The sequence below is a fragment of the Micropterus salmoides genome, unplaced genomic scaffold (genome assembly GCF_014851395.1).
Source record: "Micropterus salmoides isolate LMB-PRFRI ecotype aquatic unplaced genomic scaffold, ASM1485139v1 Ms_hic_scaffold_16, whole genome shotgun sequence".
NCBI classification, from domain to species: Eukaryota; Metazoa; Chordata; class Actinopteri; order Centrarchiformes; family Centrarchidae; genus Micropterus; species Micropterus salmoides.
In genome coordinates this window covers 19445985-19590163 of record NW_024040707.1, presented here as the reverse complement: position 1 = coordinate 19590163, position 144179 = coordinate 19445985, and the positions used below count along the sequence as shown (strand labels likewise).

The following is a 144179-nucleotide window of genomic DNA, read 5'->3' as shown; positions in this document are numbered from 1 at the left end:
CAGTCCTTGGTTATCTTTTTGTCACTTCGGTATTTTCCAAACGAGCTGTGCCTCCATCAGTTTCACAGTGCCCACTTTCTCCTGGTTACCAGATATCCATTTCAAGAAAAATCTAGTGGGTTTTTTTTAGATGAAGAAACGCGTTGACCAGCAGTATATCATAAGCATAAGGGCTTTCCCTTTGGAGCAGGTGTTGTGGTCCAGTCGCTGTTGTGCGTCGCTCCTGCTCTGCGCCTCCACTTGACAGAATACACCTGCTCCTGGTGAGAGCAGCATCCTTCCCGTGCGCTCCAATTTATCCAAGAGGATGCATCATCTTCATCAGTCGACGTGTTGAATTCAACAAAGCAGGGGTTTTTTTAACCAAGCAAATATCAAACTATCTTCTGCATGAAAGCGCGCAGTTGCAGCTCCTGCGCAGACGAACTCTCCCTCTTTCTCTCTCCCCCGCTCTGCTTTCACTAAGAGCAATAGCCTAATGCAGTTGCCGAAAATAGCCTTTTTGTGTGAGATATATAACCTTGGTTTCACTATGAATGCATCTTTGTCATTTGGCGGGTGCCACTGCTTCATTTCCCGTGCAGAAATAAATTAATACTGCTGCCTTCTGCGGGACCGTCCCGAGGAAGTCAGGTAGTGCAGAGGTGATTTGAACTCACACTTGTGTTCTCTACAACGCCATCCACGCCCTTTCAAATGCTAATGGACCTTGCTCTGTTGTCCCTGTTCTGATAAGGGGAAGGCGGTGAACTGCCACAGCTGACATGGAAATAACACAGATAAAGCTAATGAAAATGGCAGAGATCATAGTGGCATATATACAATTCCCTACGTGATTAAGGACTGAGTAAACAGTGGGACATTTATGGAAGCACACAATATGAATTCCACTTCCTGTCTTTGCCTCCCTTACCACCAGATTTAAATGAGAAGCATACATCCCTAATACAAATAGATATTTAGGTCATTCTAAATATATTCATGCCTTCAGACTTCAAAGACCTCTGCTTTGAGCCTGAGGTCAGCCCTATCCTTCAAATTAATATAAAATATATAAGACAACAACTGGAAACCTTATGACTGATTTAGATCTATTGATCCACCTTTCAAAAAAATCATCTGCAGCTTTCTAAGAGGTTTGTGGAAAGGAGATTCCCTGTTTTTAACTTTGACCATTTAGGAGTCAGGGAGGTCTACGTGACACAATAACCCTTCCCGTCGCTTTTTGAGAAACACACAATGAACCTTGAGCAGCTGTGCATTGCACACATACATAGTGAACTACAGCACTGGCATCTTGTGCTCCCTCGCTGTGGTTCAAAGTTCAACAGCAGGCGTGAGCTCTCCAACCACGGCAGGATCTCTATTTTCACACCCAGGCAGGATGGTAGACTGGATGTGAAGGCGTCCCAGATGGTGCACTGTGCTCACTCACTGTAATTCATGTACATGGAAGAAGTGCAGGTTGGAAGCCCAGGGTGTCAGCTAACAGTTATGTGATTCAGAGTGGAACAAAAACAAATGGCAAAGTAGGCCGACTGTGGGTAACCTTCATAAAGAGACACAGTGTGTGACGGCAGGACGGCCAACAGTTAGCAGGAGCTCCGCTGAAGACAGTTTCCATCTGTGACCAGAGTCATGGTCAGAGATGTCAGCGAGAGTTATAGAGGTCGGCTAGTAAGCTGAGGAAGGAAGCAGCCATATGGTCTGCTTTCGGTGATTGGCATCAGACCCACTTCTGACACTTTAACGAGAGATTTCTCATGCATTACCACTACCCGGTAATGCATGAGAAATCAATCATTATGGAGCAAATGGTGTGAGCTAACACATGGCAGACAATTATGGCAGACAATTAAGAGAGATTCTGAATGTTTTCGCTTTGAAATAAGCCTCCCTGTGAAGGTTGCATTTCCTTACATCAGTGCACTTTTTCAATTAGTTTTCAGTCTGTCAGTTCAAAAGAAACAAAGGGATACGGAAAGGCTTACTCCATCATTTCAGCTTGCAGTTTTCTAATTGTGTTTCTCCTTTTAGCAGCTTAGAAGCCCAGCATGGCCAACACACCTCATAATGCGGGTTGTGTTTGTTCACAAGTCACTGAGGGCATCGCTGCAACCTGACAATGTGTGAGCTATAAAACATTCCCTGTCTCCCATACGGACTTCCTAAAATAGCTAATACAAAGGCCTTTCGGGAATAAATTTGAACAAGTACTTCCATGACTAAGAATTCAGTTACACTGACTGCCATGTCCACAGAATCATGAGATGAGAAAATGGTTCAGTTAACGTTTGTCAGATTTTGCCATTTGGGGATGAGAAGTGCAATGTGTGCTTGGGTTTTATGAGATGGATTCCACAGAGTAATGCTCTTTTGCTGCTGAGTTCAGAATCAAAGCTATCTCAGCTGCTACACATATCCACAATTTATACATGGCCTTCAAAAATCCAGCTCGGAGTCTTTTGATTGGTAAAAAGGAAGCTTATCAGTTGTAAAGTTGACATGACAGAAAGGCTCACTAATGGGCGCAGGCACAGTGTGACACCCCCTCACAGCTTGTAAAGCACAGCAACCTTTTTGTTCTGACACAGCACAATTTGTGTGAAGGCTTCAACTACCTGGAGGAAGAACGGAGCACTGAGCCATGTCTGTATTCAAATGACAAAAGATAAGATAGTGTCTTCCTCCCCAGTGTCTTGTCTGCTGAACTAGGTTTAAAAACATTATTTAAAAAAACCCCACAAACCTGGCCATGAACTGCAGTGACATTCTCAGTGGACTGCTGAACCAGATGGCAACAACATTATTAAAACTGACAAAGGCTTGGGAGCTCGTACTATTAGCCACGACTCCCTAACAGAAAAACAGTTTAGCTATTTCAAACAAGACTGGGGCCATTGAGGGGAAAGGATTGCAGTGTTATTACAAGGGACGCTCCAGGAAAAAACAATCACAAGATTGATAGCCTTGACTCTGTCGCTCAGAAGACCGTCAATGAAATTCTCAGATAGGAGGTAATATGAAAACACTCAAGCTCTCGCATGTATCCACTGGACAACTGAACAAGCTCCCGAACAGCTGTTGGGAATGGATGTGGCATGGAAATTCTCCAGAAAACAAAACAAAACAGCGATGTCCTCAACATACTAATCTCTTCCATAGAAACTCTTTGTTTTCACACAAACATATGCCATTAACTCAGCTTGTTTCCTCTACACCATTAACATGAATGTCATAAAATTAAAGTTGGAATTGTTGTTGTAGGTCATAGTAAACAGCTGTACACAACGCAGAGTGAGAACATCTACAGAAGGCAGATTTTATTGTCTCAGGAGTAATAGATGTCATATCATTGAACGTGTGATTTTATGAATAGAAATACTGAACATTTGATTGTAGAACCAATGTGTTTGACGTTATTACAGTTGACATTATCCATGTGACCCACATTTTGGGTTACATTTCACATTTCTCATTATGGCTCATCATACACTGTAAATTGAAAGTACTTCACTATACTTATTTCTGTTACCCCCAGAGAAAACAATATCGTGCACATACTGAGTCTGGTGTAAGAGTTCCTCTCAGAGGTGCTTGAGACCTACAATGTGCCCATGAAATGAGCCACTTGAAGCTTGAGCTGACAGGGTGAAAATGAAAATGTCAGCTGCTAAGGTGGCAGCTCTCTGTCTGGTATCATAGAAAAGAAAAAGCATGAAAAGAAAAGCATGCATAGAAAAGCTGGGATATTGAGATGTGTGAGTGTAGGAGTCTAAGAAAAAAAATCAGAAACATTTTCTGGTTATTTAAATGATTTGATATTCATTAAACCATTCCGTTCATCATGTTATCTTCTTACGTGATGGTCTGAATTCAAACCCCTCTTCACACTGCCAGGAATCTAGCAATTCTGGTGGAAAAATACTAAATCCCATCATTTTATTTAAATTTCATCATTTTACCACAAAGACCCACATGTATAAAAATACCATAAAAAAGGAAATCTAGATAAGACTTAAATAAAAGAAATGGTAGGTAGCCCAATCCTCAGAACTAATAGGAGAGTAGTTCAACAATTTGGGAAATATACTGATTTGCTTATTTTCTCATCATGTACACACTCATCTGTAGTGAACACAGAAGTCAAATACAACATTTGTCAACTGTGTATTGATTAAACATATATAATTACTTAATTATTTAGCTTTAGAGATGCTGAATTTGTTACCTTTGGACAAACCCCGGGCTAGCTGTTTCCCCCTGTATAAACTCTTTATGCTAAGCTAAGCTAACTAGCTGCTGTAGCTTCATTTACCTTACAGACATAAGAGCGACATCAATCTTCTCATCTAACTCGATCTTCCTCCTTAGATGTTTGCATGAACCATGCAGTCTAATCATGTGTGTGTTTTCAGGAAGGTTTCTCTTTGATTATATTTTCTCCTTTCGGTGGTCCCTCAATAGCTGGAGCGTAACAGGGAATTGCCCAGTGTATCTCTGTCTCTGTATGTGTATGAGCGTGTGTTTGTATGTGTGCTGAAATGTTAAGTGGAGGTCCACTCCAACAAAAAAGCTAAACCCAAACCACAGGCTCCCTAATGCAGCTCTGTGGAGAGGGCACCTCCACGTCATCCAACACCAGCTCCAAATAAGATTACTGTGCAGCAAATACTGGATCTCCCACAGCTCTTCGCTCCATCCGTCTACACATAGGAAAACAGACATCAGCCACTGCCACTCTCTGCTTCTCACAAAAATATCAAGGTTAAATATATAATTAACCCATGCATGTTGACATTTTTAATACTCAGCAGACCTCGTCCACCCTGCCCACTGCTTTGCAGTGAAATGCTCTCCAGCAACCTACACACCAATCAGACAATTACTCACCGAGCTATTTGTAGACATGTGTAAGACAAAGTGAGGAACCCACATCCTGTTTCTATTCAGGTGGCTGCTATTTTTGAAATTGCTTATTGGTCTCAATTTCTCCACATGGTTGTGCGCCTATTGAAAGGCCTCTGGTTAATGAGGAACATATGCTCATATTACTGCTGCATAACAATAACTGGCAGCATTTGACAGCAGCATGTACAGAAACATGCCTCCCATGATCACTGCTTGCACATGAAATATGGACGCTTCATATTTTACATCAGCTGTTGATTGCAATTTTCTAATTTCTTAACAAAGGTGATAATTAGGGGAGTACAGTTTTTATTTCAAATTCTGTATATGCTTATTACTGCTTAAACTAATCTCACGGTATACAATTAGATCACTCCGTATTTAGAGGAAGTGACCTGAATAATACCTACTTTCAAAATACATGTCATCACTTCCCTTTGAAATCAGGCTCTTGTTCGTGTTCGCCTCAACAGTACTGAACTCTCTCTCAGCTCAGCATAGAAAGGCAACACAGAGGAAACCGGTGAAGAATCAGCGAAAGGGATAGAGAATATAATTAGATAGAAGAGTAATAGAGAGGCTTCAGTTAGGGATCGGCGCAGCAACTAGACAGATGAAAGAGGAGATGAAAGGAAATGGAGGAAGAGGTGGAAAAATTGTGTGGTTTAATGACAAAATTCTAAATCTAATCTATTTAAGAAGGTGTGGTCAATCATGAATCAAAGGACTTGAGGTGACCCCTTGTGCATGAATCCCTTCAGAATATGTCTTTTAAGTCACGAATGTTGTCGGCCGACTTTGCTGTGATGTTCCTTTGAAAAGATGCTTTGGAAACACGAGACTGGTAAAAAGAAAACTGGGTCAAATGTGTCGTTTGGGCTCACTGTGGGAGAGGACGTTGTGCTCCAGCTTCTTTGATTTTGGAGGCTGTCAGGATCCAGCGTTGTAAAGGAAAGAATTAATAATCAAACCTAATTCTACAGCAGAATACATCAAGAAGCTTCAGTATTCACTGTGCAGAGTCTGCATAATAAAGACTCTGTTTCAATTCTGGATACTATTCTGCATCACTTTACCACACTTTACCGCACAATTGGGTTGGGACAGCGCACTGGTCTCTGTCTGTCATACACAACAGTTTGGATGCCACTAATCAGACTCTGACATACTCTGGGGAATGATGCATCACACATAAATATTGTAGATGCTGCTGATTAGATAGGTAGGAGGCATTTCATAGCCCAATTTATTCTTATTTCTCTAACGTGTGTGTCTATAGCTTGTGTCATGCATAACCTAGTGAATGTTTCTGACTCGATTTTGACAAACAGTGATGGGGGAGTTGCTGTGTTCTACTAATGCTTGTTTCACTAGCAAGGACCACACAATCAACAGGTACAAGGAATGATTTATTGATGATGGAAAAAGAAGATGTACGAGGCTTGCAGCTGCTGAATAGACATTCGAAGGGTTGTGGGGAAGCTACGATAGGGAAATACGCCGCAGCATCCAGGCACGACGGACCCCCTATAACCCTATGGAGAGGAAGAAGGAGATCAGGAGGCAGGACAGAGAAAGGGGTGGGGGTGGAGGGATGCAGAATGCGAGAGCAAAGAAGAGGAGCTGCGATGTGTGGGTGTTTATGGAAATGCTGGCGATGTTGATGTGTGGTCTCACTCCTGAAACTCTGCTAATTAGCACCACCTCAATGCAGAAAACTAACGGTGCCTCCAAAATAACATACATGGCATTATTTGTGCAGATCACTATCACACAAAAATGCCTATGGACTTTGACGGCCCTCTGACCTTTTGTTTAGCGCTTCATTCAGGCTAAACTGTCCTGTATTTTAATGACTGTATTTCTTGACCAGACTAATGACTCCAGCCACAGTATATCCAGCATTCACACCCCCAGAAAGAAGAAACCTCGGGCTAAAATGTTTCTACCCTTCAATATTCCGTGAATTACTAGGTACACTAATTGTAGATTATCATTCCTCTGAGCATCAAAATCCTAGACTAATTCCTCCCTTCCCCCTTTCCACACCATGTACAACCCCCGAAACATGTTTTCTACTTATGCTACTTACTCCACTACAACTCAGCGCATCATTTGTGTATGTGGAAATAGCATGTGTGTTAATTAATTCTTCTTTCCTGTATTTGTCACACAGCTGTGCATGAGCGAGATATATTGCCCAGTCTCCGTAAAACAAAGCCCACCACCAACAACGCTTGGGGATTTGTTGGTGTACAGAAGACCAATATTAAGGCCAACATCTGCTGCTCCCACAGAATAAATGAGGCAGGGTTATTTTGCTTTAAAGAATGTGGCTTGCTGCAGCATTTTTCTTGTTCGGCACCTCTCAGTTGCAAGAATCCCCCAACTCAAATGTGTAGCGGTAGATATGTGAAAGGGACTCATGTGTGTCCTCTGAAGCTTTTTGAAATATCCAGCACATGATGTAAACACTGCGGGCAAGACAGCCTCTTTTTACCTTTATATTGCCTCCAGCAATGACAAATCTCTATGAATAAGACACTGTGTTTTGTGCGAAAAGCAGCCTGCCTGTCTTGTTGTTCCTGTTATCCAGATAAAACTGGAACATATAAACACAGCTGCACGGTCAGATTGTCTGTTGGTCACAAAAAAATTATATCCAGAATTTTAGCTCAGCTTGGCAGTCACAGTTTAGGCACCTCAGAAACCAATACCTTTGCCTCCCTATTAAAACTGGATTGCCTCTGAGGGGGGAAAATATTATAATTTTTGTAATACTTAAAAACAAAACAACCAATCGAGTCATATAGAAGGAGGGAGGAGAAGTTTGTGCAAATTGTTCTACTGAAAGACACATTTCTTCCCTGTCAATTTATAGCATGTTTTCTTTGCACTCCCTGGAAGAGAGTCCTCTGTGTTTTGCCACCTTGAGTTCCTTTTAAACCCATCTAAGTTCTGAGATAAGGTCTGATCATTTATCCATCCATCCATCCATCCATCCATCCATCCATCCATCGTCAACCGCTTATCCTGTGTACAGGGTTGCGGGGGGCTGGAGCCAATCCCAGCTGACATTGGGCGAAAGGCGGGGTACACCCTGGACAGATCGCCAGTCCATCGCAGGGCCACCTGATCATTTATTTGTTAGATAAATCCCTTCACTCCATGGCTACTTGCCATTTCAATTGGAGCTTAATTTTGCAAATGAAGGAAATTGTTGGCAGATCTGGGATTATAAAGCACCATTTGGAGAGTGGTGTGTGTGTGTGTGTGTGTGCGTGCGTGTGTGCGTGCGTGTGTGTGTGCTTACACAAATGGTAAGGGCTAAATATTGGAGCTATGACAGGAAATAATTATAGCAACGTGAAATGCATTGTTCTTGCTTTTGTGTGGATATTGGAAAGTGCCGTGCAATAAAAAGACTAATGCAGTATGAGCGCTTCTGTCACTGGGTGAGGGGATAAAATCCCAGTGAAATATGTAATAAATTCATAAGAAAATGAGTATAGGCGCCATTATGGTCGTTTGAATTGTCATGATTAAATTATCAAGTCAATCAACAGTGTAGTGCACTGTGCCCTGCACCTTTCAGCTGAAAAAGGCTTCAGTGGGGTTTGTCTCTGATTGATTTAATGTAAGCAGGTTTTTACAAGCTTTTAAATCAAGAACAGTTTAATGGATGAGAATGGCAATGAATTACTTTTAATGTACAAGACCCGAGTGCAACTTTGGAGATTAGGATGCAAAAAATTATGTAGTCTGCCATTTTATCTTGACTCTCATTTTACTGCCGTTGAGTTCATTTTTGACAAATTTTTAGTGTGTCCTCATCATGGATGTTCTTAGTCAGCACCTCTGTCAGATACCTGCCCGTCCTAAGTCTATCAATGAAATAAATATTTCACCAAAACCATAAATATTTAACACCACGATAGATTGATATGACCGTGCTACCCCACTATATGTGTTGTCCTGTTTGAATGCACTGTTTCCAAATGCAGATTGCTTCATGGCTTTGCATTTTCATAGGAAAAAAACTCTGATTACTTCTTGACCCATTGACCCTCACAGTCCAAGTGACAACCATTCAATAGCTCTTAATGTAATGCTTTGTTCAGAGCTGAGTGAATTCCTTATGCACTGATGTATGCACCCCCTCCGTCATCCACCACCCTCCATACGGGAATTCATTTTTGTTTCTATGGCAATGGATATCAATGCGGGAATTAATGAATAAAATTTCCAGTGGAGAGAACATTTGCAGTGTTTTATGATACAATTACACATACAGACACATTAGGCTCTTATTGTCCAGTTGTTGGTGACGCCAAGCTGAATGTTTTAGTTTTCAGTGGAAAGGGGCAGGGGAGGCTAACACCTAGGAAAACAGATGACAATTATTTTGCAAAACCAACCAGTGAGCATTTTCCCCCTCATTTGGCCCAAATCCTGTTAACCAAGGCATCTGGACCATGGTTGCAAACAACTTAAATGTTTTACGCGTGGGCAATCTAAGTCTACACAGCAGTGGAGAGACTGAATAACGCTTGTGAAAATAAATAAAGTGAAAAAGAGGGGTGGTCCACTGGTATCAAGGTCTCCTATTAGCAGGTGTATTTGGGCCCATTAAGGACCAGATTGGCCGTGGGTGTAGGAATAAGATGCCAGACCAGGGGGGTTTCAACAGCTGTTGGTTTGTTTGTTTGTTTTTTGCTGTTTATTAATAGAGCAAGACAAGTTTATTAGGATTAACAGGAAGACACACGTGAGACATTACAAAAACAAGAGAAAGGATTGAAATGCTGATAAGCATAAGTAATAAACAAAGTTCTAATAAAACTGAATCCCACATTTAGATTTACTTCACAAGCGAGTTGGTGTGATGTATGTATGGATGTGTGTGTGTCAGAATATAGGGGGATGTGAGAGAAGAGAGAAGAATAAAAAGAGAACAAAAGGCTTTTATTCATAAATTTCTAATTTATTCTGCTCATCTATCATCCATTTAGTTATCTATTATGTTATTTTTGTAGTTTCAGCAAGTTCTTCTCTTCTTTTTTCTTCGTGAAGGGGTAATCAGAGCACTGACCGTCACAATCCGCTGTTATTACAACACACTACACACATAACCACAGGCAACTGCTCTTTCAAAGAACAATAGGATTAATTTAACCTTAACACAGATCAATGCTCAACATCTTCAGTCAATAAACCACTATTGTCTGTTCTAACAGCAAACTTGAATTTAGGTTGTGTGTGTGGAATAGAGCTGCAATAATTAATTGATTAATCGATTAGTTGTCAACTATTTAATTAATTGCCAAATATTTTGATAATCGATTAATTGGTTTGAGTAATTTTTTTGAGAAGAAAATGTAAAAATTCTCTGACTCCAGCTTTTTAAATATGAATATTTTCTGGTTTCTTTCCTCCTAAATGAAAGTAAACTGAATATCTTTGGGTTGTGGACAAAACAAGACATTTGAAGACGTCATCTTTATATTTTTATATTTTTATAGACCAAACATCTAATCGATTCATCAATAAAATAATCAACAGATTAATCGACAATTAAAATATTCGTCAGTTGCAACCTTAATGTGGAATTATAGAGAGGGAATAAGCAAGGAAAATGGCAGACCTGGTCACTACACACTGATCCAAAATGGCGGGCAGGCCCAGACCCAATATGGCAGATACACTGTTTCTTTCCTCATCAAAATGTCATGGAGCACAGTTGGAGTTTAGGCTGCAGGTCCCAGGTGTATGTGTAATAGACGCTTCGTGCAAGGTACGAGAAACACAAAAGCCTCTTTCAACATTTCAACTTTTTACTTGAAAGGGAACTTAGCGATCAGATCCTCTCCCCCAGTGCCATTCTAAACTAACCCATTTCCCCAAACCCCCCTGGTGTTGCCCCATTCTGGGGAATCATGGTTATGGGAGGGGTGAAGAGATGAATAATATAAAATGGAAGATAGATAAATTAGTATGCAAACAAATCAGTAAATAGGTAAATAAAAACATAATTAAATGAGGCAATGAATAAATAAATGAGTAAATACATCAATTTAAAAAACAAATTAGTTGATGAGCGAGGAAGTTCTTTCTAATTCTAAGTTGCATGTTTGTATATTTCTGTACTCACAATGTGTTGAAAATGGGAACAAAGTCATAGAAGGACTGCTGGCTTGCGGGATAAGAAATGTAGAATTTGTCAGTTAATGTGGAGAGAAAGGTTCGTGTTTAATATCTCTGTTTTTGGCCAAAATTCCTTCAATTGACAGTTGCTTTTCCGGTGGCTATTAAAGCACTCATGCCTCATTACAGAGAGATGGAGAGAACAAGAGTTTATCAGTCGCCACAAAGATCTGCTGGAATGCATTAAGGACACTCCTGGACTCGAAACCAATCACTGTCAATGCTGGCAGCGGACAAGCTGCTGACTGACTCAGTATTCCTAAAGCTGAGGTGTAACAAGACTGTGAAACAGCCAGTGGCATCTTCCTCCCCTATTAGCATATTCATGTGCAAGAAGTGATTCTGTCTGACACAACTGAACACACACAAGCTGCAACTGCAACCCAAGGCTGTGCAGTACCTTATATGATCAGTTTAATTATTAAACAGGGAGGAATTTTTTCACTGGCCAAGGAAATGCTGAAAAACACCTTTAGAAAACAGTACGACATCTGCTTGTCTCACTGTAAGTGTCGGGACCAGTGAATAAAACATCGTGTATAAGCCTGTGTAAAATAACTCACCTACTTCACATATGCAATACAACTCTGGACAATGATATTAACTTAATTTTCATCAAGATAACTAACTGAACTACCCCCTCAATCACAGACTAGTGATGACTGCTAACAGGCATGTAAACACACACAAGCTTATATAACAATAATTATAACAAGCTTTATTGCACACATCATACAAAACAATGTCTCAATATTCTTTCCACAAAACAGGAACAAAATCAACAAACAAAACCTTCTGTGAAGAATTTGTATTTTTTATTAAGTCCCAAGGTCCAAACTATAAATATTTTATTACATTTTGTAGTACACAACTGGGAACTTTCAGAAAAGCTTTTCTCTCTGGATCTGATACTATATTTTGTTCATACTATGCATAACATAAGTTAAGCAGTATAAGCCTTTTATTCTTTGCTGTAATGCTACTAAAATCTTGTGACATGAGTTGGAAACCAGTGTAAGTTTTCCTCTGAGATCAGAGTGCAAAGATTTAAAAGAGTAAGCTTGAGATGAAACAAAAGTATGCTTTTCTTCCCCTGTGCAAAGCAACGTTCATAGTAACTTCCAGAGATTTATGGCTGCTTTAAGAATGACAAAGTCATTTTCTTACTTTCTGGATCCGGCAGCAGCAGAAGAGTGCAGTTTGCAGATGTTGTATCACAACGGCTGAAAGATTCATAACTAAGTCCAGAAAAAGAATGCAGGATGAGGACACTGTCCTATGTCCTCTTCAATTCCTCCAGGCAGCCTGTGATAAAAGTGCTGTTATGCTGCTTAATTCATATATGGTAATCTACAGCCATGGTTCAGGAAAGCAGATATGGGAACTAGACAGTATTCCTACAAATAATGTGCATGTGCAGTGAAATAAATTCATGACACAAGCTGAAATATGTGTTTTCCCATTTCTTTCCATTGATTCTGTTGACAACTGACAATAACTGACAACTGACAAAAAAACAATCAGAAATGAGCTCAAGGGGATTGTGTGAACATTGACACAGATTCATTAAAAATTTTAATATGTTAATGTTTCAATAGGAATGGGGCTGGAACCTGTCTGTGTAAAACACAGAGACAAGTATATCTTATATATGAAGGGCTGAATGAAGTGTTAAGATATAACTGGGGGATTGTGTTAGTTCACATGATCACTTCCATTCAGTCTCAAAATAGTAAACTTACCTAATGTCCAATTACTACACAATGTCCAATAACTTACACAATTGATCAGTAGTATCAACTAGTCTTAAATACCAGAGAAATCCTCTCTTCTTGATTGATTTTTAGGAACTGCTAAAGAAATATTCAGATATTGATATTTATTATATTTTTGGAAATGATATGAGAAACCATTGTGTCACAGCTGGACAAGCTAAGCTCACTGAGACCACAAACTGTTCTTAAACAAGATTTTTAGCATTTCTTTGAGTTTTTCATCATGATTTTAGGGACTTTTACTCTCTCATTAATGATGCAGAAATGTCTTGGAAATACTTTCATGATGCTTTTACTAAAATTATAAATAAACCTGCTCCCTCCTGCACATTTAGAGTGAAAGGCCGAAGCAATCCTTGGTTTTCAGTCTAAGCTAAGTGTCTAGTCTACTAAAATAAAGGGATGTTGCCTGGGCTAAGGCCAGAAAATCCAAATCAGACTGATTTTTAGACAGCTCTAAAATAATGTTACCTCTCTTAGCAAGAAGACTAAATCTGAATTCTACCTATCTTAAACTGCCTAATGAGCAAAGGGCTCACTCTTCATCACCGCCAATTAATTGTGCATTTGAACCATTAAATTTTACTCCTCATGATGTGTTAGAGGTACATAGAGCCTTAACTGGAACAAATTTGCAGGTCCTGACAAGCTTGATCCTTATTTTCTAAGTTTGCTGTTTATGACAGAACATCTGACTCATATTTTAATCATATCCTTTCCACCAATGAGATTCCTAAAGTATGGAAATTTACCTATGTTCTCCATTTGCTAAAAGGAGGGGATCTAAATGATGTGCTTTTGCTAAAGTAATTGAAAAGCTTGTTAAAGAATATTTAGACACACGTGGTATCGTCATGCTTTAGAGAACAACACAGCACAATAACCTCTGCTATTAAAACAGTGAATGACATTAATTACGCACTGGACTATAATTAAAAAATATTGCACAGCTATTTTTGTTGATTTGTCCAAGGCTTTTGACATGGTTGACCATGCTGTAAGTTGGTTTTCAGATTATTTGTCAGCTAGAACACAATGTGGCCACTTTTCTAGGTGTTCCTCTTCCTTCCTTTCTGTAGCAAGGCGTGCCCCTGGGTTCCATACTAGGACCACTGCTGTTCTCCATTTATGTAAATAATCTTTGTGATAATTTATCAAATGCTGTGTTTCATTTTTATATGGATGATGCAGTTTTCTATTGTTATCCCTTTTCAGTAGTACAAACCTTTGAATACCTTTCATTCATGCTATTTTCAAATGGCAGGGTACGGGTTAATATCTTAACAACATTTGTAGTGTGTGACAGTTGTATTTGTCTGTTTGTGTTTATGCAATGTTTATGCTGTCCTCTTGGCAATGTCACTCTTGAAAAGACATTGTAATCTTAATGAGTCTTTTACTACAACAGTGACAAAATGGCCCTTAAGAAGTTTCAGTTTCAGGGCAAGAAGTTTACATTGTCTGCGGAGACATACTGTTGACAGGATGGTAAATGTCAATTCAACCACCTTATTTGGATGGTCACAACAAAAACATTGTAACCCTTCATTGCAATGTCTTTGTCTTTGATAGATTTGTTTCGCCAACTTTCAGATAAAGCAAGACTATCAGATGATTTTGCCCAGATTTTCACTAAATCCAATTTATGAAGTTGACTTCTGCCATTTAGGCGAATAATACCAAGCCCCTATTTGAAATCACAAAGGCTACTCAAACAATTAAATCTGGGTCTGGATTGGGTTAAATATTTCCTCATAGTAGAAGTATATATTATATTTAGAAGTAAATATTTTCTTTTCACCAGGTTTTGTGTTTGCACAGATTGATTATTCCTAACACCTGGTCTACTTGGGAAATAAGAGTAGAATAAAAATAACCAGTCATGTGGACTAAATAGGTTTATAAAACATTGTAGAGTTATAAGATCTTCAATCTGTGTGATTCAATTTGGAGAGCTCCTAAAATATTTAAAATTTGATTTTGCGCTTTTTTGAAAGAACAGAAGATTGGTCTCCACACCTGTCATGCATTTCATGTGGATACAGTACAGTCAATAAAAGCTAGGGGTGCTGAAGCAAACCTACTGAGCAGAATAGCGAGCAGGAATATTGATGAAATCCCAGCTACTGAAATAAAAATCCAGTCAGAGCTTTTCCTGAGTCAGATGAAGATGTTGAGTGAGGTCTCACATAAACAGGAACTTAAGCTCAGTGAAGCAATTTGTAATGGTGCTTTCAGACCGAAAGCGAAGTGAGCGTTCGGCGCAGTGAGTTTACATATAAAGTCAATGCAAAGACGCTTAGAGCCGCAATTTCCTGTCAGGCGGCGCAAAGCAACGCGAAGGAATTTGCATGAGTTAAATATTTTCAACTCAAGTGAGAAAGTCGCATGACGCTGAGTCGCGATAGCCTGTCAGTGTTGAGATTGTCCGTAATTCACCGACAGCTTCAGAGCGATGTGTGGAAAGGGCCAGGCAGAGCGGGATTGAAAATCTGCTGGCCGGCTGAGAGCTGCTAAATTTAGGGGAGAGGAGCAGGGAGCAGCGCTGCAACTATTGGACAAATAAACACTACTACTAGTAGTCGGTCGGATTCTGCTCTGACAACTACACCGTTTACTCGCGGGAGGAGCTCGGAGCTAACTGCTTTTATTAAATTAGCTTTTTACTTTAGTTTTTGGGATTTCAACGTTGATTTATCTTCACTGGAGCTTCTCAGCAGCTAGATTCCGTGCACATCCGGTTCCAGTGTTGTTGTTAGCGTTGTTAGCGCTGTCGGACTACGACTTCATATTTATATAAAAACTGGACAAAACAGGACATTACTTGGAGAAAGGAAGCGAGGATGTTGAACTACCTGGTGAGTTCAGAAAACATGTGTCTGTAACTGTATTCCAGCCATCATTGTACTTTACTGTGACCAAGTTAGCATAGCATAGCCCTGATCGATCCGAACTCCATTCAGAAAACAGACATTTTAGAAGTTGTTGTCCTGCTGTCTTGCTGACAGACCTGACAAAGCATGAATTCATATGTTTAACAAATCTGCATCATGTTGTAGTTATTTCAGCATCAGTTTAATCCGTTTATTGCTATTTAATCACAGCAAAAGTTTTACTTTGGGTCCATACAGTTGTAGTAATGGCGAGTTGTGTTTATTCACGTTATCGTGTTAAAATCGCTTTCTCGCGTTGTATGTGAACACTTGCAGCAAATGTACTCACACGAGGAGAAAATTCACGGTTGGTCTGAATGCTGCATAAGGGAAACTGATGTGGTGATGCATCATCCTCAGTGGCCATCAGTGATTGGTGGCATCTAGCCAATAGCAGTGCAGTGGCCAGAAAGCAGTGGACAGTTGCAGCTAATGTCCACCAGGTTGCCTTAAGCTCTCACACAGACATACACAACTGCTGTGTTGTCTTTTAAGATTCCTTGGATTTGATTAAACTCCTCTTGACTCTGCACAGCTTGCCTGAGATGAGGGGTTTCAGAGAGCGAGATCAGATAATACCTAGATCAGTAACTCCGGCAACTGATGCTGTGAACCTAACCTGCCGGTTAGTAGGTTAGTAGGTTAGTAGGTTAGGTTGAACCTACAAAAGATTTCTTTTGTAGGTTCAACAATGCCTCCGAGCCGACCGGAAGTACCACGCACTTTGAAGTAACATTTACTAGCATCGAAAACGGCGGCTGTAACACAGTGAATCAATATATTTGACCGTCGCAACCGGAGAGATAAGGCTCGTTTCGCTATCAGAATGTGATCCATTCGGTCGGTAACATTTGAAAAGGCTATACCAGCTGCACGTTTACAATTTTACCCCCATTTACGTTAGCGGAGGGCTAAACCGGAACGGAATGACGGACACACCTACGCACAAGTATAGATGCATGGCTACGTGCGTAGCCTACGGCATAGGTATGCACGTAGACCCTACACAGGAGTATAAATGGGCCTTAAGTTGGAAAACCGTCAGTTTCTCTCTAACTCCTCCCCTCCTGCGCAGCCTGAGGTGGCTGTCTGACACACCGTTTCATTTTCTCATTCATTCTGTCGATATCAAAGCACATATCTGAACGCATTTACATCTTTAAAAACTTTAAAATCCCAGTAAGATAGGCTATTGGTTTTTACCCAAACATGATCTTGAACATGACCGCTTTTATGATCAATCTGTCATTGATGTATGGACAGATCTTCGCACATTGTGGATTTATCCTCAGCCCAGAATAAAATCTATGTCCGTCTTTAGGTATAACGCTGCAACTCTGTGGACAGCTGCACTGGAAACACTTACTGTGGGCTACATTACTGCAGTAATCACTGTTTAATATGTAGGCTAACCCATATCAATGAACAGTAATCTTTCATATTGTAGTCGTAGTGATTGGAACATTCGTAGTTATCATGTGTTTTGACAGCATAAAATACGAAATGAGCAAGATTTTATTAATGTAAAATAGACGTCTAAAACTTTAACCTATAGACAGATTTTCCACATAATTCCAAATAATTAATAGGCTAACATGCTGGGTGTGACTGTGACTTTGCAATCACAGGTTCACAAGTAAACTGTGTCTTATATTTGATCTATAGCTATTTTCATAATCAGGTAGCCGATTTCCACCGGCATTTTATCCCGTTGGGTTACAGCTTAATAAATATAGCCAAATGTAATGGGCTGTAGCACTTTATCATTCATTAAGGAAATTCCAGTCTGGTAAATGATGATTGAGCAATGCTGTGTAGTAGGCTAGCCTACTAATGTTAACACAGTGATCCTTCCTCCACTCCTGCTTTTTAGAGACTATCAGGGTCCGCGTTGGCACACATTCATATTTCTAGCTCTACCCGATTAAAATGGAGGCTCTGCCTTTATTTCCCCGTTGCCATGGTGAATTGTAGTATTGGAGCTCCATTGATGATGGCTTTTTTTCATCCCAACATGCGCTTCAATCAGGCTCAACATACTCAGAGTTGATTGAACTTATTCTGATCAGCTGTTCTGGAACCGAAAATTTTGTTTTTGTTTTTGAAATTTTGAGTTTGTTAAGCCTGCTTTCTGGAACAGAGCTCTGAGCCCTGCCGCCGCTCACTGTGGTATGTTTACCTTTACCTCGTGGGGAATCCGTTACCTAACACTGCCCAGGCTTGTCTCCTCCTCAATTAGTACAAAAGCACAAAAACCATCCAGCATTTGTAGCAACTCAAAGTATCAGTGTATCATTTGCTTATTGGTTGGCAGGCAACGGAAAATAACATATTTTTTGCCCACCATCAGAGCGTTTTCCTTGGATTGTTACATCATGTGAAAACTATGAATAGCAGACTCTTAGCACAGAGGAGATGAATCCTTTCTGGATTAAAGGCTGCTTGTGTCATCTACTCATAGTTGAAGTTGATGGATCAGAGCTAAGCTTCGATCAGTGCCCCACCCCCATAACTTGGTCATAGCTCTGGTCTTCACAGTCGTCAAATAAAGGACTGAAACACTATTTAAAGGAGACCTATTATTCTTTTCCATATTTTATGTCTTATCTATAATGTTACAATGTTGGATGTTCATGTTAAACATGGCCAAAGCTTCAAATAACGAGGTATGATAATAATGGGTATTTAAAAGAAATCCCTGTGAGCCAAAACCTCAGATTTCCTCCAGTTCTGAACGCTCTGTTTTCATCTGCTTTTTCTACTAACGGCTCCCTTTGCCAGACACAGGAGCTAGATGGAGCAGTAAATATATGGTCATCTGCTCTACACCGCTCAGCAGCAACAACAGCCTGGTAACATGCTTCAGGTCTTGGCCAATCAGAAGACAGTGGGGTTTGAGAGGGGGGGTATTAAAGAGACAGGAGCATCTACAGCTTGTTTCAGACAGAGGCTGAAATGAAGGGCTACTGTACACGAAGAGCCAGTATAAGAAAGATTTCTTTGATCTTTGAATCATGCAAATCTGCCATACAGGAGTCACAGAACTACAATATAGGACTGGAAATGCACGATAATAGGTCTCCTTTAAATCCGCAAAGTGTGCTTAAGCTTGTGTATGTGAAAGTCCGTTAGTGTGTCTGTAAAGTCCATCCTCCGTTTGAATATGAGCCTCCTTGTCCGTCTTTGATCTAACATGCCAGAGGCTGTTCACTTTGGAGACCTACTGTGATGGGTATGGCCTGGCACAAGATTTGCACTTCAATTCATGCATTTACTATGTACAAAACTTTTTTCATAGTAATAAATATTGCAGCCTCTGTGCTTTGCTCACTTTCATGGTGGAGCTGAATATACTTTGTTAATTTCTACATTGAGTCACAATGCAGATGTCATCAAGTGTTTTGGGGTTTTTGTTGTATATAGGCATTCATAGGTATTTTGGAACCATATTTCTGCCAACCAGAGAAAAATAAAGATGATCTCCGTTATATAGATGCCCATTCATCTCAAGGGAAGCATGCACACAATAACAGTGTGTTATTGCCTTCATATATTTTGTTATTAAGAATCATAAAATTCTCAGTGGCAGTAAGCAGTGCACTGTGAGGAGGAATGAGATTGTCCCGGCTGATTTTATGTTCAGTGGTTTCCTGACAATTGAGGACACAGATTACAAAATGCACACACACACACAAACATTGCTCACACCCAGATGTCATGATGCTGGGATCTGGATAATCCCAGTGTTGTTACGGTGTCTGCTGAGATTCTTTGATGTGGTCATGTCCACATCTTAAGCTGTCTTAGCCTTAGCTGAGGTATTAAACAGAACTGTACTCTCCAACCACATACATGTGTTTTCTCTATGATATTGTAACATGCTATATTCAAATCTGTCATTCACAAAGATGTGGTTGTTCTCAAATTGTAGAAGAGCTCTTCATTACATCATTGTGAATGTGCATGAATAATACATGCCAAGGTCAAGGTCTTCTATCAATTTTCTTTAGAGGATCTACAGTGTGTCCGCTTCCTAACCCAAGGGCAGGACTTCGGCACCATGCTTCTGTGCATACAGATTACTTACAGTAAACAACCTTCCACAAACAAACCCAGTTACATGAAAAGTGCTCTAAGGTTAAACCTCGTGTTTTGCCATTCACACCAGGCTATTTTAAATGGGTAACTGCCAGGGAGTGGGGGTGCTTGTATGTGTTACTCCTTCTGTGTGTTTTACTGCATTATTCTGCAAGGGCAAGTTTGCAAGTTTTTTATTTATCTGTAGTTGTATAGCCATGAAATTTCTCTAACAGAAAGACAAAATAAATTTCCCCTTGTTTTCCACTTTTGATAAAATGTTATCACATAACATAACACGTAACATGTGAAAATCATAGTACCAAATAAAACGTGTTTCACATGTAATCCCATGCACTTCACATGGGAATTTATATGGGCTTCACACATTACACCACGAAAATGTTCCGCAACCGCATGTTTCCCTTGTGCAAGGTGTATGTTGAACAGATTTTACATGTGATTTTAACATGTTGTTGCACATTGAATTTCACATCTGGTTTAACTGATAATTTTCTAGCATTTAAGATTTCCATCTGTAAAACTGTTTATGTAAAGAAAATGTAAAATGCAGCCAAATCGGGCACAACATTTTCAAGTGACAAAATCCGAGGATGGGACTTTACCATGGGAGGCTGGTTGCTTCCTGTCTACTGAGAGTCAATGTTGTTTTTGTAACAATGCTAGCAGCATGGATTGTCTTATAACTTAATACACAAATTCATGTCCCCCTAAGGATGGCTTTGTAATATTTTTAGTAATTGACTGACTTTATATCGAGCTCCATCATCAAGAATCAAGAGAATTTTAATTATTTGTCCTAATACTTTGATTTATTACCAAACACCTGCAAAACTAACACTATTCCCATCTGTGAATCCATGTTAACCTACACTGACCCTTTCACATCAAGGGTAAACATGGATTTTCATTAGGTTGTTACTTCAGTGTGGAAGAGGTAAATGATTGACCTGTTTCTTTCCCTATTGTACAGATGCACTCCTAATTAAGTGCAATCAGTCAGAAATGACTGTTTTCCATTTCCACTTCATAGCTTTCCAGGAAAATTTATCTAGAAGAAACGAATACTCTCTTGTCTAACATCAACCCAAGTCAAGTTGAATTAATTAGACACTTCACCACAGAGCACTTGAAGGAAAACCTGATCTAAAATCAAATCAACAGCACACTTGTACCACACGCAAAGAGACCAGAGAGAAAACACTAACGCTCTAAAGCAAGCAACTCCACCGGAGAAACCTGCTAAATTATAGACGACCTCGACAAAAGTGCAAGTTCTCTTAATGGAAAACTTTTTATGCAACACTGAGAGATGGGGAGAGTGGGAGAGACAGAGAAGGCACTCTCTGTTTCTGACAAGACAAGTTCTGCTTGAACAGAGTGTCGCGGCTGTGGTCACAGCCTCCATCTTAGTCCCTCGCTTCCACCAGGACCAATCGCAGGTCACGCCTGCCTTCAAGTAATGGCAGCCCTGTGCTAACAGCCAGCCAGCCAGCCAGTTGAGTTTCAAATTAAGCATGGTGGAGATTTCTCTTGGCATCTGTCCCTTCTTATCACAGTATTATTATTCCCCATCCTCTTTATTTCTCAACCTTGGTTCCTATTTTTCTCTCCACTGTCTCTCATCTTTGGCACCATAAAACTTATTTCTTGCTTCACCTATCCAGCGGTATGATGTTCCTCAAATGTTTCTGCTTCAGATCGCCACTTCACTGACCCTAAAACTTTTCATTTCCACACTAACACCATATACAGTGCCCTGCCTCCCATACCAGCCGTCCCCAGACACACATTTTTGCACTGTTTTAAGCCTTTGTTTTATATTTCACCAGCTGCTGCCACGCATTGTAAGCATTACGCTCACGCTGACACGAGGGCGTTGTCAATTAGAAGATGACTGTAATGTAAAACTCTGCGGCACACTCAACAGGACGCTAAGCGCTATTTCAACCAGAATACAATCAGGGATGACACTTAGCTGAACCATGAATCTGACAGCTAATCCTTGACATGCCATCAAAGAAATGCCAATTTAATGGTGATGGTATTTACTCCATACATCTTTGGAGGATTCCCCTTTCAAATTGCCAACTCATTTTGTGTGCTATAATGCTGTGTGTGAATATGTGTGTGTGTGTGTTTTAATTTAGCCCTTGCCAACATTTGCCCATCATGTCATGCCACTTGCTAATAAGTGCTTACATTTTCAACCCTGACATGGTGGCAGGTGTAAAAAGCAGCAGTATTTCTCAGAGAGCATTTCCTGTCTTGGCTTCATCACTAACACCTCTGAGAGTCACCTGACTTGCTTGAAGGAGAGCTTGTCTCACTAACCGGGTGGAATCTTGTTTTACAAAACTGTCAGTCTCTCTCTAGAGGCAGGGAAACATCTCAGGCTCCATGACATGTCATCACCACATTCTGCAGCTCTTTTCACCTGGTGGATGAGGTGACCTGCAGCTGCAGAGAAGGTTTGAAAAGTTTCTGTACTTAGAAGTCTGCTGCATGCACACACAGCTATAGCAGATTAGCAAGAGAGAGCAGTTTAAGTGTGAAGTCAAATATACTTTCCTTTTCTATACAAAATACAAAACATTCTGCACAGCTACAAACAAGAAAAATCTATATAAAATGTCTACACAGCGAGTGCTCTTGATCACATCAATAATGAATTGATCATGCTGCTCTCAAAATAGTCTACTGTCAACATGGAAGTCTGGCATGACAGTAGGAGGATACTGAATATAGAAATGCATCTGTCACTGCTACAATCTATAGCTGGCAGGTCGATATCTCTTCTGTCTGAGAATCTGATGCACCAAAATGTACCAAAAATTGTAGGGAGACTGGAGTGCACCTTCCCCCTTTGAGTGAATCAGCTGCAAAGGTAAAATTTCCTCAAATTTAAAAAATAACTCACTGACTTAATGTCAGTGAAAGACAACAAAAAATACTGAAGAGAGAAGAACCAACATGAATGAAACAGTAGTCAGTTTTTGGCAGACCTAAGTGTTTCTGCTATCGCGCTGCTCCTACTCACGATAACAAAATCTAGCCTTAAGGAAAACATTAAAGGGAGGGCAGATTTCTGATGAAATTACAGTCCTCCCTCGTGGGCTTGCCTGTCTGTGACATTAATGGCACAAGCTCTGCGTAATGACTCAAATGGCATGAGCGTAGATGTGGGAATGTGAGAGTGGTGGACAGTGCATGCTCTTAATGATTGCTGCCCTCTCTTTCCAGATGCAACTCAATGAAGTGTCTTGTGAGGAATCATTTGTCTGAAACACATTATGTAGGTGAAGATCTGAGGGATTCCTGCTCCACACTTGAGAATCAGTGATCAGGTCATAGTTGAAAATGTTGCCTTCAGGGCTTTGCATGTCAATAGCCCCTTCCTAAACACACTTATAGTTTCCCCACATTGCTCGACCTCTGTCTGTCTGCATAATAACTAGCTGTGTGAGTGTGAAGCAATCTACCAACATTCCTGGATTCACAGATAAGGTTTACAGTCCTTCAAAAGTGCTGAGTGCCCTTCCCTTCAGTGGGCTTATCTTTTCCTGCAAGATGAACAAGCAGATCTCCCAGTTTATGATACACTTAAAGCTGCTGATGATTTGTAAATAAATCACTGTCACAAGCTTTCTCACTGGTAACATGATAATAAAGACTATCAGTTAAAACTCAATACTGAACAAGATCATAATGGCATACCAGGACTTGTTAGTTGTCTTGTGAAAAAATATTGTTCCTTCTAGTAATTTAGTTTTCAGTCCCATACATGTATTGATTTTTCCTGCTGCAGTCACTTGAAACTTTAAAGCTCTTCTTTGCCTTGATTATAACCTGATAGGGAAACAGATGTTGTGAATCTATAATTGGAAGGTTTGGCTCACCTAAAGTGTATGTACCTGAGATGAGAAGTGTTTTAAAGTAAAAGTCAAATAATTTACAGCCTCCTAACTGCTTGATCCTGACCTCTTATCAGCTCTGCAGGAAAGGTCCCAGCACAGATTTTGCCTTTTAATGTTTGAGCTCTGGACAGTTAGTCCCTGCAGCCTGAGAATATACTAAAAATATCTAGGGCAAATGACTGAATCCTGTATTAAAGTTAATTCACTTCAACAGAGTTTGAGGCGTACAGCACTCGCCCTACACTCTCTGCCAACTGGGCCTCATAAAATGGTAATGAGTGCAGTCTGCTGACAATGAGATAGATGCAGCTAACACAGATGCACTGGCAGAATATCGAAATTGGCTGCTTATTCCACTGTTTGAAAAATGCTGCACACTGGAAAAGAGGATCGCTTTGGAAAATGTATTTATGATAGTTTGACTTTTGTCTCCCTGGCTCAATGTCTACAATAGAAAAACCATTCGGTCAGAATTGAGCCGTTTTTTCTGCAGACACTGGTCACTGGTAAATGACTGAGCTGTGTGCATGACTTCTTCTGTCATCACTCCTGAGAATGTTTCATATTTGACAGGAGCAAAATCAAAGCAGTCAATTAATTTATCATAACCTGTCTATTTGGGGATAGAGCTTTAAGAACTCAAGAGCAAATGCTCCGTTAGCTCCAATGAAGTGAGCTCCAAAGCACGCAGGCTGCTATTTCTGTAATCTAGCTGCTTTTTGCTGCAGTCCCCGGAGAATAGCAAACATCTTTTGTTAACACTTTGTGCCCTGTGTGAGACCTTAACTCTCTGGGGGCTTCTGAAGGTATTAATATTTCACTCGCTGTACATAAAATGAAATTTACAAGACCAACAAACTGTTTACCTAAAAGGGTCAGCTGAGACAACATATGGAGAGAGCTGAATGTGGATCCAAATCTTTTTAATATCACTGGAGGAGAGTATGAAAATCTGCTTCCTTCCTTGTGAATCTGTGCCTGAGCAGAGTTAATGTGGAGCAAGTTCAGTGCTTCATAACACAACATGTCCAATGTGCCTGCTGTCACAGCTCAGGAAATGCAGGATTGGACCCAAATCCAAAACATAGCAACTACAACGAACTGACAAAGCAACAAAAGAACCGGATGGTGCTGAGAGGCGGATTAGGGAAAGAGATGCAGGTGACGAGGTGGGGGGGGAAAGCCAGGTAACTGCAGATGAGGGAAGTGGGAACAAGTGTGTAGACAAGTGAAGCAGTCAGGTGATGGGGAAAGGAGGGTCTGTGTGTGAGGACATCTGGTGGATCATTGGAATTTGGCAATGAAGGGGCCTGGGGAATAGGGAATGTGGCTGGAGAGGAGGGACGGGGAGACAGACTGTGACAGCCTACTATAAATAATAAAGGGACTATAATCAATATTTTTTGACCAGCATTAACAATGGATGATTACTTGTATGTAAAAGGGGCCACTCACTGAGACAAGCCCATAGAGAGTTATCACCCAACTCTGCAGTTCCCCTCAGCCCTCCAGAGCATTTTAGTGTCTTTCAGCTCATTGTTTTGGTTTTCTGGCTCGTAACTGTTTTGTTTCCCCCTTAAGCACTCTCGCTCCATTATTTCGGCTATTGCTGGCTGCAGTTTTCAGCAAAAAGAAACTTAAAAACCCACAGTTCACTAATTGCTGGTGAACATGGTGGAGCATTTAGCAGCAGCTAAAAGGCCAGATAATTCTCTCAGGGGTTGGTGTGGAGACCAAAAACAAAGCTACAAGGAGAGGAGGAGAATGTTTGACTTCACCAGGTGGACAGAAACACGACTCCAAATGAATTATAATGTTGCTTTGTGTCAACTTAAATAAAGTTTATTTCTGTTTTTTCCTCTTAGCCTCTTAGCATTTTTATAATTGCTTTTATATGTATAGTGTCTGCTACGTAGCTAAAGGAAGTTAAAAACTTTCACTCTACAACCTGTTGTATTGTGACGAATACATCCTTGTACCTTGTACCTTGTCTTCTGGGTGTGTAAGCAACTGTTTGCTAACACGTTCACCACATCTCCTTAAAAGGCAACAATACATGAATATCAGTGTTGTGTTGACTGCTTGTTTTTGCTGCCCCCCAAGTGGCCAGAAAATCTGTTATTGCAGGTTTAAGTAGCTAATCTGATGACTGGAATAAGTGATGGCAATATGGGATTGTTCACTTTTTCCCAATAAAATCTTATTTTCCCATTTTTGTGGATTTTGTTTCTGGGCTTTGAATAAGCTGCTTTTCCTTGACTGCTTTTTATGTATTTATTTGGGATCACTTCATCTATCTATCATCCTGTTTCTACATGTCATGTGTCTATTATGTAACTCTACTTGTACAACATTTATATATTTAACTTAATCTCTTGAGTGGTTAATTGAAACCCCTGCATGCTGTATATGACCTTTGATTTGCCATTTTAAAACCCTCAGAGAGAAAGCCTTGTCAAAACCTTGGCTTCTTATCCAAATAAATACATGTACTGGAGTTACTGCACAAGTGTGTAAGGCTTCACCTTTTAATTAACCTGTGTGGTTTGCTTTCATGCTATCACACTGCTAATTGAATGCACAGAGGATCTCAGAGGATTTTTAACTTTTTGCTCAGTCTTTGAAGTCTGTTAAACCAGACAGGAGCTAATGAAGACAAATGAAGGCTGGCTGTTTAGCCTCATCATTGGAAATCACTATTCTGTATAAACGGTACCTCTGTGCATTTAGACTTCAGAGGTAACATCTGCAGTCTTCTTTTTAGTTTTCCAAGGTAAATCAATTTGCTTTATGGAGCAGTCAAATTCATAATTTCAGTTCATCTGAAACACTTGCTTATTAGATAAACAGTGTAATGCAATAACCCTGCAATGACCAAACTTTTGTTAGTAAAGTTTATAATGTTCAGTTTTTGTTGACAACACGTCAGGAAGGAGTACACCACAGTCATTTCGTGATGTGGTGTTGTATTGAACTACTTAAAGACGTTTTTAATGTTTTGCCCTGTTTACATAGGACAAGAGAACCAGAACAGTAGACGGGCGTTGCAAAATAGCTTGGGCTATAAATGCTGTGGTATGTAGCAGTGGTCAATGAATAACATTAAATTAATTGGAAACACCTTTCAATATAGTGCAGTCCAGAACAACACCACCGCTAACTCCAGCTTTAAAAATTATCATAGAGTCATAATGTCTCTGCACACAGTGTCAACTAAGATTGAACATTTAACCTCCAAAGAATATATCCCTGTGCTATTTTATTGGATGCCATTTATTGTCAGACGTACCCAATAAACTGGTTCCTCAGTATCTATCTGATTCTGTATGATCAGAATCCATCACCTTATATGTTTTGAAAATATCCAGTACTTTTACATGGGAGCTACAGTCTACTCTAATACAGATTCCCGGCCCCGGTCTGTGTCAGATGACAACCTCTCTGCATGACCTTTAAAACTGTTGTATCAGCTCTCTCAGTCCTCCATAGAGCCCCAACATGCGCACTGATTCACCTTAGTTTACACGGGCAGTAATTGATGCTGAGAAGGCTATCCATAAGCATTAATATTGGCATCTGGCTGGGGCTCAGGAAGAGGGAGAAAGATGAGATAAAAGAGCATATTTCATTCACTCCCCTCTCTGTGGTGGAAGCACTCTAGGATGTTTACCTGAGCTTTTTTTTTTTACATGCACACATATGGCTCTTTCAAAATCAATACAAATTGTGTCAACTATGTACATATCACTTGCCAATGTACTTTTCAGCAAACTTGAGAGAGAATAAATCTAACAAAACAAAAAACTACGCAGTCCTTCAGATTTACAAATAAAAGTACTGTGCACATGTAGAAAATAACATTTTAGGTTAGTCTTTAATGTAATTGCAATGTGTCAAGCTCTGTGCAGATTTGAAACACACTAGGCAAGAAAACATTTGAGCCTGTAGGATAAGTGCTTTGCTTCTGTCAATCATCAATGCTACCACTATCATGGTGATTTTAAAATCTATTGTATAAATCAGGATGTGGGAATATTAAAAGGATAACTGTATTTTAAGAACCCAAAAAAACCTGTGAAGCCAGATGAAAAAGGTTGCAGTTGGAAAAGACAACACACGCATCTGAAACAAAGAGAGCAAGAATAGAAGCATCCTGGGAAAAAAAGACAGGGAGAGATGCCATAAAAGTGTCTTTTATGTCAACCCAACTGGAGCAACATGAATAATTTCAACCACTTTCTACTGCACTGTGTGCATTTACAATTTTGTAAATAATAACTAAAGCATAACAAAAAAGTGGGTTAGCCAGAAAGCCAACTAAGAGGAAATCCAGAAGTGCCATCCTATTAATTTTGTTCTGAAAACCCTGCCATCAATCAACAGCCACCCATTCTCTACGGAGCCAGAAGAGCCGCAGCATGAATGTGGCTACAACTGCCAACATTCATACTTTGACTAAAGACACTATTTGACTTCTATTTTCAAATCTCTTGTACAACTCGCTTGTTCTCTTTCTCTGTCTTTCTGCGCAAATATACTCAGCTGCTTAATCCTGTGAGGAGATAAGACTGCTGCTATCAAAGTGAGTGGTACTTATTTCATATTTGATATTTAATGACTTTGCTTTTAAGTGATTGCAAACACCGCAGACAAAGGTCATGCTGATGACAGTGGCCGGACATTTGGAATAAAAGCCTGGGAATCTCCAGAGCCTCACAGGCCCAGGTAACAAAATAAACATCCTGTGCCTTCACTGCTCATTGTTGCTGTAAAATTGTTGCATAAGAATGATCTTGTACCCATTTTTTTGCAGTAAATTAAAACTGCAGAGACATTGTATTGATTGTCTTGCAGTCCCACATGAATACATCTACGTTTAATTTACTGCAAATCAATCTTGAATGTACATGGAAGTATCCACTAGAATGGCCGGAATGGCCGGATTGCCACGTAGTGTTTCTAATGAGGAGTTGTTACTCACAGCCTTGTACAGATTGAAATACTGATACCTTTTTTTTTTTCACCAACCTGCCGTTTTGCCCTGTTTATAAACTGTAGATTCACAGGCAGCACTCAAATCAATTTGTGTACGTGCGTGCGTGTGTGTGTGTGTGTGTGTGTGTGCGTGTGTGCAACCTGGTTTGTCTGCTTTACCAGCCAGACTGTAATAAGCCCAAACGATGTTAACACCATTTTTCTGTAGCTCCTCTGTGCCAACCCCTTCAAGGTTGCTGTTAGCAACAAATCAACAAAACACACCAGGCCTCTGCAGTCACCCACAATAACAACACAACATTTCTCCTACCTATTCCCATCAGGCAATATTATAGGGAATGTCTGTAATGTGAAGGAAAGCAGTTACTTTTCCTTTGCAGCCTCGTGAGTATACTGTAACAATGAACGGTTCTTATGCAGTAAATGTAGATCTTTGCAATCGCGTTCCATAAGTGCATTATGCACACGTGGAGCACTTCAAGAGCAAACACATAATTTATCATGCATATTGATATACTAAAGCGTATGTGAGGACAGTTTTTTTTGGGGGGGGGGGGGGCTTTATGATATATTATTCATCATGTATTTTATCACGGTTTAGTGTACAGGTAACACTGGCAAGAATCTGTTAGGAGTAAAACACAGTGGTCACGTTGGATAAACTGGAATAACCTCATTGAACATCCCCTAAGACATTGGTTTTCCTTGACATAACCACCTCACATGAAGACTTGTCATTAAGCACTCTGGATTCATGCTTCACTCTAAAGTAACCTTTTCTTTGACCACGGTCACCTGTTTTATACTTTCGTTCAAGCCTGTCGCCAGCAGACTTGAAACTACTTGAAAACCCATTTTTCAAGACTGACTGGGAGTGTTTCTGAATGAACAAAATGTGAATGATGCTTTTAGTGCAGATTTTCATTCATCCAATCTCTGGGCCATTTTAGTAAAGCACCTACAATATTAGTTCTTTGTTGTAGAGAGAAAAGAGTTTCCATAGGAGCCTCTTAGAGCTCAATTCTTCTTTTTTGTATCCGTGGGACTGTTAAAACTAAATCTAAAATCTAAATGACGAACCACTTCTTTGAAATCTTGTCCTGATCTACACAAGTGTATGAAGTAACGGAAGAGAGTCAATAGAACTGACTCTTGAAAGCAACTGAAAATCTGTCATCACAGCAGCAAATGTATATGAATCTGACTACACCCTCCTCGCTCATGTGGAAAAAGAAATGACATGCAGTTGGATGTTGCAGCCAGACAGTACATTTGTGAGGAGCTGTCAGCTTGTTGTAATGGCCAGCCATGTGAGGGACATCGCAATAGGAGCTCTCTGTAACAAACAAATCTGTCTGCTTCAGCAGAACTACAAAAAACCTTACTCAAAAACCTTTACCTATTGCTCAGGGACAGGAATATTAGTTGTGCTTGTGCCAGAGAGAAATTCACTATTACACACAACACTGCACAAATTCAATACAGCATTAAAAACATATTTAAAGTGTAACCGTGTGGCAAACTTTGCATGAGTCGACTTTATACACCTGGACCTTCAACCACTCTTTAGTATTTAGTCCAATGCATGTGGTGGCAGTGCACAAAAAAACTTTCAGTAAAGACACCACCAATTGATACAGCAAAAAGGTGTTACAGCATGTTTCTTGCAATCTTCACATAGTTCTATTGTTATTCTTTCTTGTAAGAGATATCAAGAAATATCATTATGTTTATTCCACCCTTCAGGAACAGAGGTAACATCTGTTTTGATTAAAGACTGATATGGCCGATAAATTGTGCAGTGCTCAGCTTCTGTCCGTAGTGGGAGAGAATTAATGACTGTCTCCAGCCTTTTCCAGCTATTATGATGCTTATTAGGACGGCACCCTCTATGCGAGCTTTAAAGTCCTCATCGACTAGGATTCCCCCTTCTACCAAGATAAATTCTAAAACACTTGGAGCCCTCCAGGAAATAAGAGTCATCTTTTTCTCTCAGTATGCAGCGATGCCCTGACAGCCAGCTATGAGCATTATGCATAGTAGAGTTACTATGCATAATGCCAACTGCACCCTTCGCTGGTCAGCCGGGGATTTTCAGGAAGCTGACTGCATGCTCACCACTCAGCCCCCTCCTGAAAGTCTAATGAACTGAGCTAATCAAATCCGATGAGTGGGAGACTCTGAAAATTGGCTCTCATAACCCACTATATAGCAGCTCCCCCACCTCTGACACAGGGTGTTGCAGCAGTGTGGAAAAGAGGGTGGTCACCAAGACTGGCTGGAGAGAGGGTTAGACAACAATCATGCTGCTGTGCCGGGAGTGTGTGTGAGTGTTTGTGCTGGCGTGTCAAAATGACAAACAGCGAGAGCCCAAAAAGAGACATGATGAAAACCTTATTGGGGATGGCAGAGTGGAAAGGGATTAAGCCAAGAAAACGAAACAAAGACATATCAGTACAGAGAGAGAGTGTGGGGGAAACAAGAGAGTGACAAAGAGACATTCACAGAGAAAGACAGATGGAATAAGTGAGAGTGCTTGCCAAAATGAGAATATGTGTTCTCACCAGTTACTTTTGGCCGGTAACTTGCTCTTAGCCCCCTGAGGGACATCTTCAGCTTCCCAAACATGTCCATAAATATCTCTGCGAGAGTGTGTGTGCAGCACCACTGCATCATCCCTGGAGGGGGAGCAGCGGGGTATAAAGCTGAAATAAAGCTGCCACTACCTCCGACTGTACAAATGCATTGACTCAGATGAATAGAGGCAATGGAGAGAGCTCACATTGCTCATTATTTATGTGATCGATAAATAGTGACGTGAATAGATATATGGGAATCCAGAGAAATGGATTCGAAATTGGAACAGATGGGAGCATTTTTTTTATTCAACAAACAATTTGCGAGTCAACTCATTTTATTTCGTCACCATTGCAAGGTCACAAAATGTCACACCCAAAGTGTGTATAAGTAGTTCAACTATATCTAGTCTATAGCAGAGGTGTAAGAATGAGAAAGGTCCCGTTGGCTTACTGACGTCAGTAAAAGTGTATGTGGAGGATTTAAAGCATTGCTGTTAATAACAGCAGTGCCAGATCACAGACTGTGCAGCCATCTGCCTTTGTAGCATCACTGCTGCGGTCTGACAGCATTTCGGCTTTTTTCTGCATAACAACATGACAGAAACGACAGCTCATCCTCCTGACTTCAGCAACCTTTGGCTTGACTCGTGTAAACTGTGCTGTTGTTTATATTCTTATCACTGTGCTTATATTCTTATCATTCTCGAGAACATATAAAGCACCTTGGTTTTGTATGTATAATGTACCAGTAAAAACATGAGCTGGGGCTCAGATTCTGATTGATAATTAATACTATATATGTATGTATTTATATGTAATATACATTTCTTTCCCTGGGTGTATTACTGTTTATTCGGATCATCATCAAACCAGTAACTACTAATTAAGCATAACTAAGAGTTATGACTTATGAGATAACTACTACTTTAGTCATACACTTGGATTAAAATTGTAGTTAATCATGTGCCAACTTGTCTATTGACAATAAAGTTGCCCCATACTCTGTAATAATCTAAAGAGCATCCAGCTGTGTAACTCATCGCAAAGAATAAGATGCGATCAGCAGGAACCCCCACTGCTTCCCCTCACTAGCACGATGTGTGTGTGTGTGTGTTGGGAAGATAGATAATTAACGGTACAGCAGAGTATGATTAATGTGCTTCGGGGTATGAGGAGAGGATGCACGCAGTGTAATAAGACAGGAATGTGCAGCAATCCCAGGTATAATCCTGGAAAGTGAGCAGTGTGCAGATGTAGGGGGAAGGGGGCTACAATGGGTTTCTGTCACCATAGCAACGCCCCCATTTAGTAGTAGGCCTACTCTGAACTCTTTATGTCATACTTATAGTTAAAAATCTCACTACTCAAAATTCATAGTGTAATGTAGAGCTTTACCATGTATTAAAAGTATATTTCTGTTTTCTGAAATGAATTACAGTACATGTAGATTTTTCTACATTTGGTAGACGAATAATCTTCTATGTCCTTTCAGAATCTCTCAAAATCTGAGCAGTTTACGTATAAATGTCTTATAGACTCATTTCTATTTCACAAAAAAATGTAAATGTTGCAACAACTGTTTCCTCTCTCTTGGCGCCATCTTCTGGAGAGTAGAAAATAATCCAATCAGTTCAGGGAGATGCCTCATAGCCAACTGTACATTTTTAATTGAACAACCTTTTTAGTGAATCCATAAAGTCAATCTTAATAAAATGCCCCAAGAGAGCACATTGGTGGCATCGTGGATTCTTGGTTCTGACAATTGCCCTTCACTAATTTAAATAAAGGACTCAAAAATAGTGTTTTACTGCCATCTACAAAGACTAAAACTCTTTCTAAATTAGGAACGACAGAAAAGAAGGTGTAATCTGTGAATGTTTAATCTGATGATGAACAGCTAGGAATAAAACAAAAATACTTATCAAGGTTCAAGACTTTATTACCATTTCAACATAGTCGATAGGAATTTGGTTTGGTGAGCTCACAGAAAACAAAACAACAAGGACCCCACCTCACATAGGAAAGTGAAATGCATGGCGGCAATTTCGCCCAAGCATAGGAGGAGAAATCCAGTTAAACAAAGTATGGACAATGTTAAAGAAAAGGTGTTGGAAAGGGAACATCTGTACAAATTCCTGTTCTAACTGACGGTAAACAATTAGAGAGAGATATTAAGAGAAAACTCTGAAGTGAACGGGATCAGCGATAGAATGGATTCTTCCCTATAGTGAGTAGAAAAGTGCTCTTATACTCTCTCTCTCTTGTTAAAACAGGTAATGACCCATCTAATGCAGGTGACAGAATTTTAGCTTTTATTACATTTCTGTAAACTAATGAAACAGATAATTGTGAAAAGACTTGTGAAGATGAGTGATGATGTCGAAAAAACATTTCATTTGAAAGAAGTAATGGTAGTTGAATACTTAGACACTGAAATGTCGTATGACCGTGGAAAAAAAGGCTACTAATTAAAATGAGTCGGCTTGGCATTGGAGGTATAAATAGATATTAGATTTTTTTTTCACATTGTACTTTCAGGGTTAAAGTGGGATCAAATATGTCTAAATAGAGTTTAAAATAGAAACTAGTATTTCTCAAGGAAGTGTAAATGGCCCTATCCTTTTCAATATTATTATAAACAATATACATGAATGTAAAGAGAGATATAAATGTTTCATTGTATGCAGATGATGGGGCAAACTGGAAAAGAGGGATAAATGTTAATTGTGATTAAAAATGTTTTACAGATACCAGATACACAAACCTCTGTAAATTCTTCAGCTAAAAATGCCCTTAAATCCCTATGTTAGTGCAGATCTAACGTGTTTGGGTGGCATAGCTCAGTCGTTGAGGACTTGGCTTGGGAACCACAGGATCGCTTGGTGTCTAGCACGGGCTACTTCCAAAGGTGCCCCTGACCAAGGCCCTGAACAGCTCCCTGCTCCTAATTAGGAGGGGTTAAGGTTCGATGAAAAGAACACATGGAAGTCTCATATAAAGAACGTAGAAACAAATGTAAGAAAGTGTTAAACCTTATGAGGAATGTATGCAGTTATGACTGGGGAACCGATAAACAATCACTGTAAATATAATGGAACAAATGTAAAACAAATTAGACGGGTTTCAGAACAGAGCATTAAGAGGGCTTGAAGAACAACTCTAATAAATGCTCTGTTAGTGGATCCTGGTGAGTTACCATTACATCTTAGACGAGAGAAACTATCAGCAGCGTATTGGGTACAACTAAAAGGACGTGGAAAGGAATACGCCACCTCTGAGGTTTTAATTGAATGCTGGGGTATCCTAAGGTTAATGACAGAGGTTTTGGGTGAAATATAGGTAAGATAGGTCTGAAAGAGTAACTATAGTCCATCTGTTTTTTTAAGTTATGTTCCCCCATGGATCCTCCCATATCCATATGTTAATTTACAGATCCTAGAAGAAAAGAAGAGCTGGTGAGTAACAGATTACATTTGTCATATTGATCAGGTTCAAGGACAATTCTATGGATTTTTGACACTATACACAGGTGGTTCAAATAATCCTGAGGGTGGGCATGTGGGAATTTGTGTATATAGACTCGATTTCATCAGACTGACCAATAAAGATTTTTCAGAAGAAACACAAATTTGCTCAGATCCAGCAGGTTTGTCATCAAGGCAAACGGTCAGAGAAGAGGTAATTAATGGTAGACATTCACATTATGCTTTTAAGATAACAAAGGATGGGTATAGAAGTGCATTTTTCTGGGTCCCTGCTCATGTGGGTATTAAAGTAAGAAGTAGATAAATTGGCAAATATGGCCCTTAACATATATGACAACAAATGATAATAGCTCATGGAAGGGGGAGAAGCAAAAATCTTTAATTAGAACAGCTATAATTAACACGTGGTAGAAGGAATGTGATACAGACAATGAAGGGAGACATTGTTATAATATACAGTTCATGTTAAACAGCTTAAAGGAGGATATGGGCCTAGGTGTGTAGGTTTTCACTTCACTTTATATATAATGGGGATGAGTCAATCAAATCTTTGTCAGCGGTGTAAATTCTGGAAGATGTAGAATGCATCGTGCGTTGTAGTAAAAATAATTCAGTCTATAATAAAATCAATATTCATGGATTACTTTATCTTAGATAATCAAAGTGCTTCATAGTGAAGGGGGGGAGAGTTCATCTCAACCACCTGGGTGATGCATGGCAGCCACATGGGCCTGAACGCTCAGCACACATGAGCTTGACGGGGGGGGGGGGGGGACATATAACATGAGGCGGGACAGGAATGGAGATTAATCATCATTGCTGAGTGCAGGACAGGAGTTCAGGGAAATCAGAAGGGGGTTGGTAGGTTATATAATACAGGCAGGATTAGGAAACTGAGTCTTGTTTTTTTATAGACAAATGAGTATTCAGATGCTAATGCTATGAATCTGCACACCCCGAAACACTAGGTGGCGATACGCACCTTTAATGTTGGTTTGCTCTCCGCAAGTCAACACGGAGAAGAAGAGCGTCAAATTGAAAACACAAACGGCGGGGACCTTAATCTGCTATTAGCGCCGCAACTGTGAAAATGTAGCACTGACATGTGCTTCCGATGTCGACGGTGGGACAGGAGATTTTCAAAACGCAATATATTGGCGTCTCGCAGCACCGGGTTAGGGACGATGCTAACCTACAGCCACACCGTTGTTAGCAAAGTCACAAGTTCGGACAACGTTAGCTAAAGTTAGCCTAGCACTGGAGTTTTTACCACAGCACTGTGATTAAGGTAGTACTTTAATATGTGCCATGCAAGTTAAATTACACAACCTTAACCATTTCCACAGCTGTTACTTGAACGGGTTTGTTTGTGAGTCGCCAAGTGGCAGAAGTAATTAACGTTAGTTAAATAGACAGCGGTTATCCTCAGTCTGTTGATACCTGTGACAGTTACCAGTCCACCTGGAGGGAAACTGTAGACAATGTCAGTCAACGGGAAAGTCATCTCCCACACACCGCTGGCCGTAGACTTCTGGCATGTGCGCAAGTGTCCCGGCGCACGCCTGTTTTTCCTGTCCCATATGCACAGCGACCACACGGTGGGTTTGACCTCCACCTGGAGCGACCGGCCCATCTACTGCTCACCAGTCACTGCCACCCTGCTCAGACTCAAACTGCAGGTGAGGGAGTCGCGTGAATGTACTTGTGCACCAAGACTCAAATTTAGAATACCACCCAGGTAAGATGCCCCGGATCCTGGGATGAACACCATTCTTATAAAATATCTTCCCTCATTTGGTGTTTTGATGATTTGATCAACATCACTTTCAAATTCATCAAACCATTCAGTCAGTGACCCCCTCATGCTCATGTGGAAGTGTCTGCACTCATTGCTCCACTGATTTACTCAAGGTTTGTTTTTCTTTGACTGGAGCATCTCCTGCGATTTGGATTGAGCAGATATAGATTGTTTTTCAGAGGAAAATTGGGATCATTAAGGTTGAAAAACAATATTGCTGAATTAACCTCTTTTTGTAATGCTATAATTTCTGCTCAGGTGAAAGAACAGTGGATCCATCCTTTAGAGCTGGGTGATCCATACCTGCTGCCACTGGATGACATCGGCAAAGAGAGGATGACCGTCACACTGATAGACGCCAACCACTGTCCAGGGGCTGTCATGTTTCTCTTCGAGGGCTACTTTGGCTCTATACTGTACACTGGTCAGTGTCTGAATGCACGGACGAAACCCCTTATCTGCTGCTTCTAGGATGTAGGAATTTGCTTCTGTTGCTTCTCCTCTTATTCTTTTCCTTTTGCTTTCCAACATCACAGTTAGTATATGATGTAAAAAAAAAAAAAAAAATACATGCATGGTACAGTATCGATTATAGAATCAGGGGCATTAACAGTCAGCACTGACACATTGTTAATTTCAGGTGACTTCCGATATACTCCCTCCATGTTGCGTGAGCCGTGCTTGAGGACCAACACCACTATAGATGTCCTGTACCTGGACAACACCAGCTGTGACCCCAACCGCACCCTCCCCTCCAGGCAGCGAGCCACTCAACAAATCAAAGAGATCATCCGCAGTCACCCCAACCACAACGTTGTCATAGGTAATATTATATTCTGTACGGACAATAGGCACAGCATCTTGTCCATATGAACAAGTTTTTTAGAAATTTCTTTTACTAATTTTAGCTTCCGTGATATAATTTATCATTATTTCCACTCCCTAAAATACAATGAAAGAAAACCACAAAACACTTGACAATTTGATTTGGACATTTAAGTAGTATTAAATGCTGTACTCTCTTCACTTCCCACTGTGACCTTGCTGTTGCTCCCTGCACTCAGCAGTCAGCCAACAGCACAGACACTTATGCTCTCTTGCGCTGCTTTGCAGGCCTGTATGCTCTGGGCAAAGAGTCCCTGCTGGTGGAGCTGGCGATGGAGTTTAAAACCTGGATTGAGGTGAGCTTTGAGAGGATGGAGACCCTCAAAGCCCTGGAGCTGCCTAACGTCTTCACCACTGACCCCGGAGCTGGTCGTATCCGAGTCGTGGAGCAGTCGAAGATCTGCTGTGCCACTTTACGCCTGTGGAACGAAGAACAACCCACTTTGGCCATCTTGCCCACGAGCAGGCCCCTGATCTCCTTTCACCCCCACCTCCATGTGGTGCCCTACTCGGACCACTCCTCTTACCAAGAGCTGGAGGATTTTGTCTCTGCACTAAAACCTACCTCCCTTGTGCCCATTGTAGGTAACTTTGTACCTGGTAGACTCTCTGCCTTACTGCCCAGGAAGAAGCGCCATGAAATCCTCGTACCTGAGTCAGTCCAACACTACATGTTGAGGCCGACTGAGAGCCAACTTGGCGCAATAGCACACGCCAGCCTTCGCCGCAGACATTTCCAACCTCTTGCTCCCAAAGGGGTGGTGTTTGAGTCGCCTGGTAGTGGATCCAGGAAGTCATGCGAAGAAGCCTGGGAGGCAGAGTGCCTGGAGCAGGATGCTTCTGAGGAAGAGGTGGACAACGAAAGCAGTGAAAAGGACTCTGACTGCATCCTTATTGACCTGAGCGAGGAACTCACCCCTAACAAAAACAGAAGAGGGGCTAGAGACGTCAACATCGCCAAGACAGTGTATGAAGACATGACAATGGCGGAGTCAGTGCCGCTCGGTCAAGTGGAGATCGTGGCAAACACGAAGGCCTGCTTGACACCTGTCAGGACCCCAAGAAGGCTTTTTGAAACTAATGCCAAAATAATCAACAAGACAGCATCCAGTGAAAATTACAGTTGTCAGCACTGCAGACATGGAAATGCTCAGAGCATCCACAAGCTGTCAGACGGTGACGGCATGGGCCAGCACAGCGGACTTGGAATGGATCAGGATGCTGACATGTCAGATGACAGTAACACGAGTCAGCACGGTGATCAGAACGACGGCGTGACATTATTGCAAGGGGGCCTCGACAGTGATTCTTGCTCTTCATCCCCGGAGCTGAGGCAGGAATATATAGAGGAGCTTGAAAACAGTATTTTAAAGGCTCTTCCCTTCACAGAGGAGGACTTTAAGACATGGGATCTCGTGGCGCTGTAAACAGTTTCTGCTCTGTCTGTTACATGATGCAGAGGATGACGACGACATCTCTGACAGATAAAGTTTTTGCCTTTTCTTTAGTTATGTGTGAGAGAGAATGTATTAAGATAAGCACCTTACAGAAAACTTATTTTGTTCCTAGTACCTTCTTTATTTATATATTTTTCTTTGTGGTGCCTTTTGTGTAGAAAAGCTGGTTTGTGATCTTAAGGTCACTTTTTCCTAACCTTTCATCACGGTAGCCTTGGCCTCCTCGATGTGTAAGCCAGGACAGCTTTCTATGGTTTAAAAAAAATAAAATAAAAATCTCATCAACAAAAAGATATTTCTCTTGTAATGGAAAAAACATTTTACAGTAGTCTGTAATTGATACAGTCACATTTTCACAAGATCATCAAGAAGTTTTATTTTGCATTAAAAACAAACAGTCTTGAGACACCTTTTTTTTTTCGTTGAGACAAAGAACAAAATTTGATAAAAGTTCAGTTTTAGCCTAAAAGCTAAATGTTTTCATACAACAGATGAGCCTTTTCCACTTAAACTTTTATTTTTTGTGTGAGTAGTGGCCTTATTTATTGTGTTAAAATTAAATTAGAAATTTTCCAAAATAGCTTTCCCTTTTTACCAGGGGGTGTTTTTATCTTAAAATCCCATGCATGTGTATAGCACTACAACTTCAATGTGTTTCATAGTTTTCTTTTGTTCTCAATGACCAACCTTGCCAACTCCAAAAAGTAGCTGCTATTATATAATTTTTTTATTTATTTTTTGTTTTGATTTTGAATTTAACAGCTCACTCAATGTTGATCCTATATCATACTTGTTACACTACAGTACTCTGTACTATACTGTAGTCTGATGTAAACACTTTTTTTGTTCTGGAAAAATAATGCTGTTGTTCAAATAACTAAAAGAAAGATTGATTTCTTGGGAAGTAAAAAGGAAATCCAAACCAATGCATGTAACTATAAAATTTATGTGAAATACATGCTCCTTATTGTTTCCTTTATAAATAACCCTTTTATTTGCTATGCTGCGGTGTCACTTTTTTAAATTCACTTTTTAAGCCTGATAGCTAAACAGCACCATATACTATAGCACATACAGCGTGTAGGCTAAGGATTCACAGCTGTTTCTGTTGCACTGCTGTTATTCTCCCCTAAGATGGCAGTAGTTTGTCAAACATGTCAGCAGATGCTTTTACTTTGTCTTGCTTCCAATTTAGTTTGGGTGTTAGGGTTCTGCAGCATGTCTAATTCCTGTAAAACAAAAAAAAAAGAAACCCCAGCATGCTGAGCTGTAATGACTCAGCTCTCAACAAAATCCCATCATCCGTCCACAGTTTTAGTGTTATCATTACATTGTAAATTAAAATAATACAATGTTATATGAGAGAAATGAGCACATGCAGAACCAGGCTATTTCAGTCTGGTAATGACCAGACACCTGCGATTTCCTTAATACAAAAGTCAAGATCAGTGCCCTCTTTCTACATTTGTACAAAAACAATATATCAGTACAGTGTGGAAGTATGCCTGCTGCACTACCAGACTACAGAGCAGGAACCAGCTGTCACTCATTTCAGCCCCGATAGAAAGGTAGTTTGGGGGTATGCATGCTTTTTGGTGTCCTGAGTAACAACGGCAAAGAACCTCATCCACTATCAGCTAATGAAACATGGCCGTTAACTTGCTCTCTAAGGAAGAAGGACAAGAAAACTGAACAACAAACGTTACTCAATTGAAATATAGTATATTCTCAAAGCTTTAATAACCTTGCTAAGGGCCAAATAGGGCTCACTCATTTGCTGTTAAACATCTTTTCCTCATCCCCTCCCCAAAACAGCATTCACCGTGAGCAGTGCAATACATAAAGAAACCGTACAATTGATCCAGTTGGCCATGATCCTAACACGTGTCATCAGCCTGCGCTTTAAAAAAGTCTCCTATAAAAAAATTATCTCAGCATGTGTGAAGTTCAGAAACCTCAAAAGTGTCATGCTGAGACATCATAAAGTCACCATCAGTAGGTTGTCAGATTGACATAAGCTGCCAACAGGAGTCTCCTGTGCTCATAAAGGATGAATGACTGGCTGCTGCGTGGGGTTTCCCTGTATGTGGTGAGGAGGGATTAACAATCAGTCACGGGCTCAGAGGCAGCTGTGTGCAGAGGAGCACTGATGATGACCAGCAGTGGACGAAGTATTCAGATCCTTTACCTTAGTAAAAGCATTAATACAGAAACTACTCCATTACAAGTACACATTGCACTGAAAATGTTACACTAGTAAAATATATAAATATATATAAATACATATACTGCAAGTAATGATTATTTTAAAAAGAATTACATTAAAATGTTTAACATAAATGTAAATATAAAAATAAAACTATATTTTAATTTGTAAAATATAATTTATTTATTATTAAGCAGCAGATCCTCACATTTGCAAAGCTGGAACCAGCTGGAACTTTAAACAATTATGAAAATAGTGGCCAATTAATTTTCTGTCAATCCTCTCATCAATTAATCAACTAATCATTTCAGCTGCAAATGCTGTTGGGTAGTTTCGTGTATAACAAAGCATCCTGTTTTATAAGCTCTTTGTATGTTTTGTATGCAAATGTCTTATTGTGTTAAGTAACCTAAGCTGTCAAATAAATGTGGTGGAGTTAAGTAGAAATACCAAGTACAATATTTAAGTACAGTACTTGAGGAACAGGTCTCACATGAGGCAGATGTCAAAGCCAGTGTGATGCCCCACATTCCTACACTTGACCAGGGCATCATCACCTGCTCTACAGGGACTGAAGGAGTACAGAATTGTTTTAGTGTGCTGGGGTTGTGGTTTAGATTATACCGAGCTGTAATCTTTCTTGACAGCAGAGGGGGACGGACTCCTGTACTCCTGAGACTGGTTGAATTGTAATCAGGATGAGACAACGCCCAAGACTGAATTTGCATTAAGATTGCTGCATAATTTACACAAGCCTGCTTTTTCCCCCTGCAGACAAAATACAAGCAAAAACAGAAAACATGTTTGTGAACAAAAAATAAAGGAATAATATTTTTGGTGGAAAAATGCATTTCCTTTTTTCCTTTTTTTACACTGAGAGAATATGGAGCCCTAGCATTGAGGCCAGGAAATGCAAGGAAATGGAGTGTCACATACCCCTACAAGCATCACAGCAGGGTATTAGGGCTAAAGTAATGGCTTCTTCACACACACCATTACTTCAAAGTGGAAATCATGCTACCTGCAAGGCCAAGCCCTTTTACCGGGAGTAAAACTGCTCATAGAATGAGGCGACTATTGCAATCCTTCCCTTCAAAATGTGTTTTCCCTCAAGACCCACAATAAAAAAAGTGAAAGCACATGACAGGCTGGTCTTTTTCCTGTTTTACAGTGTGTTCGATCATGTTTGCATTCATACTATAATAACTATTAACTCACTTACTATTTATACACATACTACTATACTATACTACTTCTATGATATTGTTAAGTACTCTTAGCTGCAACACTTGGGCTTTGTTTGATGAGAAACGGAGACTGGTCCCTGGGCAGTCGGCCTTGTAGCTGGCAGGTTTCTGGTTATTGTGACAGATTCACCTTAGACTTTACTGTCCCCAGGTGAAACATAGGACAGACACCAGACTTGAATGTAAGATGCATTAAACATAATAAAATATATAAAAGATATACTAAAGATTTTAGTATATCACCTATTGTGAAAGCTCACATAAAACATAATGTAGATCAAGAGATATATGATCATCTAAAATTGTTAAAATTAGCAAAACATTGAAATGCTGATTACATATTCGTTCATCAGTAATTTTACTTTTGATTCTTAAAGTGCATTCGGCTGCTAGTACTTGTGTCCTTAAGTTATGAAATGCAGGACTTTTGCTTGAGGTATTGCCACTTTCCTAAAAACGATCTCCACACTCCTTCAATAACTGCAAGTCCTTCTGATTGGGACCCTGCACAGACAACCTTTCATAGCCCTAAGTGGCTTTTCAGCATCATGGACAGCATCTAGTGAACTCCATTCCCATTAATCTTCCCCGAATAGAAAATCAACCTAAAATATTATAACTTTGGGCATTTTTTTTTCATCTTGCTTTTAAAAAGGGTACAGTGGATTAGAAAATATTGCAAACATGCAAATGGTTTTGAGAAACATTCCTCCATGATGCAGAAGGGGTCCTCGTCCCAGTCGAAGCATCACATCTCGACTGCCTCAGTCTGAATCAGAGGGTTTTAACATTAAACCAAATGTATCAACTTGGCAGACCACTTGACTTGGCACAGCTGGAACAAGGACTTTCCTGGAGGCAAAACCACCGAGCAACAGAGCGGCCTTTTCAAGTCAGGGCCTCGCAGAAAATATTCCTTATGTCATTTCCACTTTATTGTCTCAAAATGCTGAGTCTGTCAGTTCTCTTGCGGTTCTTCAAAGACAACGCCTTTCTGGCGGAGCTGTGTGGGAGACGAGCAACAGCTCAGAGCTCAGTACAAGTGATATCAGAAGAGCAGCACTCGTCTTTTAGCCGGCTGGGATAGACAATAGAAAAGCCACTGGTTTCTGCACTTTGTAGTGATCTCAGTCCCTCTTTCCCAGACTGTCACAGAGAGGAACGATGAAGCAGAGCTGTGTCACACCCACACAGCAGCAGTGCTGCTTTATTTCTGCTTGCAGTCTACTGCTATTTCTGTTGCCTCTGTCTTTGTGCGTGCGTGTGTGTGAGGGGGGGGTGACTGAGACTGAGCGGTCACAAATCATCTCTGTTGACTGGAGAGAAGGCAGAAAAGAGGGATTTGAGGAGCAGGTTAAAAGCTGCCAAAAACAATAGCAAAAAATAAAAATAAAAAGGCAATTATTTTGAGAAATATTGCTGTTTTTTTGTGACTTTCAAAAAAATAGGCGAATTTTTTAAAAGATTCTCTTTCCCGCAAACCATCATTAAAAAAAACTGCTCAGCCTCTTAAAGGAGAAATATCAACTGAGAAGATTTGTCACTTCATCGTTTAATGTTCAGGATTTTTCGCATGTGTCAAGCTTTTCAGCATAACACAAAACGACTATAAGAAACTACGACACAACTCTTCCATCACATTCTTTCACACCAAAAGACCCTCAATCAGGCCAACTTGAATGCACCAAGAGATACTTTTTGCCTCTATTTTCTCTTCATCTAAGGAGCAGTCATTCATCATTCTCTCTTTGTTAATATCCCATAAGACCATAGGAGGGAGTCTGGCTTACACGTGCCCAGATCCAGCTGCCTGTGGATGACTCACAACACACTGTTTCCCTATGGTGGGGTGTCGTCTTCCCTTCCTCTCTCCTACTGTACTCCTCGTGCTCATCTCCTGCTGCCTCTCCTCCTCGCTACACCCCTTCTCCCTCTCCTGTGCTTTCTCTAATCTCTTTTACTCCTCGTTCCAGCCTCCCACCCTCTCCCTCTATCCTCTCTCCACCTGCCAGCTTTTCTTCCCTTCACCCCCCCCCCTTCATCATCTCATTCCTTCTAAATATTCTCTTTGACTAGCCACCTCTTCTCCTTCCCCTCCAGCCACAGAGATTACAGTCCTGGCTCAAAGACACTGAAGAGGTAATCTAAGGTGTGTAGTAAATACATGCAGAGGGCACAGCAGAGAGAGCACCAGTCGGAGCAGTTGTCAGTGTAGGATGTATTATCTGAGCACTAGGTGACACCACCATCTACGTTCACTTTAAAAAAAATAAATCCCCATAGCCCTTTGCTACATGAAATAGCTGGTCATTGTGTGCACTTTTCAGTTTGCTGCTAAATGGCACACATCCACCAGGGAATGGTTCTCTCACTGCTGAAATGTTTTTTGGCTGCTGGGAGCATCAGCGCTCAGAGATTAACAGAGTAACAGCCATTTGATGATGACTGTAACAGATGTATTAGAAAAAAAACAATCCTTATCTTTATTCTTTTGCTATGGTTATTTTTCATAAAGCCTGCTGCATTGCACTAATTTGTATAATATAGTGTGATTATTAAAAGCTTGTGTGAAGCTCCACAAACCTTTGCTCCTTTCCTTCATATACAGTATGCATAAATAATATATCATGTATGATATATTTAGGGCCGTAACCAACATTATAATCACTATCTATTAATGTGATGATTATTTTCTTGATTCATTGCTGTACAAAATCTCAGAAAGCAGTAAAAAAAAATTTCCTGAAGCACAAGTGGACACACACTTGGACACAATCTGCAAACAGTCCAGCACCCAAAGATATTCAATTAACTATCAGAAAAGATTTAGAACATCAGCAAATATTCATATTTAAAAAGCTGGAGCCAGATTTTTAACATTTTTTTCTTAAACTGTGACTTCTGCAGATTCATTTTCTGTCATTCGACAAATTGATTAATCGACTATTTGTTTCACCTCTGAATATATTCAAATAGTTCAAGCACTGGTCTGTTCAGTGTGTAAGCAATTAATTAACAGTATTATCATTCTGTTTATTAGCTTCAGACAGGGATATCTGCCTTCTCATTATGCTTCTGTTTGCGCTGGCATGTACAATCAAATACAATCACCAAAATATTCCTGACCTTTTCAATTTCCACGTTGTTTTTGTCCATAATGGGAATGCATTTTCATGGTGGAACTCCAGCATGCAGCAAAGAGTAAATAAGGCTCACCCTGTCAGGATGTAATGATATTCAGCACATCAGACTCCCCCCTAAGAAGTCAACACTTTCATACTGTAGGCACTCAGCTCTTCTCCAGTTTGTATTTGTTAATGTGCATGGTCGGTACATTAACTAATGCTTAGTTTTTAAAGAAATTTTTCATCCCCTAAAGGCAGAAGATGTGACATTTAAAGAAATGTGGCATATTTGTGTTTCTTTTTAGTGAATACAAAAAAATTAAGATGATTCATCGCAATTATTTTCGATGTGGACGGCTATCCCAGCTGACAAATCTTCAACACATTATCTCATACAGGCGGTAATGGGACACCACCCACGGTTCCACTCTGGCTCCATTACAGTGCACTGAAAACTCAGTCATTCTTCTACTATCGTTCTGTATCGGCAGCCTAATGATGATTTATAGTCAATACAAGGAGGGCGGATGGGGAACCGTGGTGGAGAGTGCATTTGTGCTGCTGAGCGAGACCTGTGTTGTAGCTTCAAGGTGTGAGGAGTTCACTTTGAACAGCAGAGCAGAAAGGTTACAAAAGAGGGTTATACCATACTGTCAGTGAGCTGTGAGGTGTAGAAGCTGTAATAATACTTCCCACCAACTCCGAATCTGACAATAGCTATACACAATGTTTTTAATACAATATTTTGAATTGACCTGAGCTTTACAAATTGGTGGATTTTGAAAATACAGTCCTGATCTCTGATTGGAGAGGGAATAGCTTCTGCACACCTCCCTCCCTGTTGAACAGATTAAAAAGGAGTCCAGAGGGCCGTTTGGTGGCTGTTGACCACACTGACTGTAGACCTTATCAATTCACAAATGCACACATTTTGTATGTGTACATGTTAAAATGCACTGTAGTCATTGCTCCGCCAAACCGCAGCAACTGATTTCAATTATTTTATTTTATTTATTATTAGAATTTTAGATGATCAATCTGGAGTTGTTTTATACATTTTTTTTATTTATTCTTGATGCAGTTAAAATGGGTTCACACAACTGGTTGACAGTTAACAGTAAAATACATTTTTACCAATTTGAAAATTAAAGAAATGGTTCAGCATTTTGGGAAATATGCCTTCTCATTTTCTTTTCACGAGTTAGACAACAAGATTGACTTTCATATTTGAAGCTGGGTTAACAAGCACAAAAAACAGATGTTACTGCACTCTCACTGCAACACACAGCCAAGAAATGGTGCTGGTAGGTGGGGGGGGTATCTTTAGACATAGCCAGGGTAGCCGTTTCCCTCGGCTTGTAGTCTTTATGCAATGCTAACCAGCTGCTGGCTGTAACTTCACAATGACAGTACAGATCGTAGAAAGCATAGGCGTCGCTAGACCCTTTTCACTGGGGCACGTGCCCCTGTATCCATGTGCTGTGCTCCAATGAAATTGTGAAGACCCCTTGGCGTCGTTCTGGACCATAGACAGTATATTACTGGACGAAGCCACCCCGCTGATTTGAATGGAGAGCAGTGAAGCTAGTTTTGGACCAATAAAATACTACTACATGGTTACTTCCTGTTGGCACCAGTGTCTACTGCGCATGATCGCATAGCATAACCGTGGTTTAATTACGTAAAGCAACAGCAGAAACACGTAAAAGCGAGTGTTTACCGCACTGATGAGACGACAAGGAGGGACTATCCCTCTGGGCACAAGAAGAGTAAATAACTCAATGAGAGTGACTTTCGAGAACAGCAGTCAGGTGAACTTGTGTTCTCTCCTCTGAAAGTCTGATGTGAGCAGGTTCGTGCAGCTGCTCTGTCTGCACTGCTAACCCAGTTGGGCAGCGCAACTAGGTCTGTTTTTGTCTTGGTTTCTTGCCAGACAGCGACTCAACAATATTAGAGTGAAATACAACTATTTATTACGTTTGATAAACGCCGATGTGCAACGACGTTTAGACAGGAGATCGCGGAGCAACTGGGTCGCTGCGGACGGTCGTTCCCTTTGGCTGGATGCAGTCTGACGCTCCTGATTTTACGCATGGATCCATGATGATAAAGAAATGTAGAAATTAATGGCAATAAAGCATGCTGTCAATATTTTAGAGACCCTCCAAAATATCACAAAACATTAGTGGGACAAGTCCAGACAACACACGGATGTGATGGGACTGCTCATAGACCCACATCATTTTAAAACAAGACAGTGATTATCTGTCTCTCAGTGAAGGTTTAGTTACAACTCTGGACTAATGCAAGATGGAAAGCAATGGATTCACATTGACTATTAAAAAGTTGATTAGTGGGACAGACTGGGCAATATGGATGCACATCTCTCAGTAAATAATAAACATCACATTGTCATGTTATAGTATAAATAGTATTTTCCTCTTGAAAATGTATTAAAAGAAACCTGGGGGAGCCTGTTTGAATGGGCCTGAAGCTGCTGATAACATTGATATCTTGCAAGTATTGATATTTATAATTTACAGGGGCTATGCTGAAGTTTGTCAGTACAGTAGATGCTGGATCATAAGCCAGTATTAGCAAAGCTAATCCAAATCCAGTACTAGCACAGACCCAGTCCAGATGTCTTTAGCAGGTCACACCGACCCAGGTGAAATACGGGCAGTCTCAGTTAGGACTGGACAATAAAACAATAACAATAATTATCGCAATATAATTTTTTTCAATAACAATATAACAAATGCTCAACAAATATTCAGTAAATGTTTGATGTTATTCACTTGAATCATACATGAATAGGACTTTTCTTTCTTTTCTTAAGATGTTTATTTTGTTAAGGAAAAAAGCTTTTACTTCATTTTACTCATGCATATTTGTTGACCAAAATTTTATCGTAATTGTTTTGAATGTTCTACCTCAGTTTTCTGAAGTTATCCACTGCTTCAAGTGTTGATCATTAATTAACCTAACAATTAACAATTAACCTTCAGGTTTCTTCAACTTTCACTCAGGAGCAAAATTCATAATCGATATCGAAAGATATGAAACTTTTTGTCATGATAACATTTTTGACCATATCGTCCAGCCCCAGCCTCAGTCAGTATGAGCACAGCCAGAGGTCCACAGGCAGCATCTGATACAAGCAGCTCAGACCCTAATGGAGGCTTCAGTTAGTGTGCAGAGGTCCATTTAAAGCAGCAGTGGTACTTTCTAGAAGAGGTTTCCATTCAGGCTTATTACAGAGACAGGCTGTTTTAAAGGAGAGGTGAGAGCACTGCAGTGTCAGGTGTGACTGTACAGCAATGGCAGATTGCTTACATGGCTCACAAGTCAGGTAGAATATTTCTTAGGTGGTACCCTAGGTGTGTGCTTATTCTCTGGTCAAAGCCCTTTCTGACATGGCAGTGCCAATAATAATGGGCTAAGCAAGGGAAGCTGGTGAGGCACATACTAACACATTTCATACACTTCAATCAAAAATATATCAAAATCAAAAATTTACAGGGGGAATGAGGGGGTCTGTGCCCCAGTAGAGCTTCATGTCTAACAATGCCCCTGTGAGAGAGGTCTTCTCATCTAACCCTTGGCAGGAAAGTGTGTCGTATAGTATAATTCCCAAAATGGCAAACTATTCCTTTAAATATCTTTGCCATTAGACAATTTTTTTCCATTTATTTTCTATTCTTCTATTTTGGCTCATAAAATGTTGCCTGCCAGAACTCCAGAGTAATTGGTGTAATTAGATCTGAAGAGAACTTTTTCTTTGCATATTATACATGTGAAATGTTATACATAAGTAGGGTATAATTCTATGTCATTAGCTGTTGATTTTCTTCCTGGATGCCAGTTGGTGGTTATTGTTCAGGCGGTAAGTGGGTGGGCAAGGGAGGTGTTGGCTTTATCTTAGGCTGGTAATTTATGGCTCCAGCTGCTGTCTCCCCAGGTGGACATCTTGATTCGTCAGCAGTACATCTCATTAGAGGGAGAAAAACACATTTCTAAGGGGAACACATTCTGTCAGCGCTCATCGCTGATTGGACACCAGTCTCCCAGGGGGATAGATGTATAGATACAAATCAACCATCTTGTTAAAACAAGGCTACAATAAAAATCTCTTGACAGCAGCATTTCTTATGTATGATGCCACGCTGACAGTTTGAGAGAAAATAAAAAGGAAATGTAGTTAAGACAGCTGAGCTTAAAGAGGAACTCCACCATTTTACACACCAAAGTTTGATTACAGTCAAAAATAATGACATTTCAATAAAAATTACTAAAATCCAATATGTAGGTGTGTCCAGTGTAGTTAATATTGTTTTGTATTGATTTGGGATCACTGAGTCACATTACATGAAAGGTATTGGAAATAAAATAAATAATTTACACAGACATATTTCTGTAAAATAAAAGAAGCACTAAAATACAATATAAAGAGGTGGGTCCTTTTTATCTGGTGCAGTAATAATTAATGGTATTGATTACATTAAAGCTATTTAAAAAACTTCCATTATTCAAAAAATTTATGCAAATCAAACATTTCCAATCTAAACAAGTTTGCAAGTTCAATTTAGTTTAATCTTTTAGAGTGCTCGTGTGTCGACCTAACAACTTAAAACTCACTTTTCTGCGTCCGGAAACCGCACACACAAACTATGCTTCCCAGACTCTGTCTTTCTAAAAGATTGCTGGTTCAATTACAAGATAATAAATGATCAGTTAACTCTTGCTAACTGTTGTTTACAGGTCTTGGGGAGTAGTCTACTAAGTTACTCTGCTGTATAAAGCCTTTTGTGGCTCCAGAGGGAGCTGCGTGAAACCTGAACTGACAACAAGTTTCAAAATTAATGTTTTAAAAATCTGCCAGTGTGGAGTTATAAAGAAATTATCTTACCGAACCTCTGTAACCTGCTCTTTGCCTCTGCTTGAGGATAGCGGCTATGAGCTACATTAGCTGCTAGCTTACTAGCAGTACAAATACCTTGGCACAGTAATTGAGAGCACGTGATTTATTGTTTATTGTCTGTCTGATGTTTGTGTAGTGACTTGCTGGCTGTAGCCTACAACAAATTGCCCCTCAGGGATAATAAAGATACCTTTGACCCTTGACTTTGCTAAAAAAATATAGGCTTGTTGACTAGTATGAAAGTAAATTGCTAAAGTGCAAACTACAAGGTATCCTAGCATATGGTCAAGTCCTACTTTGACTATTTACCTAACTGACAGGCTATACTGTATCATTGAGTCCAGACAATTATAGTCTAATCAGAGCCATTAATAAATTGGTCGGGTCTACTCAGCAATAACAGATCAGACCAGTCCTCATTTGGTCAAGAATCAAGATGTACCTATCTTGGACCTGGACTTGAGTTGAACTATATACTGTATGCAGCTGGTGGACAGAGCCATGATCCAATAGCAAGGAAGTCAAATGCTCACATTTAGATAAAAAAGCAAACATCTGTTAACATCACGTAATGTGTCTTTTTTTATTTTGTGGGAGCATTTTTCTGTCAAAGGTAAAACAGCACAGATATGATGTGTTACTATTGATGTCTCCATTAACTTCAATAAAACAGGCAAAATGCAAATGCAGTTACTATGACATAATGACCCCCTTCCTTCCTTTATAGTTTTCTTGTTTTTCACAAGGAAGACGAATGAGCAGAATAAAATAGACAATATCTCTGGTTCTGCTGCATTAATTTTGATACTAGTTTAAAGGAAGTTACTGTTCCATCTTGCTTGCTTTATCTCATAGTAACCAAACAGAAGAAAAATCCATCTTTCATTCTGCCAAAGTTGTCAATATTTTATTAATCTTCAGTTAAGGCAATCCATTACAAAGCATTTCACAAACCACAGTATGACGACAATATCATGTCCAACACCTGGTTTGGAAATTATTCAGCATGCAAGTCAGAGACCAAGAGAGGTATGTAAACAACCTGGGATAAAACAGGAGTAGTGGCAAGAATAACCCATACAGTGTGTGTCTTATAGGAACAGGATGAATAGAAACCAGAGATGCAACATGCTAGAGGTGGCTGTTATCTCTAAATAACATCTGAAGAAACAAATGAAGCACACGGCTGATGCACTTATCTGGTGAAATGAAGATAAGACTACCAAATGTTCTGCCATTTTGGCACAAACATGCACATTGTCTAAAGTGTCTAAAGAGGCCAAGTTCAAAACTGAACACATTTTGGCACTGAATATTCTTTATATGGGGCTTATGTACATAATTAGGATTCAGCCTCAAAGAAAATTCAGAACGAAGGGATAATTAAAGCCATTTCCAGAGAGAAAATAAATAATTGTGTTGTTGGAAAGACATCTTTCTGACTGCAAAATATATCTCTTAATAATTTAATGTCTTACGATTGCATAAGTGTCATTACTGTGCTCATTTCATATTTATTGATTATTTGTTTACTACTAATGGTAGTAGTTTTTTTATTTCCCAGTGGAGGAAATCTCACAGAGGTAATAGGCCTCAGGGGAAAAAAAGAGAATAGCTTGTTATAATAATATAATCTTAGTAGAACAGCCAAAAGCCATTTAATCCTACTCTAACTGATACTAGTTTAGTATACATTAGTATTACATAAAATGTTTGAAACGTGAACACAACATACGGTCCCAACATCACTTAACATTTTCAGTTCTCCAGCTCTTCTAACATGTATTTGCAATCACACTCGTGGTACATGAGCTGCATGCTGATGCTGACTTAACATGCCTGCCATGCCAAATTATGTACTTTTCCTAATCCATTTTCTATGAATAATGATTACCTTGTGATTGTTTTTCAAAGGAAAATAATAAAATAATAACAAATCACTTGGAAAAGTAGAATTTAAAGGGTTTTCTTGTAAAGAAAACAAATCAGATATTTAAGTTAGTAATTCATATATGTTTCATAACAAATATGTTTAATGTATATTATTTCCTTTTGGCTTGACTGGCTTTCTGTAGAGGTATTCTGGTATTTATGTGTGTTATGTAACCAAACTTAATGGCCTCATTTCATTTCTGATGAATTTGGCAGTAGATTAAACACTGCTTTGTCTTCTGAGGGAGAAATGTCATCACTTATGAAAAAGAAATTAAAAAAAGATAAAGCCAAATATGGATCTGGGCCTGTGACAGAAGGAGTTCACTGCCTCTGGACAGAGTTTCTGCAGATTCATCAGACTCTACCTTCTCTCTGAGAGCACTAAAGCAGTGGGAGTCAAAGAACATCTAAAGAACGGCTAACAAAGATTGTAAAACAACTTGAATTACGTAAACACATTTGCTCAATAAAAGGAAACAAAATATAAGTATGGTGAGAAATCAGAGCTTCACATTGTCAGAGAACAACAGGACAAGTCTTTGTAAACATTAGCGCTCTGGTGTCATGCGATGAAACTCTCTAAGCACAAAGACTGATTAAAGCACAAACACAACAGATCAAAGATAAACTAATTTCTTAATGAAACCCATGAATGTTTACTTTTTCCTTGAGGCAACGTTAATAGCCACAGTTGAAGTGTAAACAAGTCTTGACTTTGAATATTGTACAACAAGGCTCAACGACACTGTTACCCTTCATTATTTCAAAGATCATTAGTGAAGAGCTGTAAGTATAAAAAGTACAGGACACTGGTTGAGAGAGTGTGCATCAGCCACTGCAGCTGTAATAGTCATAATCTTGCAACAGTTTTATGATCACCAACATTTTCTGTGTACGTCTTTAACATGAGACCTGCTGCTGCTGACGGGTACACCTGGGTAACTGAATTTGGATATGTTTCTATATAATAGGCACATTTGGAACGAGATATTGAGTGACTGAGAGATACTAATGAAAATAATGGGTATTATGAATCGATTAGGACTTAGGATGTGCACAACTGGGTCACAATGAATGTAACTTTTTTTTAAGTACACAGACACTTAAATGAAAATGCAGGGAGCAAATGTGAAAATTTCAACAACTGGCTAGAATGAAATCGTAAAACGTGAAATTGTATCTTAGGTATCCCAATGTTTTCTTATATAATAGGCTCAGTTCATTTGAAGGAGAGCAAAACGCAGTCAACACATTGCACACATAAAAAGTTGTTTTTGTTTTCTTGTAGTTTTCTTTAGATCATTAAAAACAAAGAAAATCCAAACCCAAATATCTCATACTCAGATTTGATCTCATAGATTTGTTAAGTTTTCAATCTGGGGAAAAGTGGGTATTAGTTGACGTCAGTCTTTCAAAAGTTTATTTGTAGGGTCCTTTAAAATTACCGAGCAAAATCCTTGACAAGTAACATCTAACCACAACAAGTATAATGGAAAAACATGGGGCAAGAATGTGCTTTTAATTATTCATCTATTTTTATGTAAACACGCAGTTTTTATGATAAATTTAAATTTAATATATAACTTTATTTATAACATTCTTCCTGTTGTCATCCTGTTTAAAATGATGGCGGATGTTAAGGCCATGTTGAAAACATATGTGGTGTCCTTTCCATTATTTTCATTGTGGTAGCTGTTCGTTCTTTCAAAACAATGGTTTTCAGCATAATATTATAACCTTTGTGCTTTTTATTTTGACAGTAATTAGTGCATTCTGTTAATATAAATATTAGAAATACGTATAAGACATGGTGCTGGAAAATCAGTATGGCAACAGCTCACAGCAGGTTCTCTACATAACAACTTGCAAAAATTATCCATCAGTCAAAATGATTCATAAACTGCTGAATAGACTTTATCACATGCTTTTTATATTACAGTCCTTATCAAAGTAGAAATTATAATTTTTTTATTACACTGGTCACAAAATATAAGATGGAAAACTACAGGAAAATATGACTTTAATCCCCATCCTTTAAAACCTACTCAAAGAAATAAATTATTTCTGCAATAAATAAATAAATAAATTAGTATACACATGATTTCCTAGTTTAATACACATTGATTCCAAAAGGTATCATAAACATGATACACACACATTCCATTATATTTATGCCTTCAAACAGGCTCTCTCTACAGGTTTACTTGCTATCCATTACATCACCACTTTGACAGGTCTGACAGCAAACAACTAAAACCTTCCTTTTACACCGGGCTCCTCTCAGCGCTCTCATCCTCAGGAACTCAGAGAGAAAAAAAAACTCCCTGATCATCAGCAGGTTCCCCCAAAGCAGTCTTATTGCTCCAGAACAAAATGGAGTCTCATCATCTTTTTGTTTAGCCAGATTAATATTTACGAAAGGGCCTCGAATGCGTTTCCATTTTCACAAAGGGCCGTTGTGGTTCCCATCAATCCTGCCCCTGCCCCACCACAACGTAGAACTGGGTGTGGGGTTCAGACGGGGTTGGTTTGGGGGTCGTTGCAGGGCGAGTAAGCCGGTGGGACGGGGTTAGGTTTAATTCCTCTGCTTTTCATGTAGGAGATCAGCTGGTCAGGGATCTCGGCCAATACGTCTTTAGCCAGCCGCGCCATACTCAGCACATGGTTGCCTGTGCGGTCCATGTAGTCTCTGAATGGGACAAACTGTTGTGACATGGGAAAGAAAACTATGACTTTATGAAAAGAATGTATCATGTATAAAACAAGTCTAACAGGCTAAAGCCCTTCGAGTAGCCCCATTACACCTGACAAAACAATTTACAGACGATGCTGCTATTTATATTTGACGTAAATGTCTTTTGATTTATAGTTCAGCATCGGAGTTCAACCACTGATAGCACCACCACAGCACCAAACGGATGTATCATACCTTATCAGGCCGCATAGTGAATTATATTCCCCACAGTGGCTGTTTTTACATTCTTTAATGTACTTTGTGGCATCGAGCAACTTGGGCTAAGCACATCCAGGTAACTTCTATTTGTCTTATTACTCATTGCTGACATGCACTTTGCTAAACGTTTGTTCCTGAAAACCAATTCAACTTGTAGGAGAAAACACAATCAGCAGAAGTGGACTGATCACAGTTCTTGAGGTTGCCAAGTGGAATATCTGTAGCCGCCGTAAACCTAATGTGTAGTGATGTTATTGAGGAGACTGTAGGGAAACATGCATAGGCTCCACAGCTACATCATGACCCCTTAACGCACAACCACAAATCAAGCTTTAGAGCATTACCAGCACTAAGGCGTCAACGATAAGCAAATGTTTAAGTTTCCCCAACGCTGGTGCTAGAGGAGAGGCCAGAAGGTCAATAAAATGGCAAGAGTTTTCCCTCTTTTGAGCATGAATGTGTTCAGCTACTTTTGCAAACACTTTACCAATTACATTTTTCCTGTTTTAAGAACATATGCAGTACATTTAATCGATCTGCAGCTGTTGAGATATCTTGCTTTGCAGTTTTGGGCATTAGCGTCGCTACAAGTAGCGCCGTTACTAGTTTGACTACATTTCTCAGTAGCTTGGTGGTAGCGTTGCTATTTTCTGAATCAAATAGCTTTTCATTAACGATGCTCTTTTATTGACCGATTAGCGCGGTAGCTTCCCCACACGCTACATTTTCTCAAGCATTTCTGAAGGATCAGTAAGTGACGCCACCGCCACACACGGACCTGTATGTGCAGCTGGCGGAAGCGCTTCCGCCGGCTGCACATACAGTGACACAGTGACATCACGTACCGATCCTTGGTCAGATGTCTGCGACTTTGCTGCAGGGGGATAAAGACACGCGCGATTGAGTTTACTTTCTATTGTGATAGTTATTGTAACACCTCTTGTGAGAAGGATCAGGGTCCAGCCTGGACAGCTCTTCCTCTAGTGAGAAGGAAACTTTGATATGTAGTGGCAGAAACTTGTTTCCATGAGATGAGATGAGAGATTTCTCTCTCTTTCTCTCTCTCTCAAATTGAAATTCAAATTAGCTTTATTGGCATGAATGTATAGCAACAATATTGCCAAAGCTACATATAAAGTACATAAGGATAATTAATTTCATACATTTCATTAGATAAGGAAATAAAACAGCAAAAGTTGTGTTTGTGTGTTAATACAAAATTAAATAATAACAGGAAAAAATATATAAAATATAAAGATTCTGTAAAAATAAATATTTAAAAAAGTAAATAAGTAAAACAATAAGCGTGTGTATGTTAGAAAATGAAAACAACATATTAAATTAAAATAAATAAATAAAACAATAAGCGCGTGTGTTAAAAGAATTAAAAAATAAATAAAATAAAATAAATAAAAATAAAATATATATTAAAAATGTAATATAGTAAATGACACAGTGACGTTTGTGTGTGTGTTATTATAATAATATATAAAAACATTTAAACAAAATAAATAGATAAAATCATAAACCTGTGTGTGTATGTTAATAGACAAAAAAAATCATTCTTAATTAGTTCATTTAAAAAATATTGAAGAAAGACAAAAAAAAATCTGTATCAAATGTGAGATTTAAAAACACAACAATTACTAAAATATCACACCATCAAAATAATAATAATTAGAAAATTAGTACAATTATTTATCAGTCTGAGTTTCCACTGGTTGTCCTCAGTTCATGGCATGATGAGATATATTTTGCAGCAATTATTTGACATTTGGGCATTTCTCCCAGTAAAAAGGGGATTTTCTGTGTCCATCCATACATCGTCAACCACTTATCCTGCGTACAGGGTCGCGGGGGGCTGGAGCCAATCCCAGCTGACATCGGGCGAAAGGCGGTGTACACCCTGGACAGGTCGCCGGGGATTTTCTGTGTGTCTGATATAAATTCGATTTGGGGGTATATTTGGGAAACGTTTGCAAAGTGTTTCTGTCTTAGTGTTTTATATTTAGGGCATGAGGTTAGAAAATGCAGCTCTGTCTCTACTTGTCCTGTGTCACACTGGCAGCAGAGTCTCTAGTGGTGGTCTTGTGGTAGCCAGCTCTGTCTGTGGTGACCCTTTTCTATGGCCAGGCTGTGTTCCCTCAGTCTGTATGTTGTCAGCATTTTTCTTAGTTTAGGACATTTTATTGTGCTCAGGTAATTTGCCAGTGTGAGTTCTCTTTTTATGGTCAGATAACATTGGAATTTACTTTGTGTTTTAGTCGTCTCTTTCCAGTATTAAATATATCTTTCTTTTTCCTTGTTGATAATTTGGTTTGGTCTGCTTGAGTTCATGTTGCTGTCCTGAAGCTGTCTCTCACACCAAAGGCATGTGTCTTATCCATTACGCCATCACCTCCCCATGTTTAGGTTGTTTAGGTTGCAATGTTGCCATAAATTCACATATAAACAATAAAACATATATAATTAATTAATAATGTGATAATTAAGTTACTTTATACAAACAACAATGGCTTTCCGTTTGTTGCACAAGGAAATACATTTAGTGTATTTCCTTGTGCAGTGAGTGTGTGTGTGTGAGTGTGTGTCTGTGTGTGTGTGTATATATATATATATATATATAGACCTAACTGTAAAATAATAAAAAAAATAAAGTACCATAGAGGTAACTAAACTACTTTTGCCATGTTGCTGTAGCTTAGCTTGCTACATTTCACTGGGGAGTAGCTTCTGTGTAGTGAAGCTTCATTTAATGTAGAGTAGCTAGTAGCTTAGCAACAAGCAAGTAGCTTGCCCAACACTGTTGCTTTGTAATAAAACCCTAATGGGCAAATTTAATGGCAAAAATTATACTTGTCAGTCACTTTGCCTTTGGAAAAAATTTGACGTGTCCTTTACATGACAAGCTGAGATTAGACAATACATTAGAAATGTCTCACCTGTACAATGTCTCTCTCTGCCAACTTCCCCCGCGAGGAAATCCTGATGTCGTCACCATCCAGCTCAACCATGGCTACAGAGAAAAGATGTTTTATCAAAAAAATAAGTCTCACATAAAGTACATTTTCATATCGTGAATTGATTCCAAATGTTATGGGGGCAAGCCCTGGTGCAAGCAGACCACAATCTGGTTTCCACATTTGTTCACCAAAGAACTTTAGTAACTGTTCTCACCATCAAACTCAGCTTGACCAACTCCAACAATGATGATAGACATGGGGAGTTTAGCAGCCTGTCATGAACAAGAAGAACAAACAGTCAGTTGTCACTCAGGTGTTGGAGGAGCACATACTGTATTTTCTGAAAAAAAGCTTGGCATCAGAGATGTTATCAGAGTACGGAGGAGTTACATTTCCAGTTATTTGTATTTTCCTTCCAATACACTTCTCATTCTGCAAAGTCAGTATTAATCTGCAAGCGCAGTTCTCCAGAGATGCCAGAGACAGGAACAATAATGAACATGATAAAATAAGCTAAACATAAATGATACATAGAATCATAACAGCTTCCTGCCTGCGTTTCACATCACATTATGTTGCATAGTTTGGGTTGTCAAGGGAATGAGAGAAAATACAAAATAGATTATTCAACTCAGGGGCTCCAAGGTTGTTACAACAGCTGGCATTTAACAGAATATTTTAGCTAACTAACAATGTGAGACACCAAAGTACGTAAGATTACACAATGTTCTTTATTTAATGCTCACAAAATAACAGCAGATTAAGAAAAACAGTAAAGAAAACGTGCTAACATGAATGAAGTCAAATGCTTTATTCATAAAACATTACTTAGAGTACTTCATCCTACACACTTACATTCAGTCCAACATTGTTTATTCATGATGTTTGCGTATAGAAATGTCTCAAATGCCATTAAAGTCAGAACATAAAAAGACGTGTCATGCCTATTAACGCCAGTCTAAACAGAACCCAAATAACAAAGATTTAATATGGCTTATCGTCCAAGATTTACACATGCAGAGGGTTCTCCTCAGCATGAACTTAAAACCGCAGCACCAATGTGGAGAATGTAAAAGCTCTGGCATGAATGAATGATATATGCTTCTGGTACAAATGCATTTACAGTGGTAGAAGTAGGTCAGCTTTCCTGGAAAAACCTCCCGAGGGGAGAGGCCTGTCACAGATAGGAGTAAATAGACGGAGGAGCACCACCCTCTCCATGTTCTATATCATTATTCTCCCTCCATTTCTTCCCCCATTTTATCTTTCCGTCCACCAGGCTCACTCTTCATGACCTCTTGCTCTCACGCAAAATACATACATTCTGTTTGCCACTTTCAAGCAGCAGAAGGTTCCGCAAACGTATACCTATAAATGCCAGATCAGCTTCTGTATCCACAGCTGAATTATTCAGCCTACACCATTTGTTACTTTGCCTGTGCTGTGAAGTCACTCAGGGGATCTCACTCCATCAGCCTGTGTGAGTAGATACTCACTGCAGAAGCGCCATAAATACACAGACTGATGGCAGATGCCTGTTCTCACAATTAACGTTTAATTGATTTTTAAGGACTATACCAACTTTTTTTGCCCCATTGGTCCATTACCCAAGAGGCAAGAAGATTAGCACTAAAATAATTTAAGCGTCTCTGGTAGATAGATCCAGCACAAATGCTAACACTTTAGCGTCAAGTTTATTCAGTCAAATCCACTGCACTGTAGAATCCCCACACCTCCCTCATTCACATTGTTAGAACAGGAGGAGGACGAGGGGGAAATAAATAAGTTATACCTCAACCACATCCAGCTGAAATCCAAATGTTCACCTCCTGCTATTATGTATGGCTTTGCAAGCAACCCACACACTGGTGCAATCTTATATGATATATATATTAGCTATTCGTACCAAATCACATTTGATTTGCTAAATTTATGTAGCAAAGCTAAGTTCAAGATGAGTCATCAGACATACTTTTATGAGAAAATGAGGGATGCTGATACAAAGAATACTCAAAACTAATTTTTAAAAACATATATTAAGCTTGTAAGAGATCATCAGTTAATCAATAGGTTTGTTCCAGCTATAGACTGAAGCAAACTGTTGATTGAAAGATTCAAACCCAGTACCAGCATGTGTTTCTATGTCTGCTCTATCTATCAAATGAAAAGATCCTACATGTCTCATGCATCAAGAGGTTGTAGTGACTGTCAATGGTGGTCAGTGGTGAGAACATTCAGGAAAAGAGAAGTTATAGCAGCTTTAAGACTAGGTAGTTAATATTAATAACATACACTTTGGTAAATTTGGTAAAACAAGAAAATCTGACAAAATAAGTACATTCAGTGGCAGAGTATCTCGTCTTGTGAACCCTTTTTAGTCAGCAAGCGTCCAAAGTTGGCTAGACAACTGAAACTTTTGCTCTAGTTATTTAGTTGACAAACTATGGTGAACTACGTGAAATGCAGTTCTTAAAGTGTCTCTAAATTTTAAAATATTCATGGCTTTTATGAAGTTACTGGTCGAGCCAGCCTCCTTTGCAGACAGCAAACGTACAACCTGAAACATAATCTAATACCTGGCCACAAATTGATTTATGTTTCGGCCTACCAGGTCAGAGAGAGACACTCTTTTAGAATTAAAAATCCTAAAATTAAATTTGGAGCTTAAAATAAAACAGGAAAGGAATGATGGAGCCACAAACTATCCTGCTAGATGTGTGTGCATATTGGTCACTGAAGGCTAAGCAGATTCATTACCATTTGGTCACCAACAGATATCTGCAATGTGCAATCTTTAAAGATACACCACAGGACCAAAGAGCACAAATAAGAAACCTAACCTAAAGTGCAGACATGAGCGTTGCACATAACTCTTTCATTATGAGTCATATCTTCAGGGCTAAAGGCCAAATGCCAAGTGAAGCAGGTAATTCAGTCCTTTGCGCTGTTGGCAGAGGAGAACGTTGCCACATCCAAACTGAGAGGCGAGAGGTGGAAGCACGACACAGCAGGGTTGGGTCGAGCAGTGCAGAGCAGCAGACAAGATCTTAAAAGGAAGGTGTGGCTGTTCGAATGGTTTGATTAACAGTCGCAAATTCCCTTTAAACCCAGTCTGCTGGGGGTCAGAGCACCGTGTTGCTGTGAGGGTCTGCCTGGTGCCTGATGACTCACTGTAGAAAGTGTATGACATGTTGTAGTCGAGTGTCCTACCATTGCAGCCATATTCCCACTATAATTGAGCTCCAGTATTTTCATAAGACACAAAAAAATATGCATCACGCAGCATAAGCATAAGAGAAACACAATCATACTTTGATTTAAGTAATCATAACGTGACTGAAAGGATACCTCAGATGGTATGCTGGATAAGACCCTTACCTCTAATAAAGTGAACCTGTTGACCTGAGAATGAATCTCAGCTGAGCCCCTCAGCATCCTGAGGGTCTCAATAAAAAGGAAAAATATTGGACAGACAAAGCACCCAAGTAGAGGGGGTGAGACAAGTGGAGCAGAAAACATCCTGTAAATCCTCAAATCTAGTGCCACTGGCTTATAAACCCCTCAAAGTAACAGAAAGTCTGAGGCACAGTAAGCTAAAAGCACCTGCAATGCCAGTGCCCTGCAGAGCCGAGGGGACGGGGGAGAGAGAGAGAGAGAGGGAGGGGTGAAAGTCTTCAGAGTAGAGTTAGAGCAGCACTTACATTCACTATAGCCTCCTTGGTCTGAGCCATGTCTGATATGACGCCATCAGTGATGATGAGCAGAACAAAGTACTGAGATCCGTCCTGTACTGCTGCTGCATAACTGAAACAGAGAAACCATCAGCACGGAGTCAGTAAAAGACAGTAAACCAGGCTATGTTCAAGTAAAGCAAAGTTGAAAAGCTCATGGGTTTACATAAAACACGGGGACTGGTTTGGTTTCTAAGAGCAGCAGCCACTGTGTCAGTTATAAAAATAAAAATAAATATTAAATATACATGTTCTCTAGAACCAAACTCCCCTTCTGCCCACAGTGGAGACACAAAAACCTAATATAGATATGTAAAAAAGTAAAATATGTTGTATAGCTCTTCATGTCTCAGAGGTCTAACCAGACACTATTACGAAACCCATCAGAGACACCACAGTGAGTGTGGCCTAGTTTCAATCGCCCATCGCTGGCTGCTCTATGAATAATTTATTAAACTGTTTATGCAAGTGCTGCAGTGTTATTCTTTCAGAGCATTATTGATTGCCTAGCTCTGCCTAAACAAACGTGTCAGATCACAGTGACAGCCAAGGACAGGTCAGAGGTCAGCCTTTACTTTTGCTTTCATTTTGGTAAATTTGACTGTGAGGCTCTGACATTTTCATCCAAGAGGCGACAAAGGCAAGAGCCATGATGGGGGTTATGGAGATCCACATCCACATCTGCCACACAGTGATGTGAGACACACACACTGGAGATAGTTGACCACAGTAGCGTAGAGTAATAACTGTAGCACCGAATACAATATTGTATTATAGTCTTCATTTTTAAGATTTAATTCCTACATAGTTCAGACTATAGAACTTGCACATTGAACATCATACTGCATGGTTCGTGAACTTTGTGGCCAACGCATTTTCATTTTGAAACGAAAAAAACTCGTTTCCCAATTACCATTAGTAAATAGGGAAAAGAAAAACGGGAAACAAACCGTTGTTCATTTTGATATAAAAAAACCGAAAACGAAAAAAAAATCTTGTTATACGATTTTCTTTGATGTGTGTGTGTAAATGGAAATCGGAAATTCAAATACGAGTGTATAAATCTTATTCCTTAATTTTGCATTGGTTTTTTTTTTTCTGTGACCCGGAAGCTATGGTAAGCAGCCAAGTAAGCAGTTGTGGGCCTATGGCACACACCCCGAAGTCAGGAGTTTGGAGTTGCATATCTAATGTTACGAAGATGGACTACAAAAAGTGCATCTTTGACCTGTGCATTCTTACCGTGTTGTTTTAATTCAGGCCAGTGCAAGGTGGAAACACAGTGGAATATAGCCTATTACTTAATTACAAGCGAGAAGGGGGGTGCTGCAGCACCCCTTATTGACAGGGAGGAACACTGCAAATGACATGTAGGCTACAGACTGCATAATGGGCACTATTGTTACTAAATGACAACATAAAATACAGCAGGTTAGTGCAGAATGATCTGGTTGATATTGCAGCCTACTAATTTGACGTCAGCAACTGTTTGCACTGCTTTGTCACAATTATAGGAGCTACATTGGTGTGATGCGTGGATTGGCTCTGACAATATCTGAATAACCATGTACGCATAAATCATCCACCCACGCTTAACCCAACTAATGATTTTCTCAGATTTATCCCACCTCTACCAGCCCTTATAACTTTCCAGGTGATTTCATTATTGTGTTGATGTATTAGTGTTGTTGTCTAACAGTTTACTTTCATGATTAGAGAGGCTGCTGTCAGTCATTTTAAACGTTTCCATGGGCACAATAATGTCACAGCAAATACCCTTGGACATTTATGCAGCAAAACTAAAAACTGTAGTTATTAACTTGACAGGACAGACAGAGGAAACTCTGCAGAGGAAACAGAATTCTACATCCAAAACAATTTAGAGGCACTAATGGAGCAATGGAGCTAATGGAGAAATTATGGTAGCTTAATAATCAGCTGCACCCTCATGCCGTTCATTTAACTGCACCGTGTATCAATGTTTTTTATTCAAATGATTTTATTTAGCCTATGGCAGAAAATTGTTTCTCCCAATTTAATATTTCTATTATTCCTTTTATTATTATACATACATACATAGCCTACATAATTACTTAGGTCCGGACCTCATAAGACCACTCTGTGTTGAAGGAAAGTGCGTGCACACATTCTGTCAAGCACGCATATAGGCTACAGCCCCCGAAGCCGCTCACTGCATACCATAGCTTCCGGGTCACCAAAAAAACCCAATGCAAAATTGAGGAATAAGTTTTATACACTCGCATTTGAATTTCCGATTTCCATCTATAAACACATCAAAGAAAATCGGATAACGAGATTTCCGTTTTTTAATATCAAAATGAAAAACGGTTTGTTTCCCGTTTTTCATTTCCCTATTTACTAATGGTAATTGGGAAACGAGACGTTTTTCGTTTTTGTTTTTTTTGTTTCAAAACAAAAATCCATTGGCCGGAAAGTACACAGACCCTGCATCAACACCTTTTATCCATTTAAGAACATTGTCTGCTTTTATTAATGACTCAGCTGTCTGCTTGTGCTGCATGTAAAACCTACAGCAAAATAAAACCTCAAATCCCTACTATGAAAAACAAATGCATGTTGTGTTCAACATCTAATGTTAAGATCTGTTTCAGGAGATGCAGAGTCGTTTCAATCTTTTCATCATTGGTTTACTGGATGACCTTTTTCACTTGTTCTAAATAGTTGAGAAACTCAAGGCCTGCAACATCTTTGTGAATAATTCTTGGTATTTGAGTTTTACTACACACTTAGTTATACTGCACCCTTTAGGCAATGAGAGACTGAGGAAATTGTAATGCTTTAAAATGCATCAAGTGTCCAATTGCTTTCAACCCAGACTATTCAAAGTCATAATGTGACATTTTCATTGGGCATGAAAGATTTTCATTTATTAATAATTTTTCTTCCTTGAAACAGGTCTGCTGGGGACTTCTTTATTATCGTTAAAAAAATGTTATTCTTGTGTGTCTGTGTGGGTCGTGAATGAATATTTCTACAGGGAAGGATATTTTCAATGGCCTTCTGTTTTTAGCTATATCAGACATGGTTTATAACATACTATTGGTAGTTTTAAGCACCTTTGTTTATTAATGTATTTGTCTAAGACTATAACTCCTCCTGTGGACATTCATAAGTGGAGGCTGGTGTCTAAACAGATAATGAATGACAATATAGTAAAACAGAAGTTGTGATTGTTTTATAAACACATCCTTATTTCTATAAAAATCCTTATATCTGCTTCCAACCACATTATAGTGTGTTATAAACCATGTATTAAATGGTTATATGCTGTTAAATTAAATTGTAAACCTCGTGAGGTAATCAGAAATACAGGTAAATGCTGAAAATCCCAATGTAATAAGTGTTCAAGTCCAAGTGTGAGTCACTGATATTCAAGTCCAAGCTAAGTCATGAGTCATTATTACTGGAACCTTAGTCCCAGCTTGACTATGAGAGTCCACTATTAAAACACAGGTTGGGGTGAGACACTGTACACCTGTGCCTTATTATAATCTTGAGAAGGCATTTTCAACAAATCACGTCTGCTGTATATTTAATGTGATGCCGCCCCATTTGTAGACAGTTCATATTTATTCCATTTACAATGAGAGGACGTTTGTAATTGTGAATTAAAGCATGTGGTGCCCTATTCAAAGTAAAGCTTATAAGCTTATATATTGAACATTGTGACTCATCAGCATGTGGCTGAAAGGCTACATGACCTGAATCAATTCAATCAAGTCCCCTGCCAGTCCTGCCACCTTACCTTAAAACTCTCAGCACGCTACACATCTAAAAAGCAATGTAGCACATGCACTCTAAAATAAAAAAGAATTTCTATTCATCTCCGCCTGACAGCTGATTGTTTATATTCTCTTTATTAGTTCTGCTCAATTCATAGAAAGACCATCACTCACTGTCCTCGTACCTCTGACGGCGTGTCTACCTTCTGAAGATTATTTACAGATTGACTTTCAAAGAAAGGATGATTTGTGCTTGTACCTTGCCACATGATTCACAACAGGAGCAAAGTTGGTGGGTCCATACAGCTGAACCGTCTTAAGGCTTTGATGGTAAGCTTCGAGAATCCCCTCCATGCCGTTACAGTATGGGTTGTCAATGTTGCCATTCTGAGAAAAACAAAACATGACAACAGAAACTACAACAAACTACAATGGTAGTCAGAATAGACTTGAACCACTGGTGTACAGCGAATACAAGCTGATGATGTAAAATTGGTCATTCACATTTTAGGAAAGTGGCTTGTTTACTGTCTCTCTGAAAGGAAAAAACACAAATATAGATGACTGCTAGATGAAAGGAATGATTTCATTTTGTTATCTAACCTACTATATATGGTAGTCATTTCCTAGTGGGTGAATAGTGACTGAGTGAATGAATGCCTCCATTATACAACAACTCAAAAAGGTCTTATTCACACATGTATCTTGTCCACAAACAAGTTAGTCAACAATTTGTCAAAAAATATATATTCTAAATGTGGTAAAGGCACAACAAATTATAAATACAACAGCTTTGAAGGCTAAACACACTTCTGGTTTTCTGTACAAGTTGAACAGAGATGAAAAAAATATCAATCTAACTAGTAGGGACTACATGGACGTTCCACACCCAGTGCAGCAGTGATGAAGCATCTGTGATCATGGCTGTGCAGGTTCATATCTTGCAACTCACAGAGGTCCATGCAGAAGTGCTTCTTCACAATAAAAGAGGTAGTGTGGAGTCTGTCTTTAAGGGCTGAATGACATTTTGAAAACATTCTTTGCTCCCAGAGATGTGCTCGTCAAACTTTTCTTCAAAGGTTAGCTTCCCTAGCTACAAGGCAAGTTTCTAACCAAACATATATATATAACAAACAATTCAGCCAGGACTGTAAGTTTACTTTTAAACCCAGTTACAGGACTAGAGCCTGAAAGAATGAGGCTTCAATTATATGGGGAGATGAATCTTAATTTGCAAATTTTAATGGAAACATGGAGTGATGCAGACGTTGCCCTGTACACAGACTCCTCATTAGGAATGTACTATGCAGCAGCCAGAGCACATTAGCTGGCTGAGAGAAGCCAAATTGATTTAAGAATCCTTCAGCTTTACTGAACCTAATTTGCACTATAAAAGGTAAATGGGATTCACTCTGAATTATGCATGTCAGAGGTGTAGCGGCATTCATCTCAAAATGCACACATCCATATTGCACATGAAAACATGCTTATCCATACATGTTGGAGAGATCATAAAACACATACAAGTGTTCACACTCAAAGATAAGTGACACTGGGAGGGCTAAAATAATTTTCACATGCAGTCAGATTAACTTTTTTGAAAAAATTCTGATGCTGAATTACAACCTGAGTGTCTGAAATAAAACCCCATGGTTTACTCACCAGAGGGAACTCATGGGAGACCCTCCCATCAGGGGGAAGCTTAGCACCAAATCCCAGCGCAGGGAACATCTTATCACTGTCGTAGTCCTGAATGATCTCTCCCACAGCCTTCAGGGCCATGGCATAGGCATTCATCTGGTACGGGTTCATGTAGTGCAGTGAAGTGGACTGGGACGGATTTCCTTCCAAGACAAGAGAAGTCAGAGTCAGTGATGCAAACCATCAGACTGAGACCAAACTGACAGCTGCAACCAGAGAAACATGAGAGAACCGAGACTAAATAAGATGTTCTGAATCAAAGGTGGGGCTCGATGTGGCTATGTGGGTTATTAGCCATACTGAATTTCAGTGTTTATATTTTCCATGTTTTTGATGTTACAGTGACATTTTGAACACTTCTTGATAGATACTGCTTTTCAAGATCCCCTTTCATGAATCACTAGACAGTCACAATATTACATGCAGCTCAGTGGAAGCAGAGATATTAAAATACCTTCAGAATGATCACGCTGAAAGGTATAAATGTGCATGGAAGTCACTGGTTGACTGTTTGCAGTGGTGGAAAAAGTATTCAGATAGTTTCCTTAAGTAAAAGTTGCAATACCACAGTGTAGAGATACTCTGTTACAAATAAATGTAGTGGGTTGGAAAATACAACATTTGCCTCTGTAATGTTGTGGATTAGAAGTATAAAGAAGCATAACATGGAACATGGAAGTACTTTAAAAGTGTACTTATATTTAGTGCTTGGTTAAATGTACTTAGTTCCATTTTACTTAACTGCAGCATGTATTATTTGTGTCATGCCCTTAAATACATGCTTTGTGTTTTTGTACTAGATGCAGTATTTCTTTTTTCCCATTCTAAATTCAGTTTATAATCATTTTTGCCCTTATCCCCCCTTACTTGACTTTTCAATACAAGAAAAAAGATACAAACAGGGAGAAAAGTCCAGCCCGCTCTTTGAATCATGGGATATGCACAAATGGAAGCAGAGCGGGGGGATTGTAAGCAAAGCACTCACCATTTGATGCAGTGAAATCAATGGCCACTGTGAAGTGAATCTGAGTCCTGAAACAGATGAATGGAGGAAAGGATGCTGTTAACAAAAGAGAGGCAAACTCAGCGCTGCAATTTAATGAGGCTCTCCCTGCTTTCACTATAGTCTCTGCGCTACCATCAGAGAAGAGGTGTGAGACAATGAAACCCTTAAGAGTGTTGATAAAACACCTTTATTGTCTGTGCAAGGATCAAATCAGGTGTATAATACTTCGTTTTATGAAACAGAGAGACCATACATTTTTATTATTATTATAACAGCATTCAAAGTACCATTTTCATCTTTAAATAACAGACATATTCCAAGATTTAATAGCACAGCGGCATAGTAAAAAACACAAACACACCCCGCAAAAACCTATAAAAATAAAAGTAATTTCTCAAATTGCTGCAGCTGGATAGTGTCTGATCAGAGTAAAATTTGAGGTCTTCCATTCACTGCATCAATCTGAAAAAGCAGCTTCACAAATTGTCCAAAGACTACTGTTTTCTTTATTCATGAGCCCATAATGATAGCCAAAACCTTGAAAAGAAACTAAACACGGCCTAACTAGTCTCAGTCGGATTTGCCCGTTCTCCCCGAGAGACAAACAAAGAGCGAAGGGAAGCAGAGTTTAGATCAAAGTGTGTGCTCTTTCATTGTGATTAACACTGATTGCCTTTCCTGACTTCACCTCCATTCAGAAATTCCCACAAGCACAGTACCGGAGATAATGGCGACTTCCTCCTGGGGAGACTCTGACCCCAGCTCATTAATCAGCATTGAGCTGGGCTGCTCAGCTGACAACAGGGAATTGTTAAAATGGCATGCCGCCTCAATTTCTCAAAAGCCTCTGCTGATTTCTACGGTTAGTTTTGAATGTTTAGCTAGAAAAGCAAGGTGGTGAGTTAGAGTTAAGGCAGAGTGCAGGTGAGTAGAAATGGAACTGTCAGTCAAACTGTCAATTAGGTCATCAGAGCATCACCTGGAAGTTCATCCTCAGATAGTAGCTGCTGAACTCTGCAGTAAGTGGGACATGACCCATTATGTTTTTTATCTGAATGTTTATAGGGACTATAAATAAATATTTATCACGCAAAAATACTAACAACATTTTCTGGTTCTAGCTTCTCAAATGTGGGAATTTGATGCTGTTCTTTTTGTGGTTTGGACTGAATGTTAAAATGTAAGTTATTTAACAAATATTATGGTCCTGCAGACATTTATAGGTACATTTTGTATTGGAAAATTTCAGTTATGTCTAGTGATTGTCTGGTGAAGTTATCAAAACTTGACATATATACTTTTCCACCGATTGTTCTAGGAAGTCATGATGGGCACCTCAAGTGTCATTGCAGGATTAATGTTCTCTTTATGTAGTGAGGGTAAAAAGTAAGAGTGTCGTTGTTGTGTTTGGGTGTTGGATAAAGGTGAAGCAGGTCTGACTTTCATGCAAAGACTGTGCTTCACGACCTATCCCTATATAAACATTTGTGTCTCATTCACACTGCATCCAACTGAGGTTTGTATCCTCACTGCTACACCACCACCAACACCAACACCACCCCACTATCACACTCTGTGCAGTAGTTTTCCATGAGGATGAACAGATTCAGATATCAGGGCATATCAGAATGTGGCTTACTGCAGGAAGAGTTACATCTCCCATCACACATTCGTCTGTGTTGAGTTGACTGGCTTGCAGTACTTGCTTTGTTTTTTTTGTTTTTTTTCGTTTGCGACACAGGGGATTTGTTTAAGAGTTGAGCTAACAATACTTTTGAGACAAAAAATCTATATGGATTGATGTTGCAGTATTGTCTGTTTTGTAGGTCTTCTTGCAAAGAGCCAATGGCTGGTCTGGGGTTATAGTTTTATCCCTGCAATCCTCTATGCAATCTATTGTCCTTGAGAGCAGATAATCTTTCATTTTTTTAGACCCTTCTTAGAGTGATGTATCGCTCTGTGGACAAATTAATGTACCATCACCATTTCCTAAAATTGATCAGGAGTTCATAAATCTGACACCAGCCTTTAAATGGCCTCTTACAACCTGATCTAGTACAAATTCTTCAGAACAGGCAGTCCAATAATTCCCCATGGGCTTTACTCGTCCTTTGTCCTCTCATCTCATCACTAGCTCATTTGGCACCTTCTCTCCTCGCAGTTTTGTTCTCAGCAACCAATAACAGTCCCTCCACCAGTTTATGTATCACCTTGAATTACTGCAATAGTTTAAAATAGGTACAAACATATCTGTGTCGTATTGACTTTCCCCTTCCAGTTAGACAAACACCATATGGCAGGAGTCTTTGTAATGTGAAATCCCTGCAGTCCTGGCAATCTGGGTTGGGTGGGATATTGTATGTGATGTGAAACAGTGTGACAGAGAACGCAGCCACAGCACACCTACAATCTCATCAGTATGTGCTGGATATTGGCAAACTCAGACTACATCAATGAGCAGATTGGCACAGTGCTTTACTTGATCAAATGCAGGCTGATTTACAAAAGGATACAGGTTTATTTTCCAAAAGTTGGGGGCCAGAATGAAGACAATATACAATATTTTTAACTACATTTTACTACAAAAAGCATTGTGCTTTACTGCCGTATCTTTGACTGATGTTCAACTCTAGCATCTAGATATTTTATATATTTACTGTGGGCCTTAATTAAAATACAGATTAAATTATTTTAATTTATTTGCAAAAGTAAAACAGTGTAGAGAAGTTGAAAGTACTTCTTTCAGTCCTGTGTAATGTCTGCAGGTGTTCCTTTTGAAGAGGCAATATGTAGTTTTCAGCGGCCACTAGCGGTGCGGTTTTAAGATTCCAACGGCGTGTGCTCGTACGCGTGCTTGAACCATAGGCGTGAACTCATGAGCGAGCTTGTTATCTCAATGATAACAAAAACGGTTAGTGAGCTGGACTGGAAATTATAAATGAGATTGTTTTCATACTTTAGTTAGACCGCAGTAAGTAACCTTACTGTTGTGAATGGGTCTTCCTCTGTGTTGTCCTGCACCATTTTGTTGCAGTATTATATATTAAGTGGATCACATAAGTTAGTAAAATGACAATAAATCTAAATTGAACATTACGAAGCAAACAACGGCAGATCCGTGCTAATGCAACGTTAGCTGGCTGCCCCTGCCTGACCTGATACCTTCACAATAAAAGCAGAATAGTGGCTTTTCCAAGCAACAGAGAAAACAGGGGTGTTGTTCATTTCTAAGTGAGGCTACAGCCCATTGACAAAAAGGCAGTAAAGATTTTATTTCATTGAAAAACTACATATAGCCCCTTTAAGGCTGGCTGACGACAACTCAGTTGAAAATATCTACTTTTTTAATTTAAAATATTCTGGACATGGGACTGAACAGTAAGAGAATATTGCTCAGAGATTTTAGTGAGAAAATCAAACTGTTAGGGGGGAATGAAAGTGGGATTTTAAACAGAAGTGAGGGGGACATGTCTCCCCATCCCCAGTGGAATTTAAGCCCTTGAATATTTAGTATGTGGAAGTAAAAGTGGCCTTAAAACTAAGTTTTAAAAAAAAAGGTCAGGGAGGTCTAGAGTGGCAAGACGCCGATTGCAGAAAACTGTCGTGACAGTTTCTAGTTGCAGCAATTCTCCAGACAAAAATGAACACAACTGTGTCATACATAAATTCAAAGTGAAGTGTTCTGCATCTGCTTCCCAACAGTGGCCCGATGTCAGAATGAAACACCAAAGCAGCACAAAAGCTAGAAGTCCAGCACACAGTAACTTAAATGAAATGGGGGGAGTAAAAAAACAGCATCAATTTCTCCAATTTCAGGACAACAGAACATTTTGGGATGAAACTATTAAACCTTAATAAGATGTCCACACAATAGAGGCTCCACAGAAGCCTTTACACGGCCGAACTCACAGCAGATTTAATTTAAAAAGAAACATTTCAACATGTGATGAAAAGAATATAAATCTTTCATTAGCCTTTCAGAATCAGAGCCATGTGTGGCTTTTAGACTTTAATTACCTCTATTTGACTATATCTCTGCCCAGATTGAACATTAATGAAAACCAATTCACTGTGAAACCAGTCAGGATGTGACAGTGTGTCTGGAGAAGAAATTGCTTTTTTACCCTCCGCTTCAAAATATCATCTAAAATGCAGCACGTTAGTTGTCACCTGTTAGAAAGGGCGCAGTAAAGCAAACACATATGAAAGGAAAGGAATCAATAACAGAATTGTAAAATATCAAATTTGATTCTTGGATCAGATTTATACAGCCTGATGCGGGCTTCTGCTCATATTTCTCATCATCTCTCTAAATGGCAGGGTTGGCAGGCATTCAGGTTCAGCTTCTTTTATTTGTTGTTGCTTTTTATTTGCATGCAGTTGACCGAAAAGTCACCTCTCTCACCCAGCGACAGCAGTACAGATGCCAATCAAAACAAAGCTAGTCATTGGACACTGACTGTGCTCTGTGCCAGAACCCACAAATTGCAAATTTTGGTCTTGCAGATTTGAATGCACAAAATTTAAATACGCAACTAGTGTTTAACCAGAAACATCTGTGAATGGACAGAAACTTTCCTACTGTGCTTTAATTTCCCACTGAAGTAACAGTTTCAAAGACGTCAGTGAGAGACTAGGACATATCAAATTGATTCATTACAGTAGAAAAATGTGTTATAATATACATATTAATGATTTGTTTGTATTTATGATGGTTTGCTCTGATGGCTAACATCTTATCGAATGCTATCAAGCCAATTAAAAACAGCATACATCTTATGTGTAGATGAAACATGCATTTAATCTCCGTTCTCAACACCCACTGCTTGTTTGATCGTCTCAGTGGGGTAAATCTTTTAGTTTCTAATGAGGTTTTGTGAGTATTTCTCATCCTCAGTTCAAGGGTTAAGGTTATGGTGGTCTGGTCTATTTTGATAATGTGGGTGTTGTGAAGCCCTTTGAGACAGTAAAAGTTATTAAGAGTTAGACAAATAAACCTATCTGACCTAAGTTGATGAATGTTCGGCAGATAATAGGCTCAAACTATAATGGTTGATAAGACTTCAAAGTTGCCTAAAGGTTTTCCAGTTTAATTGACCAAAACAGCAGCCACTTTAGTACTGCAAGTCTGGTGTTTCATTTTCCATGGATACATGGAATCATACCCTAACATGGATAAGCAGCACGCTCAATGTTTCATCCCTCCACTGCCAGCACTAGTAATCTTGTTTATTTTCTTCATCAGTCTGTTACACAATCTGCTCCAAGCAGAGAATCTGTTAAATGCAATATCTTTTATATTGCTTTTCTTACTTGATAAATCAGGTTATTTATGATTTTGAGTGCTACTAAAGCTTCAATGGATTATGGAAATATATTGGACAGCAGTGCACACATAATATCTTAAAATATATAGGCTTGTATATCTAAAAGATATATATTATGGCCCAGAGATGGCCTTCGATGGGCAAGAAAGAAAATGCACCACGTTGTATAGACATGACAGGTAGGAGGCAGAAGACGCACACTCATAAAAGCATAAAACATTTACAATCTTTGTCTTTTTAATTATATGAATCAATGTTTCAGTACATAAAGGCCTTCTTCAGGAAAAAATCCTGGACTTGTCTCAATGACATACGTGCATTGTTTGGGACTGGTGATTCAAATCAATGAGTTCACAGGGCTGTTACACAAACAATACTTTATGTATTGTATTAAAAATTCAATTCTATATGTTTTATTCTCTGGAAAAATGTAAGTGTAGAACGATTTACATTTGGGTGCCTTAGCATAATGATTAAAAATTAATGTTGCCTTAAATCACCTACATGTGGAATATTTACATCAATATATCATTATCAGATTAATTTTGACAGTACCGTCTGATGGCCACAAAAAAAACACATGTAAGTCACGCAAAATGCACAAAAAAAAAACTTGTAAAAAGATAGAGCCTTAAACAAAACATAAAAACACGTAAAGATAACCTTGACTTACAGTACATAGAGACCAGGAGACAGGACTAAGTAATACTGACCCATTCTGTGTCACACATAACTGTTAGTATCTTCCAGACAATTCTTATCTCTGTAGCTCCTTATGAGGATTTTAATACACAGGGACTTCCATTGTTGAGAGCAATTCTCAAAGAAAACATCAGGGAGACAATAAAACACACGGCACAGAGACTGCACGGGAAACTCAAGGGAAAATATCAGAACAGAGATGCTGGAGCGATTTGCTTTCAGGGATTTCATTTTTGTTGCCAAGATCCCAGAGTGTTTTTAAAATAATAGTCTTTGTCATCAGCCACTCTCCCGAGCACGACACTGAAACCACACAAAAGAAGCGATGAGCATTTCACATCTCTAAATGTCTGTAACCAAAAGATGAAGTACCACTCTACATAACGCTTCACTCCCGGTGCCGGGTCACATTAATTAATGGGGTAATCTCCCTCTCGTTTTTTGGCTTAAACAGTTTCATGTGACGATTACCACTTTAACACGATGGATAAAAAGCTGTTTCAGGCCTCAAACTGGTGGCTTTATTAAAAGTACTGAGATTAAGTATCAAATGACTTTAACAACAGATTTAGGTGAAAGTAACGTGTGCAACCTTTGACAGTAACTACATTTACTTTTATTCTGACAATAATCAGAATTAGAGCTCAATCAGATTCCCATTAACACCATCAGAAAGAGGATGATCTCTCAGAAGGATACATGTTAAACATTTCAGAACCATTAAAAAGATAAACATTTGTCTTATTTTGTTTATTTCTTCCTGTTTTGGGAAACCTATAATCATTCCTATGTATGTTTACCAACTTGGGTTAAGTCCAAGTTGTCCCCCTAGGAAGAGTCTTTCTCAAGGGAAGGCTCACCTTCTGTTCAATAACTCCAGCAGTAGCGTATGTTTTACTTCAATGGACACACATAGCAGGTAACCAATACAAGTTCTCGCTTGAAATAGGTCCATCTGTATGAGATTATTTCTTTTGATGGAGTGCTGGATTTGGTGTATTGTACATATTACAGTAAGGCAATTTGTCTCGGTGCACCTGTTGTGATATTCCTTTAGGTTTTTTCTACATGAAATTCGAGTTTCTGTAGATATATCAGTAAGGATGATGAGACTGAGTACAGGGCTGTGGTGTGGGACTTTGTCACATGGTGTGAGCAGAACCATCTGCAGCTCAAAGTGTCAAAGACTAAGGAGCTGGTTGTGGATCTAAGGAGAGCCAAAGCACCAGTGACCCGTTTCCATCCAGGGGATCAGTGTGGACACTGTGGAGGACTACAAATACCTGGGAGTGCACACTGACAATAAACTGGACTGGGCCAAGAACACTCAAGCCCTCTACAGGGTGGGCCAGAGCTGTCTCTATTTTCTGAGGAGGCTGAGGTCCTTCAACATCTGCCAGACAATGCTGAGGATGTTCTATGAGTCTGTGGTGGGCAGTGCTATACTGTTTGCTGTTGCATGCTGGGGCAGCAGGTTGAGGGTAGCGGACGCTAACAGACTCAACAAACTGATCCGCAAGGCCAGTGACGTTGTGGGAGTGGAGCTAGACTCTCAGGTGTCAGAGAGGAGAATGCTGCCCAAGTTACATATCATCTTGGACAATGTCTCCCACCCACTCCATGACGTGCTGGTCAAACACAGGAGCACTTTCAGTGCAAGACTCGTCCCCCCAAATTGCACCACAGAACGCCGCAGGAAGTCATTCCTGCTTGTGGCCATGGGACTCTTTAACTACTCCCTCAAAGTGTCTAACACAGGCCCTTAGTTAGTTATTAAACTACACAGTGTAGTGCAATATTCTCTGTTTTACATTTATTCATTTAGCTGACGCTTTTATCCAAAGCAACTTACAATTGCTATATATGTCAGAGGTCGCACACCTCTGGAGAGACTAGGGATTAAGTGTCTTGCTCAGGGACACATTGGTGGATGGCTCGCAGTGGGAATTGACCCGGGTCTCTCACACCAAAGTCTTATCCATTGCCACGTTTTAATCAATGTGCAATATTCTCTGCTGCTTATTATTTCTTTTTCTAGATGTAATGTGTGCAACTGTAACACAAGAATTTCCCTTTGCCAATCAATAAAGTATTTCTGATTCTGATTTCTGACTGATATTTACCTGTTGTGAAAATACCTTTGGTATATTATAGCAAAATCAAATAAAATGGTACAATTTGGTCTTTAAGACAATTTAATTTTTTTAGGTCTCATTTGGGACAAGCTGATATGACATGTATTATTCCATTAAATCTCTAATATCCCACACATTTGGGAATAGCGCATTATCATTGACAATTCTGTCTTTTAGCCTCCTTCCTTCCAAATGTCATGTGGAAATATGTCTGCACCCAACTAAAGCAAGACCAGTAGTGTGGATGAGTATATGCCCCTGCATCAGCAAATCTCAGATACATGTTTATCTGGGTGTTTGTGCATACGAAATGATGTAAAGATGCACCAACAAAAACAAAACAAGAAACCCCAATAACAAAAATATGTATGTATGCAGCAGAGTACATTGTGATTTGGACCTACAGTGTATTCGTACTTACTATTTGTCCTTCTCCCTCCATTTTCCTACTGTGTCTAAAGGACAAATTAAATCAGTGGCAAACAGGTAGAAAGGTAAGGATAAAAAAACTGTTACTGTGTGTGTGTGCGTGTGTGTGTGTGTGTGTGTGGATACAGTACACTTGTCCATTTGTGTGAGCTGGAGAGAAACCAACGGAACAGAACTGGGACATTCAGTCGCAAAGCAGCAGAAATCTGAAACCAGGTCAGCCACTGATCCACTGAGAAACAGTTCCATATGTGACAGGTTGTCCACCCTTAATTAAGCTCTCAGATCTTCTCCATATTTTATCATGGTCATTCATATTCATCCTTACTGTAGTTGTGGATGTTGACAAGATTGTCTCCATTGAAAGAAAATGTTGACAAGTGCTTGTACAGTTAGGCACAATAAATCTCACAGCATGTATGTTGTACTTTGTTTCCATGTATTGTTGTACATGTTAACAATACCCATAACACTCACTAATGTTGTCTACATTGCGGTGGCACATTTTAGCAAACTAGTTAACTCCCATTATTTAGGGATATTCTAATTTTGTATCTATGTAACGTGAAACTTCAGAAAGCGTTCACTAAAGGTTGTTTTTTTCCCCCCTCCAGGTATGCAGTTTTTCCTTTTTTGTCGTACTACTTTTACTGCAAGTGGAGTTTTTGGTCAACCACTCTGGCTTCCGAAAATGTAGTAACAGAAAACATAATGGAACATATGACTTTTTAATGTATATTTTTTTCTTACGTTTGTGTGATACAGTAATAGATAGTTGAGAGAAGACCAGAAATCAGGATGACTTACACCAAAGATCTCCAACCAAATTCGAACCAGGGACATTAAAATTAGATGCTCCACATCTTAGACCACTAGGCCAGCGTGACGCCCCCACATCACATTTTATAACACAGAGTCAAAACATGCCAGCATGAGCTAAAAATCCACTGTTGTTGCACAATAAACACTGGCACCTAGGAGTTACAATAAGTGGCTATAGTTTTTCCACTGGACTGTTCTTACTGAATTATGCTGCAGATGACGGTGTAGACCTGTGTGTGTGTGTGTGTGTGTGTGTGTGTGTGTGTGTGTGTGTGTGTGTGACAACAGGGGGCTTGAAACGTCTTCACAGATAAACAGTCAGTGCCAACAGGGACAAGTGAGCCACTGCATACAGTAGCTGCTAATGTGTAGCATGCAGAGTTAATGTGGTAAATGAATGTGAAAACAGCCTTCTATCATTCTGCACTGTTAAAAGTCAAAACACCAAGTGAACAATCAGCACAGCCCATTTTTTGAGGGGAGGAAAGAAAATTAATTAGATGTTGTCAGACGTTCTGCGTTATTGCCCCAAGGGCCTGGCACTAAGGCAATATAAATATACTGTGTATTCATTTAAACACTAACAGCAAGACTGTCAGACAAACATTGGACTCACCCTCCTTTGATGTAATCCAGGAAGGTGTGCTCTGACTCCACATTGAATGACAACAAGGACACCTGAGGGGAAAAAAGAAGGTCCAACCAGATCTCATCTCTATCCGTCTCATGCTTGGTAATTAAGGAAAGCAAAATCTACCAATCTACACATTAACACTGACCTCTGAGCTAACCACCCACAAAATGACTTATCTACACAGAGTGATTTTGACGCCTGGGCAGCATATTAGAGGATGGATGGATAACTAGCCGCAGATTTTAATTACAGAGTCACCGCATACAGCAAGAGCAGCCAAAGTACTCAGGCAGTAACAAAGCTCTGGCTCGTTTCTAAACATCCATCACTACTCCTCACTAATACGACACAGACAAGAGTCCCTTTATGCATTACTATGGACTTGGTTATTCACCCTGTTTGAGGCCACAAAAAAAAGGTTCCCCATCTACTTATATTCACTTTCTGGATCAGAAGCCCTGAGACTGGGAATGGAACAAAAACATTTAACAGAGCTGAACTGCCTCATGCAATCCACTTAGAGGAAAAGTCCAGATGAATGCAAAAGCAGAGGAGGGCAGGGGTGTGAGTGCACAAGGAAATTTGCTCTTATCTCAGAACTCAAGACTCACCGTCCCGGAGTTGATGTATCTCTTTTTCTTTATTTTCTTCTTGGCATTCACCACCTGGTATGACAGCAGAATAGGAAAGAAGGGTAATGATAATGTAAACTTGGGGCACAATTCTTTTTATCCACCCCTGGGCAAGTAATAAATACATCTTCGTCCTCCTCCTCCATGTCTGTAAAGGTAATGGAGCATAGGGACTGAATCCAATAACTGCAGTAGGTGAGAATGAGATAGCATTGATCATGCCTCGCAGCAAGATACAGATTATTCAGGGGGATTTTTATAAGCACCTACACTGTGCAGTACATTTTACATACACATTACCAAGTTTGGGGATGGTGGAACACATATCTCTGTCCCAACTATTTACTTGTAATAAACAAAATGATAACCATATACAGACTGAATTACAAAGTATGCAAATTCACCAGTATAATGTATAATAATATTTAATGTGGGCAAACACATACAAATAAACAAATCTAGGTGTGATAAGTAAGGCGAGCTGAGAAAGACCGATAACAGAACTCCCTGCTTTAAATGAATGTTACATTAAGAGCTTGCAGCCAAAAGCATATGTGCAACACTAAGCCATCAAGGTCAACTATCTCTACTGCTTAATCTATGGGTCTGTGCGCAAACATAAAGCACAAGCCTGGAGGAAAATGTGCTGTATAATAAAGTAAAAGGTATCCCACTCTCTTCCTTTGTCCTCCTCCCTACGGCCTCCTCTCCTCCATTCTGCCTCTGTGGTTTCTGAGGCTACTCCTCAACTCCTCCAACACAGATGATGCCTCTTAGCATCCTGGTCATCACTCAGTCACTGCCGGGTTTCACATTACATCACACAGACATCACACTCAATTATCTGTGATCTGCTGTCATGTTGACCCTCATGGCGAATGTTTGCGGGCCCACCGTGCATGTCAGGATGAGCACACAGGAATTGAAACGCTGCAGCCAGTGACCTATGCTTTATTCGTCAACAGTCAAGAGGTGGCTTCATGTAGCTTTTGACCACATCTTGAAACTGATTCAAGGGCGGTGACCTGGCAAAGACTGCGTGAAGAAACTGCCATGTTTCAGTTTCTAATTAAAATACAGAAAGGTTTGGTGAAGGGTAATGGATGCATCATCTTCTGCCATGTCAGCAGTGTGAAAGGGCAACTCTGCATGCCACTCACCAATTCTGTCTCTCCCTCTCACTCTGTCTCTCCTTACCTATCCCCACCTAGCCACCATACTCTCTCTCTCTCACTCTCTTCGTTGGCCCTGTTCTTTCCTTAAGCCACCTCCATGACTAATTCAGAGGCTAATGTAACATGGCAAGTGTTTTAATGAGCAGGGAGCGATAGCAGCCTCCCAGCGCCTAACAGTAATACCCAATCTGACCCTCCAAGGGCCATCCAAAAAAAAACTTTAATCAGCAGCACAGGTCTGTTGTGTTACCATTTGTATTCTCACCACAGAAACACCCTTCCTCATCTGGTCTGCTGCAACACTTAACCTCTGAGATGTTTGATTCACTGTAGGGTGAGGAGAGACAGAGGAGGCAAGCTGGTAATATCAATTGGCCACAACTGTGGCTCGTACAACCATAACCAAAGTCATTAAACTTTGAATAACAAGACCTTGCTGAGCCAAAGGAAGCACTAATTTGATTTTAAATCTAAGCAGGTTTCTCACACTGGCACCAAGAAATGGAGCTTAGGTTTGTTTTTGTGCCCTGGCAGAATAAGCTTTATCCATAAGTGCATCCGCACCTTATTCATTAATAGGTTGCTCACTGCTCTGTCCAGCCACAGTATGCACTATGTGCTTCACTTGACTTGAAACATGTGGGCATGGCACAATGTGGACGCACAAAAATCTTATATTGCATTAACACACATATACATATATATATATATATATATATATATATATATATATATATATAGTTTACAATCAGATCAGTTCAATACCCTGCTTCGTCAGGCGTACTTGAGCACTTAGGCTTAGTGTATGAATGTGTGTGAATGGTGAATGCAATGTAGTGTAAAAGCACTTAAGCTGATGATACACAGAGCAACTTTTAGAGCAATGGTGCTGGGCAATGCTTCCGTCAATGTTAATGAGTAAAGGTTACTATTGTAATACCCTTCCCCCATCACTCTGCCACCCGCCCCACCTCACCACTATCCGTTCAAAACATAGTCGGACTTGCCACCAACAAAATTGCCCAGCAACATTGCTCAAAAAGTTGCCACGTGTATCATCAGCTTTGGAAAGGTGCTATACAAATATGGAGCATTTACATTTAGAACAACATTTAGAACAACATTTTTCTGGATAAGTTTAGATAGAGTCTTAAACAAGGTTTTAAACAGAGTTAAACTATTAGTCAAATAAAATGTGTAACTACAAGCACCGTTTAAAAGAAGGTCCTCTGCTCTGAGGGGAAACAGAGAGGGCAATGACAGTATCTCCACTCACCTCGTAGACATTTAACTGGCTCTGGCCGCGACACAGGTCTTTGTAGCTGCTGATGAATTCACCGATGAAATCGTGGCTGGAAAAAAAAGAAAAAAACTGCATCACATACTGTTCATTCAGATACGGGAGGCACCACCCTGAGAGGGAGAAGATAAAAGTAGCTGGAGGAATTACACTGCAGCCACTGATACACAGTTGGAATCTGTATTATAATCAGTTAATGGAAAAATCTATAGCAATTACGAGGAAAAGATTATGAATGTGATGAAAATGTAATTTATGAAGGAGTAGAAACTTCATAGAGACAGTGGTGCAAGACAGTGGGGAAAATTTCATAAATGACAATCCATTACCTCCCGTCTCTGTCCCAGTCATACACCTCCACCTTGATTGTCCTGTACAACATATCAAAAGAGAGGATTTGTGTGTGTGTGTGAGCATATTTATGTAACTACCTAAATGTCCTTGAGGAGATACTTCACAGAGATCATTTTTGAAATGATGCAGCAAAAAACAGGCTATTAAAGCGTACTAAATCAATAAAAGCGAATCTGCTCTGTGTATTGCATGCAAGAGATGCAAATGGTTGTGACTCCAGTCTTCCCTGTGTTTTTCCCTTTCCCCAGTGTCCCTTGTGTGTTTTTGTCTGTGTGTGTGCTGTGGGGGAGGTGCTTATTCACTTTCCCTCCTGGCTCCCGGTTACCTACTTATTACACACACCTGCCTCTCATTAAGCTCATCACGTCGCAGTGTATCGACCTCGGTTCAGCTATTCATCACCAAATCGTTTTTCTGCTGTAATAACGCGCTTCAGGCTTCTCGCATTACTTTGTGGTTCAGTATTTCCTTGTGAATTTTTTCCTCATGTGATTCTCCCCACCTAATTATGTTTCTTCTTGTGCTTCAGGACCACACCACTCCGCCTGCCTGCTTGCTCTCAACCAGCTTTCCACCAACCATTTCATGCAAGCCACACCATTCCTACTCACTCATCCACCCAGCTCCGGTCTCCTCAGCCATTGCTAAGTCCTCTTCTCTTGCCTTTGCCTAGCTGCCTCTCTGCTCGCTCCATCTACATTCCCCTTTCAATAATGCATTTTTTTTAAATTCATCTACTCCAGAGTTTGTGTCTGCTGTGAGGTCCAACCCTGCAACATGATAACATTTCTGAGGATCTAATAAGGGTGATAAAAATGAGTTAGAAGCTGGACTGTGCTGCAGACCGAGACAGGTCAGTTTTTAAAATACATTAGCTATAATGAAAATCATTTAACTGAGACTGAGGTTGATACACATCCACAAAGCATATGTGATTTCTGTCAGTCTTTCAACCAAAAAAGCAAAAGAAGTCTTTTTAGAACGGATTGGTAAACTGCCCTGAAGGATTTTAATGAATTGTTTACAAGTGAGTTTGTGTTTCTCACAGAAGAGAGAGCAGGTTGATAGAGTTGCCAAAGGTTTGAGTAAAGCATTTCCCTGCACATGCCAAAGATAGAAAGCTAACAACCTGGGAGGGAGCATATTTTGCAAGTTCCCAAAATAAGTTGGAAGGAGAGAAACCAAATAAGTAAGCCTGAGAGAATTCAGTGAGAATGAGGAAAGTGCTTCCACTCTTCTTCTTGATCTGACGGAAAGATGAGTGGATTGTCCCCCCCACCCTTTCAGCTGCTGTCAATCATGTGTCAATGGGTCCAGGAGGAGGCAAGGTGATGGAAGGCTGCCCTGTTATCCTGACTTGAACTCAGTCCACCTGCATCTAATGTATTTCCCCTCTTAACAAACGTGTGTGATCCGTGTAGTTCAGGGAGAGATAAAGAAAGTATTGCACTGTTAATCTGTGTTAAAACCAGTTGCTTTCTCCCTCTAAATACTGAGACAACATAAGACCCAGTCAGCCATTTTTTTTTCTGAGTCAGAGTGAAAGAATATTCAAATCATCTTCGTACTCTTGACTACCAGGCAAAAAAAAACTAATGTGTTTTGACACTCAGGGCCAGCGTGGCAGATGATTCCCCAGTGATGTGTCAGTCAACATCAATTTTCTCTAATGTCATTTTCTCGAAACAAATGATGGGGGTCATGAGTGGCAATGATCAAACCAACAGGTGATGATGCAGGGAATTAGTTCCTGGATCAATTCTATTTCGTCTCCTGCACCCCACTGCATGTTGGAGTGGAAATGGGAAAGAATTCCCTTTCTAAATGCTATTAGAGCCAGATGATTACAACAGATTTGACAGATTCACAAGAGCCGAAAGACGTGACTAAAGAGAGGGAGTAAACACGATCACTCGTGTCTTAGATTTACATGGCCACGGAGGAAATATGAAAAGCAAAACAAGAGGCTTTTCGCTCTTCCACTTGTCTCCTTCTCTATGCCTTTTGCTCTGGACTCTTGTCTCTTCTTTGCCTCTTGTGAATGTGTCCTTTTTCCAGGTCCTTGTGGTGGAGGTCTTTCCGGATCCATATTTTTTATATAATTTTGCAATCTATCTACCAAATATTGTTATTCTGTTCTTCCATAGTGTATTTACAATATTTGTGTTTCTGTCTACTTGAAATCTATTGTCCTTCCTGAGGTTTGTTCCCTTTCTTATATTTTTTAGGATAGAGGGTGTCCTATGTTGTACAGATTGTAAAGCCATTTGAGTCCATTTTGAGAGTCATATAAATTAAATTGACTTGAAAACATTTAAAAGAGCAGAAGGAAAATCACAGTGGCTGCATAAATAATCTCCATTATTTATAAAGTACAAAGGGCTTTTGATTTGACAAATGCCTGAGTCAAATAATTTGAAAGCCTCAAAATCATTGCAAGTACTCTGGGTCAAACTGCAATTATTTAAGATCATTTAAAATGCGATATGTTGAGAATGAGAAGATTTCAAATTGCCCTGGCTCTGCTGTGGGAAAGAACACGTCAAAAAAACAAACTGTAGATATTTCACACAAAACAACCCTAAATTGGCGTAGATTTATCTGGCCATCAAAACCCTCAAAAGGAATCACGCATTTTTCATGCTTCCACTCCATCTGTCTGACCCAATTAGCTTCTCCAGGCAGGTGAGCAGAGCTGCGATCAAAGTGAAGAACCTCTGTTGATACCCAGCGTGTTGCAGAGGGCGAGGTTTGACATGTTCTTTGACGACTTCTACACACTCTCCTGGCTGCCTGGGTCTACACACTTTTGTGCTTATGCACACACACACACACACACATACACACATAGCTGGGCTCCTCCGTTGTTCCAGCCACCTGTCAACATCTATAGAATGACAAGTACAGCCTCGCTTTCTCCCTCTCTCCTCTCATTTTTTATTTTTTCCTGCCAAAACTCTTTCTCCTCCTGAGGTGTCCCGCGAGGCCCTTTGGTCTGAGGAGATTCAGATAAGATAGGATATGCCACTGGAGCAGCCAATTTTCAGAAACTTAAAATGCTCTGAAAATGCTCTTGCCAGTCGAGGGCGAATCAATGAACATCCAGGCAAAGGAAGCATGTATTCAGAAAGAGGCCTATAATAATTCCCTACTTCAGATGGAGAAGTAAAACAATGGTAGAAAATCAATGGTGTCTAAATTTGAAGCACCCAAGCCATTTTTAGTACACCACATATTGAAACTCTGCATGGTTTTGATCGCCGCTGGAAAATCACACTCCCATCTGAGTATGTGTGAGTGTGCACCACACTTTATCGTACATGATCATTCATCCTACCTGTCATAGTCTCCGTTGCAAAGCGCTCTGACAGGGATGGAGAAGGGCTGCCACACAGGGTTCAGCGTGTTCTTCACCACTTCAGTCTTGTGGCAGATGGTGAACCTGGAGAGGCAAGTCAACAGACATATTAAATCTTAAAAGACTTCTTCTCGCAACACTTTGCTTGTCTGTCTGAACTTATCTTTATGGCTGCAGATTTCAAGGGATCTCAATCTAATTCTCTTTACCTTGGTTCCCTTCCTCTTTGATGTCCACGCCCTCCTGCCTGTCTTTGATAAGCTAAAATGAAAAACCCACTGAGAAGCAGAAGAAAAAAGAAAACAAACTCACGTGCCATCCTCGTTGCTTCTGTAGAAGACCATGAAGGGGTCTGACTTTCCAAAGAAGTCCTTTTTATCCAGTTTGTTGGCACAGAATTGCATGGTGGCGTAATCCTACAGACAGAGAAAAAAAACGGAGAATCAGAGAAATGAAAAGACAAAAAAGTAAAGTAAAAGTAAAATCCATGCTTCTGCCTCTGTTTGCCTCCTGTTGTTTGTTTATACATGCTGTGTGCCAAGATATAAAAGCACTGAAGCACCAAATAAAAGCAAAGTGCTGACTGAATTCTAATAAGGGCACTGCGAAAACCAGCCAGTGGGCTCTAGTTTCCAAAACCTGCAAATGCATTCATTACCATTTCTTTATTATGCAACTCCTGCATAACAACAGTGGATGGGATAAGGGATATCAAATTGAAAATACCTTGTTGTGCTGAATATAATCATACTAACAGTATGAGACCATGCAGAGGCACAGAAATGGATTCTAAAACCCTGCACATGGAGGAGGGGGGGTTGTGTACCAAAAGGATGTAGAGGGTATGAGTGCAGCTAATGATACATTAGAAAGGCTGGTATTACCATAATTATACTCATTTAGGCAGCATTTCAATGTGCGCTGCCATTATAAGGACAATAAGCATTCTCCATAATGCTCTTGGTTCCAGATCGTCTCCCTGTGGTCAAGGTATTAGTGTGCATTGTGTAATAATGAGGGTGCACAGGGGGCACAGACTGGACAGGTTAATGTCCACATCAGAAGAAACTCTGCAAAGTGTTCCCCATCCCTGACAGCCTTTATCTCAATGCTGCATCTGAGTATTTTTTGAAACCTTTCGGACCTCCAACATTCCACATATGCAAGTCAAGTGTCTCATCATCATATCTAAATGCGTGAGATGTGACACCAGAAGAGATTCAGAGCCTTCACCTTGCAAAAAGAAGAGCTGCCCTCCTGGGCTCTTAGGTTTTGAAGTGCAGCTATTAGATCTGAATCAGCACAGTGCTGGGCAGGGCCTCTATCGATTACTTTGACCCACATCAGTGTGGTGCGCTCTGCCTCTGAGCAGCCTCTCACTAACCCCCATTATACCACTTCATGCCTTGGCCACAGCCACAACACAGACTAGCCTCTTTCTCTGAGGCAACCGCTGAGAGAAAGATAGATGCCGCTGCGTAGATATGTAGTAAAATAACTCTCAAGAGTATTTTCCTGAAAATTCAGCTAACTTGATTATTGCAGTTGTTTCCCATCATAGTTTATGGTTCCAATCAACACTGTGAAAATGTTGAGAGAGAAAGCAAAGAGCTGCTTAAAAAAAAGCCACTGGTGGCTAAATGAAGCCGGGTTGTTGTGTATCTACTCTACTGTCATTCCCTACTATCATTTTCAGTTATTATTAGTATTTTCTAACAATCCTACAATGTAGGTAGAGCGCACATTAATGGAAGATTGTTTTTTTCCAATTTGTGTAGTTGGATACGGATCAGCCAAGTAACAGAGCCATCCACTGCGCAGTTTGTACCTGAGATGCGTCAAGCTCTCCCTTGATGGCTTTTCATGAGAACATCTAATTTACCAAGTTCCCACTGTGGCTCATTTTGTAGATTTAAAAAACCAACACATCATGTTAGAGGAGTTTGCTGAGGTCAGTTATCCAAGCACTTAAAAATACAGGCATCCTATAACTGTCCTACTTAGCCCTGACACAGCCTCTACAATTACACCATCATGGCAACACAGTGACTTGAGCCTTCATTAGGTAACAGATAACACATACCCACTTTGGTGCCTAAGCAGTGTCCTCTCATTAAGTGGGGAAAAAAGGCAGAACATTCATTTCAGCCACTGAGGTTTAAGAGCAGCAGGGGAATAGTGAGTGCAGTCTATATCCGTCTTTCCACTTTTCTGCTCTACCAAGATATCGTTGTATGGGGTAAGTGGCAGAGCAATTCACACCATCACTTTCAGAAAGTTGGACTGGTCGTTCAAGGATTACAAAGCAAACCAGACAATAGTTCAATTCAGGTTACGCAAGCTTATGGCATCCGCAGGATCGCATACTGTAATGAATCACAAAATGAATCATGAGTCAGAGGATTTTATTAATCAGAAATGAACACAATTCCTTTGTATGCTTCAGCCATCACTCCACTCATTTGCGTGTTTGTCTAATATGGCCGTAAGCCTGTAATGGAATAGATGGTTATGATCTGAGCAAATAAAATTAAAAAATGGGTCTTTTACTGCTGTCATATGTAAAGTATTGTGTGGTTTGCTTAGATTTAAATCAGCCAGAGCTGTGGCTGGACCGTGAGGAAGATTTGAGAGAGCCAGCCGATGCTTGGCATGTCATATGTGCCAGAGATAACGACAGCCAAGAGGAAGCCTTTGATCCATTGCAGAGGCTGTTGCTCTTTCTAATGATACCTGGCAAATCCTCGACGAAGGTGAGAGCCAACGCGCCTCCTGGTTAACAGTCCCTGCAGAACCCAGTCGATTCTCACTCTGCTGGTTTCAGTTTCCCCAAACAAGAGTTGCAGTGTTTACTTCAGGCAAAGCAGCAACTCTGCAGACTCCATTTATTGGTCACAGGTGGATTACAGAATAAACACCATCCACATGGATGGTAGCAATTCCAAACTGCTACAATTCACAGGTGTGGGACTTGTACTGACAGCAGGGCCTTCAGACTAACAATAATATGCCATTTCTCTCAGTTTCCTGTTCTTTACTCAAACCTGAGGTATTTCCAATCAGGGTCAAATTCTGTGTAAACAGGGCAGGTCTGGAGTGACATGTCAAGCCAGTGTCTCTCTAATTGAGTCTGGGAGAAAGGAAATGGTCATTTGTACCAGTAATGATCATTTGCATTTATATTACAAAACCGCTTCTTGAAGTGGTGCTTTGCAATGATTATGCTTACTCCTACCATCGCAGATTCAGTGCATCTGATGACTCACAGAAGCCCTCGAATGATTGTGAGCAGTGACACTTCAATCCAGCAACGAACAAATCAGTAATGGTTATCATGACAGTTTTATTATCAGCATGGCTTATCTGTCGCCCTCTAAAACTGTTTAGTTGTCAGGAAATTAATGACGCTATTAGTAAAAAAAAAATCAAGCACAACTACTGTTAAACCAGGTGCTTCTTACTCAACATGTATGACTGGGAGTTACAGAGCTTTGAATAATTAGATGCTTACATGCATTAGGATATTGTAAAACATTTAAACAATAGTTGCAGCTCAGTGGCTTTCTTAATAGCCTCAGAGGGAGGCCAGTTGTACTGGCCGATAAGTCTTGCTTCTTTCTCCTGCTTGGCTGGCAGCAGTATAATGTGATTATTTACTATCTTCATTTAGCAGTGTGGCGAGAAAGCCAATGGGCATTAGTGGACAGAGGTTATTAATGCCGACTCATAGATTAACACACCACCCATAGAAGGAAATGCCTGTTTTAGTGATTGGAATGATGCCAGGCTCATTAAAAAGCCATTCAAACTCACAGCATATTCACTGTGTACACAATTTCCCAATGACAAACACAATTGCATGGTGGCATGGCATATCCTGTTGGTTTAGTTGGACGGTTATGATATAATATATCTTACTGAAGTCAAGGCTATTAAACAGCCACTTCACTTCAGCAGGCTTGTGAACATTGCTATACATGCATTGTGTTACCATACATCACCATTTCCCCACAGTGTGTCACATACAATTTCACAGTGACATGCCATAATCTATCGAATAAAGTAAATATGTTTTATTAAGCTCTAATGTGCTGTTGTTAAAGGGCCCATTTCAAAATAGATCAGAGGACATTGCAAAACATTTATTATGAAACCTACAGTATAATCAAATTAAAAAAGATACTGGTTAAAACTTTTTAGACTTACTCTGCAGTTTCCCAGCTCCTCAGCGGACAAGATGATGGTCCCACATTTCTTCCCAGGTATGCCACTGTGAAAACAAACACATTTTATTCACTCTTACAACAACAATTGTTCACAGCAAAACCATCCATTCAATAAATGTGAAGGTTTGTGGATTAAGGCAACATTATGTAGTAATTTTATCTTAAGATAATAGCTTCTAAATCATGATTTTGATGTTAACACTGACTTGTAATAAGGTGAATGGCGTCATGGCTACAAAGAGACAGACCGGGTAAGAGCGGGCAAGAGTTGATATCGGACTGGCTTTTACTCAGTGGCTTAAGCTAAAAGTCCTGAAAGTTTGCAGGACAGATGCCGAGCTGGCCTTCTTGCTCTTGGACTAGTAAGTAATAACTTATTAGCTGGCTTGCTATGTCTTGTGTTGTTGCACTTGCTTAATGTTTGGCTCTGTTAGCAAAGTTTTTGACATGCAAATCATAACAAATGCATTTACAACAGCAGTGGTTTACACTCTAGGGAAACTGTAGGGGCAAAAAAACACCAAATCTTACATAATATTGCTTTAAATGGCATTGAGAAACACTATTAAATTCATGCAATGTAGCCCACAAACTGCATATACCTCTTATCTAAATTTCTGAACCAATGTTGGTGAGTCTAGTTATCTTGGGGTTATCGTGGGGTTCGTATTACAGAAACTTCCTAATCGGAAGATCCTATCCTAACTGCTTGGTAACCACAGCAATAAGGCCATTACAGATTAACAGTGCCGTAAATCTTAAATAAACTCTAATAACTTTAGGATAACTGTTAAGCTGTCCTAACTTTATTTGTCCACCAGGTAGTGTTTGCTAACTCGTTTAAGCTGCTCTTTTATTGCTTTTACAAAATCAAAAAAATGTCAACAGGTGGGAACTTATTGATTCTACCGATGTGTTTGATGACAATAGAAAGGCTGTAGGCGATGTAACGCTAGATAATGTCTCATAACATAATCTGAAGGCTTGATGTAACAAAAGTATCCTAATGCAAGATTTTGATAGAAGGAGATCGTTAAAGTCAAATAAAATACATAAAAAACATGATGACATTAGCCAGCAGCCTATTATTTTTACCTTCATTATTAACTTTCCCGAGAAGAGTACGGGTTTCTGCCAGGATCAGTGAGGGAGCACAGGAGGAGCCCGCACTGGTTTTCCTCTGCTCTCTGGATACAACAGCTGCCTTTCTCTTTGTATCACTTGTAAATGGACTTATTGACTGGGTCCGCTATTTTAGCCCACTCACTCTCGCCAGAGTTAAGCATTACTTGAATTTGGATTACTCGAAGGAGGTTACCAACACCTCTAAGTCATCTGATTTTAAGTTCAATGATAGTTTGATTCATTAACAAAACTACCGCAAAAGATTAAAAGCCTTTAGCTCGCGTGATGAGAAAAGTGGCATTGGTCGCTAGGTATACATAAAAGTTGATAACCGATGTTGGATTGAGTATTTAGGATTTCCTAACCTGAGATAAGACAGGATGAAGTAAGATAAGATAGGATTCCTAAAGTTAGTTAGGATTTGCTTCTGTAATACCAAATTGGGAAAAATCTAATCTTAGACTCTTCCTATCTTAACTTAAGACTTAAGATAGGAACTTTCTGTAATACGGCCTTCATTTAAATCAACCGGAGCTGCAGCTGAACTGTTCTGAATCTGAGCGAGACTCCACAGTGTTCTCACCTCCTGTATGCCATTTCCACAAGAGAGCATACCGGACACTTAAATAATAATAATTAGAACGATTAACATTCATAAGACTTTTTCTGCTTTCACACTTTACATTTCAGGCTGATAATGTGGGGTTTTTTACATAGAAATTACAGCTTTAATACAATAATCCATTACAGAAGGGCAAAGTGGCATTAGAGTGACAGTCTGACAACTCTAATGAGCACAAAATTTAGTTTCACCGCTGTAGACTGAATCAAAATAAGTTATAAATACTGACTCTTGAGGGTTTTAGTACAATGTGGAATAAAACAGCTGAAACAGAAAACTCATCTGATCCCTGTTTGCCAGCACCACATTGAGACTTTAAAGCTCTGAAAGTCTGCACTTGTTTACTGCTGATTCCCGCTTCAGCAGATGATCAAGACGTATCATAGCACACAAGAGGTTCCCTGCGTGTCTGTGTTTCAATGCATCACCTCTTCAGAAGCTTGCCAATCCGGCGCAAAACAAAAACACAGACAACTTTGCTCCAGAGTTTGTCCTAAATGTTATTTGGCTGTATTTTCTGAAGCGGAACAAAATGAGATTTATTTCGATATCCAGTCTCGCCCACTATGCATCCACTGAAGCTGTGAGGAGAAGGCAGAGAGCCCATTCCATCCGACCCAGAGCAAGACAGAATATCTACTTTCCAATCATGCAGCAACACATAAGCTGCTGACACTCCTGTCATCTTTTTGGATAAAGAAGGAAATTACACAGGAGTCCTGCTGTGGCCTTAGCAGGATGCCAATCATTAGAAGGTCAGTCTTGCTGCAGATCCTCATCAAGCTGTGACAGTTGATCTGACTGGCAGTTACGCTGGATTCCATACTGCTAAATGGTAGGCAGTCTCTGACAACGGCAGAAGACAAAAATGATCTAAAGCACAAACCTACAATGGCTGAACATACAGCAATTGGTTGACAGTAATGACCAATAATCCCTTTAAACTGACTAAAATGAGATCCAGTGATTGGTAAAATATCAGCTCCAGACAAGTTAAGATGCACCACCCTGCTCAAATCTCTGCTGCTGAGACGAGAGCCGGTACCAAAAGGGCAATGGGCTTTTAAATTAGGCATGCATTATTGAGTGCAGCATTTTCTCTGGCAAAGACTAGTTAACTTGAAGAGCAACCAAGCACTGAATGGATAAATACAGTTCCTGTCTGAGGCACATGAGTTCCTTTTTATTGCCCAGATTGACATATTTTCTGCTGGTTCTAACAGCTTCTGTAGTGAAATGTGACTGCTGCTGATATGAAGTGTCCTGCATCAAGAGGCCTCAGCACTCATTCACTGAGGGTTTCTTAGTGGGAAAACGCTTTGATGATGAAATTATGTGAAATGCGCTGCTGTGGTCCTCTTTGCTGCACTATCTGCTGTGAACAAGGCCTACAGTGTAACTGCTCTAAGGAACGGACAGGCTTTAATCAGTTGGTCATGTAAAATGTGTCATATTTATTTCCACTGATTCTGCTGCTACTCAAGCATTTGAATATTCACATAACAGTCAAACACCATAAGGGTATTTTGTTATGTTTAGCAAACAGGCAATCCCCAGCTAACCATCTCATGTCAACAAAACGATGTGACAGCATCGATGTATCAGGTTACATCATGAAAGACATGTATACAATATGTTTTTAGTCTTTTTTTCTGTATTTTGCCACAACTTTGTCACATAAAGCCAATTTATTCTTCTGCGTCAAGTCTACAACATCGTGAGCATTTACACTTGTGCATTGGTGTCTGCGTCTCTGCAATTACACCGACAAAACGCTAGTTAGAGGTGTGCTTTCTATTTTCCACTGTCAGCTGAGCCAGCTAACTCCCCCCCCCAATGAAAATAATATTCATGGGCTCTAGACTTTCCAAATGTTATTGGACCAAATGGATCAAGTACTGACGGCGAAAAATTTTCGCAGAGGTTGTGACAAAAAAAAATGTACCACTGTTTTATAGCCGCTGGTTGGCCACTAGTAATAAATTGAAGAAATTGGCTTTAAAGCACGGAGCACTTCCTGGGGGCTTGGAGGAAATGTGATGCTACCAAACCAACCAATCAAATTTCTTACAGCCTATAGACATTTGTGGAGAGGTGTGGCAGAGATTCGACACAGAAGTACAAATTGGCCTTAAGGCCCAATCTCAATATACAGATATATATGTGTACATCTGTAGCTAAGGGACAAAAAAGTAGTATTGACCAATCATGTTGAGCTTTAGTTGCATGCAGGTAAACAATCTGTAAAAAGCAAGAGTCAGAACACCATGGCCGAAATGCAATCTCTGCATCTCTCTTTAGCTTTTAATCAATCTTTTTAAAGATGTATCTGCATTCAAATCGTCTTCAGACAATAGCCAAATGGTTCTGAGATTGCTATTTGGACTGTAAACAATGACTGACGCATGGAAGTGGAACCTTGTCCCAAATATCTGCTGGCCACACTAGAAGATAAGTACATTAGTTACGTCAGTTGACTTAAGTTGAATACATTATGTTGATTTTCTCTCTAACATTCATTTATTAAATAACACACTGTCTGCACAAAATAAGTCAGTAGAGACTAAATGGCATGAAATGACACTTAAATAGCAAAACAGGCATTGTGATTACCTGCAAAATGACTTAAGACATGACGGTGTGTTATTCATATGGTGTTTGATGATACCAGGCCTGGCGGAGATATGTACTCTTGTGCACTCTTCTAGTTAATTATAAGTTGGTGAAAGTTTAACTGAGGTTCACATCAACAGATGTAATTTTAATAGTTACTGCAAAGTTGTGTTTGAAACACAGAAGCAAAAACAGAATGGAACATGTGTTAATATCAGCTGACATTTGGTGCTTAACACCACTGAAGAACAGTGTAGACTCAAGCCGTGCGACTGCTTGAGTCTACATTACTGTTCACTCTGCCCTCAGAGGCTATTACAGAAGTTCCAAGTACACCTTGACCTTAGCTCTACTCCTACAGTCAGGCAAAAAGTTCCACTTTAACACAATGAGTATTAGTCCAATAGGCATACCGCAATTTACTAAGCAAATTAATTTAGCCCAGAGGAGGATCCCTTTCCATTTTGGATACAACTTGAACTTTCTTCAATAATGTCAACACTGGCAGCTTGCCATGCTCCTTAGCCACACTACTGGGAAGGCAGTAAGAATAGCAAAAGCATTGGTATATTGTACATTTCAACACTTTCATTCTGTGCCACAGGGTCTCAAATTATGTCAAACAACAAAGGACTGAAACATGGATTAGATTTGTATGCAATGTATGTATGTAAGGTCAAGTACAGTATCTCACAAAAGTGAGTACACCCTCACATTTGTGTAAATATTTGATTATATCTTTTCATGTGACAACGCTGTGGAAATGACACTTTGCTACAATGTAAAGTAGTGAGTCTACAACTTGTATAACTGTGTAAATTTGCTGTACCCTCAAAACAACACATCACACAGCCATTAATGTCTAAACCGCTGGCAACAAGTGAGTACACCCCTAAGTGAAAATGTCCAAATTGGGCCCAAAGTGTCAATATTTTGTGGCCACCATTATTTTCCAGCACTGCCTTAACCCTCTTGGGCATGGAGTTCACCAGAGCTTCACAGGTTGCCACTGGAGTCCTCTTCCACTCCTCCATGACAACATCACGGAGCTGGTGGATGTATGTACATGTACATGTTTACATTCATGGTTCCCTCAATGAACTGTAGCTCCCCAGTGCCGGCAGCACTCATGCAGCCCCAGACCATGACACTCCCACCACCATGCGAGACTGTAGGCAAGACACACTTGTCTTTGTACTCCTCACCTGGTTGCCGCCACACACGCTTGACACCATCTGAACCAAATAAGTTTATCTTGGCCTCATCTGACCACAGGACATGGTTCCAGTACTCCTTGTCCTTAGTCTGCTTGTCTTCAACAAACTGTTTGCAAGTTTTCTTGTGCATCATCTTTAGAATAGGCTTCCTCCTGGGACAACAGCCATGCAGACCAATTTGATGCAGTGTGCGGCGTTTGGTCTGAGCACTGACCGGCTGACCCCCCACCCCTTCAACCTCTGCAACAATGCTGGCAGCACTCATACGTCTATTTCCCAAAGACAATCTCTGGATATGATGCTGAGAGTGGAACCTGTCCTGTTTAACCGCTGTATGGTCTTGGCCACCGTGGTGCAACTCAGTTTCAGGGTCTTGGCAATCTTCTTATGGCCTAGGCCATCTTTATGTAGAGCAACCATTCTTTTTTTCAGATCCTCAGAGAGTTCTTTGCCATGAGGTGCCATGTTGAACTTCCAGTGAGCAGTATGAGGGAATGTGAGAGAGATAACACCAAATTTAACACACATGCTCTACATTCACACCTGAGACCTTATAACACTAACGAGTCACATGACACCGGGGAGGGAAAATTGCCAATTGGGCCCAATTTGGACATTTTCACATAGGGGTGTACTCACTTTTGTTGCCAGCGGTTTAGACATTAATGGCTTTGTGATGTTTTATTTTGAGGGGACAGCAAATTTACACTGTTATACAAGTTGTACACTCACTACTTTACATTGTAGCGAGTTGTAACAAGTGTAATTTCTTCGATTTTGAAAATACATCGATTTGCATAACGTGCATCAGCTGGTCACTGCACCCGGTCAAAAGCAGGAATTCCCCTGGAGAACAAGCTGCAGCTAAGAAACCTCGCCTTTGACCATCTAAAGTTTGGAAGTATTTTAGACAGGGACAGCGTGGCGCTCTGTGAGCTTTGTAAATCAACTCGAAGCGCTTTGTCAAGATGGCAGCAAGACAGAACCGCGTTTACTTTTGTCCACAGACAAGCACAAAATACTAGTGTTATCAACACAATGAATGTGATTCTGTAGTAGTCACTTAAAATTGATTTTCTAAATGTTTCCTCATAGCCACCTAGTTAAAAGTAATTTCTGCATCGCTGTTGTCAGGGTAAGGTAACGTTACACCTGTGGTCTAACTAACATTACAGTTGTTGTTGCAGTCTGTAAATTGTCTAAGTTATTTTTATTTATTTGCCAATGATTATCTTACTGCATATTACCCCAGTGATGAAATAAATCCATGTCATAACCATTTTAAGTTGTAAGTAATGTATTTCAGTAAAAATACAGACTCTCCAGTTCAGGGAAAGGGCTGACATACAGTGTTTAAATTAATCAATCATAAATTAATGTATCATAGCAATCCTTTTTAATTTGACGTTCAGTATTTTTTCTGATCTGACAAGTAGTGTCTGTTATTATTATTATCATATCACAGCAGTGATATGGAAATTAGACACATTTTTAAAAATGACACTCTTATGATTATTCTAGTGTCTTTAATGTCTCTTTTTTAGGATTATGACTGAATAAAACTTTGAATTATTAATAGGCAAGGTTTTTATATTTACTTTTGGATAAATTAATTGTTATATTAATCAAGTATTATATTATAATATTAATAATATTATATTATATATTATAATCTTAAGAATAATCATAAATAAATTAGTCGTTAGATGAATCTACTAGTTGAATAAAGTTTTGTTAGGTGCTTTGAAACTTCGTGGTGCCTATCAACAAAGTAAAATAGAAGAACATTTTAATTTCATATGATTGACATATGATTGGTTAAAAAGGTCAAATCTAAATATTTTATAAATTTTGTTAAGGCTGCGGGACATTCCCATCTCCAAACAGGCTTGAGGTAGGTTTCTCAGGCTGAGTGCATTAACAACCTTACGTTTACTTGAATAGAAATTTAAGCACTTGTGCAATTATATTACTTACTTTCTTTAAGATATAATGCACCTTACAGTTAAGAGTAACAATAGCAAAGAATTAATAACAACTAAATTCAGCAACTAAAGTGCTGACAGTTGAATTGAGTTTTGATGAGGTGGTCTTTTCAGGGAACACAGATGACAGCCTGTTATCATCCGTGGCTTGTGTGCTTCCAGGGAATGATTAATTGGATATAATAGGCATTAAGGCTTCTGGCAGGAATCACATGCTAAGTAGCTATGACTTAACACAATTATTTTTAATTCCTTTCGTCACTTGCAGGCTTCCTTTGGCACTCAGCAGACACTGTGCCATATGGTCCTGACCAATCCAATGCCAGTCCATGATGTGTATGGTGCTGTCTGAAAACCCAAGCGGGCCTCATCTTTAGCTTCATGTCAGTGAGGCTACCTCCTCTGCTGTTTCTCCTCTTCAACAGAAACCCAGAGGATCAAACAAAACATCATGAAGAAAGCACACAGAGACAGAAATGAAACAGGGCCTTGTTGCAGAGTGGCTTTCTTTACACAGAAAGAAACGGAAGGAAGAGGTGCTGTCATGCTCCTAGCTCATACTGACACAGAGAGTTAGCCGCAGCTGTCCTGACAGATCCCCTGTTTGATCAACTGAATGGAAAGAGATCAAGCAGAATATTTCAGCATCACTACAATTACTTGGCCAAAGTTTCTGATACTGCAGTTCTTGCAGAATACCAATAAGAATACTGGGTCTATCTCTTTCTCAAGGGAATATCATTTATTCCTCAAAAAAACAAGCATTGCAGATTATTGTGCATGACCTACTATATTATGGATATTCAGGCTCAATGTATGGCCCCTATAATTTCCCCTACAGGCAGTTACTGTCGTGAAATGGTGATTCACAATGCCTATATTCGCCATTACCTATCAGCGCGGAGGTGGGGTGGAAGGAGGTTGGTTAGATTAAAGTCCGAAAAGGGAGAAAGAAGCAATTGTTGATGCTGTTCACATTAGGTCATTAGGATGAGGAATGGTCTTGATATTTAACAACGCTGCAACGTGTCGTGTCACGCATATGAGAGTGGGGGAGGGTTATCTGCTCAACAATATGAGTGAGAGCCCAAGAAGAAGATCTTTTTTCACACTGCAGCTGTTGCAGGGTGGGTCTACATATTTTCCTACGAAGTGACTGCAGTGTTTTCATGCAAAGAAGATTGTTACTTTGCAATTTCATACCTAGGGATAAGCAAATTAAAACATATCATCTGGGAAGGTGGAGTGCAATAAGACAAGAAATAGGATAGCTTTCACTGCACAAAAGAATGATTTCAGTAAGCTTGCCCAGGTTAGTCAACCCAAAGAAAATCTCTGGTTGACATGGGGATAGGAGTAAATGAATAAATCTAACTGCTTTGAGTTGAGACCAACAGAGATGGAGCGTAGACAGATAATCTGGCTTTGTGCCACTGTAAACGTTTGGGCCAGTGGGCAGAACATAGTTGAACAGAATTAGACAAGGTTGCTAAAACTCTATGTGGGTTCAAATGGGATTATACCCCCAATCCCCTTGATCTTCATACACCGATAAGCATCCAAAATCCCTCACCTCTCCAGGATTAAAAAAAGAGGATGAAAAGTGCACTGGCTAATTCAACACCTGACAGAACACATAAACTGTAGTTCTCAGAGAGGGGGAAAGGAGAGTTGGTGCCGAGAGAGGAGCTGGTGTTTGTGTTTAAAACAGGTAGCTACAGGCAACCTGTGCTAAGCTCTTTGAAGCTTTGTTAGAATGAGCACAAAGCAAGTAAATAGGCCAAGAAATGTGGTGCAGAAAATGTCAGATGGATATACGGTACAAACACCCGATAGTAAAGAATGTGCTTGTTTTGTTTTTTTTATAGTGAAAAAAAGGCACAAGGCATAAAAAAGCATTGTCGCCAACATGCTGTCCCTTTTGTTGCAGACATGTTGTGTATCTATTGGGTGCTATTCACTGAATACCTCAGGTCTCCCAGTGATACATAATGACCCTTATCACAACCACAATGACTTAAAGTAACATTATGTAGTATTTTTATCTTAAAATGATCCTTGTATAGGCCAGAGGAGCTTTCACTATGTAGGATTGATAACCCGATTGCATTATGGCAAACCAACACATTAACAAATTCTTAATGTTGGAATAGTAAGTAATAACTTATTAGCTGGCTTGCTGTGTCTTGTGTTGTTACACTTGCTTAATGTTTCCCTGTGTTAGCAAAGTTGTCGAAATCAGCCACAGACAGATGTTTAGCCACTAGCTAGAAATCTCGAGTTTGATTTTACCAAACTTACTAGGTACTCAAACTCTGGTAACATTACTGTAAGTGCTTGTGCGTCAGTTGCTGTCTAGCTTTGTTGGCTAGCCTGCCACCCAAGTTTCAAGCAAAATTATGCTGCTGTTGGTGGAGAACGGCGCTGGTGTCGAGCCGGAGCCGGGTAACAGTGTTACCAAGCAAAGTTCCCGGATGTTGGCGAGAGCTTTGTAAAATAAAAGACTGCAAAAGAAATGCTGGCAATCTTTCTGCATACACAGTTATACTAGTAAGTAATTGTAAGTAATTGCTGTGTCTTGTGTTGTCAGACTTGCTTGATGTTTGGCTAGGTTGGCAACTTACACATCTTACATAATGTTGCTTTAAACGCATTTAGCGCCTGTAATTTATGAGAATTCTGTTCACTTTTGTGTGCTGGCTAATTATAAACACTAAATATGAAATACAATTAAATTTTAAATGTATTCCACTTTATAAGTAGGTAATGATGTAATAAGACTGTTGTTGGCAGATTGATTACATAAATTATGGCAAAGGCTTTAATCACTATAACAACGTTGGATATATTGTGATTCTAAATAAATGAGGCATTCATCAACCACCTGCAAGCTGAAAATTGCTTGTTTTGACGGCAAAAGAGTGGATTAGGAAATGTTATGAATCAGAAAGAAACTTTCTTTCTCAGTCCAAAGGGAAAAACTAATCAAAGTTATGACAGCGACTTCACTTCCTTCCCTGTGTTTCCTCATGCCAACAAGAAAAAAACCTTCTCTGGAGGACAGAACGAGGCCTTTTCAATCCCCCCCGGCAAGAACAGAACATCCCTCTCTATCAGAGGCCAAAAGAGATGCCCAATTCTCTTTGTTATTCCACACATGATGTAAATCGTATTTTGTCACACTTTCCCACTGTGGGTGCTTGACATCAAATCACAGCTGATTTTCCTCTCCCTTATCCCCGCTGTGTCACGAGGCCACGGCACCTTTAGCCTCTTAACCTGGTGCTGGGCATAGAGTAATAGAATTCATGTCATGTTACACTGGGTCACCCTGACCATTTCTGTAGTGGTTACTGCTGACTATAGATAGCAATCTGTGCGCCGACATATCATTTTCATCTGATGAATAGATTAACAACATGGGAGTGTTAAACTGGGGCAGCAGAGCACTCGTTAAGAGGCTTTCATGGGGTTTTCTCACCTTTCCAGCAGATAATACTACGTGGCCATAACAGAAATGAACACTGTCAGCTCTGAGTGCAAAACAAATCAGCTAAGCTTATCTGAAGAGTAAAAACCTCCATTGCCCTTGCCTGCTCTTGGACCCGAGGCCTCCATTATTAGTGTGAAGACAAAAATCTATTGCCTTATTATCTACAGAGTTTTAAAAACCAAGACCTAACAACGAAAGTATTTATAAAATGAACTCTGCTCTTTTCATGGCAGAAAGATTTAGATTTGTGTGACGCAAAAGACCTTGAAGAGTCATAAACAGAGCAATTCAACTGAATGTGGGAAGGCCATGTGAAAAAACTACAGAAGGTTTACTACAAGAGCTGCACTGCTGAGAAGGGTGGCTTCTTGCCTCTTATGGAAACCAAATAAATCCCTGTTTCATGGGACAAAATAGGTTCTTGTACAATCAGCCCAGAATGGGTTTTCCACACCTAAGCAGCAATACACATTATTAGAGAGGGACCCTTGTTAGCGTTCAGCCTTAGAGCTCCAATTGGAGTTTAGTGAGCCAGCAGAATGCGCTAATTGTGTGTGATGTCCCGAGGCAGAGGATGCTGATTACTGTAAGCCGTCTAAAACACTTCACCTCCCAGTTAAATAATTTAGGCAAACATGGGGCTAAATGGGCAAAGAAACGCAGTACCTGCTTCCCTCTCTCCATGTACAGTATCTGTAGCACTTAGATTAAGGATTTTCAAATTCACCACAAAATGAACTTCTTTCACTCCCACTCATTATTTAAAACTGCAGCATGTTTTCGTTTTCATCTCAGAGGAACCGCCGCTGTGTAGCCTCAAGTCAACCAACTACATTAACCAACAACTTTAAAAGAACTGTGAGTCGCTGAAGTTGAGATGAGGTAAGTGAAGCCTCAAGTTTTCTGAGTCATACAGCTCTGCTACTTGACACAGTGGTTCGACATCTTGTAAGAATGACATTGCAAAGATTACTTAACCTTTTTATGTAATGGTGGTTATTAATTCTGATTGTGTTAGGTCCAAGGGTATGTAAAAACAGCTGTCTTAAAAACTGTATTTCATCAGTCCTATAACTAGCATCAAATAAATAATTAAAACCAAACTTAACCAAAAAATGAACATTTGAATATACATAAGCGTGATAACAACTACCTAAAATAACAGAAACCATCTTTGAGAATGTATTTGACTTTGATTTTTTAGTTTGGCCCATGTCCCATCCACTAACATGGAGTGTGTGGGGGTTATGACTTATATTGTAGCCAGCCACCAGGGGGCGATCAGTTTTGCCTTTACTTTTGGGGAGTTGTCATATCATTCATCTTTTTATTCAGTCAATGGTTTTAACCAGACTGTATATAAAAATTGGACAAAGCCACCTTTTTTAAGCCTCAAATCTGGCATATTGGCCAGCGCCATCTTAGCTTTTTGGAAGTAGAAGTGACCATATTTGGAAGAGAGGGCGGAGGGCAGAGTTTAAAAACATTATCATTTATCACCCTGTTCACTGTTTATCAATTGACGCCTGCGCTGGTGTAAGCAGTCATCATTTATCATGTGCACGGGCCAATGTGTCAATCAAAGCTTAATCTTGAAAAGTCAGTGTTGATTGTTTTGACTTCTGTTCCCGGAGGCCTCGTCACACAGCTGAATGTGACAGACCCAGTTTGGAGCCATTTGGAGCTCCGCTTTGCGCCAACAGTGTGAAATGGACTTTTTGTTTACTATTCTCTAAAGACTTTCTGCTGCTTTATTGATGTTGGCGCTTTTCAACATCAATAAAGCAGATGAACAAAAAGAGGTGGGACCAGCAAATATATTTCTTGATAGCGATTATTTAATGCAGGTGTAACTATCAGAAAGCACATTTGACATTAACGTGGCCTGTGACACATTGGCCACTGCACATATTAAGCCATAAATTCCCACATCAGAGAAAACAAGTGATTAACAGCAAAGTTGCCTATAAAATCAAGCTTCTTGTGATTTTAATCAAATATTGGCTCTGCTTTTATCAAATCTAGCATTTTTTAATCAAATCAGATCTTTATCAAAACAAGTAGAAATCCAAGAGATAATGGATCAGCTTAACTACACTTTCATCTTCTGTTTTTATTGTTTAATATTTTAGTTCCACCCCTGGGCTCACTTAAATCTAACTTTGGCTTAGCCTTTGACTTTGAAGTTTTGCATTTAAAGTACCACTGGGTGCAGGCTCTGGTGAACTATGTAAGACACATTTCAACAATTTATGGCGAAGGCTTAAAACTGCAGTTTGGTACTTTCACATGGTAAAAGCCTGTTACATTCAAGCCCTTGCCAAACGAGTTCACACAATGCCAGGTAAATCTCTCTGTATTCGCAGAATACCAGCGTTTTTAAATCTGGTGTCTGTGGCGACAGTCCTGCACTGGCGCACCGATTACACCAATCAGCAATGATTGGTTTGCCAGAGCTGAAGGTAGGAGCAACCCAGAGCCATGTAGAGAGCTCCATTGGAGAGAGTGTCTATTATTGAGAACTGTTTATTGTTTATTTGTGTATTATGATTGTACAGTTTGTATTAATATGCTTTGGTAATGTTGCATTGTATGCAGCCATGCCAATATAACCACTTAAATTGAAATTGAACAGCGATGATGCAACTCTCTACATGGCTCTGGACGGAGTAAGCTAAAACAACTAGGAGTATGGCAGAGTCTATGGCTTATGGCTTATATCAAACTTCCATGGTACCTCCACATCCAAAGCACATTCAAGCATTCATTTTACTTCATCTTCATATAAATGGAGTCATTTGTGGTTAATGTTGTGTATAGATTCACTGTATCAGACTTATATTTTATGTCTTTTCTCATAACTGCAACTACAGACAGTAGCTGACCTCTTACTAAAAAGTGAAAGACACATCCTTGCTTTTGCGTAAATATATTCCTAAACGTCCTACTCAGTTACCTCTATATATGAAGTGTTGTAGAGACAACTGAAATACAAGGTTATTCGTTTTAATGATGGTTTGGTTCCCACTCGTGGGATACAGTTCAAATGAGCCTTTCATGTGAGTTACGGCTCTCAATTTATTGAATTCAGCATGCACACTTTTTATATATTATTTTCTATATTTTTCTACGCATCCCTTTCCTCCCTTGGCTCCCATGGGTGCAGCCAGCACACCCACAGCAGTTATTGCAGTTTTGCTTATGGTTCATTGCCTGCTTCAAGCGTACAGCAGGAGGTCACAGTCACAGTAGGCTAATGGGTTTAACATGCTAATGTTGTGCTGCATTCAAATGCTCTAGTGTGTGGTATAATTTACTATACCAACAGAAAAGGTTACTGCCATTTGTATAATGAACTCTATTATTATGTTACCTACACAACCATATTACGATGCCTTCCCACAGGCTATACACATAATCAAAGCCATGAGACGTGTTTTTCAGTACAAGATGCCATTCACCTGCATCAGTCAATCATTTAGCTTTGTATTTCCTCAGCTTCCAATACTTTGATTCATGCCTCTCATCAAAACCAGGTTTAAAACAGAATGGATTTGTACCACCGTGTCAATTCAGTGCTTCATAGCTCACATTCCCTCCACTGGTACACGTTTCTGTAAATAAATAAATCTTAATAAAGAAAGGGATGTAGGAAAAGCCATACCCCACGACAAATAAGTCTGTGGAATTTGCTCTGAATCGAATGCCAGAACATTACGTTTGTCCCCATGTGCACAGTGCATACAAATGATTAAGGTAAATTATTGAGCCAAGCGTGTATAGCAGGTTTCTGCTTACATGAAAGGGGCAGAGCGTATGAGTGTGTGTGTGCACAATGTAGTCATCAGAATGGAACAAGGAATCCCGCAACAGGATGACTACTTACTTAGTGCACATACACCTCAACATTCACCCCATAATTCAGTTCTCACAAAGTAAATAATTTATTTTGGGGTTAAGACTTGCCTTTATTAAGACTTGTTAAAGTCTAAAGGGCTGAGTTAGGCTTGGGATGAAGTATGTAGTGGTTATGATTAATGTTAAGGTATGAGTGCAGGGAGTGAATTTGAGGCAACATGATCTTCAAACTAGTTTCATAAAACATACATTTGTATAAGACTAACTCACACTGGCATATACATTTTGTAGGCAATGTAATGCTGCTTGGATTATGTCTTTACTAATCAATACATGGTACGTTACGTGGAAGGACATAAATCCTGGTCTCCGGGGTCAATACTCTGTGCTTTGCAAGCCCAACTATCTACCCCAACCACTTCCTTATGATTTAAGATCTTCACACTTGGGGGCGTCCTGGTAGCCTAGTAGTTATGTAAGACATTTACCATATAAACCTTTGTTGGGTGTCATCCCTCCTGACTGTCACTGCAATCTGTCAATAAAGGTTAAAATGGTGAGAAAAAAAGAACTTCACTCATCCTGGTTTAGGCAAAAAATAATAATAAATACATGATCCACACAGCAACTACATTTCCTCCGAAATATATTTGAAAAAGCAAATTTTAGTATAATGTGTAACTTTATTTTGTAGGAGACATGTATTTTGTAGGAGCTATGTATTTGCAACATCGTGAGGGGACACAGTCTGTATATACTAAAATGTGTGGACCCACCACCCCTCTGGGAACAAAACATTGGTACCAATACAGTAAAAATAAACAATTAAGGGCTTAAGGTGAAAGTCTGAATTATGACAGCTAATTTCTGGGTTTGGGAGGAGCGTAGCGGATTTGCTTAGTGTTATTGTAAGACTAGCCTCTTAAACACAGACACTACATCCTATTTCCTATTCTTATTTTTCTATTAAAGAGTAAATGGAGATGCAATAAAGGAAATTATGATATCATCATCCTCACCTGGTATAAAATCTATATTTTAATAGCAATATCACCATCAAAACCATCACCCAACTGATTATAATGTAACTGAATGTCTTCGAATACACCTGGAATACAACTGTTACTGTAAATTTGATGAAAAGAATCTACTATACAACAGTTATTACACAATTTTTCAAAAATATACCAGGCGAATGTCCATGTTTTGGCCATATTTACTGTTTATATGTTCGCTTTTATTGGGATTTTTCTTAAAAACACTATTTCTGTCCATACAACCACGTTCCAAATAACATAAAGCTTCCAAAACATTGAAATACTGATCAACATTCCTGTGACCAAAAGCACTCCCATGCTTTACATCTCCACAACTAAGAACAAAGAACATCCTACAGGGCTGTAAGTGGGCTCTTTCTCTTCATATTGAAGAGATGAATCGTTCGGTATATTGGATGTCTGTGTAGCTCCGAGTAAAAAGACGAAAAAGACCGTCTCTTCCAAAGCAACACTTCTCCTTCATTTGAAACCGCTGAGCTTTGTAAGACTAGGATAAGTCAGTAAAATGCTCTCAGAAGTATGGTAGTACACATTTGTGTGTGTGTGCTGGATGGAGCGAATTCTGGAGCAAAATGAGAGACGGGGAGAGATTTGGGGGAACAAAAAGAAAGCGAAAACACAATGAGGAGAAAGGGGGTCAATCTAGGAAAAAAAAGAATGGATGGGTGGATGGAAGGAGGGAGAATAAATGAGAGATGAAGTGTGGAAAATAGGGAAATGGGTGCTGATGTGCTTCTTAAGCAGGTCATTGGATGCAGTGTGCCTTGGGAGGGCTTGTTTAAGCATGGCTAACAGATTCCCTCAGCCCCTGTGGGAGCCGTTCCTCAAAGCTCAGGTCCAGAGAGGCACTGTCACATCAGGATGCATGACAGGAAAAGGAAATACAGCACTTACCATTAAGCAACTTCTCAGCTATCTTCTATCACAGGATGGGAGGAAAGCTCCATTCAAACACCCATGAATATTGTTTAGCTATTGAAAATGGACAGGGCTGAATAAAAGGGTAACTGAATGTCATCAGGAACCGAGAATCAAACTAAACCTATACTTTCCCTGTGTTTCTGAATTGCTACTCCGTCGCATAAAAGCTGCTGAGACAGTTAATAGCAACACAAGTTAATATTTTTATGAGGGCTCATTTCTTCAGTTTTTATACTGTGGTCTGTACTGCCAACCTATCATCATCATCACCCTCTGCTGCAGATAAATTGGGTGTTGCATCAGTGCAGAGTGTCAGCGGAGATCAAGGTGCCTCGCTGAAGCTGCAGAATCAATACTTTTGTCCTATATGTCTGGGGGGCTCCTGAGCCTCCTGCCTGTCTCTGATGTTGGGTGTGAAGCCTAGTTTACAGCACACTGGTGAACACTGCCTCTTGATCCTGCTCATCCTCTTATTCAGCACTGAAGGGCACCGAGCTCTGTAATCCACCGCCACCAGTCCCTGGCAGAGTTCACGGTCGACACCAAAGCCTTGTTTCTCACACAACCCCCCCCCTTCACTGCAGGGAACAGCATCGCCTCATACTTCACACAGAGGCATACACACTGCACTTCATAGTCTCAGACACAAACAAAAGCTTCGTAGTTTGTCCAACCCTCCTTCTCATTCGCAGAATGACACACGGAACTCAAACAGCCACGCACACGTCCGTGGGTGCCAATGTCTTCAGGACTTGATATTTCCCAATTTACGTTGAGGAGGAGTTGATAGTGCCATGTGTCTCACGCTGACTTCAATCCACTCTCTGTGCTAGATCGCCTCCTTAATGACAGTAATTGCATTGAGGAAGCCCCCGCTCGTGTTCAATTACCCATTCCCATCCAAGCACATGGGTCTAATCTTGCAGTGTAATGTACAATACAGATGGCTCTAGAAGGTAGACATATTCATCACCGCCTCATCTTTGCTGGAAATCCAGCAGGAGAACCATGTTACATTTGAATAGGCTGAGAGGGGGCAATGAGTTTTCATTATCTGATAATATCTGAGAACTCGTCTTTGCAAAGTTAAAAAGTTCTATTTGTCTGCTTGAGAGGGTAAGTAAAGGAAAACCACTTCCCAGCTGAGTGGCTCATATTCCTGCCACACAATTGTGCAAAAACAGAAAGTGAACACGGTAAAATGAACACTCACCCTAGAGGTTTCTCCAGGCGACTGGCCGGTGAGCCCACAATCTCTCCCAGTGTACAGTAGACCTGTCCCAGGAAGTCCTGCCATGGGGGGGGGGGAGCAGAAAGTGGGATGGAGAGAGACGTAGGTTGGGGCAAAGGATTGGGGGCGTTCGGGTGGATCACGGGGGATAACAAGGAGAGTCGGTGAGGAGTTAAGCATCGTTATAAGCATTGTACAGTTATAAATTAGGTTGTCTGAGGCAGACACGTACGTTAAGGTCGGTTGCCTTCCAGGGTGGAGAAGGAGGAGAAGGAAAAGAGAGACCAGGCAGCAGCAGTGACACAACAGAGCATATCATGGAACAGAAGGCACACGACTCAAATACCAGACTGTCATCAACCAAGTGCAAGAAAGAAGAAGAAGCAAAAGCAGACGATGAAAGAGCAGAGGAAGTGAAAAGGAAAGTGAAAGAGCACGAGAGAATAAAAGCAAGAAAGAGTTTCACACTAGAAACAGTTCCAGAGCATGCAATGCAACGCAACAACACAACAATAAAAGCATGACAATGATAGAGGAGTAACTAATGATGAAAATCTTGGCAGTATGCAAACCAAGTGCTGCAAATATATCCTTTATGTCTATATAATATGAGTTGTTTATTTATCAAAGCTTTCAGCATAAATTATGACACTAACATACATTCACCTGAATGAGTTATTTACCTCAATGTACGTTCTGCAATAAAGTCCTGTCCCTTTCAGACAAAACTGCCATTTAAATATATAAATAAATTTATATTGTTCGGATAAACTGTGCTTGAAATGAACATCTAAATTGCAAACACTACCGAGCACACAGGGAAATATGTTGAATAGCTTTGATAATGATGCGCAATGCTTCATTTCTCATTAAAAAAAAGAAGTAATGAGGGCTATGCCAGATGCAAATGGGACTCTGATTATTACAGCTCAAGAGGAATAAAAAACTTAATTTTACAAAGTGAAGCAGGTGGAAGGTAAAGAAAAATAAACAATTGTGGCAGATGAAGCATAATTCACTCATTATTCCATAATATATTTGAGCATTTTAGATGCCATTAACGCTGGTTTGCATAAAGCCTCAAAATTAGAGACATGCACTGATAACAATTCAGATTCATTTTAGGATACCACGACACACATGCCACGTTCTTCACTTACATGCTTTGCCAGATCTGGACTTTTAGAATCGATATCATACCTGGAATCACAAAGAACCCACAAATCACAGAGGTGAAGATGGGAAAAATCCTAACACATTACAAATTATTATAGACTCTCATAAAAGAATACTGGCTGCAGCGTGGACATTTTCTGCCTGTCAATCACACACCTGGGTCAGTGAGGTAGCTAAAGGGAATGGCCAAAGAAAAAAAAGTGTAAGCAATAATGTGACAGTTAATTAAGGAAGTCATTCTATAGTTTATGAATGTAATTTCAGTACTTGCCTGGGGGATCGTATTCAAACAGTCTACCAATGCAGAGAAAGTTTTAAGCATCTGCCATTCAAACTTAATGTAAAAGTAATTAAACCTCAGTATGCCCTGGCTCCCACCTCTGTGATAAAAGAGATGATGTAAATGAGTAACACTAATTGTGAGGGGATGCATTCCCTCCTTTCCTGCTCCAGAGTTGTATCACGATAGCACGCCAGATGAATTCGTTAAGTGTCTAAAAATCCTCAGAGACCTACAGCTCTGTCCTGGATAGTCCACCAGGGACTTCACGCTTGAAGAAGAAAAAAGGGACAGATTTTTTAAAGCATATTTCCGTGCTCCTTAAGGAGGGGGGAGAATGGAGAAAATCCAAACTCTGTTCTCTGAGATCTCAAAATGAAACCGCACCTCCCTGACCCTCTCACTAGTCTGGCCTTTTCAAGGAGAGGAAGGGAGAAATATGTGAAAAGAGGGGGGCGAAGGTGGGGCGGGGCGTCTTTGAGTCTGTGAGTTTTATGGGACTTGGTTTTTAGACATTTGCTTTGCTTAGCAGCAGGGAGATTAAGGATAAAACTTTATATGAAATATTTATCACCCTTATACCAATCTCCCTTCAACGAATGACTACTGAGAGGCCGCACCAATGAATAATTCCTCAGGAGAGAGTCGAGCTGGTGGCAAGGAAGGGAAGGGAGAAGAAGAGTGACTCCACGAGAGAAAATGAGAGGCAGGAAGGAAGGGATGAAGAGATAGATAGGAGAAGACGGAGAGTGAATGAGGGAGAATATGTTAAGCCTGTGGTTGGAGGACTGGGTTAGAAAAGGGCGGCACATCTGAAACACACACACACACCTTAGTGTGTGTCCTCAGAGGACCGGATCAAATGGAATAACTCACACGTCAAAGCGCAGGTTCTGCTTCTCCTCAAAGAAGTAGTCCAGGATGTACTTCCTGACAAAGTCCGGGTTTAGCGTGTTGTCTATCACCTCTGTTCTCCCGAACTAGATCAGAACCAGAAAGAAGGGGGGGGGGGCAGAAGAGGAAAATGTGAGTGCAGCACTTTGAGACAGCACATCATTCAGTAACTCAGAAACTACATCTACTGCTCTATTACCTCACCCCAACCCTCCATCTTCCCCTGGCAACCGTGTGATTTCACAGCTTCAGATAAGCTCAGATTTGATAAAGTCAGTGATCGCAGTGTCAGCTCTTCTTCCCCTCCTCTTTTCATTGTGCTGGGAATGAGCAAGCCTGAGGAAAGCACTTCATTGAGTCCAATTACAATCATTTAATTAATACCACATTAACGCCACTGTTGCTCTCAGAGCCACACAAACAACGGGCAGAGGACAGAGGGAGGACATGTCACAAATGTTCCCTAGTGTTGAGAAGAAAATGGGAACCTGCCAGCACAGAAACTGAAAAAGGATTTGTCAGCGTTACAGAGCAAGACCTTCTGATGCCGATCAACAAATCAACAGACCACCCGCACATGCACATCAACTGTCTCAAGAATGAATAATTCAAAGCCAGAGGACTAAATAAAAGACCCCCAATAGAAAGCGTTACCATAAACTGACATAGTGAATTAATAATAGCAGTGTTAGGGCTTAATGAGGAGATGAAACAGCAGGATTACAGGCTCACACCTTTGTGATTACATCCAGTGGAGTTAAAACTCAAAGTGGGACTTAACAGGGGAGCTACGCAGAGTAACGTTGCAACAGCAGAATTTTTTTAATGGATGGACGCCTATGCTAATGCAAAAACAGTCAAGCTGGATTGTGTGTAACATATGACAGTTTGAGAGAGTGGATTTACAGAAGTGTAACCTGCCATCAAATATAAAAGTGTGTGTAGGCATATAAAAGTTTAACTAGTGTGTGGCACTACCTCTCCTCTCACTCTTCCTCTTGATCCCTGTCACAAAGTGTGACTGCTCCCTTCCAGCACATGCAAAGGAGTGAACTCTCCACCGAGGGAACAGGAGCCTATTTCAGTGATAGGAGCTGAATGTGGCAGCAGGGGGGCTGATTGCATATCAATTTGGTCTCAGGCCGGTTTTAACAAAGGAAGAATCAGCACCAGAGCCAGCACCACAGCAACCCGAGGAAATAACAGATCTCCCAGTCCACACATTATTCCTTCTTTGGCCGGTACACAGTCTGCCTGTAAAGCCAGACTCGCACAGCACTACAAATCACCATCACCCTTCCAAAACAAAACCCTGCTAAGGGGATATCAGGGCCCTGGCAGCGCGCACATCTTTCCCCTCCAATAACCCTAACTAGGATAAATTGTGAGCTGTAATGTCAGAAAATAAATCTTGGTTAAAAGATTAACGTCTAGCAGTTTGGCTAGAAGTGGAAAGGCCTGGCTTTGCTTGAATTTAGAGAAGTTATATTCTGTCAGCTGCTCAGTTCAGTAGGAGTAATTACAAATGAGGGAGTTGAAGATTAAGACTTTAAAGTAGTGGGGTAGCAGAACGACGGACTGCAGCTACAGTTTTATGTATTTGACTATGAATGCTGATAAAAATTAGTCAAGGGGGCACAGATCTCATGAGGAGCTGATGAAAGCGTCCTCCTTTTCAAATTCTTCTCATGATGGAGGAGTGTGAATGTCTCACAGCCGATGGGGGGAGTAGAGTGATGGGATTACAGACGGTTGGTGGCACAGTGAGAGGTGCGCCGACCAACCACATCTAGTCTCAGGAGAACAAAAACACATTACATGACAGAGGGGCAAAAGAGGCGCTTAGCTTTATCAATACTGCACAGCTTGACTCTGCTGCTCACAAAGCCAGCTGTCTTCTGCACTGAAAACACAGGCCCGTATCTCATCCAGGGACAGACATCCAGGCTACACCCACAGTTTGTAAGCTTGAGGTGGGGCAGTGTAACAAGAGGTGACATGTGTAGGAGGCTCTTTCCACCTGAAGACTGCGCCTGATGCTTATCTATATTTGCATGTTAATCGGTACTTTCTGGCTTTAACTCTGGATTAACACTGCAAAAAGATTTTTTTAAGTAAAGCAATGGAATCATACTCAGAATCAGAACAAGAGAATAAATTGTACTTCTCCTGTCAACCTCTCTGGGTAGCGACTATAACTATTACAAGTGCCCCAGGAACAGCTTTGACCATATCTCAGAAAAATACAGCCAAAAAAAGCTAGAAAACGACTCTTTTTGTATTAGAGTGAAAGGAGTGTGTCGGACCTCAGTTATAGCGAGTCCTTTACTGCACTGTGATTGGACAGCCGTGTATTTGGGGCGTGGCTTAGCGCAGGGTCAATTGTCCCTGCTGGGAAAAATACTATGTACTCAGGTTAATAACACACAAAAAACAGATCACCAAGTAACAGATGAATATTATGAATACACAAAATATTAATATAATAATATTAAAAGAAAATCAACACACAAAAAATGGTTTCTCAACACGAGTTACAAATTGTAAAAATTAGCAACACTGTCTTGTGAACGTATTCATGGTGTTAGTTTAAATGTGATGCACCTCCGTCTGTATGTACTGTAATCTTTGAGTTTATTGAGTTTTACAGTTTTTTACAACTGCTTACACACGTTTTCACTATGTCTCCTTTTTTCAAATCTCTACACACAATTCCCAAAATTCCTCACACAAAATACAAAATGCCTCATATGTCCTTCAAAATGAAACACTGCATTCAAAATGTCATAAACACATCCCAAAATGAAGCACTTTCATCAGATGGCAAGCACTTTTTTCAAAATAGTAAGTTCTTTAATATAGCATTTACACACTGTTATTCTAAATTTAAAGCTCTTTTGTCTGTCATAGGCTTATGTGTACATTTCCATACAATGTTCTAGAGTGAAAGTAATCTGCTAGGAGGTGCTGAAAAGTACACTGTAAACACCAATGCAATGTTGAAATAGCAAAGATTTATTTGGCAAAACATTACTATTGTAACAGTAGCACAGTGTTGTATCCAGCAGCATACAAGAAAAGAGAACCATAAACATTTGCAAAACAAAAGTATCATTTTTACTTTTATTGCCAAAAAATAAAAACTTATTTTACAATCCTGTAATGCTGAAATAACCATTAGATTGCTGCAACCTAATTTCTGAAGGTTCAAATTATGGATGGCACTGTAAAGCGACTCAAGTTTGGCTTCTCTCATTGTCAACCTGTGGCTGATCACATGATCAATAAGTGTGGCCCTGAACTCATCAGTGATGGCTCTCCTCCTCCTCTTCTCCTTGAACTTGTCCTTGTTGTTGTCCCCTTGCTCTCTGTCCATTGTTGGCCTACCATCGTTCAAAACAGGTAATCTGACCTTTGACCTATGTATAAGTCTACTGTATACTAAAGCAGTGATTGGTTAGTGATCAGTAAAGCAGTTAGTGTTTGCACATGTGAGGAGTGGTTGTGTGACCTCGTGAATAAGCGTAGCATTTTCATTGGTTGTGTTTGGAAAAAGAAAGCAGGTCACTTCCTGTTAGATGTTTGTGTCTTAGGTAGAAAATTGTGTGTAGTGTTTTGAAAAAAGTATTTTATGTAATTGAAAACTGAGTGAAAGGCTGAGAAATAGCTAATGGTTTTGGAGATTTGAGATGAGGTTTTGCTATTTGAGTGAGAAGTTTCAAAAATCGTGTGACATGTAAAGATTTTGTGTGTAAGCAGTTGTAAAAAAAAATGTAAACTGAGGAAATGGTTTGGAAAGCAAGGACAGCTATTGTTTGAGAGTTAAACAATCGTTGGACTGCTATTCCACAAGCAGACGCTTACTCACTTTTTTGCAGAGCGATGAGAAGATCTCTCTAGAGTCTACTGGGCAACAGGCAGTTGTGTGTGTGTGTGTGTGTGTGTGTGTGTGTGTGTGTGTGTGTGTGTGTGTGTGTGTGTGTGCGCGTGCGCGTGTTTGTTGCTTTGCTATGTAAAGGTGAGATTTTGTTTCTCTCATCTATGTTAAATCTGTTTTAAGAGCCTGTACCACCAAAACACAGATACATAACTGAAACCTTTGTATGTTAGAGCCCGCTCTTAAATATGTTGTGTAACACCACAGTGCACCAGTATGACACCAGTGTCTCTCTATAGTCAATAAACAGAGCACTCCTATTCAATCAAACAGGATTTTAGTGTGAAATTCCTTTTAGGCAGCATGTACTGTACATACAGTATTGATTGTGTCATACCTTTCTGACTTCAGTGGGTTTCAGCTTTTGAAAACACTGTTTTATGTTCACAAAGACTGGCTGGGCTGCCTTAGATATCTGAAAAAAATATTGAATTAAGTATTCCCTTTGAGATGTAATTTAAATTGCCATTTATGTGTATGTCTGTCCATTGGGATTACAGGGAGAAATGATAATCTTACAAGGACCCCTTGTCTTTCTTCAATATCTACCTCTACTTTATCTGCCTCTCTGTTCTAATTAAGGCCCAGTGGCCGACAGCTGGGGGGAGGATTGTGACGCACAGGCAAATCTTTATCGATACAAGTAGCTGTCACCCTAATCAACCAATCAGTCACAGCTAACAGAGTGCTGACCAGCGCTTGGATATTTGCAGGGTAAATCAATTGTAAATGATAGGCACTCACAGCATTTACCTTGAGAGAGAGGAGGGAATGGAGCTTGTAAACAGAGAACGGGCTGTCATGTAGAGGAGACAGGCTGATTGAGTTGTGTTGACAGGCTGTGATCTCTTACCTCTCTCCACTGCTTGGTCTCCACGCCCTGTGTGTACAACACAACCACTGCAAAGAGAGGAGGCGAAGGGAGAAGGAGAGAGCAGAGGAATACATTGTCACTAAACAATCTCAATCAAGCATCCTGCTTCCTCAAATGGTGTTTGTTTTGTTCCTTCTTTGCTGACATTCATCATTAATTATCCTGCCACGCCCTGACAGCATAATGAAGTGCCAGGCTTGATGATGCTGCGCACGCTGCATCAAATTCTAGGCATGATGGGTCGGCATGCAAAGAACAAAGCGCTAAAGCAAGATTGAAGGCTCCAGGAGCATAATTTAGGCCATGCAATCAAAACACAATTTCTTCATGGTGGGATTTTCCTGATTCCTATTTGATTCTGTGACTTCAAATGAAGCTGAGGCTGGAGAACACAGCGTGACCTGTCAAATATCCCAAGGTTCATCTTCAGGCGAATACAAAACAGGGCGAGTATAACATTTTCCCAGTAGCTTATTTACACAAAGGGCTTGAACCTTCTCCTTATTATGTTAAATGTATCTTCCATTCTCTGTCCTTCAGGGAGTATCAAAGAAAATGCCTTAATAGCGGTTCCCCATGTGTCTCACCAAAAAGACACCCATTTGTATTCAAAGGCTGATGCTTATACCCTGCATGCATTAAGGTACTTTCTGTAGCTCTCAGTGAGAAAAGGTTGTCACATTACTGTGCAAATGATATGCAGTTATTGAAGGAACACTTTGAAATAGCAGAGTAAACTGAATCACAGTTATGCTCAGCGAAAGTAAAAAGTAAAGCTTGGCAAAAGGAGAGGAGGCATCAATGAACCATATTCTGACGTGAAGTGAAGAAAAGGAAACCATAAAACGTCTGAAGTGAAGGCTAAACTACAATTAGCATCGTAGAGGGATGAGAACTTACATGGGTCGGATTTGGAGAAAGTGTCTCGGTCCAAGAGATTCCTGTAAGAGAAGGAAACAGCTACACATCAAAATCTCATTGGAGTCCAGCATGTGATTAATTTCATTGAATTTTTGACTGCCGTGTACTAGTTGGGAAGCTCCATCTAATTTTGTTTACTTGTGTAAATGCTTCCTCTCTTACACAGTTCAAAACCAAAGGATCCCATTCGCAAAGAGCTACAAGACAATTGCATTGTAATTCACAACCACACTTAACTTCACATAAACCATTCTGCCCTTGAGATTTCATTTCCAACTAAGCAGTACAATGAACACATTAAAGCTGAGTGAAAGGACACTGAGGACACAGAGGCAGAGGTGTCAGTAAAAACGTGCACACTATTTATGAAAACAGTTTGGCACTGCAAAGCATTCAGCGAGTGCATACCTTCACCATGGCTGCACAATCCTCTATATTTATTAAACAGCAGCTTCTCACGACATGCACACACACGGAGCTGCCATTAAAGGACGTATTTGCATAATTTGTTTACCTTTTGTTTTAAAGTTGCATTTGTTATTTATACTTTTATTTTTAAGTCATATACAAGTCTCGTTGGGCAGCTCTTGTGTGACTGGGACTGCTGAGCAACTCCGGCTGGCAAGCAGAGAGACTATCTTTGTGTGCTCAGGTGAAAAGTTTAACACGGGTTACATCAGATTTTAGTGGGAGCGGTGGTAAGTTTACCTCTGAAGACTCAAAGACTTCCCTTTGTTTGTAGCATGCAGCCAACGAGGTGTTTGTTTGTTTATATTTTACTTTAGTAAATGTTATTCCACATTCTGTGCATGTTACTGTTTATGTTAAGCTAACATGGTTTTTATATTTTCTCGTCAATGTAGTTTATTTAGTTTTCACGGTGGAGTTGGAGTGAGGATTTTCAATAAACCAGTAGCAAGATGCCACTTGTGCCTGCCTGTGCTCAGAGGCTATTACAGTAGGTTCAGGACTAAAAAGCAAAAATGTAAACACAAATTAAGCATTTTCCACTAAATTTCACTAAAATCTACCTAGCTTTTTGAGTTTGACAACAGGAATAACACCAGGCTATGCAGATGATGAATTATTTTGATAATGAATTAATTGTTTAAATCATTATTTTAAGAAAATATGGAAAACATTTTGTGGTTGCAGTTTGTCAAGTGAGTGGATTTTCTGGATATATTTGCGTTTTGGACTGCTAGTCAGACAAAAACAAATCATTTCATCATCAGTTCATTGTTGACAAAACAATTCATCAAGACCAATAAATGCATAATATGCATCAAAAAATGTGAAAGTGTGAAGAACCATGTACTACTAGTGAGCAACTCTAATTAGAATGAATGATGGGCTTTCCTAGAAAACAGTATCCAGTTCTATTAATATGTCCATGACGACTCAGAGGAAAGAGGACATTTAACACGTAATGAGATCTATCGCAGTCTAGTAGTACTACGGAGTGAAGGTGAGAAGTCTCACTGTTGTTGCTCTGGTGACTCTGGCCTCAGGAAAGAAAGCAACAAGCCACAATAGAGTACATATGAGGATTTATTTACACCACTCAAAGCAACATGGTAGTATCAGTACATTAGATATGTCCATCAGTATGCATGCATAGGCTAGTTTAGATTCAAAGCTCATGCAGCATCCATGGGAACGTCCTGGAGTCACTGCAAAATGAATGTACCATGGGATCATAATGTTATGAGTATCTTGAGTACAGCAGTAGAAGTTGCACTCATTCAGACCAGTTCCCATTCAGTCTACCTCAGTTTGAACCACAATCAAAGATAACAGGCTATTACTGCATGTCGGGATACCTACAACAGCATTTCCCACACCCTGAATCCTCTGAAACCCTTAAATAAAGCTTGCTGTGGAGAAGCTATCCAGTTCCCAGACACTGATCATCATCCAACACCTTTTCACGCTGCCAGGCACTCTGATTGGCTCATTCGAGATAAGAGTCGCAATCAGCATTAATATTATTCCTCCAATCTTTTTAGCCTCTTCAGGACTGAAATGTGGGAGACAGAGGGGAATTCTGAGAGTTTCCCCAACCGAGTGATTCCTTTAGTATTTCCTTTTGTTTCTCGTTCCGTCACGTACTGTAAGATCCAATAAAGCAGATTATAACCTTTAAATCCACCATCAGTCGCTTCATTCAACATTTTAGATGTGACATTTGTGTCTTTTTTCTGGCTCCTGATTGTGAACAGCGTCAACAAATAACCTGCATGCATTTAAGAACAGTCCTCTTCCCTTCAGGGGACAGTAGGATTTCAATGAATATAGATGGGATTTTAGGACTGAATCCAAGCAACAGGGCATCATTCATGTCATCTTATTCTGCATTCCTGGACACAAAATATTCTATCACAGGGAAACGTAGGGGGATAATAGATGCAGCTTTGTTGGGTATTAGCCTTGGGCTGACCTGACTACAGCTGAAACATTGTCAGTGTAATTATCATTGGAGATAACAAAGCCATCCATGACTAACAGCTTCTGTATCCACCTGTTACTGTCTGGCATTCATTACCCTCCGACAAATTAGCTTGTCCGTCACCTTATCCCATATCTCAATGCAGAGGGGAATGTGCCACATTGAACAAGGACTGCAGGTAAAACATCCCGTTTCACTCTTATATAATGTTACTGTACAAAACAAGTGTTAATTTTAAGTAGCTCAACCTCACATTTCCAAGGAGAGATTATTAGTATACAGATTTATACACCAATACAAATTAATCCACCATCTCACTGTGCACATGGCCCGGAAAACACAGAACGGTGCTGCAGGATGGGTATTAAGATCTCAGATAATCCGTCTGCTTTCACTGAAGTAACGCTGCCTATTTCAAAAGTTAACTCCTTCTCTCTTCAAAATCTCAGTGGAATAAGAGAAGATCATTAGCCCGAAAGTTGAGAAAGTGTGCTGATGAAGATGAAGTTAGTTGAAAGTGGGACAAAAGTAATTCCATCCAGCTTCTTTTCATCCACACCACATTTCATGTATCAGCCTTGTTTCATACTTTTGTGATCACTATGACCATCTAGTTTGAAACACGTGAACGAAAACAGCTACTCCTACTCCTCTTGGTCCCACCACTGTCATTAAACCCTCTGAGTGCAATCATCTGCTCTTGCCATTGGAGCACTTAATATTTTATTTATCACATGCGAGTGTATTATTAGATGTAGAACAAACAAAACTACAAGAAATGAAATTCCATTTCACTTGTGAAATGAAGAAAAATATTTCATTTTAATAGCTTTCTTTCTCTGTCTAATTATCCCAAGCAACGTAATGTTTGTTAATTAGTCAGTGAATTAAGCTTGTAGTTATTGGTTTTGCACACTTTGATTCATTAAGAAAGGCAGTAAAATCTGCAAACACTGAATTAGAATCACCCAACCAATGCATCTACTCTGAAATTAAATCTCAAATCTGCAAACTCTTTCTCGCTGTATAAATATCTTTTAAAAAAGTATATAGTTTGGCAAAAATATTAATAAATGTTTCCACCACAGGCTAAGTGGGTTTATATATTTGGAGCACACACTCTCTTGGTCAGATCCCTGGAGATAATTTAGCAGCTCCTTGGTCCATGTTGCTCATTACTAAACTAAGAAATGTGGGAATGAATTCCTGCACCCATAGTGCCATATTTGTTAGCAGTCTCTTTATTCTCCTCCACTTTCTAAGAGTTGTCGAAATCATAATTGGCACCTTGGAGAAACAGCATCTAATTTAGGGGAACGTGATTTTAATTATTCTTGAATCTGGCTGGCCAATACCAATATGAGATGCTTTTCATTGGTTTTTAAATGGACACGACAAATACAAGCTTGTAAAGTGAAGTCTCTCACTGGGTTAGAGGAAGTACATTCTCAAGATAATCAAGACAATGGGAGATTGCCGGGGGAAGAAAGTGAAGGATGGTTTGCATTTTCAAGTCTACTCTGCCGTTTCCTCTACTGCCCTCTGGCCTCTCTCTTTTGACTAAGGACAGACACTTTGTTTCCACTCACACTGGGTCAGTGGGTCTACTTTTTGTCTAATACACCCTTAAGCAGCTCCTCAGGGGTTTATGAGTCAGAGAACCAAACAATGGGGATATATATTGCTGCAGAGGTTGGCTGACCCTTTACAAATGCGAGGAATACCATTATTTACACTGAAATATTCAGTTTTCCTTGGGGGTATTTTTGTGATTCATAGAAAATAATGTACAGTACATTATACAGGAAAGGTCATCAGGTAGAGGCATGTAAGAAGCACTACTGCTGAAATGAAAACAAACAGATTCAAACAACCGATAAAAGCTCATGCACTCCTGCATTTCATTTCTGGATATGATCCCTTCCTGCATTGCGTAACTGAATCCGCCGGATGGTGACAGATGATGAGAGTAATGTTGCTTTTGTCTGGATCTCAAAAACTCCCCTCCATTACATTCAACGCACAATCTGGTCCCTTTATTAGCCACAGACCCATCTGCTAACCTTCACTACGATGGCACCAGGTGTCTTCTTCTCCTCCATCTGTTTAATTATTCAGTTTCTGTTCAACCTGGGATCTCTGCAGGTCGACAATACCTGCAGCAGAGCATTCCCTGGGCACCCATCTCACGGGCAGTGTCAGAATCTCAGTCATAAAACTCGCTCTTCTGCTGCTATAATAAATGAGAATGCACATACGCTGTGACTGCCTGTTTCGGACTGGCTTTTGGTGTGTGACTAATGTCTAACCAGGGAATAATATCACTGCTAATTGCGCACTGTAACAGCTCGGGGTTTGTGCAGAGAAAGGTCTTTTTTTTTTTGCAAGGGGCTGAGGGAGATGAACACACTGATACTATAGGGTTGTTATAACCCTGGCAGAGCACTCTGCACTTAGCCTACTGCAAATTCATGGCAATTTCCCTTCATCTCGCCGTACCATCTCAAAAAACCCAAGTTGCAAATGGCACACACTAACCATGTACTTCACAGACTGTCGACGTAAAGCATGTTAAATTGTACACTAGGAAACGAATCAGGCACAGTAAAGCATTTCTAAGCTCATACATATTTTGGCTTTGAAATGACAGTAACTGATCATTAAACCAGTACAGAGAGAGAAGAACCTCGCATGAATTCAGTCAAGTGTGGGGTAGAAAGAGCAGAGTCAATCTCAATAGTGATCATGATAATAAAACATACGAAGAAATTCTCTCAGAGGATAACGCTAATGGATGTTAGTGAGGGATGAGATAGCTGCGAGTGCACCATATAGGGTGGAGACGGAGCTGTCTAATTGGTGGTGGACTCACGTTGAGCCTCAAAAGCAGCACGTAGCAGTTAGGTAACGACCATTATGTATATGAACAGACGAACATTAACTAGCACTGCAAGTATTCAGAGGCATAACCACCTTATAAACACACACACCTATTCCCTATTCACTCGCACGCATTATTTAGTATTTTCATGAATGTAGTTAAGTAGCTGTCTAACTATGAAGAAAGATAATGTCCTAATTAGGGATGAACCGGTATTATGATAAAACACAGTGAAATTCCCAATGACCAGTAGTGTCATTTCAAATGTGAATTATCATTAAAATCATCAATCATTACTGTGCTTTAAAAAAAACTCACCGTAAATACTGTCCTCCATCAACCAAAGTCTCCAAGACGCAGGCGTGCATGCACAGCATGATTTGTTTTGGGTCAATGAAAACAAAAAAATTGGGGTGTGGGTGTATTTTGGTTTTTATAAAACTGCTGAGGGAAATTTGACAGAAGAAAATCACTTTAAAGTGAATGCAGGGAAAGTTAACTTGTAGCTTAGATGATGTGGGGACTTTGAAGTGGGGGACCATGTCATGGTTTGTCTGTCTGACTTGCTACGAGCTTGTAAACTGAAGCTCTCAGTGTTACCTACTCTTGTAAAAACATTACACGGTTTTCTGCTGCTGTATGCGATGTGTGTCTGCAGACTATATTCACCCATTGCACATGATAACACATTATGGTGTTTAGTCACCAAACCAATATATTTTGTTCATTTCCAATTGGTTGTTAAAGTGGAACAGGAACAGGAGAAACGCTGTAGACTCCTGTACTGTATTTATGTCAATTGTTGGGCTCATTGCAGTCACTATCACTGTCTTCTGAAGACTCATTTGTATTTATGTAAACTGTGCATATTTATATACTTTAAAATTTATATACTTTAAATAAATAAATATAATAAATCTTATGTTAATGCACATTTTATATGGTTTTCATATGTTTTTATAAGTTGTTGGTCGGGCTGTCGCGATAACCCCAAAATTGAGATACTGCGCTATTGGTCAAGCCTACCGCGGAGGATGGCAAGCACCGCAACAACTGCAATGTTCAAAATTCACACTTCAGTGAGTGTTAAATTAATAAATTAGTGCTTCAAAAGTTCCACAACCATAACGAGCTCCGTAACAGTTCAAGGACTGACCGCCATGGGCTGTACGTGACCTGACTTCAAACTTGAAAGCTGTAAGTGTTGCCGTGTTTTGTGTTTTACTGTTTATTTTAAAGGTTAGCTAACTTGGCGTTAGCATATTGCACGGCTGATGCCCTGAAGGTAACGATATAGCTAACATTACCGTTACGTGTGAAAAAGACACGGTCAAAGTACAAAAATGAGTTTGCTTGGCAATATTGTTGACTAGCACCCAGCAGCTAGCTTGCTCCGACCATAAAGATGCTGTTAGCGGCTCACTGTGCAGTGAGGTGACAGATACAGACACTTTTATTATGCTATACGGCATAAACATCTTTGCCAACCTACGCAGAGAGGGGGGTGTTATGGGTAAATATAGGCTGCAGAGGCTCACAGAAAGGTCCTATGAGGAAATTGTCTCTATTCTTTCTTTCAGAGTTTGGGCTGACATTTCATAGTGTTGCTACAAGTGAGTGATCTTCTAGTTGAGGATGGGAAACTAAATTCCTCTTCAAGGCACTTTATACTGAAGGCATTTAACACAAGTCAAGAACAAACTTAAAACAAACTTGAAATTAGACTAACTAAACTAAATAATTTCACAGTTGTGTAGCTTGTGGTTAACTTTATCTTGTACAAGTCACACATTTTGACTGATAATAGATTTCCCTACAGTGAAAATTAATTGAATTTGTACGTTTCAGCTCTGTATACAGCTCTGTAGAAAACCACACACACATTCTCACCCACACAGGCAGAAATATTCCTTTTGGCTTTTGTGCAACATGTCCACATGAATGTATCAGAAAATTTACTTACTCAGAGAGATCCACAGGAATGACAATAACCTGACAATGAGTAGCTTATTTAGGCCTTCGGTTAAGAGTGTCAACAAGTGAGAGACCTTCAACATATGCAACATAATGTGGTGAAATCCTCACTGAGCAAACTGTCACACTTTGTACAAATCCGACACCAGCTCTCATATTTCCCAGACAAGCTGTGACGTTCGGTCAAAATCCCCCGACACAGAAATTCACTAACATACTCTGCTGACCCTTAAGGTTCTCTGAAAATAGTGTCAAAAACAGCTTGATAATTCTGAGCCTGGAGGGACAGCTTTGATTTCTTATTGCTACACCCCCACTCGTGACTTTTCCTGTCATTCCAATCAACACTTTCAGATGACACGGGCAACATGCAGAGTGTTATAAACTACTGGCATGGGATCCCCCCTCTGCTGTCATATATCCCAAATGAGAATATATTAATAACACTGACACCACCACAAGCCAAGTGTCTGGGATCCAAACTCATTTTCACTGTGTCAGGGGTTCATGCATAATTATCCGCTTCATCGACCTGTGAGCCTCGCCTGCTGCAATCTTAACATCCCCAAAATTGAAAAAAAAAAAAAATCAGCCACCTCTTGGCACCCTCTTGTCTCTTAGCCTCGATCCTCAAAACAGATGCGACACATCACTCACACACACACAAGCCACCCTGCGAGATAAAAGCTGCGAGCTCGCCCCAGGTCAGTCTTAACCCAGAACACGGAGCGGAAAGAACAGCACAGTAAATTGAAATTTCTCTCCTACTCAGGGAGATCTTTTATTAATATTTTATGCTCTTACACAATGCAAACTAGTTCAATTCAAACTTGCTTTCTGCCGGGGCAAAACAAAAGGATGTTTCATCCAGAAAAAACAGGTCACGGGGTTTGACAGAATGGGTAACCAAGACTGCCTGAAATCAACAGCTACGACAGCTATTAACACAACAACAGCAGAGTTACAGGCCATAACAATGCATCCGAAGAAAGAATAGGTTGTAACAGAGCTTAAATCCCAATTGCTCTGCTCAAGCAATTGTTTTTGACAGATCGAGCGCCAATGCCACACTTCCCAATCTTTCTGATGATTTCATTAGGCCTCCCCCCGCCTGCTGCAATGACCGCCTCAGGACGAGTTCAGATCAAGAACCACGGCCCAAGTTTTCAGACTGACCCCAGGGAACAGCAATCAGTGCCCTTTGAGCACCGGGGATCCTCTCCTGCGAGCGTTCCACCAGGTAATGAATCCCACTCGAGCGGAGTAGCCTGGTTGAGTTAGATCGCCCCTGATATGGAGTGCATTGATTGGATGCAATGCTACACTAACCAATCTCTCACAGCAACTTCCAAAGTCAACCGCAGAGAACAGGAGGGAGAAGACGCAGTGTCTTTGCCTTGATGAAATGGGCCATGGCGGTTGATAAAGTTCGACATTCAAGCTGTCAGGTGGGAGGCTGACCACAGTGGAAGGGAGGGTGGCTTTGTCAGCTGATTTCCCTTTTAAGAGCATACCTCTGGTGTGTTTAGACACGCTGCAAAGGAAAATGTCTATAATATGCCCTCTGTTGAACTGTTTTCATATGGGGGTGTAATAAAAATTCATGCCATGAACTTGTGCTTGGTGGTTTTGTTGGACTGTAGTGTATATCATGTGCTCACAATGATACAGTGTCCAAATCTGGGCTTTACATCAACCCATTCTGTTATTTTCTTCCCCTTCAATCTGGGCGGTAACTATCTAACAAATGAGGAGCAAGAAATTCCTATTCCCTCGCTCTGTTCTGATAAGGGTTGTAAGCCTTTGTCAGGGTTGTCAAGCTTATCAACTATGCTGCCTCATTCTGGTCACAGAGGCACATACAGAAAACAGTGCATTTACAAATCATCACTTTTATCCTGTACATGGATCTGTACTGTGATGTACCGAAGAGGGACATAGGGGGAAATTTTAATTAAATGAAGATCCATGTGCTTTTCAGGGCTTTGCGATTTTGGTCTGTGTGCACATTTTTTCCAACATTCATTACCAAAAGTCTTCACAGTGGAACCACAGAGCTGAAGCCCCTATTTCCCTTAAGTCATTGTACATGGGAACTCTGAGACAGTCTGGTGAGCAGAGATATAGAAAGGGCACATTTTACAATTCAGCAGGACTCACATTTACTACTTTGCTCATAATTAAAGCATGTTGCATCAAACTGCTTAGACAACTTGTGAAATATTCATCAGAGCTATTAATTATTGAACACACTCATTATTGCCACGTAAGAGGTAGTATCGAGCCTGTAAAAGCACCAAGGGGCCACTGGCCCTAATCCACTGAACTGTATTTAATGGCATGCGTTTGATAAGGCAGATGTAGGAATAGAGGCCACTTGAATTTGAAGAGACATCTTAAAGCTGAGCTGCAGTGTAGCCCGCACAGCTAAGAAGCAGATGCTCTGGGCTCAGCTCACCGGCTGACCTGTGAGCAAAACCAATCAGAGCCATAGACGGGGAAGATCGTGCTATCACAGCGATGTGCACTTGTTTTGATAAGGGGTTGTCTGCTTCAGTCCCTCCAGTTTGTCAGGGGGCTTGCTGCAATATTGGCAGAGGGTTATGAGACTGCCTGTAGGGCTGCACGCCGCAATTCAATTCCATGTGCGCTGCAACCTCAAAGCTTTCAGGCTTACTAAATCAATTACACAGAGTTGTGGAGCCTGCGCCTTTCACCCACATAACAACCATTGTTTCTGTTTGCTTCTGTGCTGGTTAAGTGGGAGGATTGGCTGCATGCATGGCTGTTTATTTCATATGTGTTCAACTCTTGAGCTGTCCAGTGTTTGAACTTTGAAGCAGTCTTCAGAGGTCAGACATGAGCTACTGCAGCAATCTCCGCAAGTCACAAAGAAGAACAGACAGGACCAGACATATTTGCATCTAAAGCAGAAAATGTTTCAAGGCCTAGAGGAAACAGGACTGTATTTTTCTTCTCCATCCGACTGTGGCCTGGAGCAAGACATTAATGACAGACAAGGGAGCTGTGGATCGACACAGCCCGGGGGCATCAACACATATCCCAGCTTAAAGTATGAAGGTCTGGGGGAAAAAACACAAGCGTGTACCAAGAGGGAAAACACACAAGTCCAGCTGCTACTCACAACACATGCCCCACAATGGATAAAAAACAAGCACACAACCCAAGCTCCATGTGCGAACCTCACCACACACACACTTACTCTTGCCTCAGTTTAACACACAATTCGATTCTTTCGGTCTGTGGGCTTGTGTATAGAGTTTAATGCTTATCATCTTCTTTACACAGCCACCCATCCCTGTGACTGCATCATCCACTCAATACTCTATAAAGGTTAACACATTTGTTCTGAAACGTGACTAATTATTTAATATCCTAAATGGGTTATAAGGTCGCCTACACTGAAAGAGCAATGTTGAGTTTGTTGAACATTACAATATTGATGACAACGCAGTGTTTGCAACAAGAAAGGCAGTCAATCAGTTTCCCCTCCACATAACGGACTGAGTGAACGGAGACTTCGAGAAGAGAGCAGATGAGAGAGGACTGAAGAAAGCGATGGCAGCAGGGTGTTTGGTTAATAAATCTCTAGCCTGTGACTTTACATTAATTTCTGAAATCTCTGTGGGATCAGTTTTAACCACAGCAGTGCACATGGGAACACCTCATTTGCATGCATCTAACACTGATGTAGCCAGGAGCTACAAAGAGCTGAACACTGTGGATTATGGCAAAATGATGAAGAGGCCCTGGAAAAACAATTTAACGCCAATTTCCATGTGAAATGTTAATTAAAACTGTACCGGTGGTACTTGTCGACCAATTTAAAGCCACTAGCCTATATGTTGCAGCAGCATACATTATACTCTACCTGCAACCAGCGCTGCCCCACCCTATCCAGCCAAGGCACTTGCCATCTTCTATTTGTTTGTTGTTTTGTATTTTTTTTTGGGGGGGGGGGCAGGAATTCAGTTACAGTCTAATGGACAAGTAATTGTTGTTTTCACCTTCCTGTTGCGAAGTGGTGTCGTTTTCGTAGCCTGTCAAGCTTTTACACAGCTTCACAGGACATAGCCTGCCTCAGGGGAAACCTTTCAGGCATGCCAACAAACTCTAAGACGGTCGGTATCTGCTGTGGCACGCGACATGACACGCGCACAACACCACAGCTCCGTAGAACCATGACACGAGACACTCTGACGGGGACGGGGGCTTTTAATAAACATCTAAGCGTAATAAACAGGAGAGACAATCAAACAAATGCGCGAAAGTTTAGGGATTGACAGATTTACAGCACGCCACTTTAATACAGGAGATTCTGTAAAGTACTGCTATGCTAATTAGGTGCTGTATGATTTTTTAATTACCAACGCTAACTAAGTCTCTAAAATGCTTAAACATTAAATGTAGTCTCGTAGGCTGTCTATGGGTCTTTATAGCTACGCAAGGATCTCTGCCAGGATTTCCTCTTATTTTTTATTTTTATTTTTTATTATTCATAATGTTAAACGTAGTTCTTCCCATAAAGAAATGACACTTGGCGGCGCTTAAGCTATGTTTTGTTGCAACAACACGTTAAATGGTCCATTACTCATTAACACAGTGTCCTGTCTTGTCACTGCTAAACGCGCCCAAAGCGCGCGCAGATCCCCAAACTCCGACGCAGACACATCAGCCTCAGCGCCGGAGTGGACTCACCTGCACGACACGGTGATCTCCACTTTGGTGGCCGGAATGCTCCCACTCATTGGGTCGAAGTCACAGACCGTTGCCGTGGCCTCCACTTTGTCCATCACGTCTCCCTCCATGCGCACAGGAGACCCAGGCCAGCTCCCCGGGTTGCGTGAGTCTCTCTGAACCTGGAGAGTCGACGGTGGGGAGCCGGTGGGCAGCTGACGAGCGAGCAGGAGCGGGTACGGTCCGGGAAAACCTCCTAAGTGCTGTCCATTGGACGGCCAGCAGCATGGAAAGTTTAATGGCAGGCTGCAGCAGTGATGCGACTGATTTGACTGAAGTCGGGATCACATGCCAGGACGCATCAGCGCCAACTCCGCCGTTTCCCAGGCAAAGAATGAGCTCTTCTGCCAGAGCAGTGTTTGAAAAGTAAAAGCTGTGAACTCCACCCCTCCTGTCTGCATTTTCCTACATGCGGGGCTGCGACTGACACTCGTTGCAGATCCAAGCTATTGATCCATGGCTGAACGGATCGTGATTGTGCTCCAAATTGTTTTTTAAGAACCTTTAACTAGAAAATTAGAAAATAAATAAGCACCGAGGGGCGTCAATGTAACACTGGGCTGTAGTTTGTGTCTCATTTTTAGATCAGATGAAAATAGCTGAAATATTTTGACTGAATCGAACAATCTATTAAAAGTGAAATGCCGTGTTGTTTTTGTTTAAGAAACCAACGGGGCGGATCTCCATGCAGATGTGAAAATACTCTAATTAACTACCAAATTAAATCAATATGCCGAACATTTGCGTCAAACGCAACTGGATGAATAATTTATTTTCAGCTATCGTTAACATTGCATTAGTTACCCCAGAGTCACCGGCCCTTATTGCTAATTTAAAAGCTGCCTGATGGTCTTTCAGCATCTGGACAGCTCCTCCAACTTCTGCAGCTTCAGTCACAGCCTCGTTCCTCGCTTATCATGCCAATAAAAAGTGATGTTTGCTTCTCCTCCACACCTACTGTATATTCATCCCTGAGACTCTATGGGAGGCTGTGCTCTCCCAGGGGAACCTCATTTCCGTTTCATCGATTTCCTGTTGGAACTAGGTGGAATTGTGTGTGTGTGTGTGCGTGCGTGCGTGCGTGTGTGTGTGTTGGGGGGGACGGACTGCCATCAGTCACAGCAACCAACTACCGGGAAATCTGTAAGAAGAGGATCACTGTGCAGAGTGATTGCATCTCTCTTGCGAAACGCTTTTTAAGAAATCACTCCAAATCACTCCCCTTGTCCCCCGAAACCATTCACACAGTTATCAGTGGAGAATAGGCAACCTGCTCTCACATGGAAACTGACAATAAAACCTCTCCAAGTCATCTATTTACGCAAAGGTAAAAGGAGTCGCCTCAATTTATGAAATCATACTCTATATATGCACATTACTCAGACACCTACTTGTTGTACTTCACATGAGGTCCATGCTGGCTATCTGTCACTCTCTCATTTCTGAGCAGCACTGTGGGAGGTCTATGCACAGCAGTATCACACTGCTACAGCCACACGTCTTCTAAGGTGGGCCACGAGGGCTGCATATTTCGGACACAGCACCAGCAGAGCGCAGATCCATCATTAGCCATGTTCACTCAGTAATTAGGCCCTGTGGCGGCCCTTGGTTGGTTGATTTTGAGCTCCCTTCAGTGCACCGTTCCCCACCGCCTGCTGTGAGGCTCTCCACAGTTCCCACCCATGGCAGCCCCACTTCCTGTAGCTGTGGCAGGAGTGTAATTACGGCATCAGCAGCCGGCCTCAGCATCAGCAGGGGGAGGAGGTCAGATGATGGGGTACAGGCTCCAACATCACTGGTGTTCTGCAGTATTGCCTACAGCAACAAGAGCAGAGAACATTCATTTACTCGAGTACTATACTTAGTGCAGTGCAGTGTAATGTTTTACATTTTCATTTGGTATAACTTTGTAGTACTCCACAACATTTTATAAGAAAATATAGAACATGTTACTCTATTTTGTCACACAGCTCTTACCTTTCAGGTAAAGATGACATTTATGATAATAAAATATTAAGTATTGGTATATGATGGTATATGATTTGGCGCTATATAAATAAAATTGAATTGAATTGAAATGAATATATATCGAAATACATAGAAATACAATAATAGCCAACCACCTGGACCAGGTGGAAACTTTAGAAAATACACAAATTTCCTTGCCAAGTCTTGGCAAATTGATACCTCTCTCAGGGAACCTATGTTTCCAGGGTTATATTTCCCCCAGCTTAGTATCTTCTTAATGTGAGACCATTTGAAAGGGTTTTATGTTCTGAGCAATGTTTTTTCCCCTAGGTTAAATGTTCAATGTACGTTTCCCTGGGTCAATATGTTTAATCGCCCACCTACATACAGCTTACTGATGTTATAATCTTAAAACCTACGCTTTTAAAATGGGAAATTTGTGGACAAGATTGTCCCCCCAACCCCCTAAATCTTTTAATGGAGTTTCCTTCAGACATAGCAAAGTCAGTACATCAAATACAGGACATGTCAAGGTGTTTGTGACAGAAAAAACAACAAATAAGAGCCATTCACTCTCCCACCAATCTCTGTAAGAGATTGAAAATACACACCCTGGAAACATAGTGATGTCTGTACGGTAAATAGGAAGCTACAGACAGCAGCCGGTTAGCTTAGTACAAAGACTGGAAACAGGGGTAAACTGGCAACACAGTGACAGCAATACAAGTCAATACAAGTCAATAAAAGTGAGTGTGGCCAGCCAAAAAATACTTAACCCCAAGCTAAGCTAAGGAAACCAGCTGTTAGCTCTATGGCTTCATATTTAGCATAAAGATATGAGCATGGTAGTCAACTTCTCATCTAACTCTCTACAAGAAAGCACATAAACGTATTTCCCAAACTGTCAAATGTTTCCTTTAAAATGCGGCTAACACAGCAAAGCATCAACAATTTATTTCTATAAAAGTAGCAATTCTATTTTAATACACTTTATCGATAATAATCTTATACTTAACTACAGTTTCTGATACAGGACTTTGACTTGTAATGCAGTACTTTAATATTGTGGTGTTATTACTTTTACTTAAAGGGTCAGCGTGTAAGTTTTAGTGGCACCTAGTGGTGAGGGTTGTGAATTGCAACCAGTGGCTCACGGTGCATTCATATGCTCCTCGGATGGTCCCATTTTACGAGTTGTGAAGTCGTTCTTCCGACTTCAGTGTGTGTGTTCATGTGCTCTTAAGTCGGAATGTGGGATCAATATGAACGCTACTACAAAGATGTGTTGGATTAGCATTATCAGAGCATGTAAACAACACACAGACACACAGACCTTTCTGCATTCAGGAGCGGCAGTGCACCGCTGCTGAATTATGCTACTAAAATTTCACACAATAATTCATCATCAATGCACTACTAATTTTCACTCGCACACTATGCGAGCAAGGTAACACATTGCTTGGCTCGCTTCCTCTCCTCATTATTCAAAGGACATCTACGTGACAGGTGCTGTTATAAGAGCAACGTAACTCCTTTTAGGAATTGGGAGGTGTTGCGAGTGTTTGATTGTATGAGTGGCAGAAAGTGACGGTGAATGGGAGCGGAGGAAAATATTCTGGCAGTAAATGTACGGTATCGAATACGGTGTGTTAGCTTCGTTTCCCCAAATGCTGGAAAAGTGAAGCCGGTGAGCGCTAGCTAACATCTCCAACCCCCCTTCAGACTGCGCTGCTGAGCAGGAAAGTTTATGCAGCAGGCTACGTCTTTTGGCTGCTATGTAATTTAACATTAGCTCAATTTATAGGAAAAAACTGGTAGCTGTATTTTATTACTACCTACTTATCCAATGTTGAGAAAATCAGGTACAAACTTGTCCTGTTCACAGACTGTACATCTTAAATTATTTTTCAGTTTTTAGATGTGTGAAAAGTGGTTGTTAATGTGCAAATAAAATGCACCTCACAAGTGAGCTGGTTTCTCATTTTTTGTCTACAGATAAATGTCAAAAGCTGTAAAATGAAGACACAAAAGGCAAACATGAACAATCGTATCTATAATGATTCTCAGGTCATATTAACAGGGTTTTCCTGCCATTTGCCCAAAACATGCTGTGCCATAAATTTAAAATCACTGTGGAGAGCATCATAACCAACCAAATCACTTTCCCCAAATCTAAAGGTTGTAGTTCCTGCCCAGTAGACTGCTCTTTGGGTATTGTTTATATATTATCTGCTCTAGCTTTTCCAACTATTTGTTCAGAGATATGGTGAAAATAATGGCCCAATATGATGTGAAATTACATCTTTGTCATTGTAAAATGCAAAGATTTTCTTTGTGGGACGACCCCCTAACCCCCCCCAATTGATTGATTGCACTTTTTTGTTAACCCTTACTTCCTTCCCTAGGTATTTACCCCATTGATGCCAGTCGTACTATTAGCTCTTGCTAGTAGTTATTGCTGCCCTTACAAGTATGTATTGTCAGTTGTAAATCTCGTGCTGTATTGATGCTCTGTTGATGCTTGTATGTTGTTCTTCAAATGTAAGTCGCATTGGTTATGAATAGGCATCTGCCAAATGAGAAAATGTAATGTAAATGTAAATGATTATTCCAACACCACATGAATGCAGTCACCGCTCACCCCTCCCTTTCCAAGCGCACAGGAGAAGCTATGGTGGCCGACACGCTCTGTCGGCTCTTGTGCTAAATAATACGTGTGGGCCTCCATTTGTCCAAATTTCTCTCCTTTTCTAACTTCTAATAAACCAGTCGACTACTACTACTGTTACTTGTTGCTGTTGTTGTTCATCTTCATACATATTCAACATAGTGACGAAATACACTCTGTATGTCAAGAGAAATGGCTCATTCTAAGGAAATAAAAACGGTTCACTATGGGTGGTCTTTCTACACCACTGAAAAATTTGTTATGTATTTTAATATATATATATACAGTGTTATATATAATATTACGCAATTAACATGCATTAATCCAATTTTGGTCAACGGGGGCAGAAAAATATCAAAACAAGTGAAACATAGCCACCACTATATCGATGACTTAACACAAGGGTATGCTACGTCAAACCATATGTCCAATCTTGTCTGAAGGTAAAAGTGTTTATACTGTAGCTGTACACTAGCGACCAAGCTAGAAGACAGGAGACCCTACGAGTACGAATGAGACACGATAATCGTTCAGATTTACAGCTCACACTTTCAGATAGTCCTTCCTTGAAGACATTTAATACTGTTGCACTCATCTGTATAAATGAAAAGCGCCAAAGGTAGTTGTGTGAAAGATGAGAGAAAGACAGCTTGAGAGAAAAGTTTAAGTGCTCCCTACTTTCTAGGGCTGAACAATTGATCAAACATTTATGGAAATCGCAATATGGCCAACTGTAATTTTCAAGTCACAAGAGGTGCATTAAAGCACAACGCGTGTCAAAATACCATTTTAAATTAAATATTGTCATGCTGCAGAGACGTCCTGGCCTACACATCATATTTTACAGACTCTTGGTTTGGTACAGATCCTTTCAAAAATCACTCTGTAATCATTTTAATGTTTTTCAATAAAATTGAGAATAATAACAAACTAAAAATTATAATTCCCTCCAATATTGCAAATTGTATCACAATTGCAATATTAGTCAAAATAATCTCAATTAGATACTTTTTCAAAATCATTTAGCCTTACTATTTTCACACCAGTCTCCACATGTCAACTCAGACAGAATGTGGGGCGAAGGCGTTTCCGATGCTGTTTGACCATCCAACACGTACTTCAGTTGCAGCATACTGACGCCCTCAGGCAGTGTTCATACCAACATTACACACGATGAATCATGACGATGTTGTATCATTTGCCAAATACTTTCAATAACTGCAAACACGGAAAAAGATGATCCTGGTGAATACAGGGCGTATACATACATCCCATATGCAATCTATGTACATCATAAACAGCCAAAATAAATTAAATACAAAGTCTAACTAATTATGTGTATGAAATGAACCAATAATACAAATATGAAACGCACAGCTGAATCAAAAAGCTTCATTTTGAGGTACTTGTAGTTTACTTGATTATTTCCATTTTCTGCTACTTGATATTTAACGTCACTACATTTCAAGTGATGATACTTACATCTGACATCTGGATTTCTGGTTATTTCACAGACACGGGCCATTCTGCTGCATAATAAGAACTTCTGCTCTTGCAACTTTAAGTACATTTTCCTGGTAACACATACTCAAGTAACATTTTGACTGCAGGACATAACATGCAGTTACTTTGTTGTTATGGGTGTGATTACAAGATGAAAATGTGACAAGATTCCTTATCATGTCAAAAGCTGCTCTGTTTGGGACTATGAGCTGCACTTTAGTTAACATAGTTATTTTTGTTTTCCAAGCGGTCTGAAGGGAATAACGTTACTATCAGAGGAGCAATAACATAATGCACTTCAGAGTATAGGCCAGGAAGGCTTCAAAAATATTATGAATTCTTATTAAATGATGACGTTAGTGTTGTAACATTACAACTTTTTTCTCAAAATGTCAGATGGCACAGATTCTGAAGGTCCAGAAAGTTTTATACATGAGCAGAAATCCCGCTGAATCAAGAAGCTATTGACGTCCAGGAGTTAATAACTTAATTAAAGAGGTTACTTCCCCAAACAAAAGACACAAAAGAGGAGTCTACATTAAATCTCTTAGCAGGGATGATATTAAATGAGAAAAGTTGATCTACAGTAGAAAACGAAACTACACTATGAGAACTATACTGCATTATATTCTGCTATGGTTTTATATTTTGAATCACCTGCCACCTGAATATTGTGTTTCCCTTTACATAAATAAAAACACTTCCAACATAAATTGGTGCAGAAAAAATCTCCAGAATAAGGGAAATTAAGTATGTATTGCTCTTTTCATATAATTCAGCTTGATCTCTTAAAAATAGTCTAGTGACAAAATCTATTGTTAGCTAAGTGTCTGGTCACACAGCTATTTATTGTGCTATTGCTCTTCTTTTAAAACACAATCACTGTCAATAATACTTTCTCTATCATCTGCTCTTTAGCACCTTGCAGGTCAACAACTTAACGTTAACCATCCCCTCATCTACAACAAGTAAGCAGCAAAGCTAGCTAAAGATGTTAGCATACTTTAGCTACCTCATTTTCCACCACTGATAACTTGCTGAACGTAAAAATAGGGCGGCACTTATTTAAGACGTGACATAAATGTACATGAAATTTTTAACTTTCTCACCTGCAAACACAACAAAAGACCATTTTAAGATGGACTTGGGCTTGTCGCCCTTTGCATTTACATGAAGACTGCCGTAACCTGCTCTGACGGGATTGTGGCGCCAGTCACTCTTCAAAGCTGCTACTGCCATCTACTGGCGGAAAGTCATATCGCAGCAGGATAGCTTTGCGGTGACTTAAAGGTGACACATTTAAAATTATACTCTTTAACCCTTTCATGCATGGTGTCCACATTTGTGGACAGTTATTTTAACTCCATTTTGGGTTACTATATCATGCTTGTGTTCTCCAAGTAATTTGAGGACAGTGTCAGTTGATTGATTGTAACACTGTAACAGTGGTTACTCTCTTGTTTTCCAAATATTTATTGCTTGATGACCTCATCATTCCAAGATGGCCGACTGTGATTGCCATGTGCTAAATGCCTCCTTATAAACGCAACACTTTAGTTTTTGTCCCCATTCATTATGAGCTGAACTCAAAGATCTAAGACTTTCTCTATGTACACAAAAGGCCTATTTCTCTTAAATATTGTTCACAAATCTGTCAAAATCTGTATTAGTGAGCACTTCTCCTTTGCCAAAATAATCCATACACCTCAGAGGTGTGGCATATCAAGATGCTGATCAGACAGCATGGGTATTGCACAGGTGTGCCTTAGGCTGGCCACAATAAAATCTAGATAATGTTTTTAATAATTCATGCATGAGAGGGTTAAAGCTATTCAATTCTGTGAGGTCACATGCCTTCCCTACACCAAACTATGTAATTTATTTCCTGTTACCCAGCATCAAGTTCTCATCTTCAAATGTAATCTTCTCACTGTCCCATACTGCTCCTTTACGTTTAAATCCAGTATTTCCTCAGGCTGTTTTTCAACAAACTATAAACAGACAGGCCCAAAAAAGGATCTTATACCCAACTCATGTGCTCTGAAATCTGAGTATTAGCTCCCTCCCCTCAGGCAGACGGTACAGGGTTCCCCTAGGCACCACCTCTTCAAACATTCCCTTGTCCGCCGGTTTGAAGCACTGACCACCACCTAGGCTGAAATATGTGAGTGCTGCAGCTGTCCATCTTGTTGTTAACCACTGTTATTGTACTAAGTGTGCACTAGATCTGATGGGCATGTGGAATTAATGGATAAATGTATTTGATGTTCATTTGATGTGCTTTTTTACTTGTTTGCTGTGATTTCATTTTTCACAAAGTGATGTCAAAGATAAATTCCCCATTGGGACAATAAAGTCGTATCTTATCCAGGAAAAAACATCATATTGCTGGAACTTCCTGTTTTTATGGAAGGCCTAGAATAAACACCAACACCCTGGAAAGAATATCATCTATTTTCTGTGCAGTGTGAAAACATTCCTTCCATCTACTTTGGAATGAACATCTGTGACGCAACATACTTTAAATGTACCATAAAAGAAATATTGGATATGAACTCTCTAGACGGTTGCTGCTAAAAGTGGAAATTTGGTTATGTTTCCGTTTTTCACGTCTCTGCTGAAAAGCAGATACTTTTTTAGGACAAGTACGCCATCTGTGGCAACATTTGTTGTGTTCCAAACACAAAACCACTGACTACTTAATGAATTAACTTAATTTAAAGTATGCCTCTCCTTTCCCACTGAGAATAAATAGTGCTATAAAGCCCAGCCAGAGTTTAGTGGTTAAATGCACAAATGTGCAGCCTGCTGGCATCAGACAACAACAGTACAAGAGATCACAAGGAAAATACTGACAGTGGAACTTCTTGCAATCACTCAGATCTGTTTGTATGAATCTCTGTTTGTGGTATAAATGTGTTGATGCACACTGTTTTTGTATTTTTACAGCATATATTACTGTTGCTTTTCGACTGTGTTTGGACATTTTCTTTGCTTGCTTGCATAGACTTTTTTTTTCTTTGTCTTGCAACTGTTCTTACATCTGGTATGGCTATTAGGCATTTCTAGTGATTCATTTTATAATTCATGGTTCTCCATCTCTGTTTATTTTTCTATTGTTTTTAGCAAATTAACTATCAGTGTTGAAATTTTTCTGTTCATTGACCAAGAACCCTTTATGGAGCTCAGGGTTCAACAGCTGGAACCAGGGACTAAATCAAGTTTGCCTACAATAATTTCAGGTGTGAAAAAAGTCACTGCTCCATGGGGAGAACTGTGTGATGGTTCAGAGACCATCAGGGTGAAGTTGCAGGGCTGACCATCACTGAATGGTCACAGACCCTGCAGCAACTACTACTTGTGTACCACCTAATTCACAAAATAAGGAAAAAAACAAGAAAGCTGAAAGAGAGTCATGTCCATTTACAAAAGTGGATGAAAAAAATACAAAGAATCAGTACACAAAAACATGTTTTCGGTACTATCAGAATCTCACAGTTTGAACTCAATGTAGTTTCTTTAATGTAAAGCCTGAAGTGAATGCTTTTCTTCTGCAAGACTACAAAGAATTGCTCCACTCTTATTCCTTCCTGACATAAATCAACAATGCCCCTGTGCTGGGCCGGAAACACATTTGTCATATTCCATTTCAGATGATGATTGTCAGCGTGTGGTTTCGCTGAAGAGAAGGAAACAGACAGCATTAAATCCCTCCAGGCGCAATGATGTTCAAGTCATAATGAGGGGAGCTGTGTGTGGATCTTTCATCATACATAACAGTACAAATGAACAATTGGACTCAACTTAAAAGGGGTGTTTAGTCCATTGCTGCTCCATTTCACTGTCCAATTGAGCCGCACTCATGTGAGTTGCATGGAGCTTCACCAAGCATACAGGGAGGGACAGTGTGAGATTTTAGCTCATTCATCTTCTGTGTGACAGAGACATTTTTGGATGTAACCACTACAGAGGACATCACAGGACAGGGCTTCATTATGTGGGAATGTGTGAACATGTGACACGTGTGTGTATCAGCATCACTGTCTGTAGCAGAGACTCATCCATTACACTGACTGAGCACCAGGAAATGTCATGTCGGCAGCCGCTGCGCCACAATCACTAAAACACTGGAGCGTAGCTGTTTTCAGTGGCGGTGACAGGAAACTGCTGTGTTTTACTGTGGTGAAGCTCAGCCACTTCCCTGTCAGGGAGTTCATTATGTTGAGAAAGAGATTCACAGTCCTATAAAGTGGAGGCATTTCTTTTTATAGGAGAACAGAGGAGATATTTCAGATGGTCACTTGTATGTTATAGTTGAAACCTGCTGCAGAGTTCACCCATCAGACCCTTTTGTTGTGTGAAACACCCGAAAATTACAGGTACAGTTGCAGTTATGTAAGTATGCTCTGAAAAGCTCAGGATCACAGATTAGGCTCTCTGGTGTTTTGCTTTGAAATGCTGCACACGAAACACGGCGTAATTCATTCAAATCATTTTCCTTCAAAAAGGGAGGTAAAAAAACAGAAATAAATCATTGCTTTTATTGGGAGCTGTCATGCGGGGATCATATAAGCTTTCAGAATTCCCAAGTGTGATTGCAAGTGGTGAGGGGGGGGGAGCTTGCACATTTTAATAAAAGAAAATAATACTGGGGGCTTTTCTCATATCCTCTGACAGATATGTTGGTTAGGCATCCGTGACAGCAGGGAGGACTCTGTGTGGCGGGTTGGCTGCAACAGACAGGTCTTTTCTCTTCCACCTTATGTCCAAAGCAAACATCAATGCCGATAATGTAAGCCAAAAGTAATTTGTTGGTAGCAGAACCATGAGTGGTGGAATTTGTCAGCAGTTGTAATTTCTGTTGTAATGATCATGGAGGGAGAAATGATTGCAGAACAACTTAAAGCATCATTTACAATTCTGGACTACACAGTCACATAAGCAATAGCTTACGACAGGCCCTGGTATACGCTTATATCACTACTATGAACCAATCAGATTGCTTGAATTGAGCTACCCATTTTATAATTTGCCTTAAAGACCATGGGAGGGTCACTGTGACGCCTCACCCAAGACAGATGAATTCTTGCGTTTTTTTATTTCGGACTATTTCTCGCTCATTTGTCTTTGCAGACTCTGAAGGGTTAGCATAAATAAATAGATAACCAGCATTCTCTTCACAACAAAAGCACCACATCACTTCACCGTCTTTGTAGAAATATCTGTTTCGCATTCTGTTTGCAGAGCGAGTGGACGGACCAGTCAATGCATCCAGTTGCTCAATTTAAATGTCAAGCTGTAACAGGCAGAAATAATCCCCAGAGAAGTCATTTAGGGCTCCTCAGTTGAATGTGCCGCCTCCCTCTGAATGCCAAGAGCCCATAAACTTGTTAGAGATATAATCTGGAAAAGTTAAGGTCCCTCACATCTGTGTGCCTCTTGAGAGTTTCTCTGAATGGTGCGGTGTTGCCGCGCGTCTCCTTGCTTCACTTCACAGGCAACTCATCATCCACCAGCAGGCTGACCTAGATCCAGCCATCCCTGTGCTCACATCGTATACATATTCATTGGGCTCTCTTAATCAAAAGACAGCCCCTTGAGCGGAAGAGAAAACTCTCTAATTAGTTGCTATCATCCGATGGCAGCTCTTTGGGCTGCGTTTGTCTTGCCTGCCACATGTTTTTGTCTCAGTCTGCTGCTGGAGTCATTTTCATGCACGTTCAAGGCTGTCTAGCATCTTCCATGGTCAGTTAAATCAGTGTCACGATGACTTCCTGTGACTCTCATTCTGCTACGCTGTGTTCGGTAAAGTAAACATGTGATGGGCTTGTTCGTAGTTTAGAAACCACACCACATGACCACGACTGTCTGAAATCTGTGGCTGCTGAATCTCCAGAGAAATAAGTCAAAAGTCAGTTGCCTTGATCAGATTGTGTTGCTGTTTACCTCCCAGTCCAGTAATTTACTGGTCTTTCATGCTAACTGTTTCCTGTAAAAAAAACTTAGACCAAACCAAACCAAAAGCTAGCACAGGTGCTCTCCCCTCCTGTTTTTCACTAAATGACTGATTGCAGTCTCAGAATTGTAAAAAGAATGCCAATGAAAGTAAAAAGAAAAGAAAAACATTGTAATTGAACATAATTCAGGGTTTTGCAGAAGCGTCCAATATCAACATTCTTGTCTGGCTGTAGCATTGAGTACACTCATGACTGGTAAACTGACTTTGACATGTGAAATTGCTCTAGCTTTAAATTGCAGGTGATTTCAAGCAGGTATTGAGGTCAAGCAGTCTCTTCTTCAATATGAAATGAATTCACAAGTATGAAATCCCTCTCCAGGCTTTGGGCAACTGAGGTCAGACTTCATGTATTATGAAGTTCAGGCACTTCAGTCATAAGACCGCTCCACAAAGGATGGAGACAATCCCTAAAAAATGTTAATGTAAAACAGTCAAAATATGCAGAAACAGTCTACAAACCCAGAAAGAGCCACACTTTCTTCTGCAAAATTAGATACAAAAGAAAAAAGCGCTGTTGCTCTTCCAGTCTAAAGTTTGACAGAAACAGACAAGTTTAATGGAAAATATCTTCAAAGGCTGCAAAAAGTAAAAATGGCAGAAAGACAAATAAAAGCAGCACAGAGTTGACAGGTTCCTCCTGTGTTCTCCAAAAAGAAATTGGTTATTGTTAACAAACACACACATTTTTGTATTTCTATACTTGTGAGGACGCAATTTTGTTCTTGCATAATGAAGAACCCACAGGGAATTATCACTGGACTCCACGGAGTTTATAGTCTTTCAGCTGATTGTTTTGGTTCACACTCACTGCTCTCATCCGCATTGTTTTCAGCCACATCAGGCAGCTGTTTTCTAGAAATGAACTCCAAAATCCTACTGTATGCTACCAGCCCAGCACCAAATGGCAGAGAGTGAATTGGGCTTAAATTTGTCAGGTGCACCGAAACACAACTCCAAACAGATACTAATGTTGCTCCATATCTGCTGAATGTGTAAATAAAAAGTTTGTAAACAAGTCCGCCACGTCAGCTTAACCTGTCAATGTTATGTTCAAAGCTTGTGTATTCTATTTGTTGTTATTTCAAGTTGAACCTAAATTCTAATCTTAACCCTAAAACGAATCCTTACACATTAAAAGGCCTTTTGAAGAAGTAAAGACATCTCCAAATGTTTCCGTCAAGGTTTAAAACTCAGATTGGTCCTCACAATGGTAGACAATTGTACACACACACCCATGTTTGTATTGCTGTACTTTTGGAAACATCTACATTACAATGTGGTGTCCGAACAATAATGCTTCCTACATGCCAAACCTTGACACCAAAACAGCCATCAAACATGCCAAATGGAAACAATGAGCACTGGTTAAAATCTCCTCTGTTTAAAAATTTGTAACTTTAAAAATGGTTCACACAAAGAGGTAAAGAATTACAATGAAACATACTCTATTTGGCTGCTTCCATAGAGTTACAATTTATTTTTAGGAGCCGAACCGCAAACGTCACAGTGCCCAATGTCAATCAATAAAAGAAAATGAATTGAATAAAGTCAGAGGCAGGGAGTCTGAGAGAAATGTATCATCTGTTCATCCACTGAATCCCAGGCCACAGCATCATCTAAATTTTCCATTTCAGCTTCTACGTGCAACAGCAACACTCCCACTAATCATTCTACCTCAAAATGCAAACTCAAGCAATTAAGTTTGTGTTGACTGAAACTCAGCGGCTCCACTGCTCATCTTTAATGAAATAAGAATGATTTAGATGCTTAATAAAAAACTGCTTTAGTGAGTGGCATCATCAAAATAGCTGAGACTGGTGAGCAGTTTCTAGGGAGAAAAGAAGTGAGCCCCTCCCAAAGGATTTTGACCTCCATCTATTTGTTCAACAAGCAGTGGGGCTTATCGTAAATGATGCGCCCCTGTAGCCTTCTGCACCTTTGATGCCAGGAGACACGGAGACATTGCCTTCCCACCCCTGATTAAAGTTTGCTTTCTACCGTGGGCGGGAGGGACTTTCATCACCGTGTTTTCTCAGAGCTATATCCATGCAAATTATTGCATTTATCCCCTGTGAAGTATGGGTGGAAATGAATACACAGCCAGTGAGATGTGAACATAAGACTCGCAGTAGGCACCAGTGTGCACCACCAATGGCTCACTGAGGAGAAATAGGATTCCTCCCACGCAGAGATCAGATGCAGGTGCAGGGGAGCACAGCTGAGCTGGACCTGCAAAGGAGGACTAACATTAAAGCACACAGATATTGTCAAAAGTGATCTGCCAGCAAAGAAGAAAAATATAGAGTGCCGTAGCGCTGTGGTGTGTGCTTAAATCCCACTGTAGTGAGCGAGGACACTAGCTGTTGTCATCCTCAGAGCATCAGTATGTGAGGGTGTGAACTCCTGTCTCTGGAGTGGACCTGTACAAGTGTGACAGCATGATTAATGTGACTCCGCAGTCCACACCCTCTGCGTTATTCAACCCTCGTGGCTCTAACATCTAGATAATGAGGAAGGCCATGCTCGCCAGCTGAAGCACCCCCTGCTCTCATGCCCTCCGGTGATGCCATCACAGACAGAGGATGCTCCAAGCAGAATTTGCCATTATGGTTTTCCTCATTACATGAGCAGCGTGATTTTAAGAGTTGATGGGCTTCGCATGCTCACAGGAAGTCATCGCTGTCAGGGAAAAAAACTCATCAGCGGCGAGTGTGGGTAGCAGCACGGGCCTGCTGTGGTGTTGTTAACACCAGCAGTCTTTAACCCCATGGGCTATTCTCTACCACCCCGCCAGCAGCAGCTGTCACTTGACAGTTTTCATAGAAATGACAGCTCGCCCATGCCTCCTCCATTGTTTTCCACAATCAAATCACTTAAGAGGTGATGAAATGAAGGGACTCATTACTTACTTATTGTGAACACTTTTCTGCAATCACACAATGTCTAATGTTTGTGCTTCACACTTTTCAACAATTGATTGTTGCCTTAATAGGCAGATCTTATACAGCCTTCATGTACACCTTCTGTGAAAATGAATCACAGTGTGTTGCACACATTTAGACAAATGTCTGCAACTGAAATGTCTGAAAGATTGTCTGTCTGTGATTGAAAAAACACATTAAAGGCTTGTACTGGGTCAGCAAGAGCCAAATAAAGTTCTTAGATCCCCATTCATGCTGTCCAGTATTTAGCCACAGCCACTGCTTTATGTGATGGAGCACCTCTTCCTCTCTTTGTGGGGGAAAGAGAAGCAGTTAATGGCTGAACGCCCAGCAGTGTGAAGTGATTTAAAATGAAGCTGGTTTTTCTGTGCTCTTATCTGCTTGTGCCTCTATTGCTGTGATAAATCAACTCACAAAGCAAATACAAACTGTAATTCCAGGGTGAGAAAATCTCTAGTAGAGATGAAATACGCTATGCAGAAAAGATAGCAGCAGCACCAAAGGTTACTCAATCTGAAATGTTGAGACAATAAAGTAGAAATTTCTTTGCATCCCCAGCAACTACCTTTGAAGCTCGATCCAGTCACTCTCATCACAGTTTACAGTCAGCTTACAGGAATTGACATCATTACCAGTCACTGTTTCATCAGTGTTTAATGCAAATAGTGTTTGTTTGGATACTGTTCATCTGAAAAGCCTCCTTGAATTTTGAAAGTGCTGTGTGAAGAAGACAGAGCAAAGCATCGAGACTGCGCTACTAATGCCAAGAGGGTTTGGAGTATGTGTGCGTTCAGACTGGAACACTAAGTGTACACTACATACTTATATCAGTATGCTAACTAAATTCACTTCATTTTTGAGAGTGCTGTTGATGGGCATTACTGTCCCACTGTGCAGTGCACAAAGGACATGGAGGAGTGAGTTCCAGGTGTAGCAAATTAAAACAAATTGCAGAGAAAACAAAGAATTAAAAAAGGAAGTGCTAAATACAAGAAAAACATTTAGCTTTTTTTAAAGGATTGGTCTGACATTTTTTAAATACACTTATTCACTTTCTTGGCATAAGTTAGATGATAAGATCAATACCCTTCTCATGTTTGCAAAGTAAATATAAAGCTGGAACCAGCAG

At 40.1% G+C, this 144179-nt stretch overlaps 3 protein-coding genes across 8 annotated transcripts in view; 1 reads left to right on the top strand and 2 right to left on the bottom strand.

Annotated features, from left to right (window-relative positions):
• Positions 1-610, bottom strand: part of adora1b (adenosine A1 receptor b) — a 4694-nt gene extending 4084 nt beyond the window's left edge. Inside the window, exon 1 of the mRNA XM_038721553.1 lies at positions 1-610. This exon is cut by the window's left edge and continues 390 nt beyond it. The gene's annotated coding sequence lies outside the window, so the exon portion shown is untranslated.
• A 35294-nt stretch (positions 611-35904) lies between these two features.
• dclre1b (DNA cross-link repair 1B) lies at positions 35905-39995 on the top strand. Its single transcript, XM_038723612.1, has 4 exons — positions 35905-36576; positions 36954-37119; positions 37336-37518; positions 37809-39995. Exons 1-4 carry the CDS (start codon positions 36379-36381, stop codon positions 39005-39007), a joined length of 1746 nt encoding a protein of 581 aa, XP_038579540.1. The 5' UTR covers positions 35905-36378; the 3' UTR covers positions 39008-39995.
• Positions 39996-51429: 11434 nt separating this feature from the next.
• On the bottom strand, positions 51430-135270 carry cpne5a (copine Va). 6 transcript variants are annotated; one of them, XM_038723578.1, is made up of 24 exons: positions 134069-134134; positions 133619-133804; positions 127912-129765; positions 115868-115908; positions 114947-114993; positions 114431-114508; positions 110139-110242; positions 108967-109006; positions 108039-108053; positions 107789-107865; positions 89664-89727; positions 85770-85873; positions 85437-85541; positions 82075-82116; positions 81722-81797; positions 79250-79303; positions 78621-78682; positions 68569-68615; positions 67545-67726; positions 66142-66269; positions 62089-62191; positions 58602-58659; positions 58367-58440; positions 51430-55174 (listed from the first exon to the last, which is right to left on the bottom strand). In XM_038723578.1, exons 3-24 carry the CDS (start codon positions 128019-128021, stop codon positions 54986-54988), a joined length of 1800 nt encoding a protein of 599 aa, XP_038579506.1. In that variant the 5' UTR covers positions 128022-129765; positions 133619-133804; positions 134069-134134; the 3' UTR covers positions 51430-54985. The 6 variants fall into 6 exon arrangements, with proteins under 6 accessions (XP_038579506.1, XP_038579505.1, XP_038579508.1 ...); XM_038723577.1 differs by lacking the exons at positions 133619-133804; positions 134069-134134 and adding an exon at positions 135199-135270; XM_038723580.1 differs by lacking the exons at positions 108039-108053; positions 133619-133804; positions 134069-134134 and adding an exon at positions 135199-135269.
• Between the last annotated feature and the right edge of the window lie 8909 nt (positions 135271-144179).

Coding starts and splice junctions, on each gene's coding strand:
- cpne5a (XM_038723577.1), bottom strand. CDS start 128,021: ATGGAGGGAGACGTGATGGACAAAGTGGAGGCCACGGCAACGGTCTGT. Junction 68,616..78,620: donor CTGGATTACATCAAAGGAGG/GTGAGTCCAATG, acceptor CATCTGTTTCAG/GACTCAGATTCACTTCACAG. Junction 55,175..58,366: donor CAGAGAGAGACATTGTACAG/GTGAGACATTTC, acceptor ATGTCACAACAG/TTTGTCCCATTCAGAGACTA.
- dclre1b (XM_038723612.1), top strand. CDS start 36,379: ATGTCAGTCAACGGGAAAGTCATCTCCCACACACCGCTGGCCGTAGAC. Junction 36,577..36,953: donor TGCTCAGACTCAAACTGCAG/GTGAGGGAGTCG, acceptor ATTTCTGCTCAG/GTGAAAGAACAGTGGATCCA. Junction 37,519..37,808: donor CAACCACAACGTTGTCATAG/GTAATATTATAT, acceptor GCTGCTTTGCAG/GCCTGTATGCTCTGGGCAAA.